This window comes from Hippopotamus amphibius, chromosome X (assembly GCF_030028045.1).
Source record: "Hippopotamus amphibius kiboko isolate mHipAmp2 chromosome X, mHipAmp2.hap2, whole genome shotgun sequence".
Taxonomy (NCBI): Eukaryota; Metazoa; Chordata; class Mammalia; order Artiodactyla; family Hippopotamidae; genus Hippopotamus; species Hippopotamus amphibius.
The window spans coordinates 99,991,485-100,135,663 of record NC_080203.1 but is presented as its reverse complement, the minus strand read 5'-3'; the positions used below and the strand labels follow the sequence as shown (position 1 = coordinate 100,135,663).

The 144,179-nt window shown below is 36.4% G+C and overlaps 1 protein-coding gene and 1 pseudogene across 2 annotated transcripts; one reads left to right on the top strand and one right to left on the bottom strand.

Annotated features, from left to right (window-relative positions):
- The first annotated feature begins 31,009 nt into the window (after nt 1–31,009).
- On the top strand, nt 31,010–123,677 carry USP9X (ubiquitin specific peptidase 9 X-linked). 2 transcript variants are annotated; one of them, XM_057717738.1, is made up of 44 exons: nt 31,010–31,141; nt 35,226–35,371; nt 37,562–37,641; nt 39,362–39,474; nt 40,704–40,922; nt 43,292–43,407; nt 43,918–44,169; nt 44,246–44,384; nt 45,896–46,048; nt 46,957–47,061; nt 51,732–51,938; nt 53,628–53,764; nt 54,934–55,067; nt 63,871–63,958; nt 66,632–66,974; nt 70,214–70,309; nt 71,128–71,339; nt 72,973–73,213; nt 73,564–73,713; nt 74,514–74,634; nt 80,318–80,448; nt 80,648–80,926; nt 84,220–84,345; nt 85,825–85,950; nt 87,122–87,288; nt 93,329–93,437; nt 93,668–93,814; nt 94,409–94,555; nt 96,806–97,028; nt 99,227–99,447; nt 101,966–102,156; nt 105,907–106,080; nt 108,412–108,553; nt 109,786–110,539; nt 110,915–111,038; nt 111,861–112,086; nt 112,616–112,745; nt 115,457–115,642; nt 116,095–116,315; nt 116,542–116,630; nt 120,076–120,232; nt 120,449–120,661; nt 121,030–121,125; nt 122,590–123,677. In XM_057717738.1, exons 1-44 carry the CDS (start codon nt 31,046–31,048, stop codon nt 122,725–122,727), a joined length of 7,665 nt encoding a protein of 2,554 aa, XP_057573721.1. In that variant the 5' UTR covers nt 31,010–31,045; the 3' UTR covers nt 122,728–123,677. The 2 variants fall into 2 exon arrangements, with proteins under 2 accessions (XP_057573721.1, XP_057573720.1); XM_057717737.1 differs by having other exon boundaries at nt 54,919–55,067.
- A 16,493-nt stretch (nt 123,678–140,170) lies between these two features.
- On the bottom strand, nt 140,171–140,839 carry LOC130842433 (receptor-binding cancer antigen expressed on SiSo cells-like; annotated as a pseudogene).
- Between the last annotated feature and the right edge of the window lie 3,340 nt (nt 140,840–144,179).

Sequence of the window (144,179 nt, the reverse complement as noted above, 5' to 3'; positions counted from 1 at the left end):
GCAGTTTACAGGTGTGTGTAATTTCTTCAGATTGAATTTAACTGAGTGAGTTCTAGGTTAAATATGCATGCTTTATTTTGAGGAGGGGGAAATATATTTTAGCAGTCTTTGACGTGGAAACCCATGAGTTCCTCTAAATCTACATAACGTTTGTAAACCTTAACTTTTGAGGAAGAATTCGGGGGTCTTTAGGAAACTTTTTAGCAGGTAGTTAACCTCTCTTGGAGCCCATTATTTGTTCTTGCTGATTGTATTGTAAGGACTTGTTAACCGTGGCTAGCTTGGCTTTCTCAATCCGTATACTTGAACTTAAAAATAGAGACTACAAACACTCCTTTAGATCTCACTGGTCTACTGATTCAGTGGGCTGCCATTTTGGTTTCAGCGAATGCCTTCCTAGTTCAGAAAGATTTATGTATTAAATATACAAAGACGTCAACATTTGTTCTCTCAATTTTATAAGCCATGTGCTTTGTCATACTTATAACAGTGTTTGGATTAGAGTGAAAACCAGAAATATTTGGAATTGGTATACCAAGGACAAACTCAAAATGTTTCTGATAGCTTATTATGTTTTGTTTTCTCTCATTTAAAAATAAGACTTTTGAACTATATTTTTTTCTCTACCCCTTTTCTGTATTTTTTGCTTGAACACTTAATTTGTAATTCTTAACGTGCTATCTTAATGTTCTCCTGCCGTTTCTTCCTTTTGTTTGCTGACCTTGGTAGTTTCTGAGAGGGAAAATTTCTGAAGGGATTAAATAACAGCAAGAACCATACATGTGAGAATCTGAATTCTTCAGAAAGTAACTTTGAAGGGCAGATTTTACCTTTCCCCAATTATTGAAATCTCTTGGTGTTACATAGTTTTCTTGTTTTATCAATGGAATGCTTCAGAAGGATTTACTTTGGATCTTTTTTCTTCCGGGCTCTTGATATAAATTTTCTGACATCTCAAGAAGACGAGAGATTTTTATGAATATCTCCTCAAAGATAATTTTTCTGACATGATATTAATAATGCTGCTTAGTTTTTGAAAATGGATGTTTCGCATGAACTTGCTAGTCATCAAGTTCTTGATTAGTTGGACACAAGCATTTAGTTTTTTAGCTTATTTTTTGTTTTATAAGGTCAATTTAAAAACTAATAGTTTTTGTACTTAAGTTTCAGAATTTTAATATTGAAGCCAAACTTTAAGTCAAGTTAAAGAAAGTTGTTTTAAAGAATTAGTTCTCTTATAAGTGTTTTGGACAATTATAGGGTTAAGGGATCTTATTCTGTGGTTTTGGAGCTAGTTGTTTTAAATAATGAAATGCTTTTATGATAGCCTGCATTATATTTCCCCTATTGGTGGTTTGTTTTCTGAATCTTGAAATTTTTTCCCCCCAAAATTGGTTAACAGGGTTTTAGTTTCTATTTAGTTCTTTGAGGAGTTGTATCTTTGAAAGGTATCTTATTTATTGCTAAATTCTTTTTAAATTTTAACATAGAGTCTAACATTAGTATTTGCGAAAGGGTTAATGTGTTGGACCTCAGCCCTGACTGCACATTAGAATCACTAGGGGGAGTTTAAAAAAAAAAAAAAAAAACAACTGATGCCTGGGTCCCACTCTTGAAGACTTATTAATTGGTCTGATATGGGCCCTGGGCAGAGGTGTATTTTAAAAGGATTATGGGTTATTCTCATGTAGTTAGGGTGAAAACCACTCTTATTTGCTGTTAGCATGTTCTTATCGGACTTTCCAGTGGATAAATAAGATGGTTTTTTTCCTCAATTGTTTTCAATTATCACCACAATTGTCATTTGTTGAATTAATTATGTGCCAGCACTATGGTAAACACTCCATTTATCACCATATGTGGATCGTATTATTTCCATTAAACAGGTAAAGGACTAAGGTCTGTCAGGTTCAACCAGTGGTGGCTTCGACTACTCTGCCATGTTAGTGAAATGACACTGATTACTATTCAAAAAAAAAATTAGAACTTTTGCTTTATTTCCTGTACTAGAGAGGCTTTAGATTAAAATTTTAATAAAAACATAATAGTCTGCAATTTGGGAAATACCTTGATTGACCAAGGGAGATGCTGAAACTTTGCAGCAAATTGGTTCTTCCCTTTCCATATGTCTCCCAACATGTTCAGGTTGATAGTTTAGTTAGTGGGTCTGTTTATGACTAAAATAACGTAAGGCAACTTAACATTCCTAAAAGATGCAAAATCCAGGCATTTCTCTCCCAGTGATTTATTTAAATCATCCCATAAGTGAACATTTTTAGTATCATGTGAATTTCTATTATCTCAATTTGAGAATTCTGAGTTTTATTTGGCTTAAAGTCAGTGTAGTTTTCACAAAAACTTTTCAAAATGGAGGGTTTTATTTTGCATTTTTGCAGTATTGATAATTCTATGGAATGAATGAAATAGTAATAACACCTTTTATTTGGTGTTTCTCTTAATTCCCTTGGTCTGTTGTGCTAAATTCTATATGAGGAGGGCTGCTAATGTAGTACCTATGAGGATTCTTTTTTTTTTTTAATAAGTTTATTTATTTATTTTTAGGCTGCGTTGGGTCTTTGTTGCTGCGCGTGGGCTTTTTTTTTTTTCTAGTTGGCAGTGAGCAGGGCTACTCTATGTTGCGGTGCGTGGCTTCTCATCGCGGTGGCTTCTTCTGTTGCGGAGCAAGGGCTCTAGGCGCATGGGCTTCAATAGTTGTGGCTCACGGGCTCCAGAGCACAGGCTCAGTAGTTGTGGCACCTGGGCTTAAGTGCTCCATGGCATGTGGTATCTTCCCAGATCAGGGATGGAACCTGTGTCCCCCGCATTGGCAGGCGGATTCTTAACCACTGCACCACCAGGGAAGTCCTCTATGAGCACTCTTAATGTGGCACAAGGTTTGTCAGAGATTTTTCTGTGAAATTAATGATGGTTGTCCAATTTTTATGCTGTAGAGCCTATCATAAGGAAAAAGATGTCATGAAACGTCTGATATTTATGTATATTGGAATTTGAATTTATCATTCCATTATTGCTGTTGACTATAAAGTAATTAGCAGTGTAACATACCTCTAAGGAATAAGGTGTGAAAAGGCATACTGTTCAGATGAGATATCTTACCTAAATTTATTGTTCAAATGTGCCTGTGCTGGTCTTTTGGGCTTCAGTACACTCTCACATTCTACATGCATTGCACAGCCAGTGGGTTTCCAATTCTATTTTCAGTCACTGTCTGACAATAATTTTCTAGTTCAGCTGTGTATCAGAATCACCTTTTTCAAAGCTTAGGTCTTACTCTCTGGAGATTATAATTGAGTAGATTTAGGGTGGGAACTGGGCATTTATAAAAAACCTCAAAATATTCTGATGAGCAGCTAGGTTATTTTTTGGCAACTTATTTTAGAAAAAGGGGAGATCTGAGATTCTGAGTTTACACACACATTTATTCATTATCTCTTACTGAGCATTTTCTTAGAGTCAGGGTTCCGCCTCTAATACTAACATTATTAATATCTGTTAAGGCATTAGTTTCCTTTTCATCAAATATTTATTGGGCATCTACCATGTGCCAGGCACTGTTCTAGAGATTACTGTTGTCTAGAAGCTTGTTATATGAAGTGAGGGCCATTGGACTAAAGTCCTTCCTGGCGCTTATTTTGTCATTGTTTAGAATGTCTTCATAGAAGGGGACTGAATTAAGTTGTTAAAAGAAATACTACTAGTTATGGTAAAAGCCAATGGAACTTTCCTCTTACTTTTCATTTTCTTTAAATAAGTTAAATAGAATTTCCTTATGAACATCAACCTAGTCAAGTACAGTAGAAATGGATTCTTTTAGTATTGGCTTTAGAAATAGCCGTACTTATGACGCTTTTAATTTTGGGCCAGTAACTACATACTCTGGTGTCACCCGTTCCTCCTGCCATTCCTTTTATGTATTGATGCTCTGTTACTTATCTCTGCACTGCTTGTGTGTATTTCTGTTTGTTTTACTTATTTCATTCAGATGCTTTGATTGATTTTGTTCTCTGGATTCTTTTAGGTTGGTGGCATCCATCTGGTCAGACTCAAGATCCTAAGTCACTGACATATCCCTGGCACCTAGAAAGCGCCTGGCACATAGACATTCAATAATTACTTGTTGAATGTTGAGTTCATCATTTTCTTAGTATGATTTCTCTATGTCTTTGTTTTCCTTTAATTTTCTTTATTACTTGGAGTCACTTAACTTGACCTAATAGTCCTTTTATGATGAGCAGTCCTGGAAGGTATCTTAGATCTAATCAAAGTCCTTGTTTTTCAGATGAGGAACATGGCTCTACAAGGTGAAGTAACTTCACTAAGATAGTGTGCATAGACTACCTTCTGTGTGAAGCTATTTCCATATCTAACAAGTCATATTAATTATTCTTTGAATTCCATGACCTTTGTAGTCACTCATAAAATTCACACTTAAGTCTCTTTCTAATAATGGATAAATAAGGTCAGGGATTCTGTCCTTTTCCTTTGTGTATTACAGAGCACATAGAATAACATTGTTTACTGGGACTTCACTGGCCGTCCAATGGTTAAGACTCCAATGGTTAAGACTCCTTGCTTCCACTGCAGGGGGCACGGGTTCCATTTCCTGATCTTAAGATCCCACATGCTGCGCGGTGCGCCAAAACAAAAACAAAAAACAAAAAAACCACGTTAACATTGTAAACAATAACTTTGATTGCCTGACTGGCAAAATCTGGGGGAATGTTTGACTCCTGATATTGATGACGGCTTGTACAAAATTGATGTATCATAATATTATGGCCCTTTTATGTTTATCCTTTCTGTAACTGATCAGTCATGTATACTTTGAACACTTTAGACCCATATTGGGCAACTGTTATCGAAGGAATTGTTTTCCTTGAGACAATTTTGAGCTGGTTGTCTTGGATCCCATCTTCAGCTACAGAGCCTGTGAAGTGGGAAGAGAAGAGAATTTAGGAAGAAAAAAAGGAGTAGGAGAAATCTCTTTTTCCTGTCTTATTTATTATGTCCATTTCCTTCCTACTGACTTTGGTGGTTATTGAGAATTATAAGCTTAGGTTTTTGGTTGCATCTCTCTTTCCTGGTCTTTTCTCTTAGCTGGTTACTTAGAACTTCTAAATAAGTTTACTCGGTTAATTTGGACAGGGAAATTATATGGTATTAAACCCATGTTCTGCCTAACAGAGTATTTTGTCTCTGATCAGGTAGTGTAGAAAGATTTGGTTGCTTTCCCTGAATAACACTGTCCTAGTTCAGAGCAGGGATCAGCAAACGTTTTCTTGTAAAGGGCCAGATCGTAAATATTATAGGCTTTAGGCTTTGCGTTCTTTTTTTTTTTTTAGGCTTTGCGTTCTTAAGAGGCAAAATCAAGGCTATTAGGTAAATTTTTTGTTGATGAAATTTAAAATATAATGGTAATTGAGTGCAATTAATTGTAATCAGGTCTAAGAAGAATAGAATTGGGAAGGCTAGTAATACAGTATTTTGCCTGTTTGGGGTTTAAAGTTCATATTCCCTGTCATCAAGTTGGTTGTAGATGACCTTGCATGAAATCCATTCTCAACCTTGTGGGCTGTACAAAAACAGAAGGCTAGATTTGATCTGTGACCATAGTTTGGCAGCCCTAGTTTAGAGCAGTGGTTCTCAAACCTTGGAGGGCTTGTTAAAACAAATTGCTGGGTCCTGCCCCCAGAGTTTGATTCAGTAAGTATGGAATGGAGCCCGAGGATATGCATTGCTAACAGGTTCCCAAGCATGGCACTACCTACCCTTGGAGAATTACTAGTTTAGAGATGAAATCCAGCATATCCTACTTTTCTTCAGGCTAATCACATTGTCTAATTTTCCATGAATCTTTTTTATTTTGTACTTTGTTTTAAATTCAGTAATTACACATTAAATGCCTGTTGTGTGCTAGGTATTATACCAGGTAACAGGGGCACACAAGGTGAGCAAAACAGAATTGTCTGTGTCATATGTAGTGGTTAGACTTGGAGCATACTGAACTGGGGTGAAAGGGATTGTGGGTCTAGACTGAGGGTTGGAGAAGCCTAATGGAGTGCCTGTAGGTGTATTCCTAGTCTCATAACGAATGTCATTATCTGAGTCATATGTCAGCTATCTCCAATTGCTCCTGCTTGAGGATTACCTTAGTTACCCTCAGTGCATCATGGGAAGAAGAGTCATGTCAGGGAAAGGAGACTAATAGAAAGATTCTTTGGCTTCTGTTCATCTACACAGCCACAAAAATCAAGTTCTTCAAGTACCTGTATTTCTCTTCCTGCTCTTCCCATGTCAGCTCTACCCAAACTAGGTCATTTTGATGTAATTCTGGTCTACTTTTCTGAGGTTATTTCTGTTCTCCCACTTAATCAAACTATCCATAGTTGATGTGGATGCTCCAGTCTTTCCTATTCCTGTGGCTTTCCTCTTGGAGCTCTATCTCCCTTTTGTGTCTAGCCTACCAGTGCCATCTAGCTCACATGCCATCTTCGTAAACTATTTTCTGATTCTCTCCAGTTGTAAGTGGCCTTTATTTTCTCTAAACTTTGGTAGCGTGTCCCCCCTATGGTTTTCTTTTGGCATTGTACTTTTTGGGTTTGTTTGTTTTTTTGGCTGCGTTGGGTCTTCGTTGCTGCTCTCAAGGCTTGTTAGTACTGTGGCTTCTCTTACTGTGGAGCTCAGGCTCTAGGCTCGCAGGCTTCAGTAGTTGTGGTGCACAGGCTTAGTTGCTCCGCAGCATGTGAGATCTTCCAGGACCAGGTATCAAACTGTGTCCCCTGTGTTGGCAGGCAGATTCTTAACTCCTGCGCCACCAGAGAAGTTCCTACTTTTTGTTTCTTTATGTTTCTTCAAAAACGGCCCCTGGGAAGGTAGCTCTGAGAAGTTTCCTGAGGCTCAGTTGATAGTGTCTAAATCTGAAGTGTCCTTTGTAGGTGGTCAGAACTTTCTCAGCTTGATTGAGAGAGTATATAGTTGGTAGTAAAGAGCTCGAATCTCTGGCAAAGGGTTTGGGTTACGATTGTAACTGCTCTGCTGGTTAGTGAGCAAGTTATTTAACCTAGATGAAATTGTAAAATGAAGGATTTGGACTGGGTGATTGCTATCTTATAATGATTGAATTGAACTCATTTTATACTATTCTGGCACAAGGGCATATAAAGATAAATCCTTACTTCCTAGGCTCTAATGTCTAGTGGGCCAGACAATTATTTATACAGTCTGTGAAAAATGGAATGGTAAAAGAAATGAAGAAATCATTCTAGCTTGGGGTTGAGTGAGGTTTGTTGGTTTTCAGAGGTTTATTTTGGTGGCCCTATGAATTCGAGCAGAGAATACTGGGCAGAGAGAGCAACTTGAGATCAAAGTTTTTAACTTCAACACTATTGATAGCTTGGGCCAGATAATTCTTTGTTGTGGGGGTGCTCTCCTATTCCTCCCTGACCTATAACCACATAATGCCAGTAGTACCCTTCCCCCTCAGCTGTGACAACTAAAAATGTCTCTAGACATTGCCAAATGTGTCCTGGGGCCAAAATTTCAGCACCACTACTTGAAATGGAGGAGTGAAAGTGTAATGTTTTTAGAGAAAAGCTGGTAGTAGGATATAGAAGGAACACTGGAGATATTGGGAGGGGAGGGGCATTTGGGAATGTGAGACTAAAAAGGTAATTTGAGTGAGGCTAGAGCACAACGGACAACCTTAGTGCCATGTTAGGGCACTTTTGTTTTGGGGGTAATGAGATGGGCCTTCAAGTTTAAGTGAAAGATAGAGATAATTAAATCTGTTTATTTCAGAAAGATAATTCTGATGGCATCATGGTGGACATGTTGGAGAGTTGGGTAGCAAGGGAATTGAGACAGTATTTGCAACGGTTTGGCTGAAAAATAAGAATAATTTAGGGAATATGGAGTAAAGGAATGAGGTACCTGGGACTCCACTTGTATGAGGATGGTGTTGCTAATTTTTTTGAAAGATAGATTTATTTATTTACTTATTTATTGACTGCATTGGGTCTTCGTTTCTGCATGTGGGCTTTCTCTAGTTGCGGCGATTGGGGCCTCCTCCTCATTGCAGTGTGCAGGCTTCTCAGTGCAGTGGCTTCTCTTGTGAGCACAGGCTCTAAGCACATGGGCTTCAGTAGTTGCAGCGCACGGGCTTAGTTGCTCCATGGCATGTGGTATCTTCCCGGCCCTGAGATTGAACCCCTGTCTCCTGCATTGGCAGGTGGGTTCTTAACCATTGCGCCACCAGGAAAGTCTGGTGCTGCTAACTTGACTTTGGCTTCTCTATCACTGAATGGTGTACTTAGCTAAAAAGCCAGACACCTTTATTATTTTTGCCTTCAACTCTTTCTCCCACTCCCCACTGAGAGCGTCTGTCTGTTGAGGTCTATTGAAAGGTCATCAGGAGAAAGGAATCTGGATTATAGAATGACTGTTTTCCCCATGTGGCTCCACTGCTTAAACAGTGGATTATCAAAGCGCATCCCCCCCTTTTTTTAACCCCTCCCCCAAGATGTAGGGGTCTAGAATCTGGCATCTGGTTGAGTGTTAACTATACGCTCTCCATGGTTTGTATAGGTGATATTTTACAGATTTTAAAATTGATTGATAAACAAAAATAGATGAATAACGTTATTGTTTAAATAGTTGCAGTAATCCCATTGGCTCCTACTTTGGAGGGTTTTTTTCTTTTAAAAAACTGTTCATATTTGAAGTGAAAATGATGTAGTCAGTGGAAGTGTGCTGGACTTGCAGTCAGAAGGGCTGTGTTGTAATTCCAGTATCCTGCTCTCTCTGTGTTAAGTCCCTTAACGTTTTGGGTCCTCTTACCTGTAAAACCAAGGTGTTAGATGAGAGATGACTTTTAAGGTACCTTTTTTTTTTTTAAAGTTAGTAAATTTTATCTCTATACCTAGAGATGTGGAAAAGGTCTAGTGTAGAGTCTAGAGAAGAGACATTTTCAAGTAAAGGAACATAGGAAAGGTTTTTAAAAAGGGTTAATAGGCGTAGGAGTTAGAATTCGATCGACAGGTAAAGGGAGGGATAATGTAATTTGACTGTTTCCTCTCCCTTGTTTTTCCTTTGTGTGTGTGTTGCGGAGTGGGGGGGGGGGGGGGGTAGGGCTTTATTTTATTTAGTATCCTGTGGGTTAATTGTGCTCGCCCAACAGCTTGTAGTGTGAATTTAGGGACTACAGAGTTGGTAGCCAGGGGGTTAATTTCTTGGCTGGCAGATCAGCTTAAAGTTTGGTTGTTTTCATCCGAAGTCTAGATTAAGGTTTAAGAACATACTGCTGTTAAAAAGTGATGTAGCCTTCTAGGGGAAATAATATTCAGGGGAAATTGTTTTTTTCTGAATTGAGAATGAAAGTATGCAGATAAATATAGTAGCGGTGATTTTTGTATGGCACAGATGGCTTCAGAGAAAATGTTGATAACCTCGTTTTTCATCGCTTAAGAAAAGTAGCAAAAGAAGCCTATCATTTTTATTGTGTATCAGTAAGCCAGTCATTCTTAAACTTACTGGTCTCAGGACTCCTTTATAATTATTGAGGACCTCAGAGCTTTTGTTTATGTGGGATTGTATCCATTGATATTTACTACATTAGAAACTAAAAAACTCATTGCAAGTTAATGTAAATGATACTTTTTATGAAAAGTAACTTCCAAAACGAAAGTTAGTGAGAAGAGTGACATTGTTTTACATTTTTGCAAAAACCTTGTATCTAACTTAATAAAAAACACAGGTGGATTCTCTGTCTACTTCTTCCTTCAATCTGTTGTGATACATCATGTAGCCTCTGGAGGAACTCCACTGTATACCTGATAGAGAATCACGGTGAAAATGGCAAATAGTCTTATTATTATGAAAACAATTTTGATCTCTTGGATCTACTGGAAGGGACCACACTGAGAATCAGTGCCTTAGACTCCCAAGGGAGGTTTGACATTATCTTTCGAGTGGCATACTTACTATACAGTTTTACTCTTTTTTTTTTTTGGCCGGCTGTGCAGCATGCGGGATCTTAGTTCCCCAGCCAGGGTTTGAACCCTTGCCCCCTGCATTGGCAGCATGGAGTCTTAACCACTGGACCTCCAGGGAAGTCCACAGTTTTACTTTTTAATTGAGATGTAACTTGCATACAGTTTAAGTCCACAAATCTTAAGTGTGTGGCTTGATAAAATCTTACAAATGTTTACATCTGTATAACTATCATGCAGATCAACAGAACATTTCCAGCATCCTAGAAGACTCCTTCATGCCTCTACCCCTCCACACTACTGCCCCCCCAATATTCTGACCCATATCTTTCAATGAATTAGTTATGCTTGTTTTTGAACTTCATATAAACAGAATAATGCAGTATGCACTCTTGTGTCTCGCTTCTTTTGCCCAACACATGATTAATTTCTTCTTTTTCATTAAGATGTAGTCATTGTATGAAATATACCATTATTTATCTATACATTCTACTGTTGGTGGACATTCAGATTGTTTACAGTGTTTTCAGTAATTATAAAGTGTTACCATGATTGTTTTAGTGTGTCTTTTTTTCTTTTTTTTTTAATTATTATTATTTTTTTGGGCTGTGTTGTGTGGCATGCCGGATCTTAGTTCCCCGACCAGGGTTTGAACCCGTGCCCTCTGCGTTGGAAGCATGGAGTCTTAACCACTGGACCACCAGAGAAGTCCAGTATGTGTCTTCTGATGGTCTCTTTGGTATATACCCAGAAGTGAAATTGCTGGTTTATAGGGTATATGTGTGTTTAGTTTTAGTAGATACTGCTAAGCAGACTTCCCAAGTGGTTGGTTTTACCAGTTTAGAATCCTATTAACAGTGTAGTTGATGTCATTCTTCCTTAGCAGCTGTTAGTATTGTCCTTTTAAGTTTAGCCATTTGGGTGGAGATTCAGGAATATCTAACTGTGGCTTAAATATCCATTTGCTTGTGTTTAATGACGTTAGAACGTTTTCCTGTGCTTATTGGTCTTTTAAACTCTATTTATTGGTCCATTTAACTCTCTTACCTATAGAATCTGAAGTTTGGCCAGTATGTGACTTTAAAGTCTCTTGCAGCTCAGAATCACTAGTGAGTTCTCTGAAATAAGAGATTCTTTAAAATGAATTTAATTGATCTAGTAGTGACAAAGAGGATAAACATTCCTGTGATAATGTAAAAAATAATTATGTATCTTTGGCTTTAGAATATGTCTGGAAAAGTCTTTGCACTTGAGAGATTCAGTACTTCAAATTAAAATATGGCCTTTAGAAATAAACCAAGAAGAGATAACAAGTGTTGGTGAGGGTATGGAGAAAAGGGAACCTTTGTACAGTGTTGGTGGGGTATAAATTGGTACAGCCACTGTGGAAAACAGTATGCAGTTTCCTCAAATTAAAAATAGAAACTACAATATGATCCATCAGTTCCACTTCTGGTATTTATTCTAAGAAAGCGAAAACACTAACTTGAAGAGACATATGCACCCATGCTCATTGCAGCATTATTTACAATAGCCAAGATATGAAAACAACCTAAGTGTCCATTGAGGAATGGCTAAAGAGATTGTGGTGTGTATATATTGGCCATAAAAAAGAATGAAATTTTTTAAAATTATTTTTTATTTATTGGCTGCATTGGGTCTTCGTTGCTGCACTTGGCCTTTCTGTAGTTGTGGAGAGCGGGGGCTAATCTTCATTGCGGTGTGGTGGCTTCTCTTGTTGCGGAGCACGGGCTCTAGGTGCGGAGCACGGGCTCTAGGTGCGTGGGCTTCAGTAGTTGTGGCACACGGGCTCAGTAGTTGTAGCTTGCAGGTTCTAGAGCACAGGCTTGGTAGTTGTGGTGCACGGGCTTAGTTGCTCCGTGGCGTGTGGCTTAGTTGCTCCGTGGCACGTGGGGTCTTCCCAAACCAGGGATCAAACCCGTGTCCCCTGCATTGGCAGGTGGATTCTTAACCACTGCATCACCAGGGAAGCCCAAGAATGAAATTTTGCCATTTGCAACAACATGGATGGACTTCATGGGCATTGTGCTAGAGTGAAATAAGTCAGAAAGATAAATGCCTTGTGATTTCTCTTATACGTGGAATCTTAAACAAACCCAAGCTCATAGATACAGAGAACAGATTGGTGATTGCCAGAGGTAGGGGATGGGGTAGGAGAAATGGGGGAAGTGGGTCAAAAGGTAAAAACATAAAAATAAATAATATGTTCATTATCAAAAAAAAAAAAGATAAAAACCAGGAAGCTTATTCCATTCTGCATTCGTTCCACTGTCCAGGACTTTCTTTATGCATCCCAATGACTGTCTCTGAACTTAGCTATCATTCTTTTTTGTGTGAAATTCACAGTTATGGAATACGTTTTAAAGAATTTACTTGCTATTCTGTTCCTTTAGTGGGGAGGGGGCTAGACTGGTGAATTCCTTAAGGGCAGAAGCTGAGTGTTGTTTACTATTCTGTTTTTTCAGGGTGTGGCACAGAGTCAGTATTCAGTAATGTCACCAAGATAAATAAGTTATCTTTTCCATAGATTTTTTTTTTCACGCTGCCTTTATTTATTTGACCAGTTTTCACCTATATAAACATGCTTTAAGGGATGGGCAAGGATAGAGATAACTCTTGAATACCTGTAAGAATATCTGATTTGTTTTAATAATATTTCATGTTTTACTACCAGTGAACTTTTTGTATAGGTCATATCTTCTTTGTTAAAGTTTTACATCTAGAACTTCCCTGGTGGTCCAGTGGTTAAGATGCCATGCTTCCACTGCAGGGGACACAGGTTCGATCCCTGGTCAGGGAACTAAGATCCTACATGCCGTCCAGCACCGCCCAAAAGAAAAAAAAAAATTCTATCTAATGCCAGAGGTGTGCGAACCAAGGTGTTATGGATGCTGCCCAGTTATGCATGCCATCAACCTTACTTGTAATTGGTGCTGGTCTTTTGTTATTCTGAACTGTTGTCACATTGACTGCATAAGGCTATTCCCTGCTGTTTCTTATGCCTTTTCTACTCCATCCCTACACACATTTTACTTGGCGTACTACTCATCCTTATTCTGTGAGATGCAGCTCATATATTGTTCTTCTAAGAAGCTTTTGTAGATATATTCTCAATCCTCATCTAGTTTATTTTCCCACCTTCCCAAACTTTTTATTAACACACATAGACATAGATAAACTCCCATCAACTAGCTTCGATTCATGGCTATTCTTTTTATGTACCCCCTCCATTTTGAAGCAAATCCCAGACTGGATTTCATCTTAAATATTTTAGTATATTCCAGTCTAATTTAGATGTTTTTCCTTGGTGCTCACATTGCTCTTCTCTGTTGTGAGTTATAGGTTTTTAATTTAGTTCTTAGATATTCTCTTACTCTACTTTGTAAACCTCTCACAGCAGTAGTTAATACTTAGTGCCCATATGTATGTATATGCATAAATTCTTTATATTCCTACATCAATCTTGAAAAGATAGCTACTACTATCTTTTTATATATAAGGAAACCAAGATGTGAATGTTAAGGAACTTGTCCAGCATGGACAGCTAGTAAGTGGCAGGACAGGAATTCAAGCTGAGGCCATTTTTCTTCATTCTGTACTCTTAACCACTACACTGTATAATGTCTGAGTAAATGAGTTCTGTTCGCATTTTCCCCTTATTAATTTGGCCTTCTTTTGCCTTGCATTTGCCAACAGCATGTAGACATTAATTTCTCTTGCGTAAAATATAGCTAAAGGGACCTTAGCGTGCAGCGCTCCCATTTTAAAGACTAGGTTCGGGACTTCCCTGGTGGTGCGGTGGTTAAGACTCCGCCTGCTAATGCAGGGGACACGGGTTTGATCCCTGATACGGGAACATCCCACATGCTGTGGAGCAACTAAGCCTGTGTGCCACAACTACTGAGCCTGCGTGCTGCAACTACTGAAGCCTGTGCGCCTAGGGCCCGTGCTCCCCAACAAGAGAAGCCATAGCACTGAGAAGCTCGTGCACTGCAACAGAGAGTAGCCCCCGCTCACTGCAACTAGAGAAAGCCCGTGTGCAGCAACGAAGATCCAATGCAGCCAAAAAAAAAAAAAAAGACGAGGTTCCCTAACCTTTAGCACTTCTGCCTCTCATTTCATTTGTGATCTGTCAAAAATATTGCTGACCTCTGGCCTCTTTTGTTTTTGTTTTTGTTTTTGTTTTTTTCAATATACTAAGGGGGAGGTGCCATAATTAGAATGTTTTAGCTTTATATGCCACATTTAGAGTTTTTAATGTTTTCATTTTCAGTAACTATATAGCTTCCACTTTTGATTTTTCTCTTTTGCTTTGAGTAATTAGCCTTCATGGTATACTGCAGAGTGTTATTTTGAACCTTTAGGATTAATTGTACACAGACATACAGACTTGAAAGGATAGCTTTTTTCTTAGGTCTCTTAAATGGAGTCTACACGTATAAAATCATATTACAGAATAATGCAAATGTCCAACTAATGAATGCATAAATAAAATGTGCACCATACAATGGAAGGTTCTTCAGCAGTGAAGAGAAATGAAGTACTGATACATGATACAACTTGGATGAGCCTTGGAAACAATCAAGCTAAGTGAAAGAAGCCAGTCACAAAAGACTCCATGTTGTATAATACCATTAATATGACGTGTTCAGAATAGGCAAATCTATAAATAGAAAAAGTAGATTAGCTTGGGGCTGGGGGTGAGGGAGGAGGGAATGGGGAGTGATTGCTACTGATAGGTATGGGGTTTCTTTTTGGGGTGATGAAAATATTCTAAAATTGTGATGATAGCTGTACAACTCTGAATAAACTAAAAATAGTTGAATTGTACACTTAGTGTTTTATATAGTATGTGAATTATATTTTAAGACTTAAAAACTATTAGGTGTAACTTCAAGTATAGTGAAGATAATCTCATTGAGTAGAAGGAATTTCAAATTCTTGGTTTCCTTTTCAAATTCTTTACATTTGTAATTTAATCTCATTGTGGAAGGTTCAGGCAAAAAGAGTACCTACTTGGATGCACATTGAAAATGGTAATTATTGATAATCTATCTGCCTTGCTTAAAATGTTGACTGAATGAAATGAAGTCTCTCTTTTCAATGTGTTGGATCAACATTTCATGATTGGATTAGTAACTTCTGAAAGTGTTAACTAATTTTGATAAAGGTTGGTAAGAGCTATTAATAAATAACTTTGAGTTGTTTATCTTAACCTGTCCTTTAACAAAGAGTAGACTGATAAGTAGGCATACCTTCTGTGAAGTTTGGTATGTGACTGTGTCTAATAGTTTGTCAGCATTGGCTCACTTGCTTTTTATGAGTAGGTTGATTTGTTTAGGGACTAGAATTTATTGAGACCTTGCACCCTTTGTAAGGATTTAATAAATAAAGGAATTTTTTTTTTAGTTCTTTATTGGAATATAATTGCTTTACACTGTTGTGCAATAAAGGAATATTCAAGTAAAAGTATATCTTTTCTTGAAAAGTGATCTACATGAATGTACATTATAAATCTCAGTATTTTGAAGGATTATAATTTAGAAAGTGGTGTGAATATTAACTTTTCTTTGGCAGAACTATAAGTTATAGGTATCGGTGACAAGAAATAGACTTTAGACTCAGTAAAAGAGAGACCTTCTTGCTGATAGCGGTGAGCGTCACAATGTTGTAACCAAAAACCTTAAAGAGAAGATTTAAATGTAGAATTTCCTGCAATTGGAGCAGTTAATTTCCAAATCTTAATAGTCTTTGAGCATGTCTCCCCGATTCCCTGCAAGGTTGTAGCCTTCACAGTATCACTTTGGTGCCCTTTTTGCACTGAATTTAGAACAAGTATTTTCTTTTCAAAACAAGCCTTCATTTTTGTGATATTCTTAAACATTAGCACATGTGTATTTGAGTACCTGGATGATTGTCTCAATCAAGAACTGCCACACCATTTCAGCACTTCAGTTCGCTCTGTGTTTTTAATGCATTGATGCCTAGTTATATAATTTAATTTGTCAGATGAGAGCAACAGAAGCAGACTTAACATAAATGATGTGTTGATGTGAAGGAAAAATGATGTCACAGCAAACCATGTGTACAGAGTGATGTAGTAATTCAAGTAGGAAAGCTGTGTCTCCCACATGGTACATGATGATAGTAGGATAGCCATGCAAAACTCAAAGGAACCCATGCCTTACCAGTCAGCAGTATGCTGCCATGTCACATATTATTAATATTAATAGTTTTATTTGTATTTAGTTTATAAATTTGTTTTGTGGAAGAGCAATAAGCATAAGGAGTTGAATTCTAATTTCATTTATGCACATATTCAAGCAGCATTAAAATAGAAAGTAATTTAAATGAGTTTTTTAAAATGCTGTTAAGGTAGAACCAGATTTGGCAAACTTGAGCCAGCTTAGTATATTGTTGATAGAAACCTGGTGCTTGGAGTCAGATGACTGGAACTAGGACTTCAAATCCATATTCACCAGGCTATTTCCCTATTTATTGAATGAAAAATATACTTATATTTCTACCTAAAAGGGTGGTTCATTTGTTTATTCTTTTACTCAACAGATAATTATTTTGCTTATTGTGTAGCACTGCATAATTTTGATGTCTTCTTGTTACTGGTTTCTTTAGTCTTCCTGTTGTCACACTTTCTTTAGAGCCGGCACAAATTCTGATACGAATATTCTGCTATGAATTGTCTTACAGATGGTAAGATTTGATTTGAAACTTCTTAAAAAGTAGGGCAAAGTTTTGAAATATGGTAGGATTCTGTGTTAATGTAACAGAATAATAAAAGCTATATTAGGAAAACTGTTGAGGCTGTTCATTCATTTCAAAGTTCAACTTGTGCAGTTATGTTTATCAGGAGCATAGAATCCTGGTAATTTATAGTTGGGAGAATGAATACTTTTCCTCTGGACTGATTTAGAGATCATATTCATAGGGAGCCTGGGAAGGTTCAAAAATAAGAATTGTCAAACACACATAATAATCTAATTAGCATTTCAAGGGAGAAATAACCAGCACTAACAAAAACAATAAAAATTTCAATAAAATAAACAGTACAGTTTAAAAGATTCTAAATTCCTGACGAACTATGGTAAATATAGGACTTCTTTTTTTTTCTTTTTTTTAAAAAAGGTAACCTAATAGAACCTTTCCATATAGGGAATGGTTGAGGTTACTGAGTTAGGGACACAAGGCTGGAATAAAATTAAATTGCACAAAGATCAGGAGGATCAGTATACGTACTTAGAAGACAGAGCATGTGGCCAGACTGAGCCAAGAAAAATGTAGGGTGATGGCTGTCCAGTCCACACCTTTATCCCCCCACACTCATGCTGCATTCAGTTGCTGTTACTTGGTGCAAAACATTAATGTGTTGAGAGGAAAATTGCTTATGAACTAACATGATTTGCAGGTGCGTTTACTGGCATTTGCCAGTGAGCTAAATCCCATTACAAAACTACAGGTATACCTTACTTTATTGTGTCTCGCTTAATGCTCTTGGCAGATGTGTTTTTTGCAAATTGAAGGTTTGTGGCAACCCGGCATTGAGCAAGTCTATTGGTGCCATTTTTCCAACAGCATTTTCTCACTTTGTGTCTCTGCCACACTTTGGTAATTCTTGCAATATTCGAAACTTTCATTATTGTATTTATGGTGATCTGTGATCAGTGGTCTTTGTTACTATTGCAAGAAGATTATGACTTGCTGAAGACTAAGGTGATGGTTAGCATTTTTGGCAGTAAAGTATTAAATTAAGGTATGTACATTGTGTTTTTAGACATGCTGTTGCACACTTGATTGACTACAATATACTGTAAACATAATTTTTATGTGTACTGGGAAACCAAAAAATACATGTGACTCGCTTTGTGATATTTGCTTTACTGTGGTGATCTGGAACTGAACCCACAGTATCTCCAAGGTATGCCTGTACATAGTTTGTAGCAGAACAGACTGCATATTTACCAAGTGTTCTTCGCTCCAAAATCCCCACGCATGTTCCATCCTCAGTAGTAAATTACAAATAGTTGTCTGTAAAGTGTCTCCCTTCCAATGGAAGGTTATTTGAGAGGAAAGGGAACTAATACTTAACTGGACAGCTCTGACATTTAAAGATAATCATTACCTCATTTAATCATCACAACCATAGTCTTGTATCCTCAGGTGAGGAGACTAAGTCCCAAAGAGGTTTGGGAACATTGTCCAAGATCACACAGTTAAGTACCCGGGTAGAAATTTAAGTTTATACATTTCTGGTTAGAAAATTGCTTTTGTATACCACACTGCTTGTGGCAAAATAAGTTTGACATTTTTAACAAGAGTGGTTGACTGACACAATAGGATTGATGAAGTAGTTCTATTTCTCCTCTTTGTGGTCTCTCCTATAGCACTGAAATGGAAATAGCAGTGTGCCGTAGTGAGGGAGTGAGCAGAACTGTTGGTACCAAGGTGTCTGGATTTGAAATTTAACTTGCTAGCTTTGTCTCCTTTTATTTCATTTTAGTCAGATTACCTTTATGTACCTTAGTTTTTTTCATCTGTAAAATGGTGATAATGAGTACATCTTGAGATTATAAGTATTAAGTGAGTTAATAGATCAGAACTTTGAAATGATACCTGGCACATGGTAACTGCTCACTAGAGGTGAACTGTCTGTCACTCCTCATTGCTTCTCTCATTTCCTTTTTGGTTCGTTCTTTTTCTACTCTAATTCTGTACTGTTTTCCTAATTTCTCTCTTCTCTCCCCATCTCTTCATATCATTAGTTTGAAATAGATTAAATATAGATTGTACTTATGATTATTGATGTTTCCAGCACTTCCTAAGTTTTCACTGATGTTTTGGGTGTATATGTTTGGATGCCTATTGTTTGTAGGGCTGGACAGTTTTAAAAATAGTGATCGTGAGGACTTGTGATGTTTTATTTCTTAAGGTAAGTGCTGTGCAGCTATTTTAGTCTAACCTTTTTGTGTGCCTAAGTTTTTTTTTTTTTTTTTTTATTATTATTTTATTTTATTTTATTTTTTTTGGGGGTACAACAGGTTCAATCAACTGTTTTTATACACATATCCCCATATTCCCTCCCTTCCTTGACGCCCCCCCCTTGATTCCCCCCCACCCTCCCTGCCCCAGTCCTCTAAGTGTGTGCCTAAGTTTTTTGTATTTTATACACACGTTAAGCAAGAAGTGTTATCATATATTTCAGTGACAAGATCTTACCTTAGTTTTATCTTTAAAGCGAATTCAGAATTTTTTGTTTGTTTGTTTGTAGATGGCAGGATTTTAATACCAGGAAAATCAGCTGAGGGGCTAGTAAGTGGTTTGAATATGATTATCATGCCAAAATAAATCTATTTAATTTTCACATATTTGTGAATTTCCCAAATTTCCTTTGGCTGAATTCTAATTTCATTTTTCTGTGTTCCAAGAATATACTTAACTTTCAGTCCTTTAAGTTTATTGAGACTTAATTTACAGCCTTAGCATATGGTCAGTCCTGGAGGATGTTCATGTTTACTCAAGAAGACTGTATATTCTGCTGTTGGGTAGTGTTCGTTCTCTAGATGTCTGTATAATCTTTTTTTTTTATTTATTTTTTTTATTTTTTATTTTTTTGGGGGTACACCAGGTTCAATCATCTGTTTTTATACACATATCCCCGTATTCCCTCCCTTCCTTGACTCCCCCCCCTCGAGTCCCCCCCCACCCTCCCCGCCCCAGTCCTCTAAGGCATCTTCCATCCTCGAGTTGGACTCCCTTTGTTAAGATGTCTGTATAATCTAATTGGTGTATAGTTGTTAAAGTCTTCGCTTTATTTGTTGATCTTTTGCTTTTAGCTCTATCCATTATTGAAAGTGGGGAGTTGAAGGTTTTTTTTTTTTTTTTTTGACCACACCATGTGACTTGTGGGATCTTAGTTCCTTGACTAGGGATAGAACCCGAGCCCTCAGCAGTGAAAGTGTGGAGTCCTAACCACTGGACCGCCAGGGAATTCCCCATTTTAACTGTTTTTAAGTGTACAGTTCTGTGGCATTAAGTGTGTTCACATTGTGCAACCATTACCACCATCCATCTCCAGAACTTTATTTCCCACAACTGAAACTGTGTCCATTAAGCACTAACTCCCCATGCCTGTCTCCCCTAGTCCCTGCTAACCACCATCCTACTTTTTGTCTCTATGAATTTTGCTACTCTGTATACCACATATAAGTGGAATCATAAATATTTGTCCTGTATTTAAACATTGTTATCATATTTTCCTTTACTTCTTTTAAGCATGGTTTCCTTTGGTGTTTTGAGCATACTTATGAAGCTATCTTTACTTGATGTAGACCCACTCAAAGTCAGTTTCTTTTGCCTACCTTTTTTTCCTTCTCTGTATGGGCCATACTTTCCTGTTTCTTTGCATATTTTATAATTTTTTTTTGTTGTGAAAACTGGACTTTCACATAATGTAGCGAATTTGGATACTGATTCCCCCTACTCCCCATCCCCAGGGACTTATTTGCTTACTTATTTGTCTACTGACTGGCTAGGCTACTTTAAAGAAGTCTATTCCCTGCATTGTTCATCCTGAGATTTTCTCTTCAGAGGGCACAGCCTTAGTTAGGCACACAGTCACCTTAGGATGACAGTGGTTTTAGCAAGGCTTTGTGTGTTTCCGTGCTGTCTCTGTCAGGCTGTCTCCCTCCCATCATGCAAATGTTAGTCTCCACTAAAAATGTTGGCTGATTGCTATATTTTTTAGGTGATGTCCTGGGATTTAATTGCCCCACAGCTTTACCCAGCTCAATTTCCCGCACTTTCCAAAAGGGTAATCTTTGAGGTCAGTCTTTGAGGTTTGTTCTGACCTCAGGGAGGCTCTTCTTAGATGTTCTTTTCCCCTGGTTCTTTCTGGTAAAGTTTAGCTTGTTGCTCTCATTAGACAACCAGCCTCATAATTGCTTATTACCTCAGTCTCCATTGTTTTCTAGTGCACCCTCAGGCGTGAACTTCCCTATACTCTGTCCCAAACAAAGTCAGCTCACTTTGAGAAAACTTCAAAGCTCCCTAATGGCCTGCTTCTCCCCCTGGACAAAACCTTTACACCATTGCTTCAGAACTGGGGTGGAACAATGGGCCACTTTTGTCAGAGTGACACCCCTGCTTCATGAGCAGGGTATTGAGTGGGAGCAACATCTAGTCCTGGTGCGGAACCTCAGCCCTATGAGTGAGATGGAGTGAGGGCCATTAGGACCACATTATTCTTGGCCTGCTGAACCTGGGGTCAAGCTTCTGCTCCACAAGTGGGACCTGGATGGAAGAAAAGAGCCCCAGACTTCTCAGCTGCTTTTGCCTGCAGTAGAGCCTCTGCAACTCAGAGTTGAGGATGATGAGAAATGCTAGCTGTCTTCCCCCTTTGGGGAGGGGGGTTGACTGGGAGTTTGGGGGAGAGAGCCCTGTGTTCTTGGCTACACCCCTGGAATGCAGCTTCTGTCCTGCTGAGCTGGCTCAAAATGCCATAGGTTCTGTTCTTACTGAGATAGATTTTCTTTAATAAGTGTTTCTTCATTTGCTGTATACCCTTAGGATGATTTCTGGAGACTTCAAAAAATTTTTAATGGTTTTCACTAGTTACAGTTGTTTCACTGGGGAGAGTGTCCACAGAGCTTCAGATGCTATCATTCCACAAGTCTTTTTTTTTTTTTGGCTGTACCTTGTGGCATGCGGGATCTTAGTTCCCCAGGCAGGGATTGAACCCATCCCCCCTGCATTGGGAGCGTGGAGTCTTAACCACTGGACCATCAGGAAAGTCCCCCACAGGTCATTTTTAATTTAAAATTACTCATTGCCTATAGCCACTTAAAAATTCATATTTGAGAATGCCTTGGAAAGCATGCTGGAATGTGTTGATGCTTTTATGTACATATAAAAGCTTCTCGTACCCTAATTGTGTACCTATGGCTCAACAGACACTTAGTACAGAAAAGTTTTGAATAAAAGTGGCCATTTACTGAGCATTTCTAAATGAATAAATTTCTCTTGCCACAAAGAGTTTAGAATGCATGACGCAGTTCTGTCATGATGATTTCTAGGAAGTTATCCATAGGAAGTAGTAGTGGATGTACATAGTGATTTAGTTATAGGAAATTAACGGTGTTTGTGTGTTTAATAATGGTGATAATAGAATATGGACTTTTGCTTAAGTAATATGTTTAGATTTAACAGAGATTAATTAGACATCTTCATTTGCATTAGGCTGTGTTATTGATTGAATTTGAAGCTATCTAGAACTAGCATCACACTTGGGTGGGGGAGGTGCTGTGTTTAGTATAGCTGCCTTGACTGGTTTTGTGTATAACTTATTGTAATAATGCGTGATAAGAATGATGAGTCCTGTTATGATAATAGCAGTGCTGGTGGAGCTGGAAAAAGAAAGGCCTTAACACTTGAGTGAAGGCTACATTTTAAAATTGCCTAGGGGTATTTAGATTTATAGGTGTAGACTCAGCAAAAATAACTTGCTGCATTTCAGACCCCTTAATATGTATGAAATGTCATCTTCCCATTTAAGAATAGTTTCTGTAACATGGTCTTTGATTATGCCATATTTCTTAGGAATACAGGTATTGTGCTTTAGAAGAAAATTCTGTGACATGTAGCCGTTAATGGTGAATATAGAAGAATACTTAACATGAGAAAATGATAAATTAAGTGAAAAATCCAGATTTATAAAATGTGCTTCTACATCATAAACATTTTGATAGTGTATTTTGGAGGTGTGGATATGATGAAATTAATGGTAGTTTTCCCCTTACTTTGAAACATTATTCATGCATGGTGTGGTAGTTAAAACTGTAGGACACTGGAACTTGTACTCCCTGGGTTGGAATCCTGGCTCTACCACTGTGACTGCCTGTTCACTCTGCCCCAGTTTCTGAGGCTTGTCAGCCTGGCTGTGATAGTATTGAAATTGGGGAATGAGAGATGGCCTTGGAAAAATAAGTTAGGGCTGATTGTGAGTGACCTTGAACAATATTACTTATGTAAAAAGTAGAGAGGAGGAAGCCACTAAAGGTTTCAGAGACTGAAAGTGTTGGGAGATTAACTTAGCAATAACATACTAAACAGATTGGTAGTGTGGAGACCATCCAGGATGCTGTTAAAATTGGAGTCTGGCCTAGAGTGGTATGAGTGGGAGTGGAAAAAATAATGTTGGACACATCTTAAAAGAGGAATTGATAGAGATGGAAAGGGAGAGGGTTTGACTTTTTTTTTTTTTTTTTACTAACCGCCCCCCCCCCCCCTTTTTGTTTTGAGTGTTTACCTATTGTGTGCCAATGCATCCTCGGGATTCAATGATGAGCACAGCTCATACAGCTTCTGTCCTTATGAAGCTGTGGGGGTTTTTTTGTGTTTGTTTGTTTGTTTGTTTTGGCCATGCCGCGTGGCCTGCAGGATCTTAGTTCCCCAACCAGGGTTCGAATCCTTGACCCCTGCCATGGAAGTGCAGAGTCCTAACCAGTGGCCCACCAGGGAATTGCCCGCTTATGGAGCTTTTATGTTTTGGTAGGGAGAGAGATCATCACACAGGTGCTGTGAAAGAAAAGTGCAGCTTCCTCTGAGAGCCTCAGATAGGAGTACTTGATGAATTCTGAGTGTGGAGAGTTGAGGGCTGGTGAATCATTATGGACAAAACTAAGATCACTTTTCCAAAGGCTCCAGAGTCAGCATGAGAAAGTACATTTTGAAGGAACAATAAGAAGGTGAATTGAACTGAAGTTAGAACCAGCTTTGGGTGGGGTAGTTGCAAAGATGGGGCTGAGGCTGGGTGTTCAAGGACCTTATAGACCATTAGAGAAGTATTTTGGTCTTCATTCTGGTCTTTGAGGATTTTTAAGCAGGGCCATGACATTTTATGGTTTGCATTTTAGTAACATTCAGTAGTGATCACATCTAATGCCAAAAAAATGAAACATAATTGGAGGGATGGGCACAGGTCTGACAGTAACCATGCTTTTAAGAGAAAGATCGATCTCTTACCCTTGTCCCTCCCCCTTTTCCCCCTCTTAATTCTCCCTCTTCAAATTTGGAGAAAACATCAATATCTTGGGAGCTATAGAGAACCTTCATGGAAGAGCCAACAGCTTTGGGAGTCTAATAGATGTTACTGCCATCTTGGACAAGCTCAAGTTACTTAATCTCTCAGCTTCTGCTTAACAACTGTTAAATTGGACTGATAATCATATGGAATAAGTATCCTGATTAAATGAGGTTATACAAATAAAGCACCTACTATTGTACCGGATAAATAAATGCTCATAACTTTTCTAGAGTAATATACAAATTAAGATGGAACTGGAAAAAGGAACCTGTAATATTGTGATTTAAAATAAGAAATATATATGTGGTCTTTACTGGCACAGAGCTTCTAAAACTCTTGGAATTTTCTAAGTGGTGAGAATCATACAAAACTGTGTGAATAGTGTTCCCTGAAGGAAGGGGAGAAGGGCTAGAGATTGTTAAGTCCTTGATGGTCAATGGTTTAATCAGCTGTGCTTATGTAATAACGTCTTGGTAAAAACCCAAAAGGATGGGGTACAGAGAGCTTCCACATTGGTGAATACGTGGAGATATAGGGAGAGTGGTGAGCCCAGGGAGGGCATAGAAACTCTCTGCCCCTTTCACCATACCTTGCCCTATGCCATGGCTATTCCTAAGTTATATCCTTTTATAATAAGCCAGTAATTTAGTAACTAAAATGTTTCTTTGATTTCTGTAAACTGCTCTAGCAAATTAATTGAACCCAAGAAGGGAGTCCTTGGAACCTCCATTCTGTAGCCTGTCAGACACACAGGTGACAGCTTGGACTTGTGGCTGGCATCCGAAGTGGGGGGAGGGGCAATCTTGTAAGACTGAGCCCTTAGCATGTGTGATCTGAAGCTATCTCTAGGTGGATAGTGTCAGAATTGAGTTGAATTGTAGGGCACCCAGCTGGTATCGAAAATTGCTTGGTGTGGGGGGGGGAACCACACATTGTAAATAATGGGGTACAGAATTGTAGAGCACAGAGAAACTTAAGATGGAATGGAACCAACAAGCCCACAAAAGAAAAACTTCCTTGGATAGTATAAATACTGAAACCTGTTTTGCCTGTTTTGCCTTACACATCAGAGTGGTTATGGATCATAGTGTCTTAATGTAATTGATTGTGTGGTGTGTCACAAGTAATAAGTAGTTAAATAATTAGTTAAATGCAATAGCAGTGTTTGCAAATGAGGCTACCTAAAAATTAGGATTATTCTTCAGGAATTTTCACTTACATTTCAATGTTTTCTTAGATTAAAGGGATTAAAAAAAACTGGAAGTCCAGCTATTGCACAGAATTAAAAGCACATAACTGGGTTTTTTGTTTTTTTAAATTTTGTGTTCTGTTTCATACAGTTTTGGGGGTTTGGCAATTTCTCTATGTGTCTATGGAAGTGTGTCAAACCTGTAATACCCTGTGTGTCATTTCTCATGTTGCAGAAAGACTGCTGTGTAGAATAGGGTGCTTTTCCTTCCAGACAACAATGCATAAAAAGTGTGCTTTTAAGCGTATTGAATCTGTCATAGCAATAGAAATTCCAGTTTAAGACTCAAAAGGTCTAAGTACTGTTGACTTAAGATAAGCCAATACCCTAAAACAGTGGTTATTTTGAAATAAAGCTTCATATTGGTTTATAATAAAGATGGAACAATGTGTACATTTTACAGTAACATTTTAAATCAACATAGTTTAAGTTCTGCTTTTTCTGTTATGTGCTAGAGTATTAATTGCAAAATAATAGTTTGTCTAAGACAGTTGTAATTAAGGTTTTCATTTTGTAGTGATTGCCCAAAGTAGTAAAGTCTAGTGCCTGGTGGAAGGCTAAGAGTATACAGCTTGTGTTTCACAGTTATGTCTCTCACCTCCGGTGAGTCAAGTATTTTAAGAGGAGAAAAGCAAGGGTGATAGATGTCAGTTAAACATAGACACTAGAAATGAAGAAATATAATTGAATAATTTTCCCCTTTGATTTTGGTACATAAAACCAGAATAGGTTAAATTCTCAAGATAATTTCAATGAATCTATCAAATTATTTTCTAAGAAACTCATTTTGGTGAGCAGTAAATGAAATAATTTGTTGGAGTGTTGGACTTGCCATTGTTGTTGGTTTCTCTCTCTCCTCAATGTGTAATGTTAATTCCACAAGAGCAGAGAGATTTGCCTGCTGTGTAATGCCATATATTCCCTTGTGCTTAAAACAATGTGGCCCACTGTAGATGCTCAGCTTATGTTTCTTCAGTGACTAAGCTTTGAGTTTTTATTTTAATGTCTTTTATTTTTTGGATGAAAGAAAAAATTAGAAAAGGAAATCTTTAAGTATAGTAGAATCACATATATGGAATTGTAGAAAGTTTCAGTGTAAGAGATTCTGGAATATAGGGAAAGTTTAAGCAGAGATGGAATAATGACCCTGTAGAGCAGGACCATTCTTTGTCCTGCAGATTTCTCTAGCATTAAGGCCCTCCCACGTGAAAGCTGCTATAGAAATGCAGTTCTGCAAAGTTTAAAATAAAAACAAATGGTTGTTGCTTATGGAATACTAGGTTATTTAGTATAATAGATTGCCAGCTTTTATCCAGGTAAAGGTGATCCTAGTCCCATCTGGGAAGATGTTGATATGCCAAATTTGGATATGAAAAAAATGCTATGTGTTCTAAAGGCAATCTAATATTGCCATTTTGGTTACATTTTGTATTGCAGAAAATCCAAGATGCATTCTGGTAAAATCTGAATGAAGAGAATGGAGAACAGTGATCCTTTACAGTACTTTTGTTTTTTCTAAAATAAAACGTTAAGTTTAAAACTTCACAGAGTAAATTTTCACATTGTGATTCGTTGACTTCTAGTGTTCATATAGGAAATGGTGGTTATTATGTCAGATTTTAAATGATTTGAATGATTATTGAGTTGCTCAGTTCTGTGTAGGATACAGCTGCTTTGACTTGGGAGAAAAAAATTTTTTTAAGAACTTTTATTGAGATACAATTGACATACAATAAACTGCATATATTTAAAGTACAATTTGATTTTTTTTTCTTATTAGTAATGTATATATGGCAATCCCAATCTCCCAGTTCATTCCCCCCCCAACCCCTCCTGCTTTCTCCACTTTGTGTCCACTACATCTGTGTCTCTATTTCTGCCTTGCAAACCGGTTGATTTGTACCATTTTTCTATGTTCCGCATATATGTGTTAATATACGATATTTATGTTTCTCTTTCTGACTCACTTCACTCTGTATGACAGTCTCTAGGTCCATCCATTGAAAGTTTGTTCTAACTCTGCTACGAATGCCTTAATATCTGTGACTTGGAAAATAAGCTCCTTGAGAACCTTGAAACTACTTCTTGAAATCAAGTAAAGCAGTGTGATATTCCCATCTCTTTCCTCCACTTGGATTGAATGGGATTTATTAAGAAAGGTAGCAGTGTTGGGAATTCCCTGATAGTCCAGTGGTTAGGACTCAGCGCTCTCACTACCAGGGGCCCGAATTCTATCCCTGGTGGGGGAACTAAAGTCTTGCAAGTACTACGGTGAAAAAAAAAAAGAAAAGAAAAAGAAAGGTAGCAGTGTTATTCTTGGTTAACTTAGTTGTAGCATATCTTTGATTTTATTTTCCCCATTCAGACCTTTCCAAATTATATCTGAATACATTATTTTCAAATTCTTAGCTCAAATATTCAGTAACCCTACACAGTGCATTATAGAAAAGGAAAAGAAAATTAAATTTTTTTGAGAATTACTGTGTTTGGTATTTATGAAACACTTTTATTAAAAAAATTCTCGTGGCTTTTTTGTGGTTTTTTGTTTTTTGTTTTTTTTTTTTTTTTGCTGTGCTGCGAGGCATGTGGGATCTTAGTTCCCCAACCCAGGATCAAACCTGAGCCCCCTGCAGTGGAAGCAAGGAGTCCTAACCACTCATGGCATTTTTGTGGGTAGCATTGTATCGGTTTTGAAGACCTCAAAAATTAGTGAGAGTGGTTGTTACTGGCCTTTAAGATAGGGCACCTTGTGAGTGGCAGAGGTGGGATTTTGAACAAGAGTTATGTTTGAATCCAGAAGTTATTTTTAATTGCTCCATTCTTATGTGTTGCTCTTAATCTCAGCCTAGCATACCAAGGAAAAAATATCCAATTCTTAAGTGGTGGTAGAGAGATGGCTGTTTAAAATAGCAGAATAGAGCAGCGTATGCTTTGCTGAGACCTGCTGTACCTGCCCAGTTTCTTAGAAACCGAGAAACCAAGAGACAGAAAGGTGAGGCTATATAAGGGATAGGGATGGCAAACAGCTTGAGGCTTTGCCAGTGGAATATTTTGCAAGAAGCAGAAGATGATTTAGTTCTGTGGTCTGAGGAAAGGTGTTTTGTTTGGGGGAGAGGTTTCAGACTGCCACCTTTTCCATTTACCTTAATGTTATTTTGTTGAAAGGGATAGTCCCTTAGTTATCCACAGAATGCTTTTGTCTAGAATAATTTGTCCTCTGATTTTTGCCAGATTTTTTTGATTTGTCTATAGATGGAGAGTCTATAGATGCATATAGATGAAACAATGTTGAGCATAAAACAACACTAGAATATAATTTTAAGATGTTTTAACTCAATCTCCTAATGTTAAAGGAGTGCAAAGCAAGAGAGCAGTTTGTGCCATGTGTATGTGTGTGTATATATGTATATATATTTTTTATTGTGGGAAAAATATATAACCGATTTACAATTTTAACCATTAGTAAGTATACAGTTCAGTGGCATTAAGTGCATTAACATGGTGCACTTAATGCATTACCACGATCCATCTCCAGAACTTTTCATCTTCCCAAACTGCAACTCTGTACCCATTAAACAATAATTCCCCAGTCCCTGCACTTCCCAACCCCTAGTAACCACCCTTCTACTTTCCTTCTCTGAGTGTAGGTACCTCATATAAGTGGAGTCATGGAATATTTGCCCCTTTGTGACTGGTTTATTTCACTTAGCATTACGTCCTCTCAAGGTTCATCCAAGTCAGAATTGCCTTCCTTTTTAATTCTAAATACTATTACATTGTATGTATATACCAAATGTGATTTATCCATTCATCCTTAGGTTGCTTCCTGGGAAAACTTTTTGAAGAATGAAAGTATTGGTTTAGTGGACAAAGTAATACAGTTAATTTTAGACTTACTTTCTATCTGTACTTTGGCCAAGTCACTTCTTAGAGCCATGGTTTTCTAATTTGTAGGAAAATACCACATTCTATGTGAACTGTAAGGATTTACCTTAAAAACCCCACTTTAATTTTGGTGTACCTCAGGGTTCGTTCCCCCTCCCCAACTTGCCCCACACTTGGAAATATATATATATATGCTGCTTCTTCCTACTCCCCAAGATTGTGACCCCCTCACTTTCAGAAGGAGGTGTGTATTGGGGGAGGGAGGGCTCCCAGATGATGCTAATGAACTCCTCTCCCACTCGTCTATAAACATTAGTTCAAGACTCCCAAGTTCTCCTTCAATTCCTGACTTACAGAGTCAGCTGTCTAGCGGATATTTTCACCTCTGTTTCAGTGTGGAGAACTGTACCTGTCACTGACATCACTACTATCTACTATCTCCCTTCCCCTTTGAAAAGAAGTAGAAAGGAAGGGAAACTAGAGTCCAGGATTGTATAAGCCAAGGAAAGCTCAGAGGTTCAAGAAGGGAGGTGGGGGTAGTGGCAGCCTGTTGTGGCTAATGCTGAGAAGAGAGCGGACAGGGTGAACGGCAAGAGGCAGTCATTTGTCTATCAATTAATTGTCAATTAGTAGAGCATTGATGATCTGTGAACCAGACCTCTCCCCCCTCTCCCCCGCTTCTCTGCCAAACGTACGTATTAACAAAGCCTTGCATGTAATTTTAGGGGAGTTAATACTCAAACCCATCCATAGACTTCAGTTAAGACCCACTGGCTTAAGTTTTGATAGTTTAGGTACTGTTAGATGATGAGAGAGAATGGAAGTGAAAGGGAAGGGGGAAGCAGAGGCATTCTTTTTAAAAGCACCTTGGATGACTTTACTACGCAGCTAAGAATATAGAATTGAGGGTTTGCTGGTATTCCTCTATACAACTTTGCTGGTCAGGTAGCAAAGAAGAATTCTGTTGTTTAACAGTTTGGGTCTGTAGCCCTGTTATGGCTCTGGGAGTGCCTGTGGCCAAAACCTTATTACCAAAAGGGGAGAGTCAAGGTCCTTTGACAAAATAGGTTGTATTGGAGGAGTAGTATACAGTTTGAACCCTCTCCAAAGAAAAATTCCCCCAAAGTTTTAAAGTTTCTGTTAAAACCACTTGTACACTTGTTTAGAGACAAACCATTTATAATACCAGTGTACCAGTGATAAATGTTAGTTGTGCAGTTCTTCCTAAAATGTTTTTAATAATCAGGTTTTATTACTTGGTTTATGGCTTAAATACATTGTAAAAATGTGTATATTCAAGGCATTAGCAAATCGAAGACAGTGTTTGGCACTCCATAATTGAATCGAAATGACAACTAAATAAATACCTCGGTAGTGTCTTTGGACTCCCAGGAAGAAACAAATATTATAAGGCTATACTTGTATGTTTTCTTGACATAACTGCTGATTGTACCATTATCAGTTTATTAAGTTAAATATAGTATTCATGAAACTTTAGCTTTTCACTTTGTCCTCTCATTTATATAGCCACCTTCTCCTAACTAGATTTACTGGTAATATTAAATTTGAAGTTACTTAATTCATGTGTTTTATGCCTAAAACAAATGTGTTTTTTTTCTTCTACTTATAGGTTATGCAATGGTCTCTGCAAGATGGTTTATTCTTGAATTGGAGCTTTTTAAGACTGACAAATGCTGGTACTTCGTCTTCTATAAGTGGACTATAATTTCTTTTTTCAAGACAACTACATAAGCAGACAAAATTGCAAAGATCTGCCCTGTGTCGAGTATGACAGCCACGACTCGTGGCTCTCCAGTAGGAGGGAATGACAGCCAGGGCCAGGCTCCTGATGGACAGTCTCAGCCCCCCCTCCAACAGAATCAGGTAGGACTTTTAAAATACTAGTTAACGCTACAGTGGTGTATCTATTATGAGATACTAAATAAAGGAGCATGTTCTGAATAATTTGTGAAGTAACCATGAAACTTACTTTAAGAAAAATAAACATAGGTCTTAAACAGTAACAAGAAACTCAGGTGCTGTAGATGTTTGATGCTTGGATATATAGCCCCCCTTTTTCTTTTCCTAGTGTTTTATACTATCAGTAATCATTAAAATTAAGTATTTAAGCCCTGTGTCAGTTCCAGAGCAAAGCATTAAATCATTTGATGTAGCCTGTGATTAGAGTATGGACTCAAGTCATATTGCTTGTGCAGCATGCTAGCTTTATGACTCTTGGTAAATTATATGACCTTTAAGCCTCAGTTTTTCAGCTGTAAAATGAGGATAACGATAGTATAACTACTTCATAGGATCATTAGCAGGCCCAAATGAAATAATGTTTGCAAAGAGTTTAAAATAGATTTTGGTATCTAGATTTTATGCTGGCCTTAAAACTTTTTTTCGTTTTCTATTCTCTGGATGAATTTGTGTAAGATTTCAGTTATTTCTTCATTAATTGTTTAGGTTTTACTGGTGAAACCGTCTGGCCTGGGGCTTTATTTGTAGAAAGGTTATAATTGCAGATCCAACTTTTTTTTAAATAGGGGAATTTTCTGGTTTTTTTGTGTGTGTGTGTGACTTTTAGTAATATGTTTTTCAACGAATTTGTGCAGTTCATCTACATTGTCAAATTTATTGGAGTAAAACTTTATACTATCCTTTTTAATTATCTTTTTAATGTGTTAGGGTCTGGTAATATCTCCTTTTTCATCTCTGATACTGCTTATTTGTGATCTCTCTCGTGATTACTCTTTCCTGAAGGATTTATCAGTTTCATCAAACCTTCCTCCAAACCAGTTTTTGGCTTTAACTCTCTCTGCCCTTCCCACTTGTATGCTTTTTAGCCTTATTTTTTGTTCCCTTTACTTTTGGATTTGGGTTGCTGCTCTTTTTCTCTTTTCTTGAAAAGGAAGTTTAGGTAATTAATTTTCAGCCTTCTATTATATGCAGCTTTATACTGAGAAATATTAAACAGAATAAGATAAACATTAAAACTTGTGATATGCAGCTCAGACGGCGCTTAGAGGTGGATTTGTAGCTGAGGTACATGCGCGGGAATCATAAACTTCCTGCTTACAGTTGGTACATGTTTATGTAGAATTCTTTATGGATAAGTTTTTAGGCAAAAGTATTGTTATTGTAAAGTACTTAGATCTGTCATTTGTGGTTAAGTTCTTATTGTCCAACTATTATAGATTAGATGTTCTCTGTATTATGGGTATGATAGGAAAGACCTGCGTGTGCACATGCTCCCTCCCTCCCTCCATCCTCCCCGCCTTTCATCCTCTCCCTCTGCCATTTTAGAGAAGTGAGCAAGTCAGGTTTTAATTTTTTTTCCCCCCCAATAAATGTCAACTTTATTCCTTTTCCTCTCCAGTTGCTACTTTTAGGACATGTAATACTTAGGTATATGGTCACAAGTCTTGGATAGAGCTGTTAAAAGTCTTTCCTGTGTCATAAATTTGTTAGTCAGTACTCATGTTTCTTTAAACATAGTCAAAAGTTTGTGTTGGATGCCAGAGATTTATATTTTTAAACCAGGAGCTTGCAGTTTGAATTCCAGTATCTTTTGCGCTCTCTTTTCCTCTTCATACCTGTTTTGTGTGTGGACCCTTAACAACTTCTGCAGTGTCTGTGGTTTGAATGGCTTTAGACAGAAATTAAACCTCTAACCTTTTATTTTAAGATATACTTGATAGTTTTAAGAGCTCTTGGGTTTGTGATATTCAACTTAATATTATGCATCTGCATTATGTCCTCTTCCTTTAAATAGCTCTTTACATTTTTGAGGATGAGTGATAATTAAAACAAAAAAGGAACAAATTGCATTATCCTTAATCCTTTTGGCGGGGGGCGGAGGGGGGGGGGTGCTGTACCACATGGCTTGTGGGATCTTAGTTCCCCAACCAGGGATTGAACCTGGGCCCTCAGCAGTGAGAACAGAGTCCTTGCCACTGGGACCGCCAGGGAATTCCCACAAATTGCATTCTTAACTGTCTGTAGAATCCCTCTTTCACTTTCTTATTCTCTGCTTTTTAATGTTAGGATTTTAGTTATTTCAGAAGATTTGACGCTTACTAGACCAAGAAGAAGCAACCATAGTATTAATCACTAACCAACTTATGGCTTACTTTGAATATACTTTTTTCATATTGGCATAAAGGGAATTTCTAAAATCAATCAGATTTTTCACTAAATATATAATAGTTTTTAAAAGGGTGTTCCCACAGGACAGAATTTTAGGCTCTAGTATATATTGAGTTGGCGAAAAAGTTGGCTAGTGGTAAAGCTCAGTGATAAACGAAACAGCCTTGGCAAAGGCCCTAAGGGATGAACACTCTTGGGAGATGTTGATGGGAGGGTGCAGACTTTCTGGAATGGAATTTGGTAGTATGTATGTCAGGAGCCCTAAAAGAAATAATTTTTACTGTTGTTGTAGTAATTATATTTCCAAGGTCCTGTCCTAAGGAAAAATTGAAGTTCAACAGAAAAATTTATATATAAAAGAGTCAATATAGTTTTATTTTATGTTAGCAATAAAAATTGCAGAATACTAAATGTCCCTTAATTTTGATTTAATACTATATGGCCATTAATCAACTCTTTATAAAAGATTGTTGATGATGTGGGAAAATACTCAAATGTTGAATGGAAAAGGACCCAGACTTAAGCAGGTATAATCCCAATTTTATTGAAAATTTATACATATATATAGATAGGATTTTTGGGGGGGGGGTCACATAGAACAAAAATTGCAAGGAAATGTCATTGGTGCTTATCTTTTGGTGTAGTATTACAGGTATCTTAATTGTTATTTTTGTCTTTATGATTGCTGTGAGCATGTATATAATACATATATACCAGGGGAAATGGAGCTTTTTAAAAAATAATGAAGCAGACTTCCTAAGTTACGTACTTGAAATGCAAATATTTCTGTTGGGCTTCTAAAACCTGAATTCTGTTCTATAGATTTTTGCCTTGAAACTAGCTCTATGGCACCTGCATACTGTTCGTAATCTTAAGTAAAAGTTTACCATTTACTTGCATATATAAGTTCATATGTAAACTTTGTAAGTAGAATATGTTAATGGTGGTAAACCCACCTGTCTTCAGTACAAGCATTTATTTGTGCATCTGTTCAGTAAGTGCTAAAATGAAAGGGAATGGGGCCTTCTTCTCTAAAAGGGCCACCAACCTACAGTAGGTGGAAGATTCAAGAATATACAAGTAAAAATCAGCTTAAAATTTAGATTAGTTTCAATTTGAAAGAAAAATACCATCCACTTTCAAAATTAATAAGGGTCATAAAAGTTCATTCACTTAGTTGTGGAAATATTGTGCACAGCTAAAGTAAAGGGGGGAAAGAAAAAACACTAAAAATGAAGAATGAAAGAATAAAATTAGCCTTATTAGTTGAAAATGATGTGACTTATTTAGAAACCACAATAAAGCTTTAGTAATTGTTTGAATAATAGTTTCAGACTAGGGGAATTATGGAATAAAATTTTTTTTTCCTCTTCAAAATGAAAAATAAGTTATAAATCAGCAACTTTTTAATCTGTAAAATGTGTACAGTAATTTCTATCATGAAGGGCTTATAATGGGAAATGTAAGTGGAGAAGCAGTATACGTCGTGGGTAAGAACTCTGACTTCAGAATTGGACCTGGATTCAGATCCTGACCACAGAATTGGAGCTGTGTGACCTTGGGTTAATTATTGTCTCAGTTGGTTTTTTTCATCTGTTAAGTGGCAGAAGAATACTTCCTCAGGCTATTGAGGATTAAATGAAATTATTTTAAAGCATAGTAGCACAGAGACTGCCTGAAACATTGTAAACTTACAAATGATCATATCTTCTTTAAGAATTTACATTATTTCCTCCTAATCTGTGTTGGTGTTTGAATTATTAGATGTTGTGCATTTGTTATAGAAACCTAAATCTGGAATATCTAATTTTTAATTAAGACTTCATCGCCTGATTCTTCCAATGAAAATTCCCCGGCAACTCCCCCGGATGAACAAGGTCAAGGTGATGCCCCACCACAGCTTGAAGATGAGGAACCTGCATTTCCACATACTGACCTGGCAAAGTTAGATGACATGATCAATAGGTGAGTTGATTTTGTTTTGCTTTTTAATGTGTGTCATACACAGGAAAAACAAGTTTTTCAGCACAGTGATTAGTACTAAGAAAAGTGAAAGAGTAGATAGGAATATCACAGTAACCATACTGCCTCCTTAAATAGCCTTAACATCTTAGTCATTGTCAAGTACTTTGCAACCCATGGTTCTTAATGGATTTAAAAAATGAAAGGAAGTAACGGTGTCAGTAACGTGTTCACATTAATGATGATCACCGTAGCTGGTGTGTTACTAAAGTAGAATCATGTGTGTGATTTCCCTTTTTTCTTATTGGCACGTGGGTCACTGGGTGACTTTAATACTTTTTGCATGGCCCTAAGGTAAACCAGGTCATAAGGAGATTGAGTTCCTCAGAGCCTGCCCCTTGTGAACCCTTGGATTAGTTTGAGATATTTAACCATCTCGGCTATTTGTTTCTCCTGATCTTCATCCCAGAGAAGTAGTTCAGAGTATACATTTTCATACTCAGTACAAACCTTCACACATACACACACCCCCTCCCCCTTCCCCATGCTTTGATTCTTTGGAGTAAGACTCAGAGAGAGTGAAAGTTTAAGCTTGAGTGTATGGGAAGGAAAAGATTTAAAGAAGATAAGGGAAGAGTGTGTCAGGGAACCCCCCCCCCAACCCCCCCCCAACTCCCAATGTCTGTGGTCTTCACCAGGCTGTGAGTTCAACAAGTGGGTCCTAGAAAAGTGTGACACATGCCCCCAACCCCCCAAAAGAAAAGTAAGGAAAATACATACACGTATAGGCACTTACTTGCCGTACTAAGTTTACTTTTTAAAAATCAGTTAACACCATTGCATATATAAAGTCAGGGGAAATAGAAACCTTTTGCATTTAAAAAAAAAACATTCTGATTACATAAGTAATATAATGTAAGTACGTGTTGTTAAACATAGAACTACATTATGTCAGTAATGTTCTTTGTAATTTCCTCCTTAGATACACACCTCCCAACCAAAAGTTACTAACAATAAGGTGTACATTCTTCCAGGTTGTCTTCGCGTTATTATCATATGTGCTGCTTTCTGTACAAATATGGAATTCTTACTATAATATCATTTTATAACTTGTTTTCCTCACTTCATTTATCTTAAACATTTTTCCTATTAATTAATATATATTTAACTCATTGTTTTTAAAAGGATATTTGAAAGAACACATTAAATGTGATTCTTCTGGCAGCTGCCTATAGTAATGGTATGTAATGAATTAAACAAACAATTGTATAAAGTTGTAACATCCCTGACCATTCTCTATAGCAAAGAGATCATAGCAAAAAGTTGTACTGTTGTTTTTCAGGTTTTGTCTGGTGGTTCTGATAATAAAGTGTACTTCTTATGCTCACTCAAGGACCAAGTTGCATGTTAGCAAATTTGCAGGGGGAGAGAAACACAAATGATGTTTTTTTATGTAAATGAAAACAATGAGAAAGGGTGGTATACATTTGTTTCTAATAGATTATGTGGTCGTGGAGCACTTTATCAAAAGGGGGGTTTTGGAGCACTGGATGAGTTGGGTAGTAGGGAGGATGAAGGGGTAGGAAGAGGATGGACTCCCAGATGGTTGGGCCACTGGCACTGGGACTATAGAAAGGACCACCTGGGTGTATGCTGCATCCTTGTTTGAGGGAGGAGGGTGCCTGTGGAGGCATAAAGACTTGGAGACCTACATCTAACTTAACCTTCAGGAAAAGTTGATGAATTGAAGCAGAAATCGGTCATTTGCCACCTAGATTTTTTCTTCTTTGTGAGAAAGTTGATGACAACTAAGAGATTCATCGTGTCTCCTTTAACCTTAATCCTGAAAGAGCACTTTCCTATGAACTCTTAACAATAGGTATCCATTTAAGTGATATTTGATTATTTATAGTAGTTTTATATTGTTATTAAAATAATTTTATTTTCTACCTCCTCTCATTGCTATATCTTTTGTTTGACAGTTCCTTAAAAAATTTTTGTTTGTAGAGACAACAGATGACGCTTATTCCCACAAAGCAGATATTCAGCTGACCTTGTGGTTTTAATATTTTAGTGTCATTTTAATATTAATATTTTCAAGGTGAGGTGAGTAATTGTAATTAGTAACTCATTTATAATGCGTCTTTCAGTGTTCAACCAATAAACATCTTTTTATATTATCAAAACTCTTAGGCCTCGATGGGTGGTTCCAGTTTTGCCGAAAGGGGAATTAGAAGTGCTTTTAGAAGCTGCTATCGATCTTAGTAAAAAAGGTGAGTTTAAATGTTGTTATGCTTTCCATAATGTATGCTACTAGATAATAGTTTCACTTCATGTCTGAAGATTTTTTCTGTATATTCCTAGACTAGAACATTTAACTAAGCTTTCTTGCTATGGCTTATGATTTGTACCTAGAGCAAGGGTTCATATCCTTTGGACAGCCTTCAAGGATGTTTGTGAACTATATGAAGTTATACATAAAATTTGTGTATATTCATATTTAAACTGTTTAGCTTATGAATTGATTATTTTTTAATACACAGAAAAGGTTTGGTTTTTCTTTAAAAGAAAAAAAGACCTGAAAGATGAGGTCCTGTGTTAATTTAAAAAAAAAAAAAAAAAAAAACCAATAAAAACGAATCGTGTTTTTTGTTCTTGTCTAGAAGTAAAAGCTTAATTTTGGGATTAATCATTTTTTTCTCAATGACTGGTTTTCTTTAGGTGCAATTGAATGCTGTTAGCAAAGGGTTACTATAGTAATATCTACTCATTTTTAAGGCATTGGAGATTAGAATAAACAGCAGTGACATTTCAGTTTCTGAAATAGGGTAGCCGTGGATATGTTCTAATTATCAATAGGAATTATCACAATTGAAATTCATTATTGTAAAAATAATTGTCTTTAGTGCCTTGCTTAAGTCTGTCTCATTCCATGGCAAGGGTAAAATTTCCTTGTCTTATAGTAATTACCCTTTTTCATTTAAAGAATGTGTCTTTACACCTTAATTAATCTTTAAAACCAGTATAGCTATGAAAATGCATTATCAGATTACGATTGTTTTTCACCACTCAGATTTCTTTTGTTCATTTATACGTTTATTCATCAATTCAGATTTTTGAAAACTTCTGTCCTAGGCATGTTTTAGGTCCTGACTGTACAATGATAGGTAAAAACACAGTGGTATTTCATTTAATATCATTGACATTCACTGGACATGCAGTCCCCCCCCCCTCACCCCATACTTCTTTGGGACCATAGTTTACTTTAATTTTAGGCAAGGTTCAGATTTTTTAAAGTATAGTACTGGGTTTAAATGTCGTGTCTTTTGTACAACCAAAATTGAATAATACTTTATATGCAAATTGAATGGATTTTCATTTTGTCATTGAGTTAAAGATTTTTTTGTGTGTGTTTGGGGGCACATAGCTCTGTTGCTTTTCTAAAATCAGATTAAATTAAAGAAAGATATAAAGAAGCATAGATGTTGAGCCAGTGAAAGAGACTAATAAGGAAGATGATAATTTATCTTTAGTCGATGAAACTCTTCTGTAGAATAGTATAATAGCATTTGATGTCAAATGAATAATTTACAACCAAAGTGGGGTTTTAAAAATAGTTGAGAAATAGCATTTTTTAAGTTTTAAAGTTTGTTGTCAGAGAATAAAATACTGTGAAGTATTTAAATCCCCTATCACATGGTACCCATAATCATTTTGTATTTAAGGTCAGTCCAATGTCATAATTTGAAATATTTTAAATTCATCTTAATGTTACTTTGCATATTGTTCTTTTATACAGTTAAGTATTTCTGAAATTCATTGAAGATTATTTTTGTTTCTTTACCTTTTTGACTCTTATAGATAATTTTTCCAAAGCTAGCCTGCATTTGTTATTGAATATTTTACAATTATTACTTTTTATCATATAATTGGACACTATAAGACAACCAGAGAAATATTTTGTTTACATTAATTTTTCTTTCCTTTTCTTAGGCCTTGATGTTAAAAGTGAAGCATGTCAGCGTTTTTTTCGAGATGGGCTAACAATATCTTTTACTAAAATCCTTACAGACGAGGCAGTTAGTGGCTGGAAGTTTGAAATTCATGTGAGTCTTTCATTTCAATTTTAAAAATCAGATTTATATAGTGATGACTGTGTTTTCTTATATAGTATATTTGGTTATATATTTTATCTGTTAATTAAAGGATTTTAAAATGAGAAACTTTAAAAATACTTTTTATAAGTTATAATTTCTCTTGAAAGAAGCATGAGCATTTAGAGTATGAGATTTAGAGTTAGAAAACATTGGTTTGATCTGTCTCCTTTTTTCTCAAGTGCCTTGTGACTTTTGACGAGTCACCATATTTCATGGAAAACATGACACAATTGTGAAATGCCGCCACTCACTCATTTTATGTACCCCTGAGGAGGGAAAGCACCCAAAAGGGGGAATCTATTACCTGGGACACAAAGGGTCAATGCAGAGAAATAACCTTAACATACAGAAGGAAACACCAAAGAAACCTGCACATTTCAACTTTGGCACCTGGTAGAGGGGGAGAAAATCTCTTGAAAATTTAAACCACAAGCCAATATTCAAACAGTTTTGAAGCCTGAATTCAAATCATAGTTGTGATACAAAAAATATCAAATGGAAGTCTCACACCTTCACTCTAGGTAAATGCACTATGCATTGATTATATGATACAATGAGATTCCAGAGATCTTAAAAAGTGAAAAAAATGTGTATTTTTAGATTACAGAACCATAATTACTCCAAGTCTCTGTTCCTTGTTTATAATATGGAAATGTCATAAATTGTGAAGCAGTTATTTTTATGCCATGAACTCTTTCTCAAATATAACCATAGCATAAAAATACCAGCATTTTCTAATTCAACCTGTAAGTTTTTAAGTATAGAATGGAAACTTTGGGAGTCATATCAAACTTTTGCATTGAGGCTTAGGTAGCACACCTGCTCCATCTTGGATATTTGATACATCGTTTAGATTTTAGAATTGTTGCCTCTAGTTAAAAAATTGCATAGAAAAGAAGTGGTAATTTGCACCTTGTCTGGGGACATAGAGCAATGCCTACTTCATTTTGTAAGCCATTGCAAATGGCTTTTGGAAGTAGGTACTATATAAATTATAAAGTAAATGCTAATTTCTTTTTTTAATATATCAATTTGATCCCAATATTAGTAAAATTAAATATAATGCAAATGATCAGTATAGAACAATTGAGAGGTCATTGTTAAGATAATTAAAATTGGAAGATATTTCTGTTTGGTACGTTTTGATCTCATTAATTGCCTTTTCCTTTATATAACAGAGGTGTATTATCAACAATACTCATCGCCTGGTGGAGCTATGTGTGGCCAAGTTGTCCCAAGACTGGTTTCCACTTCTAGAACTTCTCTCCATGGCCTTAAATCCTCATTGCAAATTCCATATCTACAATGGTACACGTCCATGTGAATCTGTTTCCTCAAATGTTCAGTTGCCTGAAGATGAACTCTTTGCTCGTTCTCCAGACCCTCGATCACCAAAAGTGTGTTGGTTTGTTATTTTCAAAGTTAAATATTGCATTTGTTTTGCTCTGCTATAGAACTTTAAATGATCTGAACCTCCTGTTAACATGGAGGAGGGTAATTTCACGTTGCTCTTAAAGGGATTTTGCATTATTATTATTTTGTAATTTAAAAATATTTTTGGCTTTTTCCATGTAGTTAGTCCCCATTGTCTTCTTGGGAAATAGTCACAATTTGGGTTAATGTGAAGCAGAACATTTTTTTTCTTTCAAATAAGAGTAGATTACTTCTTTGACCAAGGCCTGTCTAATGTGTCGTAAAACTATGGAAATTACAAATGAAAGCAAAACAGCAAAACTTATAAATATCAATGAAATATGAATAGTATATAAATGTAAAAGTTCTCCAATGTAAACTTTCTATACCACCGTAAACAGAATGTACATTAAAAAATGCATCTCTAAACTGTACTTCTTTTAATAAGTAGTAAATAACCATATGTAGTTTTTAAATTTTAGAATTTAGGAAGACATTTTAACTTAATTTTTTGCTCTGTAGATCAATAATAATCTGTAAGAGTCTCAAAGGGAACAACTAGATTTAGGATGGCTTCTGGTTGAAGATATTTTTATATATCTTTCTTTGCGGCCTAGTCTTTCTCAAGTATTACTAATTTTTGAGTATTCGTAATTGCTTAAATGTACTTTGCAGCTGAAAAGATAAGGTTAACTTTAGACTGATTCTTTACTTTGTGCACATGTATATATACACTATGTTATATATACATAATTGTTGAGTATATCAGTCTAATAGTCTCATCCCAGTTACTGGAGAAATAAAAATACATTACATAATAAGTATGTACTTTCTTAAAATTGCTGAATGCCAAAAGAGACCTGGTGAATTAAATGTTCAGATTTTTTAAAATTTTTATTTTGTTAGCTTACTGATTTATTATTGCAAAATGAACATCCATGTAATCCATTCAGGTAAAGAAAAATGGTACATTGTTACTGCGCAGAAGCCCCTTTCACACTCCCTCCCAATCATTGCCCCTCTGTCCTTCCTAATGTTAATTAGTGTCCTAACTAATAAAATCATTTCCTTGCTTTTCTTTATAGCTAGACTCCAGCATATGTCCATAATCCCTGTAGTTTTGTCTATTCAAAAACTTTATGTGAATTAAACTGACAAATTCTATTGTATCTTACTTTATCTCAACAGAATCTGTTTGTAACAGATTTTTAATTGTTTTGATTTAGCCTTTTAAGGCCAAGTAAAAAGGAAAACATTATAATGAACTTACATAGAAACATGGTAGTTGATTTATTTTGAGAATTTAATTGATCTAGAGTCTGATAAAAATCATATCAAAACTACCATTGTGTCTCTTTAAAGCAGTTATCTTTTACTTAGCATTTTCCCTTTGTCCTGAACATTGTTTTTTGTTTGTTTGTTTTTAAATAGTTGTAGAAATTATTTTTGCTTAAGGCTTAAGTAGAGAAAGTGCCCATTTTTCTTTCTCCTTCTTGTTTTACTTCCCTCAGTGACTTCCAAAATGTGGCCTTTTAGAAGAAGGCAAGGAATAAAAGGTTATCTTAAGTACATGAATTTTTAGATACGTTTGATTCTTTTTATCTATATAAGCTTTCGATTCATTTTTAATTTTACATATAGGCATGCTTTTAACTACACAAACTGTTGCCTATCCCAGCTGCATTGTACTTGTGAGTTACTTGCTATCCATGAGGGAAGAGGTTGAAAGATAATTCATACTGTTGCATTGTGGTACCTCTAAGATGAGAACTGGGTGTATTCACATGAGTCAGCACAAAGCATCAACCAGCATGTTCTAGTTAGGAGTGAAAAATAGAATACCGGGGATAAGTTTTTAATGGATAGGTCATTCTTCGGCTTTAAGATTATTGTATTTCTAGGCTATTTGTAGTTATTCACAACTACAACAAAAAATAAATTCAAACAATATCTTAGGTTACCAAATATCTTTAGTTTTTTTTAAAGAGTCTTTTTATGCCCTTAAATTTTTTAAAATAGACCTTCAGATAGTAGGAAGGTATTTGCATATGTTGGGATCTCTGAAATAGAAGAGTGGCTTCTAATTCCTATTCTCCAGCTATATTGATTCAAACAAACAGCTGTGCCCTAGTGATCTCATCTGTACCACTGCTCATGCTTTTCTCTCACAGACAGGATTACTGTGAACAATATGCAATATTTCATGTCTTTTTTTTCAAAGGTGATTTTACATAATAATTTTCTTTTATTGAATTTCCTGTTTCTATTATGCTTCAATCAAGAAATTACTTCAGATAGCACTTTTCCCCCCAAAAGCAGGAAGGTAACTTTTTTATTAACTGTATTGTTGCAGGGTTGGCTAGTGGATCTTCTCAACAAATTCGGCACTTTAAATGGGTTCCAGATTTTGCATGATCGTTTTATTAATGGATCAGCATTAAATGTTCAAATAATTGCAGCCCTTATTAAGTAAGTTATGTTTTAAAATGAATCTTCAGTGCATTATAGAAATTGCTACTTAATTGCTTGCTAAAAATTGAGTTTCTTTTTTCAAATATGGTTTCTTTTTAGCTGGCAACTTGGATTTTTTTGTTTTTTTAAAAGGAATTAGTCTGGTTTATTTTATTTTTTGTAATTTATTATTATTTTAAAAATTATTTATTTGGCTGCGCTGGCTCCTCATTGCAACATGCCAGATCTTTGTTGCTGCATGCGGGATCTTTGTTGTCTCGTGTGGGATCTTTAGTTGTGGCATGTGGGCTCTTAGTTGCAGCATGTGGGATCTAGTTCCCTGACCAGGGATTGAACCCATGCGCCCTGACCAGGGAGCACGGAGTATTAACCACTGGACCACCAGGGAAATCCCCGGATTTTTTTTTTTTTTTTTTTTTTTTTAAGTAATAGAAATAGTCTGAGTTCAGTCCTAGTTGATTGTAAGAAATTGAATATTAAAAGAGATTTTTGTCTTTCTTGTTTCAGACCATTTGGACAATGCTATGAGTTTCTCACTCTTCATACGGTGAAAAAGTACTTTCTTCCAGTAATAGAAATGGTTCCTCAGTTTTTAGAAAACTTAACTGATGAAGAACTAAAAAAAGAAGCAAAGAATGAAGCCAAAAATGATGCTCTTTCAATGATTATTAAATCTTTGAAAAACTTAGCTTCAAGGGTTCCAGGACAAGAAGAAACTGTAAAAAATTTAGAAATATTTAGGTTAAAAATGATACTTAGGTAAGATATTTATCTCTTGTAATAATTATTTATGCGAATGTTTAGAATCATATTTAACACTGAATTTCTCTTATAGATTATTGCAAATTTCTTCTTTTAATGGAAAGATGAATGCACTTAATGAAGTTAATAAGGTGATATCTAGTGTATCATACTACACTCATCGGCATGGTAACCCTGAGGAGGAAGAATGGCTCACAGCTGAAAGAATGGCAGTAAGTCCTTTGATTCTACTTTCATGAGTAAGAATCCATCTAAGGCAAAAATCAGAATAGCTCTACTTAAAGTTAGTGATATTAACATTTTAAAGAAAACTGTGAAATTTGGGAGGTGTTTGGGTTGTTTTACAACTGTTAATCTTAAGAACTTTTTGTAATGACATGGTTTATTATTTGGTATATTTGGTGGTATATAATTGTTTGACAATGGGACGCTTAGCACATCTTTGGTAAACTTGCTGTTGAATGTAGGTGTTCTGAAATAATTATTAGCTTGTTGGGTGGGGGGTTGAAATTGAGTAAATAAAGGTGATTTGGGGAATAGATTAGGTAGTATTTGGTACCTATTGAATTAAGTGGCCTATTCATTTGATGAATTCCACTTAAAGATTTTAAAATAGGAAATATGATTACTGGAATAAGATACACACGAGTTAATGTTTTATTGTCATTGTAAGGACTTCACTTCAGCACTTACATTTATAACATTTTGATGTTGAAAGTTTAGGAAACTTTACCCTAGATATTTGCGTATGTTATAGTTTAAAAATGAATAAGAATGCCACTTAGATATTGGTTGAATAACTTTAGTGCATCCTGCCTGACAGTATTGAGGAGACATCTTTAAAAGAACTGTTCTTGACCTCAAAGAGGCCTCAGTTTAATAGGGAAAACGGTAATTAGAATGTGATAAAAGGTATGTGGAGGATGCCTAGACATTGGCCCTATGTTAGGGGCTCGGGTGGTAGACATCTGGTTTTGTGTATGTGATTTGTCTGTTCACCTTGTGGAAAGTCGAGCACAGAGCTACTCAGTGTGGTCTGGTTCTGGTCATTGAGCTGTTGCCAAGCCTAGATGAATACAGAAAATGGCATTAAGTGTTTAGAAACTTCTGTAGCAATTTGATATTGCCATATTTTAATTGTATTCTACAAAAATATCTGCCTGTAACAGATTAGAAGTAAAAATGGACCTGTATCAGCTGAGAAGTGTACCTCTTTCTCTAGCACATTTTGGGGCTAAATACTTTTTATCCTCATTAAGTTGAATACTGTAAAATCATACAGTGTGGACTATTAATTTTGTATTGTATCATGAGTTAGTTTTCTTTTGTTGGTTTAAATATTAAATAAATGCCTATCAAGCAATATAGTATAGTGTTAGAGAAACACAGACTTGGGAAGCTTGCAGCCTTGATTCAGATTCTGGTTCTAACACTTCCGAGCCTATTTACTTTTCTCTAATAGGGTAATATAGCCCTCATTAGGATTGTTTAGAAGATTAAAAAGATAACAGATAAGCAATAATAGTGTAATTGGTTAATAAATAAAAGCAAAAAGTTAAAAAGTACCTTTTCACCCAAATCAAAACTGGTATAAAAAGTCTAAAGATCCTAAAATGGGTCCTATACCCAGAGTTTTTAAATTCCTGCTGTTTAAAAGTGTGAACAATACTTTATGTATGTGTTTTTTTTAAAGCTTTGAAACAAGTTTTTGAATTCTATTTAGGAATGGATACAGCAGAACAATATTTTATCCATAGTTTTGCGGGATAGTCTTCATCAACCACAGTATGTAGAAAAGCTAGAGAAGATTCTGCGTTTTGTCATCAAAGAAAAAGCCCTGACTTTACAAGATCTTGATAATATCTGGGCAGCGCAGGTAAGGAATTTACAATGGTGGCTGTTAGGTTTGTAGAAGAAACATACTAGAAACTAAATAAATATAGTAGTTGTAGTGAAATGGGATGAAGACTTAATATTGTTCAACATTTAGTATGAGTAAATGCTTATTGTTTACAGAAGTCCTGTCAAGAATCTTTTTGAAATAGCCAATAGTATTTTTAAAATAAAAATATTCCATAATCTACTATATGTATTTGGTAAAGGTTGGCAATTTGTAGGTTTTAAATAAGAGGCAAACAGTAAAATAATAAGAAATGTCTATTGAGAGAGTATAAGACATCCATAATTGGTTTCTTCATATACTTGAAGAACTCCAATGTCAGGAGAGTTAAATCACTAGATTACTTATAAAAACCTGTAATGACTCAAAGGATTAATAGCTTTTATCAGGATAAGTAATCTTTGGTTTCAGAGATAAAAACTATGTGGTTCCTTTGATTATCTTAATGATAGGTTTCTATTCATGGATCACTTGGGAAGTATGGATGAGTTCTAGATTACGAAGCTTTGTTTATTGAATCTGTGGAAACCAAGAAAGCATTCAGTTTTGCCTTTGAGTGCCTAAGGTTCCAGTTTTGAAACAATACCACTGATGTGCCTTATTCTCCTATTCGCAGTGTTAAAATTGGCATGTTAAGTTCAATAAACTGTAATAAAAGTTCACATGAATTCCCAAAGTCTACATTAACCATGTATATCAAGAAAGTGAGTTGTCAGGTTTTATATGGCTGTTCTAAAACATTTAAAATGTTAGGAATTTTCTTAGGTTACACAGTTAGATGGAGATGGGAATACTTTATTAATTAATAATTGTCCACAGACAGTATATGCTACTTATTGCTGTTCAAATTTTAGTATACTCTGATTTTTTTGGTTTTTCAATAGGCGGGGAAGCATGAAGCCATTGTGAAGAATGTACATGATCTGCTGGCAAAGTTGGCATGGGATTTTTCTCCTGAGCAACTTGATCATCTTTTTGATTGCTTTAAGGTAATAGTTAACATAGTATAGTAGTACAGTTTCATTTTTAAAGAATTAGTTCATTAGATCTATGAGTGGTTCTTACAATAAGTACTTAAATGGAAATCATTAAACAGTTTCTGGTGTGAAGGAATTGACCATTGTTTTCTTTTTGAATGAGAACTTGCTGTTCATTTTTATAATAGTAGCTGCCCTCAAAAATAAGGATTTTTTTTTTTTTTTTTTAAACTCAGATTGTCAATTTGGATTCCTTTCCCCTAGGAGTTTGTGTTTTTATTATAGGTTCAAGTGAACTGTAGGACTGCAGGGAATGATAATTGGTTGCAATGAAAAATAAGAGTCAATGGCAAGGACTACCAATACCTTGGTAGTGTGGAGTGATATGCACAACAGGCAAATTGGAAATACAATTCATGGACTTAATAGAAATGTATATGTAACTCATAAGGTAGCCCAAGAGCTCCTACAGTCATATCTGCATTGGTGCCATCATGCACTTTAAAAAAAAAAAATTTTATTTATTTATTGGCTGTGTTGGATCTTTGTTGCGGTGAGGGGGAGCCACTCTTCATTACACAGCTTCTCATTGCGGTGGCTTCTCTTGTTGTAGAGCATGGGCTCTAGGTGCATGGGCTTCAGTAGTTGCGGCACACAGGCTCAATAGTTGTGGCTCACAGGCTCTAGAGCACAGGCTCAGTAGTTGTGGCACACAGGCTTAGTTGCTCCGTGACATGTGGCATCTTCCCAGACCAGGGATCGAACCCATGTTCCCTACGTTGACAGGTGGATTCTTAACCACCACGCCACCAGGGAAGTCCCCGCCATCATGCACTTTTTAGGCCATATTGTGTAGTGGTCTCTCTCCAGTTACTAGTATTAGGTTTGTAAAAGCCAACTGTTTGAATTTGTGGATTAAGAACACAAGACGTTATGGCAGTGTTCACAAAAGCGCATTCTATTAACAACTGGCATTAGATCACGAAGGTATCTTGTTAAAAATAACAATTTTAACAGTTATGCTGACTGCTGGTGGGAACATAAGTTCCTACAACCACTTAGGAAAATAGTTTGGTGTTTCTGGAAAAGTATAAGATTTTCATGACTTAATCAGTTTAAGTTCTGAATATATACTCTAGGGAGACTCATACATATGTGCACCGGGATACACATTCAGTATTTATAGCAAAAGTATTTGTAATGGCTAAAAATTGCTATGTAAGATGGATGAATTGTGGAATGTTCATATAATGAAACATAACAATGAGAATGAGAAAATTTGAGCAACTCAGCCACAAGGTTGAGTTTAATAAACAGAAGGTTGAAGAAAGGAATGAAGGCACACAAGAATTTATATACCTTGATTGCATTAACATAAACTTCAGAAATAGACCCAGCTAGCTTCTGGAGTGCTGCTTACCATAATATTTTTGACCTGGGTAATAGTTACATAGATGTTTACATTATGTACCATAATGTGTATGTTTGTGCCTTTCTTGGTATGTATTTCACAACTGAAGAAAAAATACCAATTACTGGCTTCCACCAAGGCCAATTAACTCTGAGTTGCTAGGTATGGGGCCTGAGAGTCTATTTTAAGCAAGATTCTCAGATGAATCTTAACTACATTAAAGTTGTACATCACTGCCTTATGGAAAAATTAAGTTTGAAGTACGTCAAAGGCAGCTAAGGAAATAATAGAATCAGTTACGGTGGGTACTCTAAAGTTAATTGCTGTTCATTTTTAATTTGGAGATGACTTATGAAATGATGGTACATGACCAGAGAGGACCATAATGGGAAAAGAAAGAAGAGGTTGATTGTTATTACATTCTCTGGACCCTCCATCCCCTCTTCTAAGAGTGGTCTAAATACAACAATAGTCTAAATATAAAAATAATTCCATTATCTATGCTCCCCTCCCCTTGGCTTAATAGATGTTTATTGAGCACTTATTATTTGATAACAAGAGCAGTTTTTTGAGGTGTTGGTAAAACCAGCATTCTTATGGAGTGTGTCTTGAAACTTTCTACTAAAGATGATTCAAAGGAAACATGAAATCCAGGTCACTTTGCAGTTCTTTATAGAGTGCAACCAAATGATTTCAAAACTTACTGATCAGATGTATGTACTTGTCTAGTTTTTTGGTGTTTGAATTCTAATTAAGTCTTCATTCTTCAAAGTGGTTATACCAGTTTACAGTCCTATCAAGAATTTGACACCCTTGCCAGCACTTGTTTTTGTCAGAATTTGGGATTTTTGACAGTCTGCTTGGTATGAAATGTTACCTCATTGTGGTATTGGTTTCTATATCCTTAATCACTAATGAAGTTGAACATCTTCTCATATGCTTCTGTTCTCCTTTTGCATATGTGTGAGAAGCCTGTTCAAGTCTTTTGCCTAATTTTTCCCTTTTGAGTTTTGTACTTTTTTTTATTGATTCATAGGAATTCTTGGCATATTCTGAATGCTAGTCTTTATCAGTTCAAGTGTTACAAACTGTGGGGCTTTTTTGTTTGTGGCTTTGGATAAACAGGTGTTCTTAATTGATTCCTGCTTTTCATATTTAATGATCTTAGTATATATCTGTTAGAGATGAGTACATGAACAAAAACTTCACAATATTATCGTGCCTAAAAACTAATAATTCCTTAATATTGTCAAATAGTGATGAAACTTCCAGTTGTCTCATATCATACTTTATTTTTTTTTTAATAAATTTATTTATTTTATTGGCTACGTTGGGTCTTTGTTGCTGCGAGTGGGGGCTCCTCACTGTAGTGGCTTCTCTTGTTGCAGAGCACAGACTCTAGGCGCGTGGGCTTCAAAAGTTGCGGCACACGGGCTCAGTAGTTGTGGCTCATGGGCTCTAGAGCACAGGCTCAATAGTTGTGGTGCACGGGCTTAGTTGCTCCACAGCATGTGGAATCTTCCCAGAGTAGGGCTCGAACCCATGTCCCCTGCATTGGCGGGTGGATTCTTAACCACTGCGCCACCTCGGAAGTCTGATCATACTTTATTTTTGAAGTTTGTTTGAATTAGGCTCCATAGTTTGTAATCAGTTGCATATGTCTTTTAAGTCTCTTTGAGTCTACAGTTTTCCCCTTTGTCATTTGTTTTTCCTTGTAAATTATTTGTTGAGGAAACTGGATTGACTATTGCTTTTTTGTATATCAAAAGTATGATACAGAGGCTTTTTTGTTGTTGATCTTTTGCTAGGATATATCCTAGGTGGTGATGTGCTCTTCCTTTAGGAGGCACGTAACACTTGCTGGTTTCTCTCTTTAAAATGTTCTTGTGATATAATGCAATATTTCAGTCTTTTCTTATATTCTTAGCAGCTTTCTCATATTCTTTTCATAATTTTAAGGGGTCTAGGAGGAATGAGAAGTATGCACTCCAGTTGACTTCCAAGATATCCTGTATTTATCACATTGTAAATGTCTATATAATAATTCCATTGAAAGGATCCTCTGTAATTCATTTAATCATCCTTCTATTTGCCATTAGGTTGATTTCAGTTTATGTTCCAGTAAACACTGATTACCAACTTTATACATACACCTTTTCTCATGTTATTTAGCAATATCCCTGGCCTCTATCCACTAAATGCCACCAACACACATACACAAAGACCCCACTGTATAAACTGCGTGTTTAAAAGGTACCATTTTAGAAAGGTTTTTTTTGTTTTGTTTTGTTTTTTCCATTTTAGAGTTTTTAAACGAGTATTCTATCTTCTAAATTGAAATAGCATTGTATCATTTCTGTTCTGTATAAGTTAAAAACTTCTTGGATAATAACAGACTGTTATGGACTTTTTTTTTAATATAACTATTTACTGGCTGCGTTGCGTCTTCGTTGCTGCGCGGGCTTTCTCTACTTGTGGGAAGGGCGGGGGCTGTTCTTCATTGGGGTGCATGGGCTTCTTATTGCGGTGGCTTCTCTTGTCGTGGAGCACGGGCTGTAGGTGCGAGGCACACGGGCTTCAGTAGTTGTGGCGCACAGGCTTAGTAGCTCCGCAGCATATGGGATCTTCCCGGACCTGGGCTCAAACTCATGTTGCCTGCATTGGCAGGTGGATTCTTAACCACTGCGGCACCAGGGAAGCCCCTTGTTATGGACTTTGTTTTTAAATGTGTGTAATGCACATTGCTCTATAAAAGGCTTTTTTCATTTATTATGAAAATCTTTGTATATCAAGTTGTCTTTAACATCTTTTAATATAATTTTAAAGGTGCAAATGACAGACTGAATCTAAGGCAGTAGTTTTCAACAAGAGGCTGTTCTGCTTCCCAGAGATACGTGGCAATACCTGGAGATATTTTTGGTTGTCACAGCTAGGAGGAGGAGTTGCTACTGGTTTCTAGTGGGATAGAGGCCAGGGGTGCTGTTAAACTTCCTACAATGCATGTGACAGCCCCCCACAAATAGTTTTCCAATCTAAAATGTTGGTAGTACCAAGGTTGAGAAACTCTAATCTACAATATTTAAGTATAAATGGAGATTTTTTTGTTTTTCCTGGAGTTTGAATCTGCCCTGTCATATCGCTTAGATACGACTTGAATGATTCTGTGCTCAGCTGTGTTGTTTTTCTGATGAATATAGTTTATCTGGTGACAATTGTAAGCAGTGACGAATAAATATGTGTTGTTTCTGTTCATTTAAAAATTTTTTTCTAGGCCAGTTGGACAAATGCAAGTAAAAAGCAGAGAGAAAAGCTACTTGAGCTGATACGTCGTCTTGCAGAAGATGATAAAGATGGTGTGATGGCACACAAAGTGTTGAACCTCCTGTGGAATCTGGCCCATAGTGATGATGTGCCGGTAGACATCATGGACCTGGCTCTCAGTGCCCACATAAAAATACTAGATTATAGTTGCTCCCAGGTAAGGGTATGCTGCCTTGCTCACTTTTTGTGACCCTTCTCCTTCACGATGAGGATGGCTTATAGAATAGTTTCGGGTTTTTCTGATATTTTCATTTTTGAAGTGATCTTCAAGAATTGACATACTTTGTTCATGTAAGTCCGCCGTCCTCTTAGGTCTCTATGTCTAAGTTTTGTGCATCATCTAAAAGCATTTTAGTCTTCTTGGTAGGAAGACAGTATAAACAAAACAAGTTATGTAGTGATGGTAGTGTCAGATGTATGGTGCTGAAATACCAGTTTCAAATATCAATAGATCATAAGATATTAAAGCTGATTATGGACTTTAGAGGTAAGAGAAGTTAGGTTTTCTTTGCTTCTTTAGGGAAGCTAAGAAAAATTAATAGAATTTCCTAAACACTAAAACATTTAGTGCCTTCCCTATGAGCAAATCATACAACAGCTTCCCTGCATTCTAACTTGTAGCATGTGTATCTTCATGGTAAATTCATGGTAAAATGAATATTGCTGAATAACTAATTTCCTACTTGTTAAAACTATTTGCTGTACTGATGAACTGAAACTTAGGAACTAATAAGCTCAGAGAAAAACAAATATCAAATATTAACACATATATGCGGAATATAGAAAAATGGTACAAATTAACTGGTTTGCAAGGCAGAAATAGAGACACCGATGTAGAGAACAAACATATAGACATCAAGTGGGGAAAGCGGGGAGGGTTGGGGGGGAATGAATTGGGAGATTGGGATTGCCATATATACATTACTAATAAGAAAAAAAAAAAAACCAAATTCTACACACTAAATATACACAGTTTATTGTATGTTAAAAAAAAAAACTAATAAGCTCAAGTAGGTGTTGTTTTTGTTGTTGTTGTTTGTTTTTTTTATACTAGTGATAGTTCATTAAGTATTTGGTATATCAAATAGTAATAAGAACCTTGCGTTTTAATTATTTCATTAAATAGACAAACACAAAATAAAAATAATCCGAATTTAAAGTTGTTAGGTACACAAACCTGCAGTTCTTATTACTATTGACTCAGGGAAGGAGTAAATAAAGTATGAGAAATAAAATATGTTTGAAGTAATTTTGATTTTATAACATTAAGTTTTAATTGCTTATACCTGTTTCTGTCTCGTGTGTATGTGGATATGTTCTTATTTTTATTTTTGGTGAATTTTTTTCAATCAGTTCTCATATTATTTTCATGGTAAAATGCAAATTTTCAATGTTCCTTACTATGCTAAAAACAAATCCATACAGAGTAGCAATTTTATACAGTTACATATTATTTTATACAGAGTTACATACTATTGCTGGATTTTAATATGTGGTTAGAATCTCTTAAAACATTGGATAAAGCTAAATGCCTACCTCCTGGCAACTTTTAAAATCAAACTTTCTGTCACTGTGCTTAATACCTTTCTGTAGATATATCTGAACCCATGTCATGTTGAGTTTTTATAATAGAGTGTTTTACTTTGGGGAGTTTTGGTAGTATACGTGGAATAAAAGCATAGTTAAAGCAGATTTTTATTATTATTAAATTCTTTATTGCAATTACAGCATAATCTGTATGATGCTAATCTTATAAGAAAAGCTCTATTTGTAATTCTGAAACTAATTTGAAGGTGGAATTCTCCTGAGTATTGACCCATATAAAACATTGAAATTGTTTTCTAAGGACCGTGACACACAGAAGATACAGTGGATAGATCGCTTTATAGAAGAACTTCGTACAAATGACAAATGGGTAATTCCTGCACTGAAACAAATTAGAGAAATTTGTAGTTTGTTTGGTGAAGCACCTCAAAATTTGAGGTAAGACTTTTATCAGAAAATTTCAATATTTTTATTTGTGTTTTATTGAAAAGAAATGGCATTATCAGTTGGTGAAAGCAAGTTTTTAAAAAGAAAATTAGAGTTCGGGTGACAGGACGCTTACACATGGATTAAATTCAAACAAAAGAGGATTCCTTTATCATATCCACCTCTTATTGATGAGGAAGTAAGATACAATTTAATGATAAGTATCAGAATAAAGATGATAATATTGCCTTCACGTTATCTGTTCCAGCTCTTAAAACCAGAACGTACAAGAACAGATTATTCTAGTAACTAAAAGTTGGCATGTAAGATATTTAAAGTCAGCTATTTAACAGAAATTTAGCTAAAGTAAAGCAGAAAAAAGGTATTTTTAAACTATACCATGTCATCTTTCATCATTTAAACATACCTGCAATCTAATGTTTTGAAATTAACTTTAAAAATTGTTTAAAAAACCAATAGGTTTATTATACTGTGAAAACTTCTATGGTATGACATTTCAAAGTTAATAAAACATTAAATTTTTCAAAGTAAACCAATTATGGAAAAATAAGGTCTGTAAGAAATATATAATATGGATTAGGGGTAGATACTGGCAGAAAGGGAGACAAAGCAGCAAGGATAAAATGAAATGAGGAATGAGATTAATAGATACAACACATCACTGAAATTATCTGGCATACTTGCTAGAAATAAGAGATAATTCTGTACTTTGGCTGATAAATAAAGTTTTAATAAATAAAGCACTTTGATTAAATTCTCCACTACATTTACAACATAATCGTTGTGGTGCTAATGTTACAAGAAATGTTTCTACTTTATAATTCTGGAAATAATCATGTAAACATAAGTGTTTTGGTACTTATAGAAGTAGAATTTGGTCAGTGATTTTCCTATAGTGTGAAATTGGAGAATATTAATGCATATTTTTTGTATAAAGTAAGAATAGTGGAATTAATGTCTTATTTTTGAGGCATTGATTATTTTCTTTTAAATAGCTTAATATTGTCAGTAAAGAAAATAAATGGCCAAAAGTTAATTCTGTTATGAAGGAAACCATTTGAAGTTTTAAATTAGTAGCTAAGAATTTAGATTATATGAGCTCTTTTGATTACAACAGAGTTTAATTGCCTAATTATATTGTTAAGTTCTTCTCGTTTCAGTCAAACTCAGCGAAGTCCCCATGTATTCTATCGCCATGACTTAATCAATCAACTTCAGCACAATCATGCCCTAGTTACTTTGGTAGCAGAGAACCTTGCAACTTATATGGAAAGCATGAGACTATATGCTAGAGGTATGTATTGTAAGCTAACATCAACTGTGGAAAATAACAGCAGCTTCCCTTCCCAGCACTTATTTTTTCAGCATTTACCTTAGAAATGACAACAAATGTGTTTTTAAAGTTGCAAGGTAGTTGGTTTTATAAACTGTGTTTCTTTATGAGCTTGTGATCCACTTTTTCTCCCAAATCTTATACACCCTAAACTCCAGGCCAGCAGCATTTCAAGGCCCTTTACTAAGTGCTTGCCTTTCCCACTCTCCTTGTTGAATTGATTTCTTTTTCTTCCCTGCCTGGGAGCTCTGCCTGCCTGTACTACAATTGGTTGTTACCTTCCTGGGTATGTACTTGACTCATTTTCATCCTTTGTTTCCTTACTACCACCACCTTTATCTTTTCAAGAAAACTTTTGTCTCAGTCTGTTATTGCAAATATTATAGATCTTTTGTAATCCTAAGTGCGTGTTTCATCAGTTCTTTAGATGTTAAGAATTAAAAGTTTTATAAGAAAGAGATCAGAGGCTATTAGAATCCACATGTTTGCATTGGTTTTCCAAGTGGGAATTTGTTTTAACATGTTAAGGTAAAGGCTTCTATGGTGTCAACAGTCAGTTTTTAAGCGCCTGTCATGTGTGGAGCTCTATTTCAGTGTGCTTTAGCCCTCTGACAGTCGTTTGAGTCTGTGTGCTGCAGTACTGATTGGTTCTTAGTACATATTCCTCTGTCTTATGCCAAACTCATAGGCCCCAAAATAAACCCCAAAACTATCTTGTAGGCTTAAGTTTGTTTCCATAGCCATAGAAAGAAAACTTTATATTATCAGAGAGGTGGAATTGAACATACTGGTTACTGAACATACCACTCCTTTAATATGTTACAGTAGAGTCTGCAGAAGCCAGTATATGTATTAAAAATGAGGATATTTCTAATACTCATTATTTGAAGAGTTAGACTCTAGGCATTGTTGAATAAAATCTAAACCAAGGTGCTTATAAATCACAAGGTTTTTGCTTAACACTTAAGGTACATGCATACATTCCCATATAAAATTCAGATAGACATAATTGAAAAACTAAGCAGCTCTCAGATACCTGAACTGATTTTGTGACTCTGTTCTTCCATTTACCACTGTGGGCCAACTGAGCCCTCCTAGTTAATAGATTGAATAAGCAATCTAAGCATCAGGCAGCTGATAGGTACCAGGCAATAATCTTTTCTCATTTCAGTCCTAAGTTGCTAAGTAGCATGATAGAATAATCAGGGCACTATAGGCATGCAACCATATGATTTATGTTATGTACCAAATGCAAACAAAATCTGAGAGAGGCATAAGAGGTTTGCATGTAGTACTCCCAAGCAGTCAAGTATCTTGATTCAGTTTACTGTAACTCAGATTCTTGTTATGATGTCACCTCTTGCTGGTACAAAGCCCTCACAGATACCAATGCAGGCCTTACCCCAAAATGAAGGCTTAATATAAATCACATGTGTTGCATTGCTAATTTTTACTTTATCTGCATGTGGTGTTTCATTTAATATCATTGTCAGAGGTTGAGAACCCTCCTCTCGAGGCTGTCAGGAGATGATACACGTTCAATTCAGCCTCTTTAGGGTTTTCTGCTCCTTTGTAGTCAAATTTTACATGAGTCATGGCTTAATCTGTTTCATGGATTGAACGTCTTCAGACTTCAGTTTCCCCTTCTTATGTTGTATAAGCAAGAGATCTGAATCTGCCTAGTCAGATTGCCTAGCTTTGAAACGTGACCTAACACATTAGGTGTATGGCCTTGAACAAGTTATTTATGCTAAAATAATGCCTGGTACATAGTAAGCCCTTGAATTCTTATTGCTATTGATATGTTCCCCTGACTTTATTGACACCATACCTTCTGTTTGTCCTAACTTTGATACCTTTTCTTCCTCTATTATAGTACTCTTCTGATTAATACTGATCAGTCTCCAGATACTTAAATATGAGGGAGAAAGTAATTTTTAAAACTAGTAAGATTTCCCTATTAAAACAAACTTTTCACAGCATTTGGAAATCTAAAATAAATTACTTTTTAGCCTCTATATAATAAAAGTGTTGCGTGGATCCCATTAGGTATGATACATTATTCAGCAGGATAACATCAGGCTTCTAGTTTACTGATGCTCTCAATTTCTGATAAGTATTTCACCAACATCAAGTTTTTGTCCTGCCCATGTTTCATCTCTACTAGTATCTTAACCTTTTGGGGGAGAGGGAGCATTTCCTCAATGGTATGGTGAGCTGATTCTCCTTCCTGTTTTAACATTATTTAGATAAAGTAATGAAGTTACTAAAATTATCTTCAATTTTTACTCATGTTCTTATTATTGCCTTCGAGCACTGGTGCTTACCAAGTCATTCTTTTCTTTTTTAATTTTTATTTTTTTGGCTGCTTTGGGCCTTTGTTGCTGTGCATGGGCTTTCTCTAGTTGCGAGCGGGAGCTACTCTTTGTGGTGCGAGGCCTTCTCATTACGGTGGCTTCTCTTGCTGTGGAGCATGGGCTCTAGGCGCTTGGGCTTCAGTAGATGTGGCACATGGGCTTAGTTGCTCCACGGCATGTGGGATCTTCCTGGCCTAGGGATCAAACCCGTATCCCCTGCATTGGTAGGTGGATTCTAAACCCCTGCGCCACCAGAGAAGTCCCTAACAAGTCATTCTTTTAAAGTTTTTTATATGCATACAACAAAGTATAAAACCATCTTTCAGTTTTCATTTAAGTTTTATCTTATTGGTAGGATAGACTTTGTACTGACCTGAACACTTATAAAAGTTTTTTTACCATTTTTCCTGGTTTCTGGATAGAGTTGGAAGACTTGTCTTTATTGTAGGTCATATGTTTGCATTCTGTCTTCTAAGGACTGTCACTTTTAATTACCTCCTCATATACAAGGAAACCCCAATAAAATTAACAATTGAGTTATCAGAACATTGGAGGCCAGAGGCAGTAGGACAACTTACAAAGTGCCAGGGGCAGGGGAGAGACCTGGCAACTAAGAACCTTACATTCAGCAAAACTGTCTTTCAAAAATGAAGGCAAAGTAAAGACATTCTCAAACACTGCAATAATTTGTTGCTAGCCAACTTGCCTTAGAAGAAATACTAAAGGAAGTAATTAGGCTGAAAGCAAGTGACAGCAGACAGTAATTCAAAGGGGGGAAAAGGGAAATAGAAGACCTGAACACTATAAACTCATAAACTATATGTAAAAAATGTCTATAGAATACACCACCTGAAAACAGCAGAATGTATGTTCTTCTCACGTATATACAGAATATTCTTCAGGACAGGCCATACTCTAGGCTATAAGTAAGCCTAATTAACATTAAAAGCGTTGAAATTATACAAGTAGGATTTTTGTCCACAGTGGAATTAAATTATAAATTAAAAAGTAAATTTGGGAATTTCACAAGTGTGTGGAAAGTATACATTCCTTACTAACCAGTGGGTCAAAGATGAAATGACAAGTGAAATGAGAATATGCTGAGGTGAATGAAAAAGAACATAAAATGTCAAAACTTATGGAGTGTTCCTCAATCAGTGCTTAGAATTATACTGCAGAATTCCTATATTAAAGATAGCAAATCAGTAACATTTCACCTTCAAAAAGTAGAAGAGAGAAAACTAACCCGAAAACAAAAAGTAATTAATAAAGATTAGAGCGGAAGTAAGTGAAGTAGAGAAAATCAATGAAACTGAAAGTTGGTTCTTTGAAAAGGTCAGCAAAATTCACAAACCTTTAGTTAGGCTTAGTTGTGAAAGTCAGAAAAGGAGAGGGCATCACCACTAACTTTACAGAAATAAAAAAATAAGAGAATGCCAAATTACTGAAATTAACTCAAGAAGCAATTGAAAATCTGAATAGTTGTATAACAAGTAAAAAGATTGAATTAGTAATCAAAAAACTTCCCACAAAGAAAAGCCCAGAACCAGGTGGCTTCATTAGTGAATTTACTGAATATTTAAAGAATTAACACCAGTCCTTCACACATTCTTTCAAAAAGATAGAGGAACACTTCAAGGCTCATAGTATGTAACCATTATTACCCTGATACCAAAATAATACAAAGACATCAAAAGAAAACTACCTTTTTAACGTAGTCAAAAGTTCTCAAAAAAACAAGCAGAATCCGACAACATATAAAAAGGATTATGCACCAGAGCCAAATGGAATGTATGCCTGAAACACAATGTGGATTTGACAAAGTCAGTTGTAATACACCATATTAATAGAATAAAGGGCCAAAACTGAGATCATTTCAGTTATTGCAGAAAAAGCATTTGACAAAATCCAACACTTTTCATTATAAAAACATTCAACAAACTAGGAATAGAAGGAAATTTCCTCAACCTGATAGAGAGGGCATCTCAGAAAACCTACAGCTGACATCATACAGTTAATGGTGAACAACTGGCTGCTTTCCTCTTAGGATCAGGAATGAGACAAGGATGCCCATTCTACTGGAGATGCTAGTGAGATCAACTAGAAAACTATGTCTAATCATAGATGACACAATCTCATATACAGAAAATCCTAAAGAATCTGCTAAAATCTATTAAAACTAATAAATGAGTTCCCCTAGATTGCAGGAATTAAGATCAATATACAGGGACTTCCCTGGTGGTCCAGTGGTTAAGACTCCACACTCCCAGTGGTGGGGGCCCAGGTTCTATCCCTGTCAGGGAGCTAGACCCTGCATGCTGCAACTAAAAGATCCCATGTGCCACAACTAAGACCTGGCACAGCCAAATAAGTAGATATTTAAAAAAAAAAAATGCACAAAAATAAGTTGTATTTCTATACACTGGCAACGAACAATCTGATTAAAATAATTCCATTTACAATAGATAAAATACAGTTGGCTCTTGAAAATCTCGGGTTTGAACTGCACAGGTCCACTTATACACGGACGTTTTTTAATAGTAAACACTAGAGTACTGCATGATCCCTGGTTGGTTGAATCTGTGGATGCAGAGAGACTGCGGGTACAGAGGCTGAATTTGTTATACTTGGATTAACCCCTGGGTTGTTCAAGGGTCAACTGAAAACATATGAATAAATCTTTGTGGCCTTGAGTTAGGCAAAGAAAAATTGAAAGGATAAAAAACAGTGATTGGACTACATCGTAATTTAAACCTTAACTACTGCAAATGATACTATCATAAAAGTAAAATGACAACCTGAGAATGGGAGAAAATATCTGCAAATCATATATCTCATAAGGGACTTGTATCTTACAACTCAGCAATTAAAAGACATAACCCAGTTAAGAAAAGGGCAGAGGATCTGTGTAGACATTTCTCCAAAGATAAACAAATTGTCAGTAGACATATGAAAAGATGCTCAGTGTTAGTAGTTATTAGTGAAATGCAAATCAAAACTTCAATGAGATACTAGTACTTCACACCTACTAGGATGATAGAAATAAAAAAGACAACAGCAAGTGTTGGCAAGGTTGTGGAGAAATTAAAGCCTCTGTATGTTGCTTGTGTGATTATAAAGTGGTGCAGCCACTTTACTGAACAGGTTGGCAGTTCGGCAAAATGGTAAACATAGACTTTATCTTGTGACCCAATCCTAGTTATGTACCCAAGTTGAAGTGAAAACATACATCCATGAAAAACTTTTACATCAGTGTTCATAACAGCATTGTTCATAAAGTGGAAACAACTCAAATGTCCATTGTTTGAGTAATGGATAAACTATGTCATATATCAATACAATGGAATACTGTTCAACAATAATGTTGCAACATGGTTGAACACGGAAAATAATTATGTTAAGCGAAGAAAAGCCAGTCAGAAAAGACCACACATATTGTATGATTCCGTTCATATGAAATATCTCAAATAGACTTAAGGGTGGGGGTGAGGGGTGGGGAGTGACTGTGTGCAGAGTTTCTTTTTTAAGGTGATGAAAAATTTTGTGAATGTAGATTGTGATGGTTACATACCTCTGACTACAAAAACCATTGAATTGTACATTTTAGATGAGTAGGTTTTATGGTATTTGAATTATGTCTCAATAAAGATGCTTTTTAAAAAGTGAACTTCCTCTTTAACAAGTTATGAAATGGACTCTGGACAACTTGCAGATTATAATGACAAGAACCAGTTCATGTTAGCCTTAGCCATAGGCTAACTAATATTATTTATTTAGAGCTGAATGTTTACAGGGACAGCCACCAACCATCTTGTTTATGTTTTTTTATAAGCTCAACAGCTCCTCTGTAACAAAGTCTAGGGCCTTTCTATTCCTATTTAGCATAGAGGGATCTTCTTACTTCTTGACTTTTCTTGATTGTTGTTTGGGTTTCATTGAATGTTTTCAAGTCTCTTCCCTATGTTCAGAGTCCCAGCTCTTGATAAAGTGCTGCCACCTAAATAAAAGGGAGAGGATGCTAAAACTAGTGAGTAAGAGTTTGATAGACAAGCTATTTACATAGTCTCAAAGTCTCTCCCCACAAATTAATTAAAAAGAAAAATAGTAACTTTACAGTGGAGAAACCTGATGGAAACTACATTGACCAGGCGATCAAAGTTGAGCTGAGCATTGCCACAGAGTGAGATGCTGTTCCTCCTGATAATGATTCTTTGAGGAGGATATAGGGTCACTTCCGCGGTACTCTGCTGCCGAAATGCCTAGCCTGAATCTAATCATGAACAAGTATTAGAGGAGCCCGCATTAAGCAACATGCAACAAAATTGGCTCACAGTTTTATAGAAGGTCAAGAAATAGAATGTTGAATTTTCCAGATTAGAGAAGAATTAAAAGGCATGACAACTAAAAGCAATGTGTATTTAATCTTGGATTTGGAGAAAAGAAGGCATAAATGGACATTATTGGTAAAATGAAAATTGGAGATTTTTTTGGTTATCTTAAAGTGGGGGGCAGTTGGGCAAGGATGCTACTGGAATTTAGTGGGTAGAGGCCTGGGATGCTGCTAGATATCCTACACTGCACAGGGCAGTTTCACACAGCAAAGAATTATCTAACCCCAAATGTTAATAATGTGCTGTTGAGAAGCCTTGGGTTAGATAACACAATACTATTGTATCAGTGTTAATTTTATAACTATGTGTGGTTATGTAAGAGAATGTCTTTGTTACTCAGAAATACTCATTGCAGCATTTAAGAGTAAAGGGACATGTCGCCAACTCACTCTCAAATCGTTTAGGAAAATTATATACACATGCACATATAATATATGTGATGACTAGTCAAGCAGATGGGCAAAATGTAAACAACTGGTGATATGGGTAAAGGTGTGATGAGGGTTTCTTATATTATTTTTTAAAACTTAATTTTGAAATTATTAAAATTTCCCCTAAAAAAGAACCTGCTAAGTAAACAAAGCTGTGTGTAAACTCCTTGTTAAGGAAAAAAAAAAGTCCACTTTATTCAGATACTTTGGTGCTTTGAAAAAAGAAAATTGCTATATAGTGGAAGAGAATTCTATTCAGTTTCTTGAGAAAACCTCTTGAGAAATAGTGCTTAAAGTCCTGAGCCCTGATGAAATTGACTTTTTGGGGGAGTAAACAATGTGTCTTAGGACTTTGGGTACATACCAGTATATGTGGAAGTAAAAAGCAGGTCGTCATAATACAGGGGGCTGCTTTTCGTCACCAAAGCGTCAAAAGATGTTTCTAAACATTTTAAGTGTTCCATTTTTACAACATGTTAAGATTTTGTTCAGAAAAGAAACCTCACAGTTTTTGATGACATTGATTACTGTTACTATTTCTAAATGGTCTCACACAATTAGAATTCTTTGGCACTAGCACACACATACCATAAGGTCCAGGATATGAAAATACCAATAATTAATGCCAATTAGATTACACAATTTCTTATTCCTCCATAACTTGCTTCAACTTTCTGGAAGAAATGTCACTGATTCCTGAGTAGTTGACAGCACTTGTTCAGAAGATTTGCTTTAGCTTTCTTCTGCTCTAAGCCGCAAATCATCTTGACCATTTCCAGATCATATGGCTTTTTCCAATAAAATGAAAACAAACACTGTCCAAGATGTTTTTAGGACCAGAGATGCCTTTAAAGATTTTTTTTTTGCTCTGGTCTTTCATTGCAGACACTGAGACTTTTTTTCTTCCATTGTATGGTATACTCTAATGAAAGTAAAACCAAAGGTTTTACCAGCTTTATTTTATTAAAGAAAGTTTTTTTTTAAAGAATTTCCAAATTAAGCTAGGCCTAGTGACCAATATCTACCCATAGTTGTGATAGAAGGGTAGGTTTTCTTAAATTTATCTGAAACTGTTCGAGACTTTTATAGCATGCTGGTGGTGATTATGGTATGATAACCTCATTATGTAGAGTAGCATCTTGTGTTGCTCTAACTTACTAGATAGAGATTAGTAATATAATTTTTGATAACATTTTCTTCTCCATGAAGACAGATTTCAGTATAACAGGAAGAAAATTGAAGAAAAAATTTTGTCTCGGTTGTTGGTTCATAGACCACTCAGGTCAGTCTTAGGCTGTAATCAGAAATTACTTCATTATGTATGAAAATTGGGCAAAGGGTTGTATGAAGAATTATTTTTGATGACACATTTAACAGACCATTTTCTTTTGGTTATGTAAAAGGAAAGGTTATTTTGGCTGGGAAAAAAGGAGATGGGTAGAAACTAACAATAATTAGTAAATTTCAGGTTGCCTTTTAGTGATAAAGGATTAACGACTTTTTAACTGACTTATTTTCCTTTGATTAAAGTCAGCAATGATATGGGTAACCACATGTATAATGCATGATTTTTCTTAATTTGCAGACCATGAAGACTATGACCCACAAACTGTGAGGCTGGGAAGTAGATATAGTCATGTTCAAGAAGTCCAAGAACGGCTTAACTTCCTTAGGTTTGTTTTAAACAATTAGTGTTGCTCTTTTTAAGACACAGATAAAGAATGCCAAATTGATATGCTGTATAGCTAGGTCTTTGTTAGGTGCCCCTTGCCACCTTTTAACTTCCAACATGGAAATCATTACATGAAAGTCACAGGACATTTCCCTATTGTTCATTATTAAATGTTTTAAAATTATTGGCTGAGTTTTAACTTTTCTTCTTTGCAGTATTTGAAGAGAACACATTTAAACCTTTTATATAGATTTCTGGTCTTCATATTTGTTTACACTGGAAATATATTTATTTTTAAAGAACAAATTTCCATATTTTGACATAACCAACTGGAGAACCATGTTGACCTTAATAATATCATAGATACTAAGGAAATGGGGACAAAAGGCTATTGGACCAGCACCCCAAAAGAGTGGTATGAGTTTTCTGGTGCTTTGATTAATCCTAACAGTGGCTGACAAAGGCAGTCTGGAGTCACGTGTTAATAACGTTATTCTGATGGGGATAAAGAAAAGAGGTTTATTCCCTTAAGCCAAAGTTAAATATAGTCCAAGGCTTGATTTACTCGGTGATGTTTAGCTTTTAATGATTCTACACTTACAGATTTGAAATTGTTAAAAATTTTTGATGGTGAGAGGTTTCTTGTGAATTCAGAAACCACATCACATAGCAAAAGAGCTTATTCAGATCATAAACATGCTAAGGGAAATGCCCAGATTGTCAGTGCTTCAAAAAATCTATTGCATTTATTATTTTGATACACCGGGGAATTTTTCTCCAGGGCCACATTAATTATAGGCTTACCTTTATTGAATCATGTGCTTACTCAGAAATATTTACATAAGTAGTTACATTAAGATTTTAACTTGAAGGAAAACTCTAGGCACCAGATTTTAAGAAATTTAGCATTTGTTTAAAGTGAAGTGGTTTTGAGTGTGTGTTTTCTCTTTCAACCACCTGGATAGAAGGACTGACCTTCCCCAGATTGAGAATCGTTGCCATAGTGAGCCATTGTTATTGATTGGTGTGTGTTGTGTCCTTTATATTGCCTAGGACAGAAGAGTGGTTATGAGCTCTTCTGATAAATTAGAGTTTGGGATCAGAGCACCTGTTTTAGTCCCTGCTCTATTAGTACCTGTCTATATGACCTACAGCAGTTCTCTCAAGGGACAGGAACCGAACTTTACTCACTGTGTATTTTGCCTGTGTTAAACACTTTACATTTAATCCTCATAGCAGTGCAGGGAGGCAGGTATTATCCCCATTTGATTAATAACGAAACTGAGTGGCTTAAACTAGCTTGTTTGAAATCACACACCCAGTATATAATAGCACTGCACTAATCAACTAGGTTTATCTGACTTCAGTCTGTACTCTGTTAGACCAGTGATTTTTTTCAAACCTACCTTGGCGCCTTAGGGCTTATGAGGAGTTTCCTCCAAGATTCCTGGACAAGCAGCAGAGGTTTTATCCCCATTTCTTACTTTTTCCTCCTTTTCCCAACAATTGGAACAGCTCTGCATTTATTTTTATATGTTGGCCTTGCAAATGGAATTTTTGCTTGAATAAAGTTTTCTGCTGCTGTTTTTAAAAATCCAAAACAAACAAAACGACCTAAAACTGAAAACAACTGTATTTTATCATATTGGACCTCACTTTCCTATCTGTAAATTAGAGGTGACAGGGTTAGGTAGGACAGGTGCTAGAAGCCTTCTTTAAGCCCAACAATCCTATGAAAATATCAAAGACACTAGAATTGATAACTCAAAATGTTTTGAAATGAAGAGGGAACTTAAATTTGGGCATGGAGCCACCATTGCATTAGCTAAAAATTGTGTTGAGTTTTTCAGAATAAAATGAGATGTTCATTCTGTGTCATTCAGAGATGTGATAGACAGGGTGGGTGGATGAAAGCTAAAAGAAAAAGAAAGCTAACTGAAGAAACTAGTTGAAACAGAATTCACCATTTTTTGTCTTGAACTGAGCCTTTGTCCTAAAACTAAAAGGATCCTCAAGAATACCACTGAATAATTGAGAAGCATCCTGTTCAATTTTGACATTAGAAAGTTTAAAACATATGTAGATTAATCGTTCAGTTTGGCCAAGTACCGAATGATGAATATTAGATCAGATCATCAGCATATATTAAAATTAAGCAATTTTAACTCTTCAGTGTCTATGAAAGTTGCATAATAGAATACCTTTCTCCAATGATATCATGTACGCAGAATGCTAAAACTCATATAACTTATTAAACATATTTTCAAAATCACTGGTTTCAAAGATTAAACTGCTTAAATTCAGGGAACAAATCTTTTTTCCTCCCACTATATATCCTTTTTTATTTTTATTGAAGTGTGGTTGATTTACAGTGTTTCAGGTGTACAGGGAACAAATCTTATTTTCAGTTTCGGTCCAATGATGTAGCAGAATTGCTGGCACGTTGTAGGTGCTTAATATATGCTTGTGGAATGAATTAATATCTAGAATTTTTTAATAGTAGGTAAAAATTAAGAAATAAGGTGTTTTAAGATGTTGATAAGAACTGACATCTTTTTACCTGAAGTTAAAATATAATTGTGGTAAATGGATTATTTCCCGTATATACAGATAGATTGCCTTTCAGGATAAAAAAAATTATGTAGATCTAATTGCTAATTCTTTGTTTTTCAAGATTTTTATTGAAGGATGGCCAACTGTGGCTATGTGCTCCTCAGGCAAAACAAATATGGAAGTGCTTAGCAGAGAATGCAGTTTACCTTTGTGATCGTGAAGCCTGTTTTAAGTGGTATTCCAAGTTGATGGGGGATGAACCAGACTTGGATCCTGATATTAATAAGGACTTCTTTGAAAGCAATGTACTTCAGCTTGATCCTTCTCTGTTGACTGAAAATGGAATGAAATGTTTTGAGCGATTCTTCAAAGCTGTGAATTGTCGAGAAGGAAAACTAGTAGCAAAAAGGAGAGCATATATGATGGATGATTTGGAGTTAATAGGATTAGACTACCTTTGGAGGGTAAGTGAAAAGTAGGAACTTTGTAAACAGTGTATCTGATGTAGTTTTTCAAATAGGTAGGAAATCACAATTTTACATACAAGTTTTGTGTGTGTATGCTGCTCTGATGCTTGTCCCAGGAGGTAGTGATAGTTCATCTTTATCATGTCCATTTGTTGTTGGGTTTTTTTCATATCTCTCTCTCTCCCCCTCCCCCTCCTTCTGCCACTGATGGTCCTTTTGTCTTGGCTTAGAATCTGTCCTAGATGTGTTTAGAAGTGCACTAACCATACAAATCTTTCATGCTTCTCCATGAAAGTTATTTTCTTCCCTTTGTTAATTTAATGTAGACCTTGGTTTCTTCTTCAGTGTTAATTTTAGCTTATTATACATTTAATGCTAAAATAGAGGACAGAAAAGAAGAGTTTATTTAGAAAGGATTATGAATGTGTACTTTATCAGCACTGTTTAACTTGTGGTATTTTTAGATACCTAGTGAGTAAAATATTATCTAATCTTTTCACCTTTATATGAGGGTGAGTCAAAAATTATCTGCACTCTGGAAGTAAGTCAGAAAGAGAAAGACAAATATTGTATGCTAACTCACATATACGGAATATAAAAATGGTACTGATGAACTCAGTGACAAGAACAGGGAAGCAGATACAGAGAATGGACTGGAGAACTCGAGGTATGGGGGGAGGCGGGGGGTGAAGGGGAAACTGAGAAGAAGCGGGAGAGTAGTACAGACATATATATACTACCACCTGTAAAATAGTCAGTGGGAAGTTGTTGTATAACAAAGGGAGTCCAACTCGAGGATGGAAGATGCCTTAGAGGACTGGGGCAGGGAGGGTGGGGGGGAATCGAGGGGGGGGCGTCAAGGAAGGGAGGGAATATGGGGATATGTGTAAAAAAAACAATTGATTGAACCTGGTGTACCCCCAAAAAAAATAAAATAAAATAATAAAAAAAAAAAAAAAAAAAAAAAGAATTAATATGTGCTACAAAGTCACCATTCTATTAATAAAAAAAAAAAAAAAAAAAAAAAAAATTATCTGCACTCTGGCTGTAGAATTTGTTTTAATTAACTTTTAGAAAAGACAAATACATCATTTTGCAACATACACTCTGTCCATCTGTCAACAAGCTTTCGTATTCCCTCATTAAAAAGTGTTTTAGGCTGAGTTGCAAGCCACGAACGCACCGCCGTCTTCACTTCTTCATCAGAAGTGAATCTTTGTCCTCGTAGGGCTGCTTTCAGGGGACCAAATATGTGAAGGACCGATGGAGCAAGATCAGGACTATAGGGAGGGTGCTTTAACACCTCAAAACAGTTTTTGCAGAGTGTCAGTGTGGGCAGAAGTGTGCGGACATGCATTGTTATGCAAGATCACAATGCCCTTGGATAACAGTCCTCTGCTTTTAATCCAAAGTTTAGGCTTCAGCTCCATTCATACACACTTCTTTGCAACAAAACACTTTCTCCATACTGTACACAAAGTCTTCAGTAAATAACAGCACCAGGTACACCCTCAGACCACAAAAAAACAAATCATTGCACGCTGCTCTTCTTTTGTGCAGATCACAAGTGGGGCATCCATTTTTGCTCGCACCGCAGTTACAAATGAACTGATGTAACATGTTCACACCTGCACAGCAGTGACTGGGGAGACAGTAGGCTTGAATGGAAAGCACTGATAAGACAGTGCAGCCAACAGAAGTTTTAATGTAACTGGAGTGAGGATAATTTTTGATTCATCCTCTTTGTGTGTTTTAGTTGAGGTATAATTGACATACAACACTACATTAGTTTCAGGTATACAACATAATGATTTGGTGTGTACATATTGCAAAATGATCACAAGAAGTCTAGTTAACATCTGTCAGCACACAGCTACCTTTTTTTCTTTTCTTTTTTTGGCTGTGGTGGGTCTTCATTGCTGTACGCAGGCTTTCTCTAGTTGTGGCAAGCGGAGGCTACTCTTTGTTGCGGTGCACGGGCTTCTCAGTGTTGTGGCTTCTCTTGTTGCGAAGTATGGGCTCTAGGCCTGCAGGCTTAAGATTTACTCGAGAATTCCCTAGTGGCCCAGTGGTTAGGACTTGGAGCTTTCACTGACGTGGCCAGGGTTCGATCCCTGGTTGGGGAACTAAGATCTTGCAAGCTGTGTAGTGCGGCCAAAAAAAAAAAAAAAAAAAAAAAAAAATTTACTCTCAGCATTCATGCTTTCAAATATGCAATACAGTATTATTACCTGTAGTCACCATGCTCTACATTACATCCACAGGAGTTACTTATTTTATAACTGAAAGTTTGTAGCTTTTTAACCCCTTCACCTATTTGGCAACCACCAATCTGTTCTCTGTATCTATTAGTTCAATTTTTGTTTGTGGTTTTTATGTTTTTAGATTCCACATATAAGTGAGATGATACAGTATTTGTCTCTGACTTATTTCACTTAGCATAATGCCCTCAGGTTCCATCCATGTGGTTGTAGTGTGGTATTAATGTATTATTCCTTTCTTTAAAAGTCTGATCTGTTCACAGCAGTTTATATTGTTCTCTGGATGTGAAATATTTTTCAACAAACCATAGACAGACTAAGTTGTTTACTTTGGTATTTGATTATTCAAACTTTAAGTGGTTTTCAACATTTTTAAGCAGCAGGAAAAAACCCTTTTTAAAAGTCAAAATTTGCATAATACTCCAAAATGTAAAACTAGCTGAAGTGAGAATGGAAAGCCTGTTTTTTTTCTTGCAACTCAGTCTACCTATGCTTCACTCCCTTCCCCCTCCCAATCCTATTATAGGGTTCATCCCTAAAGCTCTTCATCACTCTGTACAGTTCTGTACAGTTTGAAAACCACTGATATGATTAGATAAGTAATCTATAGAAAGGGGTGGGTGGCCTTTTATGCTAAGCTGTATTTCATGTAATCTTTATTTGAATTTCTTCTTTAATATCACACTACTTGGTTACCAAGGTGTTGAATTGCAGAGTTGAGTAATATTAATGACGGCATATTTTATTCATAGTAAAATGTGTCTTCCTTTCTTAACTTGATTTATTCAAAGACTTGAGTTTTGAGTTTGTTGTGTTTTTGGTCTGTTTTCTACGTTAATTTTACTTGATTATCAAAGTCAATGTTCCCTTTTAAATTTTTGACTACTGTATTAAAAATAACTGAAGGTACAGTTTGGAAATGTCCAACTAAAATATTTCTTGAAAGGTATTTACACTTGAATCTTTTGATCCTAGGTGGTGATTCAGAGTAATGATGATATTGCCAGCAGAGCTATAGATCTCCTTAAAGAGATATACACTAACCTTGGTCCAAGGCTACAGGTCAATCAGGTGAGGATTGACATGTATTAAAACTTCCGCAAATTTGAATTCTGATTGAAGAACTCTTGCTAATAAGAATTTTTTTTCTTTAATTCAGAATTAACTAGAAATTGTTTTTGTTTCAACTTTTATTATAAAAACATACCTAAAATATTTAGTCCACATTTATCTCGTACAAAATGCTACCTAAATGAGTCTCATCTTGATAATTATCTTGAAGTGATTATTTTGAGTATAATTATGGTAGATTTCAGCTGAATTTCTTTTGATTCTGACACCTAATCCTGAGTTCATTTTTTGTGTATCTAGTTTACACTTGTTAACTTAAAATAACCTTAGCTTCCTTTGACAAAACAGTGTGTGTGTGTTTGTTGTTTTTATTTTATTGAAGTATAGTTGCTTTACAATGTTGTATTAATTTCTGCCATACAGCAAAGCGATTATATATGTCACACACACATATATATACATCCTTTTTCATATTCTTTTCCATTATGGTTTATCACAGGATATTGAATATAGTTCCCTGTGCTGTACAGTAGGACCTAGTTTTTATCCGTTCTGTATATAATAGTTTGCATGTACTAATCCCAGACTCCCAATCCATCCCCCCGCCCCCGGCAACCACAAGTCTATTCTCAAACATAGTATGTATTGTATTAGCAATATAGAATATCTAGTTAAATATGATCATGGTTAAATGAGATCTACCTTAAAATTAATTGTTGCCATCTTTATAATTAGGTTAATGTTGTATTAATATATATATAAAACATATATATATTAAAAAAAACTTGAACTGTCTTTATTTGGCCCATTATTTGTAGGTGGTAATCCATGAAGACTTCATTCAGTCTTGCTTTGATCGTTTGAAAGCCTCCTATGACACATTGTGTGTTTTGGATGGTGACAAAGACAGTATTAATTGTGCAAGACAGGAAGCTGTTCGAATGGTTCGAGTGTTAACTGTGTTAAGGGAGTATATAAATGAATGTGATAGTGATTATCACGAGGAAAGAACAATTCTACCTATGTCAAGGTTTGTGAATAACTGATTTACTAGTGCAGCTTCTTAATTATTTGACATTTTCCTAGCCATTTGATTTTAAACAGTGATGATGTACAGGAAGAAGGATGGAGGAAATTTTTCATTTTTGAAAACGTTAGTGTCTTAAAAACAGTATTTGTATCTTAGAGAATCTTTTTTTTTTTAATAGTAGACCTTTTTTGTTTTGTTCTCAGGATCTGTTTTTTACTTGTTTTTGTTTAAGGCATCCTCTCTCATTAAGTCTAGTTTCTTCTTTTTATTCTGGGGTTTGTTTTTTGTTTATTTGTTTGTTTGTTTGTTTTGCCATTGACTTTATTGCCCATTAAGTGTTGCGGGGGGTATTTTGCAGTTGAAGTGTTTTGATGTGCCATTCATTTCCACTGTTAAAAATAATAGCATAGTCTGATTGCAGAGTGATTGGAAAGAACTCTCAAAAGCTGCTTTGACAGACAGCCAACATAACAAGTACTTTCAAATGGTCTACTGACATTTCTCTTTTTTTTTCTTCCAGTTTTATTGAGATGTAACTGACATACTGCCTTTATAAGTTTATGATAATTTGACTTAGTACATCATGAAATGATAACCACAATAAGTTTAATGGACATCCATCATCTCATATAGATACAAAAGAAAAGAAAAAAAAAATACTCTTGTGACAAGAACTCTCAGGATTTATTCTCTTTATTAACTTTCATATATAACATACAGCAGAATTATATTGATCATGTTGAACATTATATCTCTAGTAGTTAGTTATAACTGGAATTTTATACCTTTTAACCACCTTCATCCAGTTCTCCACCCCTTATGTCCCGTCCGTCCCCCCTCCCCCCCCCCCCCGGCCCCCCCGTAATCACAAATCTGATCTCTTTCTGTGAGGTTGTTTGATTTTGAAGTATAATTGACCTGTAACACTTTGTTAGTTCCTGGTGTATAACATAGTAATTGAATATTTCCTTAACCTTACAAAATGATCGCCATAAGCCTAGTTACCACCTGTCATCCTGTGACTCATTTATTTTGTAACTGGAAGTTTGTGCCTCTTAAAATTTCCCTTAACCTAATTCACTCATCTTTGGGTCTGTTAACATTTCTCTTAAGATCTCACCATTCAGTAAACTCACATAATATGTATAATTTAGAGATATTTATAGAATGTGAGCCATTAGTATTTGAGTTTTCTCTTTAACCATGAAATCATTAAAATTGCTCCTTGAATATGTTTTTAAATTTTTTTGTATCTTACCTGTAGGAAGATATGTCAACATAAATATTTGGGGGATGAATTTTGATATTAGTTGGGCTTTTTAAAGCATAAAAATAAGTGAAATGTTACTCTTGTCTCTTTTAATGCCTTGTAACTAGATACCTATAAACTGTAGGTACAAGAGTAATAACAGTGAAATATGATTTTTGTGTTTTGAAGATTACTTATAAATATTTGTAGTTAAAAGAGCAGTAAATATTTATTTTCAAGAACCTAAAAATAATGTCTCTTTAACTCACTTTCCCTTGTTTGATAAGAAAATATTCAATTTTAAATTCCTAGCTTTATTTTCTTTGCAAGAAGAATTGAAAGTCCGCTGAATATGATGCTGTTTTCCCTTTTTTTTCCCCCCAGAGCTTTCCGTGGTAAACACCTCTCTTTTATAGTTCGATTTCCAAACCAGGGCAGACAGGTTGATGACTTGGACGTATGGTCTCATACAAATGATACAATTGGTTCAGTACGACGATGTATTCTCAATCGTATCAAAGCCAATGTAGCTCATACAAAAATTGAGCTCTTTGTGGGTGGTGAACTGATAGATCCTGCAGATGATAGAAAGTTGATTGGACAATTAAACTTAAAAGATAAATCAGTAAGTATCTATAATTGCCAAACTTTTCAAGGAAATCAAATTGGGGACTCTCATTTCAGTAGTCAACATTTCACTCAATAAATGTTAATAGAGCATCTGTTATGTTTGAGGCCCTGTATTTTCTGTATTAGGTTTGAATTATAACACTGAATAAGACAGGCATTATGGTACCTACAATATAGTAGAGGAAAAGATTTCTAAAAACAAAACTATTTAAGTGGTTATGGTAGACAACGGTTATAAATTATATTTCTAAAAATATAGTGTGTAGTTTTTTGTTTTTGTTGGTATGTCACTAACTTTTGTTTTGTGTATTTTTCTTTGATACTAACATAGTATATCATTTTCAGCTAATTACAGCCAAACTTACACAAATAAGTTCCAATATGCCATCAAGCCCTGATAGCTCTTCTGATTCCTCAACTGGATCTCCTGGAAACCATGGTAATCATTACAGTGATGGTCCGAATCCAGAAGTGGAAAGCTGTTTGCCTGGAGTGGTGAGTAGATAGTTTTAAGCTATTGTATGAAAGGCATTATGCTAGGTTATTTAAAAATAAAGTATACAGAATAGTTGTTTTTTCTTAAGGAGCTTAAAACTTAATGTGGCAAAATATCAAATAACTCTGCAGTTAACCATCAACTTCAGAATGGATCCCTTTGAAAGGGATTGTAACTTGTTTGAAATTCAAAACCACATTTTGTATAGATACAGTGTTGTTATATTTACATAAAACTAGCCTATTATACAGCTTAATTATAACTTTTTATTGAGCAAAATACCACTGTATTTGTACCACAAAAATGAATTCTTCAGAACTGTTTCTGTAGGAAAATACCTGCAATCTTTCTCAAATTGTTAGTAACATATCTTGTTTCTAAAGAAAGTGACTCCTTCCTCCCTTACCTCCCCACAAAAATTTTAATGGCTGCAATAATACCAGCCACTACAGTGTCAGAAGGATTGGCTCTCTGCAATAACTGGATTAGTGAGGCATGTTAGTGGGCATGGCAGCTGTTTGTTTATACAGAGTCTGACTTATATGTATAAGAGGAATAGTTTAACAAAATAGTAAAACAAACAAAAAAACAACTTACAAAGTACTGGAGGTGGCTTGGGTAATGTATTCAGTCTACATTATGAAGGTTTTCTAAAGGTGAGAAGATGGGCTAGGCAGACCATTTCAAGGTAGAAATGATGTAAGCAAAAGTGTGGAGATTAACAGACATTTATTTGGGGGCTCTTCTTTTTGGGGAGGTATAATTTACAGGTAAATATATTGTGTATTTTGTATTCTAGATAATGTCACTGCATCCCAGATACATCTCTTTCCTTTGGCAAGTTGCAGACTTGGGTAGCAGCCTAAATATGCCACCTCTTAGAGATGGTGCAAGAGTACTTATGAAGCTTATGCCACCAGGTAAGAATTTTCTTTTTAAATAAGAATAATGTTGATAAAGTATATGTTGGACAGTAATGGGGTATGTTAGCAAATTCTGTTCCTAGATGGAGTAGAATGGGAGTTGGCAAACTGCAGCTCACTGGCCAAATCCAAAGCACTGCCCTTTTTTGTACAGCCCAAGAGTAAAGGATGGTTTTTGCATTTTCTAATTGCTGAAGAAAAAAATCAAAATAATAATATTTTGTGACTTATGCAGATTATATGAAATTTAAATTTTGGTGTCCATAAACAAAGTTTTATTGGTGTACAAGCCATGCTCATTCATGTATGTGCTGTCTTAGCTGTTTTTGTCTTAGCACAGTAGACAGCAGTTGTGGCAGAGACCATATGGCCTGCAAAGCCTTAGATTTTCTGGCCCCTAGACTGTGTTTTGGGTCATGTGTCATCTATAGCATTGTTCCTTTTTTATTCCTGGGAAACAACCACTTTCAATTTGTAGCTTTTATTCGTATCTATGTCTATACCATCTATAAATAATACCCTCATACAACCGTTTGTCAGTTTTAGATACCTACTGATTGTCTGTTGTATAAATGAAAACTAAACTGTTACTTCCACATTGTTCCAGTTTTTTTTTTCTGCTTCTTTTGGCCACACCACGCAGCATGTGGGCCCTGACAAGGGATCAAACCCGCGCCGCGTGCAGTGGAAGTGTGGAGTCTTAACCACTGGACCTCTAGGGACGTCCCTCTTCCAGTTTTTTCTCAAATTCATACTCAGCATTTGCTTTATCAGGAGTGTGTGAAAAGTAGTTTGATGGATTAATGACAACTTTTTTTTCAGGGTTTAATAATTTCCCCTTTTCATTTTCTTGATTTTCTATACACCTGTTACTAATCTCTCCCTCTCCTCCCCCCTGCCAATTCTCTAATAACCTCTCAAAATAATTTTCCATTGTTATGTGTATTATATAACCTGTCGGCTCCACTGTTGCCCTGGAACTTATCTTCTGCCATTTCTCATCTGGTTGTTTGCTACACAGCTACAATTTTGGGACTTGCAGTTTTCCTGTGGTGGATCCCTATTCACCTATTCCTATGTCTTGAGCCTTTCTTGAGGGGCTCTGTCATTTTGCTGAAGCACACCCTGCTGCATTTATTTCAGAAAGGGTACTTGGGAGGTGGTTTTGTTTTTTGTTTCTGAAACATTGCTAATCTGAATGCTTAACCTTCACATTTGATTAGTAGTTTGGGTATAGAATTCTAGCTTGAAATTTTACTCTGTCTAGCTGATAATATTCTGGTGCGAAGACCAAAGCTCTCCTGGGTCCTGTTCCTTTGTTTTTGATCTCTGTTTCTGGAAGTTTGGGTTTTATCATTGAGTTTAGAAATTTCGTGATGAGATGCCTTGCTTGGTGTAGGTCTGCTTTGTGATGGGTTTTCAGTGGGCCTGGAGATTCCTAATTTGTGAGAGATTTCTGTTCTTTCTTTGTTAATTTTCTTCTCATGTTTTGCTTTTTGTGGATCTTTGAAATGTCTGTGACTGCGGTGTTGAATCTACTAAATCTGATTTTCTTACCTTTCCTTCCTCATTTCTCTTATTTTATTCGAGCTTTGGGTGGTATCCTTAACTTTTTCCAGCTCTTCTGTTGACTTTTTGCCCCCAGATATTTTAGTGTTAAATTTTCAAGACCTTCCTCCAAGTGATCCTTTTCCATAGGATTTTGTTTTTCGTGAGCACATTTCAGTGCATCTGCTCTAATATATGTATTTTCCTCTAAAACCTAATGTTCTACACAGTTAACGCACTAAAAATAACAGAGCTTGTGGAAAGAGAGAATTGGACAAGATCATTCAATCTTATACAGCTTTAATTTTTCTTTTAAATGTTTTCCGAAAACATTTGCAACCTTACAGAAAAGTTGAAAGTACAATTCAAAGACTTCAGGAACCATTTGAGAGTTATTTGCTGGTCTGATGTCCCATCATCTTTCAATACTTTGTTGTGTATTTCCATCAAGCGAGGATATTGGCATTCTGTTATAAAGTAGATCTTTGCCTTCTCCCCTATTATGTGTTATCACTATTTACTCATGGATTCTTATTTTATGCATTGGGTTATAGCCATTATAATCATTACTTTTTTGATGCTCAGTTGTCCCAGGTATGGTCAGTGAATGTACCCCCTGTCTTTTTTATGTGAACCCAGTGCTTTTTTTATATAGCTTCATCATCTTTTGAGTACTTTTTACTTTCTGGCACAACATATTTAAAGGCCATCTAGTACTTTCTCTATTCCAGCCCTAGAATCAGACATTTCTCCTTTTAGTGAGGGAGGATGTTTAGAAATCAGATTCTGAGGGCTAAATTGTGTTAATTACTACTGGAGTGTTCTTGTTGTCTAGACATTTTCATTGGACTGAGGAAGTAACACACACTTAAACACACACACATATACACACATTTATATCAAAAAACAAACATGGGTGCACACTGGTACTAATCCAGCTTTTTAGTCTTTCTGCATTCCATATTTGTATCTATTCTCTACATTAGTGAGATATCTGTTTCCCAGCTTTATCAGTGTATTGGGGAGGGAGGTAGAGTAGAAACTTGCTTCTTATACAGACTTCAGTCACTCTGTTTTTAGGTCTTTGATTCATTTGTACCTTCTCAATTATGTTTTATTTTCATATCCTTTACTTTTCTAGGATTTGGTGGGGTGCTGATTTATAGGTACCCTCTCCTCCTTTTTTTATCCCCCAGAAAGCACTTCTTGAGTTCAGCTAAGTCAGCTATCTTCCATCCACTCTATACCTTCAGTAATTTGCTGACATCTCTAATATTCCTTCAACTCCTTTCAACTTCTTTATCCTTTTGAGTTTATATATTTTATATTATTCTTATTTTAGTGGGGTTTATGGAAACATTGCTGACAAATGCAGTTCAATAATTGGCCCAGATAATTTTTAAAACTGTCTTGTGTTTCCATTATCTCCTTTTTTCTAAAGTAGACAGTGTTAACCTTTCCCATCCCATCTCACTTTCTGAGTCATATGGTGCAGAATCAATTCAGATGTTAATTAGATTCTTAAATAAGACTCTTTTTTTCTTCTAATTGAATTTTTATTTGCTCTGTTAAGAAGGCTTTTCTTAATGATTTGATTTAATTTGATCCTTGTCTGTTGTATAGTTTAGAATTTGTATTGTCTTACTAGTATCTGAGTAACAGTTGTTGTTGCTTTATGTACACAGATTAAACATTTGAAAAGGAAAACGCATCTCATAATCCCTGATCTTGTGATTTGAGCAGAGTGCCACCAGATGGCGAGAGGGAGCTCTTGCCAGGCAGCTCAAGCAGGAAACATAAGAGGGAGCTTTTATCATATTTTATATAATCAAAGCATAGTACCTAAATTTGAGATAGCCAGCTTTGAAAATGCCAGTAATGATGGTATGACAGTAGACAAATCATAGGCTTTTGGACTGAAATGGACTTGAGTTCAAACTCTGCTTCTTCAGGTTGCTAACTCCATGGCCTTAGACTTAAGTTTTCTTCGTTTCTCAGAGCTTCCTTATGTGTAAAAGTGGGCTCATAATAACTATTTCATAGAATTGCATGGATTAAATGGAGTCATGTATGGAAAACCCCTAGCCTAGTGACTGGAATTTAATCAGTATTCAACAAATGTTAACCTGCTCTTTGTCCCTGTGGTTGTTACACACAAGGGCATGCTTCGCACACACATTCTTCTTTAAGAAAGGAAGCAGGAGCTCTAAGAAAAGGAACTAGTTGTAAGTTCTCTTAACATTTGGGTAATCATTTAGTGTTTGTGTAACATGCATGTATTTTAAAAGGAGGAAAAAACAAGATGGAATTGGAAGATTTTTTCCTAGTCATTGGCTTTACTTCTATTTATTCTGAATTTTTGCCTAAAGTCAAGTGTGTCCATTATGATTTGCTGTTAGACTTAGAACTTCTACAGTCGTCTCTGTAGGTAATTTAAACTCTTGTAATTTAAACCACTCAGGAGCTCCTGTGACCTTTATCTGTACGCATCAGGAAAACAGGTTCTTGCTTGATCCAGAGAGGTTAAAATGTATATTGCTTTACCAAGCAGAATGAGTTGCTTTTCCTCTTCAGAGCGTCCTTTTTCCCAGGAGTTTGGTCTAACTAATATCTTTAAATATGCTAAAATCTGTTACAAGCAGTTCATAAATTTGTTAACTCATTTAAACCTCACAACATTCCTATGGAGGGAATTACTATTTTTATTTGTATTTTAAAGATGGGGAAACTGAGGTACAGAGAGATTATTTTTTCACCAGAGACACACAGCTTAAAGGCAGTTCTAAGACAATGCATGCAGTTGGGCTCCAGAGTTTGTACTACTAACCTGTGTGTTACTGCTCATCATTTTCTAGACTTTTTTATGCTGTGTTGCTATAATATAGCAGAAGAAAAAATCTTCCAATTCCATCTTGTTTTTTCCTCCTTTTAAAATACATGCATGTGTGCACAAACACTAAATGATTACCCAAATGTTGATTAGGCTTAGGTATCTGTTCAAAAATACTGGAAAGAAAAAAACTAAAATCCAGGATTATGGGCAGTTTAAATTTTTCTCTAGTTTCCATATCTTGTTAAATGAGCATGTGCACTTAGAGAGTAATTTGGATCTTTATTGTTTAAAAAAAAGTGAGAAAACCTAAATACCCAGTGTTAGAGATTAAACTAGTGTACTGGCAAAATGACATATCATTTTAATCATTAATTTAAAATGATATAGGGGATGAATTTTTAATGACAGAAGATATTCACAAATGTTTTATTAAAACTTAATATTTCATTTAGTTATGTCACTCTCCCTTCAGAAATGGGAAAGCCACCAATTTTTAACACAAATTGAAGTTTTTTTGATAAGATATTTCAAAGCCTTTAAAAATTAACTTACCCTGAGAAAATTATAGTAATTTTTAGTTATCTTAATTCTGCAAAAAAAGCTTTTACTTAAAATCTTATTTATCCAGGAGTATTTTAATCATAAGGCACTTCCCTTGGAAATAATTTAATTATCAAAATATTTTCTGAAGTAAAGTGTTTGGTAGCTAATAATGGGATTGTTTCTCTTTTTTACTGTATCTTTTCACTGTGATGTAAATGAAGCTCATCTTTTAATATTATCAAAAAGATCTTCTTACTTTGAGGTGAACATTAGGCATTGTTCCTTTTTTTTTTTAATGTTTGCTTTTTAAGGTTCAGTTTCTAAGGATACCAGTAAGCTTCTTTCATTGTAACAAACCAGTTAATACATAGTATTGTGGAGGCTAACAGCAGAGAAGTTGGAAGGAAGAGCTTGTCATATTTTCATTTTGTTCTTTTCAATAAGAACTACTTCCTCTTGAAGTGTGTTATAATTTTTCGGTCTCTAGTGCCTAAGGAGGACATATTGATTTGAGGTCTCTGAGTAGGAGGCGACTGCTTCCTTCATGTTTGGGTTGAGTGATTAAAGAGCCCTGGTTGATTGTGACTTTTTTTTTTTTTTAATCAATCCAGATCTGGTTATATCTTGTGAAGTTGGAGCCTGTAACTCAACTAAATTGGTTCTTGTTCCATACTAAAGTAGTCTTCGGAACATCAAAAGTGAAATATGAATACATGAATTATGTTTTGTCTTAGACTGTCTCTCTTTTTGTTACAGATAGCACAACAATAGAAAAATTGAGAGCTATTTGCTTAGACCACGCCAAACTTGGAGAAAGCAGCCTTAGTCCATCTCTTGACTCACTTTTCTTTGGTCCTTCAGCCTCACAAGTGCTATACCTAACAGAGGTTGGTTTTTACTTTTTGAATTTATTCCATGTTCTTTAAATTGGACCTTTTATACAATAATGTGAAGAACATGGATAAAATTGTAATGAAATATTTTTGAAAGAATTTCAAACTGTGGGAAAATTTGAAACTAATGATGATGAGGAAAATAAGAAGTTATCTTTTTAAACCCTTTTAATACAGTTCTTCTTTTTTCCAGGTAGTCTATGCCTTGTTAATGCCTGCTGGTGCACCTCTGGCTGATGATTCCTCTGATTTTCAGTTTCACTTCTTGAAAAGTGGTGGCCTACCCCTTGTCCTGAGTATGCTAACCAGAAATAACTTCCTACCAAACGCAGATATGGAAACTCGAAGGGGTGCCTACCTCAATGCTCTTAAAATAGCCAAGCTGTTGCTAACTGCCATTGGCTATGGCCACGTTCGAGCTGTGGCAGAAGCTTGTCAGCCAGGTGTGGAAGGCGTGAATCCCATGGCGTCGGTAATACAGACTTTTTAAAAATCTTTTTATAATAATAGATGGCAATTTTTTAAAGTTAAACTTCTTAGAAATTGAGTTGCTTATAGAGTTCAAAGTTGAATCACAATGTTTTCAATTCCTTTCCAGTGGAACTTCATTTTAGTGGTTTCCTTCTGTTAAATTATATTTGTATTAAAATTACAAATGCTTTTCACCAACTATACTCTGAGAGGACATTTCTTCCCTGCTCCCTTTAATCCTGTTTGACTCTCAATTAATACTTATTTTTTGACATGTAGTTGACTTACAATATTATATTAGTTTCAGGTGTGCAACATAGTGATTTGTGCAACACAGATTATTGGCTATATTTTCTGTGCAGTACCTTACATCCTTTATAACTCACTTATTTTATACCTAGTAGTTTGTACCTCTTAATCCCCTTCAACTATTTTGCCCCTCTCCCACCCCTCTACCCTCTGGTAACCACTAGTTTTCTGTATCTGGTTCTGTTTCTGTTTAGTTACGTTTGTTTGTTTGTTTTATTTTTTAGATTCCATATATATGTGAATATATATAGTATTTGTCTTTGTCTGACTACTTCACTAAGCATAATACCCTCAGCGTCCATCCATGTAGTCACAAATGGCAAACTGTCCTTCTTTTTATGGCTGAGTAATATAATATTCCATTGTACACCCCCTCCCCCCCCACATCCTCTTTATCTGTTCATCTGTTGATAGACGCTTAGGTTGCGTCCATGTCTTGGCTACTGTGAATAATGCTGCTATGAACATTGAGGTGCATATATCTTTTCGAATTAGTGTTTTCATTTTCTTCAGATATATACCCAGGACTGGAATTGCTGGATCACTGTTTGCAGATGACATGATGCTTCTCTCTCTCTCTCTCTCTCTGACATGATGCTTCTCTCTCTCTCTCTTTCTCTCACAACCATAAAGACTCCACCAAAAACCATTAGAACTAATAAGTGAATTCAGTAAAGTTGCAGGATACAAGATTGATATACAGAAATCTGTTGCATTTCTGTACACTAATAATGAACTATCAAAGAAATCAAGAGAGCAGTCGCATCAAAAAAGATACCTAGCAACAAATTTAACCAAGGAAGTGAAAGATCTATACTCTGAAAACTATATGACATCGATAAAAGGAAATTGTAATACAATACAAAGAAATGGAAAGTTATCCTGTGTTCATGGATTAGAAATATTGTTAAAATGTTCATACCCAAAGCAATCTACAGATTTAATCGCTATCAAAATATTTCTGACATTTGTTACAGAACTAGGACAAATAATCCTAAAATTTGTATGGAACCACTAAAAACCCCAAATAGTCTTTCAATTATTTTATTTTGGCCATGCTGCTCAGCTTGTGGGATCTTAGTTCCCCGACCAGGGATTGAACCCGGGCCCTTGACAGTGAAAGCACAGAGTCCTAACCACTGGACTGCCAGAGAATTCCCTCTTTGAATTATTTTAAACCTACTAAAAACTCCGTATGAGTCTCTTCCCAGCTCGTATCTGGCAGATATATAGACACTGGTGGTAACACAAAAGATGCACAGTTGACCCTTGTACAACACAGGTTTGAACTGCTTGAGTCTACTTATACATGGGTTTTTCAATAAGTACTACAGTACTACACGATCCTAAATTGATTGGAACCACAGATCCCCAAGGCCAACTGTAAAGTTATATGCAGATTTTCAACTGCACAGAATGTCTGTCCTCCTGACCCCCATGCTGTTCAGGGGTCAACTGTAATTGATTTAGCCTGTTGCCAGCCTCTCTTCCCACCTTGACAGGCTTAGCCTCCAATTCTGAACTTATTTTGACTGTGCTTTTGCCGTGATGGCATCCTTGATCCATTTTACCAAAGGTTCTCAAGACATGCCAGAATTAGATGCCTATTTATAAGAGGTCAAACTATGTATTTGACTTCTTTTATATGCATCATAAGTGCTGGTTTACTAAGTTACCAATAGAAGATAAAAGCTTTAGGAATACACATTTTCTATTTCAGGAATGGCTTGAATCTTAAGGAGATTAGAATATTGATTAGATATGTGATACTATAATAATCACATATAATTGAGATAATAGCACTTATAATTGTTTTAGGTGTGGCGATGATACTGTGGTTATGTTTAAAAGGAAGAGTCCCCTCTTTAAAGAAAAAATTTTTTTTCAGTATTTACAGATGAAATTATATGATATTTAGGATTTGCTTCAAAATAATCCTGGGGTCGGGAGGGGATGGAACGTGAGAGAGAGTGGTTAGACAAAATAATTTTGGTTCTTTGTTCATAATTGTTGAAGCTGGGCAGTGGGTACATGTGAGTTCGTGATACTGTTCTCTTCACTTTCATATATGTTTCATTAAAAAGGATAATGAAAAAAAGTGGCTTAAGTCTTAAATTATTTTGTATTAAAGGTACCATGCTTACTAGGGTTTTTATAAAGTGGTGTTCTTCTTAAAATAAAAACAGATTCTTATCATAATCCCTGACACAGGAGCTTAATGAAGTACACAAAATATAAATGCTTCCCTCTTTCACTTTTCTCTTTTATTCAGAAAATGTGGCACTGTGGATACAGAGGTACATAATAACCTGTAATCTCAAGGAGCTCACAGTCAGTAGGGCGCTAAAGGCAGAATTAGTAAAACAGGCTTGTCTTAAATACTGTTATAGAAATACTTACAATATAGAGAAGAGAAGTTAAAACTTGAAAGGCAGTCAGAATTACCTGGCTAATAACTACTTAAAAGTAATCTTTTTTCTTTATGGACTTAAAAATTTGGTTATACTGTTATTAAGTGTTGAAGCACTGGTACCTTTTATACATTTGCACTTTTATTCTGTTAGTGATATTCCTTAATTTTTCTCCTTTTCTAAGAAGAATTTGATGAGCAGTGTTAATGGGGAGCAGGGTCTGCCCAGGAGCATGCATGTGGAGTACTTTACTGAGTTTCTAGTTAGAATTGGAACCAGTCGGTTCGGTTTATCACTCAACTCTACAAGTTATGCTGAACGCAGTTAGAGAGACACAAGTTGGATTGGTCTAGAATGGGGGTTTGCGGAAGGATATGTGGCACTCCGCTGCACAAGAAAAAGAGGAAGCCCAGATTGCTGGTAATGCAAAGAACTTTTTGTGTAAGTCACATGGGTTCTACAATGTATTGAATATATACAGAAGGGAGGTTGTCCTGAGGGAGTGGTGACAAGTGAGAAGCAAATGATCTGGTTATGTACCCAGTGTTAAAGTAAAATGTTTATCTTTTTTCAGGTCAACCAAGTTACTCACGATCAAGCAGTGGTGCTACAAAGTGCCCTTCAGAGCATTCCTAATCCATCATCTGAATGCATGCTTAGAAATGTGTCAATTCGTCTTGCTCAGCAAATATCTGATGAGGTTAGTATTAAACTTGTAAAGCCCTAAAATTCTGTAAGGTTCATTTCTTTCACTTTTGACCCTCTGTTTATGTAGAAATAACCCTTATCACATTTTGGGGCTTAATTTTCCTAGACCCACTCACTTTAATCACTGACTCAGGCTAGATAAAGTTCTCTTAACATGAATTTTATCTAATATTAATATTAGTACTTTCTGGTTTTAATCACCTTTATGTACAGTGAACCGCATCCTTTATTTATTTATTTATTTGGTTTTAAAATATAGACCGAGATTGTCTTAATTTTTTTCCACTTCTTTAAGAACTTTTGGGAGACAATTGACATACAATAAACTGCATATATTTAAAGTGTACAATTTGATTTTTTTTTATTAGTAATGTATATATGGCAATCCCAATCTCCCAATTCATTGCCCCCCACTTTCCCCACTTGGTGTCCATATGTTTGTTCTCTACATCTGTGTCTCTATTTCTGCCTTGCAAACTGGTTGATCTGTACCATTTTTCTATAGTCCACATATATGTGTTAATATACGATATTTGTTTTTCTTTCCGACTCACTTCACTCTGTATGACAGTCTCTAGGTCCATCCATGTCTCTACAAATGTCCCAGTTTCATTGCTTTTTACAGCTGAGTAATATTCCATTGTATATATGTACCACATCTTCTTTATCCATTCATCTGTTGATGGACATTTAGGTTGCTTCCATGTCCTGGCTATTGTAAGTAGTGCGAACAGCATCCTTTTAAAGTATATAAGTCAGTGAAATTTGACAAATACATATTTGTGTCACACTTCCACCATAGTCAAGACACAGAATGTCTCCATCACGCTTTCCATATGCCCCTTTGCCCCTTCCCTCTCTACCCCGGCCTCAGATAACCACTGATCTTTTGTTACTATGTAGTAGTTTTCATTTTCTAGAATTTTACACAAGTGGAATTATACAGTGTGTGTTCTTCTATGTCTGGCTTCTTTCTCTCAGAATAATGACTTTGAGAATTATCTGTGTGGTGTGGACCATTGGTCCATTCCTTTTTATTGCTGAGTAATAATATCCCATTATGAATATTCCACATTGTATTTATCCATATACTGGGCGGGGGACATTTGGATTGTCTCTCTTTCTTAGCTGTGAATATAGCTGCTGTGAACATTCTGTATAAGTGTTTGTGTGGACATAAGTTTTTATTTCTCTTGGGTAAAAACTAGGAGTGGAATGGTTTGATCACTTCTGTAGTCTTTTTAAGATTCTTCTGAAAGTAGTGTAGAGCCAGGTAATGACTTGGAGAGCATACTTTGTGGTATTGCTGTTAAACGAAATAATGGGACAACGGCAACTTGGGAACCTAAAGACAGTGGTACTACTTCACAGTCATTCCTATTTCCTTTACAGGGAGAAACATTTTTGCTTTTCTAGTGATTATTCCACTCTAATACTCTATCACCTGTTTTAATTACTCATTATCTTGCAGGCTTCAAGATATATGCCTGATATTTGTGTAATTAGAGCTATACAAAAAATTATCTGGGCATCAGGATGTGGGACATTACAGTTAGTATTTAGCCCAAATGAAGAAATCACTAAAATTTATGAGAAGGTAAGAATTATCACAGAAATATATTGCTTTTAAGTAAATGTTGTTTAATTGTGCATGAGGCTGAATTATTATGTCTGTCATCTTTAAAAATCAAAGCAGTTGCATCTTAATGGTTGAAAATAAACTGGTAGCTATAGTTAAGAAGAGGATACAGTAAAATTTTACTTTGAAAATAAAGTACTTCAGATTTGTGCCATGAGCCTGCTTTTTCTCAATATGAAACTGTTTTTCTACTTTTTCACTAAGGTCAGATATAATTGTTTTGTACTGAATTTGCTTTCTCCTGTTCTCTTTATTCTTCTTTCATCATCTTTCTGTCCTGTGTAAATTTTGGTTTAGGTAACTGTGAGTTGTGATATCATGGCATTTAAGTATTTTGACTCTTAAAGCATTCAAGAGTGTCAGCCAATTAGGTATCAACCTTGATCGTCCATTAGATTAATCAGGTTATTTACGGAAGAGAGACTTGTGTTTGATTCTTTGATACTTGCCCCTGATAGCCACTGCTGCATATTTAGAAGAGGAAATTAAGTTATAGGAGCTTCCCTTTTATGGCCAGCATAACCCTAATTTGCCTGGGATTTATGTTGATGTCCTACAGTGTCAGTTATTCATTCAGCTAATATTTGAATGCCTGTTCTTCAGGCATGTACTCTAAATATTACTTATTGATAAATTCAGGTTAGAATTTATTAGCTACCTACCCAAGCATATTTTAGGTTGTAAAATCTTCAGACCCTTCCTGAACAGTTGTCTGAGACAGTTGTTTTTGAATAAGATGTCACAGTAGGTAAGCTACATAATGGAAGTAGTCAGAAGTTGGGTACTCTGACTGCAGTGCCAGAGTGGTTCTTGAGGAAGGAATGATTGTTGGTGCAGAAGTACACAACCCAGAAGGTCTCTAGGAGCCTGGGGGACAAAGAAGCAGGTAGTATGCTCAGTGTGCTTCTTCAGCCCTCCTTGGGACCTAGCAAAAGAGTAGAATTAGACTCATCATCTATTTATAGTCATTTCTGTACTATTCCAAAGGGGCGTTAAGAATTGTAGGTAAAGAAGCTGAGGCCAAGTGGTTTAAGTGTGAGTAGGTAAGTTTGAAGCACTAACTTGAAGTTGTATGCGATTTTCCTTAAATGCATCTCTAGGTAATTTGTCCCTGATTATAATTTTACAGACCAATGCAGGCAATGAGCCAGATTTGGAAGATGAACAGGTTTGCTGTGAAGCATTGGAAGTGATGACGTTATGTTTTGCCTTGATTCCGACAGCCTTAGATGCTCTTAGTAAAGAAAAGGCTTGGCAGACATTCATTATTGATTTACTATTGCACTGTCACAGCAAGTAAGTGTCTTTTTTAATTGTATGAAATTTGATCTTATTTTTTTAAGTAGAAATGAATTAATTTGTTTTGGCAAAATTTATCCCAGGAATCAAATATTTATTGTCTCTATCACACATTAATTGTTTAGGAAATTTTTATTTAACTGTGTTTTGCCTAGACCTGAATTTGTTTGGTTTTACTGTCTACAAAATGCCAACATTAATTCTCAAAGTAAAATTAATTTTTCTGTAATTCCAAAATTTAGTTTCACCTAAGGTATGTATTTTAGCCCATTTTAAAAATCTGGTTTACAAGATTTAAATTAAATAGGACATTTAGCTTCGTTTCTTGGATACCTAGAAGCCAAGTGTTTTTTTTAGTGAACTTGTTAAGTCAGTATGAAATTCACAAGGCGTAGTTATGGTAAGAACTTTTGCATTTTACACTGAGAATAAAGACCAATTATAAAATCCTAGTTTTTCATTTTAAGAACATTTAATCAGTCACATTAATTTTGTTTCAGGCTTCCTTTTGTGCAAGTCAGTCAAATTTGTAGAAAATATAGGTTTTCCATCCTATTTTTGTCAGTCTAATCTTGACCTTTATAAGGTAACTTTTTAAACTTGAGCTCTAATCAGTATCACTGTCATATGTAATTAGTCTATCTTATATACATTTTGCAAAAAGACAGAAAATATTCACTTTGTTGAATGGAATGTGAAAGAACAATGGCAGAAATCACTGATGAAAAGTTAGTGTGAAGTCAGAATTAGCACTTTGCTGAAATGAAGCCTAGTGGTAAAGTTGGGTTTTTGGGTTTTGTTTAAGTGTACATGATGGGATGGAGTAGGTTCAACTCATTCCAGGGGATGCTGTAAAGTAATTTAGTGGTCCTCAAGTGGGAATCTCTATTATTTTAGAAGTTTCTTGGTAATTTCCTTGAAGACATCTAGTTCAGCCTATTCAGAAAGTTCTTTGACGGGATCTTCGCAAATAAGGTTGAGCTTGCTATCTCTTTGAGAAGACTTTTATCATCGTTGGACAACTTTGTATGTTAAGAAATATAAATAGGTTGAGTACGTCTAGAAAAAAGATGATTAGCCTTGAGTTTTGATGAAGTCAAACCTGAGGTACAAATTTCTTACCTATGCTGATTTTTAAATCTTAAACTAAATTTGGAACTTACGTCACTTCCTTGACTACTGAGTATCAAGGAACTTGGTTTAATAGGTTTTCTGCCCTCTACTTTTTACAAAAATCCCCATTATAGGACGTTAGAACCATTTGGCTCCTCTCCTCCCTGAAACTTGTGCACAATGAAATGAAAAATACTATACACAGCACTTCTCCTCATCCCTCTGTTATCTTGTCTTTGACAGCAAAGGGGGTCTTCTAAGGTGAAGATCTTTTTTGAGCTTTAGGTATCTGGTTTTCTTCCCTAGTACTGATTCTCACCATGCCCTGCACTTTTAAATCATCATTTTATAAATATCGGAGTACCTACTGTAGGTTCAAAGTCCTTTATTACCAGTTTGTAAGAATTTAACAGCAAACCTGACCTGAAGATAATTTTTTGGCATTACCTTTCTAAAATGTGAATCCCCAAACACATCTGGCCTCCCAGGATTTCAGATAAGGCATTGTGGACCTGCGTACATGAGGCAACCCTTCAGGTAGAGTTTATATTCGAATAATTAATTACCAGTTAGTATAGCTATTTAAAAAGCATTTGCCAAGTATATTTTCTCATTTAATTTTTTTTAAATAAATTTATTTATTTATTAGCTGCGTTGGGTCTTCCTTGCTGCGCGGGCTTTCTCTAGTTTCGGAGAGCGGGGGCTACTCTTCGTTGAGGTGCGCAGGCTGCTGATTGCAGTGGCTTCTCTTGTTGCGGAGCACAGGCTCTAGGCACACAGGCTTCAGTAGTTGTGGCACGTGGGCTCAATAGTTGTGGCTCTTGGGTTGTAGAACTCAGGCTCAGTAGTTGTGGCACTCGGGCTTAGCTGCTCCACGGCATGTGGGATCTTCCCGGACCAGGGGTCGAACCCCTGCCCCTGCATTAGCAGGTGGATTCTTAACCACTGCACCACCAGGAAAGCCTTCTCATTGAATTTTATAGCAACTCAGAAGTAGACTTTGCTGATGGAGGGACTAAGACTGGAGTTAAATGATGAGGTCATACTTCTTGAATTCAAACTTATTTTGTCACACAGTTTACTGTGTATAGTTAGAGTCCACTAGCAAATTATGTGAGTCCCTACCACGTGCTTGGCAGTGAACATCCAAGGTCAAGTAAGATAGTTGTTTGCACTTAAGGAACTTTGAGACAGAAGTTAGTGTCATAAAAGTCAAAGTACTTTGGGAACTGGAAGAGGAATAACCTTCTTTTTACTTGGAGCAGAACTGAAGGTTCCGTGCAGAATGTAGCATGTGTGCACTCGTGTTTAGGTAAGATTTATACGTGCATAAAAATGGGAAATGGGCATTGGCATTTCTCTCCTCTCTCACCCTCACTCCCCATTGTGCTGTTTTTACTTGCTAATATTTTCGATTCTATACACTTTCCTCTCCATACTGTTTCTACCCTCATCTGAGCAACCAGCACCCATTGCTTGGACAATTGCAATATCCTTATCTTCCCACCCCTAGTGCTGCCCCACTAAGGTGTTACTTTAATCTGTTGACCACACAGAGTGATCTTTGAAAAATATGATCACGTTGTTTTCCTGCTTAAAATCTTTCCATGTCTTCCCATTGCCTTCGAATTAAGTGTAAACATTTAAATTTGGTTTATGCACTTCACAGTTTGGCTCTTGCTTCTATGCACTCGTAAGTTTTGGCTTCAGTGCCACATGTTCCAGTAAGTTTTCCTTATCCCTTGAGGTCTCCCAGACCTCTTTTCCTATTAGCAGAGGTCTGCTTCCACATAATAACATTGATCTTTTATTGTAATTGCTCGTAATTGGATTTGAATTCCTTTAGGTGGATGTGTTTTTTTCCTAGCCCCCTCCAGCACCTGTTGCTTTTATACTCTGCCTGTTTAATTCCTTTATGTTACCTTCATGATCCATGGAGGCATTTGAGTTTGCCACTCCTGGCATAAGTGCTTTCAAGGCACAGCTGAGTATTCTGGTAGACGAGGAGAAAGGGATAATGCAGTAAAGGAGATTAGTAGGAGTCAGTTTACAGAAGGCCTTTGATGCTGAGATCCAAGTAGTGTTAGATTTTAATATTGTAGGCAGTCTCACTGATAAATAATTTATCAACTACCTATTATGCACCAGGCAGTATTCTAGCTACTGGGGATAAAGCAGTAAACAAAACAGAGAAAATGTCAGCCTTTTTGGAGTCTGTACTAAAGGGGATGGGGAGTGGGAAGCGAGGACCTATGGGAAAATATATAGTATGTTAATAAATGCTATCGAGAGAAATAAAGCAGGAATGGGGGTAAGGAGTGGGGGTCACAGTGGAGTTCAGTTTTATATAGGGTAGTCAGAGAAGGCTTCCCTAAGAAGGATGACCTTTTAAACAAAGCTCTGAAAGAGTGAGGTAGTGATCCATGCAGATAATGGGGGAAGTGTGTTGGGTTTTGGGGTGGGGGTTTGTTGTGGTTTTTTCATTTTAAATTGTATTTTTTATTTTGTTCAGCTTTATTGAAATATAATCAGCATATAACTGTAAGTTTAAGGTGTACAAAGTGTTGATTTGTTACACTTGCAATATGATTACCACCATAGCCTAAGGTAAGCTAACACCTCCATCATATCTCATTTTAAATTTTATTGTTTATATGAGAAATATATTTTGGTCGTTTGAATGACCAAATACGTATATTTTTTAATTTTTATTTTTTAATTGGGGTATAGCTGTTTTGCAGTGTTTCAGGTGTACAGCAAAGTGATTCAGTTAACATGTATATGTATATCTTTTTCAGATTCTTTTCAGTCAGTTTATTACAAGATATTGAATATAGTTTCCTATGCTATATAGTAGGTCCTTGTTGTTTATCTCATATACAGTAGTCTGCATGTTAATCCCAAATTTGAGATTTATCCCTCCCCTCTTTGGGGAAGTGTGTTTAAAGCAGAAGAAACAACAAATGCAAACATCCCAAGGCAGGAACTTGCCTGACGTGTAAAGAACAACATGGAGCCGAGTGTGGCTGGAACAGCAGGGGCCGGGGAGTTGTAGGAGGTGGTAGGAGGATAAGGATTTTATAGATCATTATAAAGATATTAACTTTTACCCTAAATGAGATGGAAATCCATTGGAGGGGGTTTTTGTTGGGTTTTTTTTTTTCCTTTTCTTTTCTTTTTTGGCCGCGGAATGCGGGATCTTAGTTCCCTGACCAGGGATCGAACCTGTGTCCCCCTGCATTGGGAGCACGGAGTCTTAACCACTGGACCACCATGGAAGTCCCCCATTGGAGGGTTTAGAGCAGGAGTGCTATGCTCTGAGTCAACATTTTAAGTTTATCCTGGTTGCTTTGCTGAGAATAAGTTATAGAGTGGCAGAAAAGGCACTTAGACTATTTCATTAATCCAAATAAAAGACGAAAGAGTCTGGAAGTATGGCAATAGTAGAAGTGGTGAGAAAGGATCAGATTTTGAGTATGTTGTGAAGATACAGGCAACAGGGTTTTTTAATAGAAGTGTGTTTCTTTTGAAGCATTACCAAAGTCTGCATGTATGAGGAGGATGCTCGTCGACAGAAACTGGCAAGCATCAATTCTGTAGACCCTCACTCTATTTGGGCTACCTAACTTTTTTAAAAAATAAGCTAGGGCAGTATGAATGACATATACCTTTGAAAAATCTGGTAAAAGTTTTGGATCTTCTCCCCAAAAAAACAAAGTACTCCTGATGTCTATTTATTTGAGTTCCACCAAACTCAACCCACAGAGCTTCTAAAGGTCCCTCTGGTTTATAGGACTGTGTATGGGTTTCAGAAACCTAAAAAATATCCAGGAGGAAGGTTAGTACACAGAACGTATACTGTCAAGTTCTTACGTTGAACTAAAAATTTGGTTCTAAGCTATCAGCTAGCGCATTGGCAGAAACATAGTTATTCACGAAATGTAGTTTGTAATGTCTGTAAGATACACAAATGCTTTGTTAGCAGGTACTTTTTGAGCACCTTCCATATGTCAGACGTCGTTCTAGGTGCCAGGAATTCATGCATCAACAAAGCAAAGCCCTGCCCTGAAAGAGCTTACTTTCTAATGGAGACAGACCTCCATTTGTAAACAAACAGTATTTGTATGTCTGATAACTGGTTCTCAGCACCTGTTATATGCCAGACATCATTCTGGAGGCACAGTAGTAAATAAATAGATGATGCCTTTGCCCTCTTGGAGCATTTATTGTAATGAGACCTGTATAGTATGCATGTTTTTTAAGAGATTCATGATGCTTAGGTAAAATTCCCAGTACTGGAACCAGAGACAAGTTTTTCCAATGGGTAATCATAGAATATGGTGTAATATGGTGGTTCTCAATCTTTAGCACATGTTAGCATCACGCAAAGGATTTATTAAAACACAGGTTGCTGGGGCCTGAGGAACTGCATTTTTAACAAGTTCTCAGTTGCTGCTGATGCTGCTGGTCTGGGTAACATGCTTTGGGAACCACTAGTATAACAACAGGGGCATCTGCAGCAACATCCTTATTGTGTAATTGCAACAGAAGTTCTACAGAGTTGTTTGCTCCAGAGCACAATGGAATAAAAATTCTGTGGAATGCCAAAAAGATGCATAAGGCTTAGTGTACAACTCTTGTACCTAGAGGAACATTTCCAGTCTGTTCCAAGAAAGGAGTGTTAGAAGGTATCCCTCAAACTCTTCAGTGACAATTTGAGGTTCTAGTTCTTGACAGACAGCCTAAGTTCATCTGTTAAATGTTGCTACTTAAAGGGGTGTTACAAATTCTTGTATTTTTACTTTTAATCTACCTACCCTTAATACCCCACCCCACCACCCCCAAGAGATAGTGTTGGAATCTTTTTTTTTTTTCTTTTTCTTCGTAAAGATAATATATTAAATGGGAAAACTTTTTATTTCAGAACTGTTCGCCAGGTGGCACAGGAGCAGTTCTTTTTAATGTGCACCAGATGTTGCATGGGACACAGGCCTCTACTTTTCTTCATTACTCTGCTCTTCACTGTTTTGGGGGTGAGACATTTTTTAATATGCTTATCATTGTGATTCATTCTTATACAAGGAACGGTCAAGAATTTATGGTTTTAGTTTGTATTAAAGTTAGGGCAGTCTATATTTATTTAATAAATATTAGTAATTTCCCATACTATCTTAGTCATCTACTGTAGTTAACTCTGGGTTTTTCAAAAGTGGATTCCGAGCAAGAGCGTGTAAATTTATATTATTCTACTTTATTGTTTCAGAGCACAGCCAGAGAGAGAGCTAAACATTCAGGCGACTACTTTACTCTTTTACGGCACCTTCTTAATTATGCTTACAATAGTAATATTAACATACCCAATGCTGAAGTTCTTCTCAATAATGAAATTGATTGGCTTAAAAGAATTAGGGTAAGTTGCGTTTAATACTGTGTTTATCATACCGATAAATAGAATATTTTATTAATAGATAGTTTATAGTTTTGAGCATTTTGGTCAAATGGAAAACAACAAAGAGTAATTAAAAAGACCAAAGAATATACCATGTGTTGGTGGGTATTACTAACTCATGATTCACAAAATGAGTGTGTAACTAGTTTTGTCAAATGCTTTGTTTTACTTAAGACTTGATTTCAGCTTCTTCCATTTTAGAATCTTGGGCTCGTTTGCAAATGTTCATCTTTTAAAAAGCATTCTTGAATTATTTTCATCAAAAAATGAGTGATAGACTAGCACTTAATTTAACTTTTGATGTTAATACCTGATACTTTTTACCTAGAGTTGAATGAGAATTATTTCTGAAGAAATTGGCAACTTTCAGCCGTCAGAGTAGCATTTCTTCTACTAGTTTGTAAAGCCTACTTCTAGAAAGTTCTGAAGAGAAAAAAATTACTTAAAATGCAAAGGTTTGAAGGAATTTCCTCTGTCCAGCTCTCTCTTGTTCTGACGTCCCTCCCTTTCTACTGCCCTCTCATAAGTTAGGCATTTGATATTTTTCTTTGGCAGGATGATGTTAAAAGAACAGGTGAAACGGGTATTGAAGAGACGATCTTGGAAGGCCACCTTGGGGTAACAAAAGAGTTACTGGCCTTTCAAACCCCTGAGAAAAAGTATCATATTGGTTGTGAAAAAGGAGGTGCTAATCTCATTAAGGTAAGTTCTGTTGTCTTGGTCCTAAGCTAGATATCATAACCTTCTAAATGTTTATTAGCAAATCTGTCTGGTTAATTTATGGTATCATGTCTTTGGTGTATTGCCTTGACCTTTTTTCTCTTTCCTACTTTTAAAGAATATAGAGATTACAGTAATTTTTTAAATATCATTTCTAAATTTTGTACATAAGTAAAATTTCGGTACTAAGTAAATAAGCACTATTGAATTTTTCTATTTAGAAAATCTGAACTTTTCACTTCATCAGAACTTTTCACTTCATCTCACTATTTAAAGTGAGACAAATCTCTATTATGTAAGACCATGCATGTTTATCATGTTTAAGAGTTTTTTCATATACATGGTAACTCAAGGAAACAAAAAGTATCATTTTAGGACATCTTATTTTTATTCAAAATGGGTTTTTGTTATACATGGGATTAAAAAAGTAAATTTACTTAACAAAAATTCACATTAAGTACTACAGTCAACTTGTTCTTAATACTTACATAGTTTTTAACCTGAGAAATTGGGTTTGTTAATTGTAGTAAATAGTGTTTTGAAGTGGGATTTTTTTTTTAAGAACTTTTATTGAGATACAGTTAACATACAATAAACTGCATATATTTAGAGTGTACAATTTGGTTTTTTTTTTCTTATTAGTAATGTATATATGGCAATCCCAATCTCCCATTTCATCGCCTCCCAACCCTCCCCACTTTCCCCACTTGGTGTCCATATGTTTGTTCTCTACATCTGTGTCTCTATTTCTGCCTTGCAAACCGGTTGATTTGTACCATTTTTCTATATTCTGCATATATGTGTTAATATACGATATTTGCTCTTCTTTTTCTGACTCACTTCACTTTGTATGACAGTCTCTAGGTCCATCCATGTCTCTACAAATGTCCCAGTTTCATTGCCTTTTACAGCTGAGTAATATCCCATCGTATATATGTGCCACATCTTCTTTATCCATTCATCTGTTGATGGACGTTTAGGTTGTTTCCATGTCCTGGCTATTGTAAATAGTGCTGCAATGAACACTGGAGTGCATGTGTCTTTTTGAATGATGGTGTTCTCTGGGTATATGCCCAGTAGGGGGATTGCTGGGTCATATGGTAACTCTTTTTTAGTTTTTCAAGGAACCTCCATACTGTTCTCCATAGTGACTGTATCAATTTACATTCCCACCAACAGTGCAAGAGCGTTCCTTTTTCTTCATACCCTCTCCAGCATTTACTGTGTGTAGATTTTCTGAAGATGGCCATCCTAACCGGTGTGAGGTGATACCTCATTGTCGTTTTGATTTGCATTTCTCTAATAATGAGTGATGTTGAGCAGCTTTTCATGTGCCTCTTAGCCATCCGTATGTCTTCTTTGGAGAAATGCCTATTTAGGTCTTCTGCCCATTTTTTGATTGGGTTGTTTTTTTGATATTGAGCTGGATGAACTGTTCATATATTTTGGAGATTAATCCTTTGTTGATTGATGTGCAAATATTTTCTCCCATTCTGAGGGTTGTCTTTTCATCTTGCTTATAGTTTCCTTTGCTGTGCAGAAGCTTTGAAGTTTCATTAGGTCCCACTTATTTTTGTTTTTATTTCCATTACTCTAGGAAGTGGATCAAAAAAGATCTTGCTGTGATTTACATTGAAGAGTGTTCTTCCTATGTCTTCCTCTAGGAGTTTTATAGTGTCTGGCCTTACATTTAGGTCTTTAATCCATTTTGAGTTTATTTTTGTGTATGGTGTTAGGGAGTGTCCTAATTTCATTCTTTTGCATGTAGCTGTCCGGTTTTCCCAGCACCACTTATTGAAGAGGCTGCTTTTTCTCCATTGTACATCCTTGCCTCCTTTGTCATAGATTAGTTGACCATAGTTTATCTCTGGGCTTTCTATCCTGTTCCATTGATCTATATTTCTCTTTTTGTGCCAGTACCATACTGTCTTGTTCACTGTAGCCTTGTAGTATAGTTTGAAGTCAGGAAGCCTGATTCCACCAACTCCATCTTTCCTTCTCAAGATTGCTTTGGCTATTCTGAAGTGGGATATTTTTATTAGAAAATCCAAGTAAGTTTTCTGAAATGTAATGAGATCTTGAATTCTGACAAGTAATTTAACATTACTTCCTTCCAAGAGACATTTATTTCTTCAAAAAAAAAATACACGTGTGCACGCATATATAACTTTGCATATATTTTATATAAATATATATCGTTGCTAATACTTAATTCTTTTTTCAACTTTGTAGGAATTAATTGATGATTTCATCTTCCCTGCATCCAATGTTTACCTGCAGTATATGAGAAATGGAGAACTGCCAGCTGAACAGGCTATTCCAGTCTGTAGTTCACCAGCTACCATTAATGCAGGCTTTGAGTTACTTGTAGCATTAGCTGTTGGCTGTGTGAGGAACCTCAAACAGATAGTAGATTCTTTGACTGAAATGTATTACATTGGCACAGCCATAACTAGTAAGTATTGTAAAATACAAAGTTCTGATGACAGGTAATTATCTAATGTGTTCAAATTCCGTTTTCCTGTTTTCCTTTTAGTAAACATCTTCATCTCATGTTTTCCTTTCTTTCAGCAACTAGTTTAACATTTAAGACCATTACAAGCAATGAATCTTAATGTAGACAAGTTTTCGGATGTTTGTTAAATGTCTTCCTGTAAATGGTACAAGTATTTAGCAACAAAATAAATTTCATTTCAGTCAAATCTGGACTAAAATCCAAACTCCAGAATAATAAATAGTCAAAATAATTTCAGAGTTCAAGCTTGAAAATTCAGATTATATGCATTGGAAAACCTTTTGGGCCCTCACTTTAGAAGCTCTTTAATGTTATTTTCATATGAGTTCTAAGAAAATCTGGTTTTAAAGATTAGAATGTGAGAAGGTAATATTTTAGCGCCCTTGATCATCCTCAGTGTTAACGCTCACATGAAGCCTGTGAAACAGACTGTAGACTCCAGATCTTAACTGATATAGAACTGAAGTTCAAAAGGGGTGAGGGCAATATAGAATGACTGAGAGGACAGAAATAAGAAAGCAAACCACAATGGAGGCTGTTCCATTTTAGGAGAAAACCATTTGTCTACAAAGCTTAAGAATATAATTGATTATAGTAAATCTTTAAATTTTTTGATATGTTGTATTTTAGAATATAAGGACATTTAAACTGCTTAAAAGGTTAGACAGTTATTCTATCAAATCTGTATATAGTAGGGTGGGGGTTCTGTTTGTTTTTTAAACAAATCCATACTTTATTTAGTTTTCAGTAAGATTAAACCCTCAAGGGATACAGTAGCACACAGATTCTGTGTCCAATGGCCTTAGCAGGAAGATTGCTTTGGAATATGGTATGAACCAAGCCACTGTCTCCATGGGCACAAGTTATCTTTCCCCACATTCTCCTGGTTTTGTTTAGTTTGCCACCAGGAGTCACTGATGTTCTTTGCTTTGTACACCTGAGCACACCTCTTGCCCAAATAGAATCCAGTTTCATTTTGGGCATAAACACCTTCAATTTTAAAAAGAGGAACCGTGTGCACCCTCTGGTTTCGCAGGACCCTGCTTATAGCCACCAAAAATAAGCCTCAGACCGCAGCCTTCCAGACCTATTTACTGTTTTAGGAGTCCTGTTCCCAGCACTCCTCCACAGGCTCCAGGATGGCTAAAGAGAAAGGCCACTTGTTTTTAAGTAGTACATTTGTAGGGTAAAAACCTTTGATAGCTGTAACCATTATCTTCAGTTCATGTCTGTCCTCCCAGTATCTCTGTGTATGCAGAATCCAAATACAGAATCTTTTTTTGTTGTTCGCTTAGATTTTTAACCATAGATTGATGTGTAGTGGTGTTCTTCTCTTTGTTTTCCCCTTAATATATCTGTGATTATTTCCTATCAACACATAAATATTTACCTAAATCCATTTATTAGCTATATACCTTTCAGTTCAGTATACTATATTTAACTAGCGTTATAAACAGTGATGATATTTACATTGTTTCCAGGTTTTATACTAGGTAGAGGGAGATGTGTGGTGATTTGCAATTCTCACAGAACTCAAAACCACTATCTCGTTCACTTCTCAAAATAACATTGTGATTATAGGCAAAGCAAGTGTTGCTCTTATTACTATATATTTTAGGAAGGAAACAGAGGCTTACCTGAAGATGAAGGAGTTGGTAAGCATCAGAACAGGGATCTGAACCCAGGTGATATCTTAGGATTATTTAAAACTGAGTAAGCTATAATATGTTGATATATTTATATAACATTTCATGCCAGAACGAGTTTGAAAGCACTTTAAAAAACATACAAAAGTAGAAAATGTTAAAGTTCATAATGACTAAACTATAATAAAGTTAAAAGTAAAGTTAACATGTAGAAATTAGTCTTGTACTATCTTGTGAGACTACTGAGACTGCCATAGAAGCAACATCAGATAAAACATAGGTTCATCGATGGTGGGGTAAGAATCTATATAGTGGTATGTGTTGCTGTATATCTTAGGTTTGTTGAGGGTGAAATGCATGCTTAGTGCACTGTTTCAGGTGGCTATATAGGAGTAGTGGAACTGTTGGTAATGTTAATTTATCAGCTTAATGAAGTCCAAAATGGACAAAATGTTTGTATTCGTGCTACAAGAATCTTTTGTCTTCTCTCAGCTTGTGAAGCACTTACTGAGTGGGAATATCTACCACCTGTTGGACCCCGCCCACCAAAAGGATTTGTGGGGCTGAAAAACGCTGGTGCTACTTGTTATATGAATTCTGTGATTCAGCAACTCTACATGATTCCGTCCATCAGGAATGGTATTCTTGCAATTGAAGGCACAGGTAGTGATGTAGATGATGATATGTCTGGGGATGAGAAGCAGGACAATGAGGTAAATTTTATTTAACATTTTTGTTTTCTGTGTTTGAAGTTCTGATATCAGACACTTGTTCACTCTTCAGGGAGTGTTAGACTTTTATTGGACCTGTTGGCATATATTTGAAAATAAAGCTAGAATCTCCCAGCGCAAACTGCTACCTCGACAGTGCTCACTACCTACCCAACTTTCAACTACAGTTAATTTTTATGATAGTTTATATGTTTTAAAGCAACAGTTAATGTACTTACTTTTGGGAGGTTGGTATAATTTAGAGTTTGTATAATGACAAGAATCTTCATTTTTAATAATAGTTTAAACTATATTTTTACTTTTCTATTTGATATTTTAATTATGTATCTCCATTTATTTATGCCAAGTTATGTACTATGCCAGTTTCATTATCTATGCTTACTTTTAGATTACTTTTGCATTTTTCCCAAATCATAACTATTTTTGCCTGGGAAACAGACTTCTACTTGTGACAAAATTTAGGCTCCTACCAAGCAGCCAATGCAGAACGAAGCTGTAAAAAAAGTTAGGTTGACATAACTGTGGTATAGTTCTTTAGGGAAGAGACTATGGCCAGACTTAAGCTGTGGTCATGTTTGTGTCCACCCTGTATTTCTTTGTTTTTATTTGACCTTTCCCCAGTCATGGTGTTGGTGAGAACTGAAGAGAGAAGCCAGAGCATGCTTAAAAGGTTCTTTTCTCATTCCCTCTCTTCAGTCACCAAACTATTTACTCTGAGGTAGTTTATCACATACAGGCAGGGCTTCTGAAACATACACTTGCCTCAACTCTTCCCCAGATCTGCTGAACCGCATCATCCAGGAATTGGGGTCTGAGCATTTTTTACTTTTTAAGAAGCTTCATAGGTGTTGATCACACCCATACCTGGTTAAGAACCACTGCTCTGGGTGAAAATTGGAGTTCAAATTCTAGTTCTGTGGTTCGTCACATCTTTGGGTTGTTGAATTAAGCACAGAAGAGATAGCTAATTGTACCAGCAGACAAAGTATGATACAGTTCAAATAAGGTATCTCAACTTTGCTCTAATGGTACCCTCTGCTCTGTGTTGTCTTGGCACCCCCATTGCATTGCGAGGTGTCTTTGGTTTGGTTTTGGTTTTTTGCCTGTGTGCTTTTTTCCTTCCTTAAACTAAGTTTCTCACGGGCAGGGACTGGACATTGTCTATTTCTACATCCAGGTCTCGCACAGAGTTCTGCAGCCACCATTCCCTTTCCATCTCTGTGAATTTGGCTATTCTAGGTACCTCATATAAGTGGAATCAGACCATATTGTGGTTTTTTTGTGACTGGCTTGTTTGACTTAACATAATGTCCATTACATAGCATGTTTCAGAATTTCCTTTCTTTTAAAGGCTGAATAATATTCCTTTGAATGTATATACCACATTTTATCCATCCATTTATTCATCAGTGGGCATTTGGGTTGCTTCCACCTTTGGGGGGAGGAGGGCACACTGTGTGGCATGTGGGATCTTAGTTCCCGACCAGGGATCGAACCCGTGCCCTCTGTATTGGAATTGTGAGTCTTAACCACTGGACTGCCAGGGAAGTCCCTGCTTCCACCTTTTGGTGGAATTCATTGTTGTGAATGATGCTGCTGTGAACACGCGTATGCAAATGTCTTTTCAAGACCTTTCTTGCAGTTCTTTCGGGTGTTTTACCCAGAAGTGGAATTGCTGGATCATTTGATAGTTTTATTTTTTAATTTTTTAGGAACTGTTACCTACAGTGGCTGCACCATTTTACATTTCCCATCAACAGTATGCAAGGGTTTCAATTTCTTTGCACAGAACTGTTTCATTTTCATGAGGTCCAGTATGTCTATTCTTTCGTTGCCTGTGCGTTTGGTGTCATATCCAGTAAATCATTGTCAGATCCAATGTCATGAAGTTTTTGCTCCATGTTTTAGGAGCTTCATAGTTTTAGCTCTTACATTCAAATCTTTGTATTGAGTAAATTTTTGTGCATAGTGTTAGGGGAAAGTCCAGCCTCATTCCTTTGCATATGGATATCTAGTTTTTCCAGCACCATTTGTTGAGGAGTCCGACTACTCTTAATATGTATATTGTATTGAATGTTTACAAGTCTCAGCGCTTTACATAGATTATCTCATATAATCCTCACAACAGCTACATGAAGAATGTGTTAACCCATTTACCCATGAGGCACTTAAAAACTGCTCAAAGTTACTTAGCTTATAAGTAGCAAAGCCTGCATTTTTGTCTGGTTCTGTCTAAGTTAATCACTTCACTGTATTTTGCTACATTACCTACCTCTGTGATACATAGTCAGGGTTATTCCTTTATGACAACTCTTATATGAAATGGGTGGGGATGAACACTCATATTGCAAATTAAAATTTATAAATTGAAAGCTAAGTGCTTTGGAAATAAATAGAAGTACAGGTGATTTGTTCACTAATCGTTTGGTGTTTGTCTCAACATATTTTTATTATACTTTGAAGTTAGATTAGCTCATTAATGATATCTTTTGGTTTCTAGAGCAATGTTGATCCCAGAGATGATGTGTTTGGATACCCTCAACAATTTGAAGACAAACCAGCATTAAGTAAAACAGAAGATAGGAAAGAGTACAATATTGGTGTTCTAAGACACCTTCAGGTCATCTTTGGTCATTTAGCTGCTTCTCGACTACAGTACTATGTGCCCAGAGGATTTTGGAAACAGTTCAGGTAAACTATGGATGAATAGTAATTGAGATACTGCTTAAACCTTTATGACCATTTCATGACACTAACATTAAACTTCTAAAACCTATACTGGGGCTTCCCTGGTGGCGCAGTGGTTAAGAATCCTCCTGCCAATGCAGGGGACACAGGTTCAATCCATGGGCCAGGAAGATCCCACATGCCGTGGAGCAACAAAGTCTGTGTGCCACAACTACTGAAGCCCAAGCACCTAGAGTCTGTGCTTGGCAACAAGAGAAGCCACTGAAGTGAGAAACCCGTGCACTGCAACCAAGAGTAGCCTCTGTTCTCTGCAACTAGAGAAAGCCCATGTGCAGCAACGGAGACCCAATGCAGCCTAATAAATAAATAAATTGGGGTGGGAGGGGGGAGGTAGAAAAAAGTTTAAAAAAATAAAAATAAAACCTATACTGGAAGACACTTCTATGTTTAATATTTAAGCAATAGTAATAGTCAAACTTTACTTCGTAGTTAAGTTTATTTTTCATTGTCCCCAAAGGAGGTAGAAAGTGTCATATTAAGAGCTAGCATTCTTTAGTCTCTTCAGGTGTTAATAATTTATTATTTTGAAAGCTTCTAATATTTATAAGTAGGGAGAAGAATATGAACCTTTACGTATTCATCACTCCAGCAATTGTCGATTCATGGCCAATCTTATTTAATCTACATTCCCCATCTACTTCTTTTTAGATTGTTTTGAAGCAAATACATAATTTCATCCATAAATATGTCAGTGTGTATCTCTAATGTCTTTTTTTTTTAACATGACCATGATACTATTATCATGTCTTTTTAAAATATCTTAATATCCTTGTCAATGTTTGATTTTACCCAATTACCTCATAATCGTTTTTTACTATACATTTTTTGAAATCATGATCCAAATGAAGTCCATATGCTACAAATGTTAATATGACTCTTTAGTCTCGTCTAATCTTTTTTCACCCTTGTAGTTATTTGTTAGGGAGGGAAAAAAACAACAGTTAACTCTAAATTTTCCCATCTGGATTTTATTGATGGGATCCCTGTAGTATTTTCTATTTTTCTCAGTGCCCTGTATGTCATATAAATAGGTAGTGAGATCTAGAGGCTTTATGAAATTCACGTTATTTTTCTTTTTTGGAGTGGATGACAAGGCTTGCTTCATAGGTGATGGCAAGTATCTCAGTGAGGAGTACATCATGTCTGTCTCTTTTCTCTTATAACAACCATTGATCATCATGCCTAAATGCAGCATTTCCTCAGAATTACAAAATGGCAATATTCTAATTTTATCATTCTTTCATTTATTAGCTAGAGTAGATCTATAAAGGAAAACTTCCCCATAGCAACTCTTTGGCTATTCTCATGTATAATTTTATAGGAAAGGTGCGATAAATACCTTGGGGTTTTTTGTTGTTGTTTTTTCATTTAAAAAAAAAAATCATCAGTTATGTCTTGATCTTATTGCTCTGGCTTCATTTAATTCACTTTTTTTTTATCACCGCCTTTTGTGTCATGCACTGTGCTAAAATACCATAGTACAACCACATATTGGTACTGTGTAAACGGTATAATACTTTATAGCAGTGCAGTTTCAAAATCATACCTTTTTTTTGGCTGCACCACACAGCTTATAGTATCTTAATTCCCTGAACAGGGATTGAACCTGGGCTCTTGGCAGTGAAAGCATGGAGGCCTAACCACTGGACCACCAGGGAATTCCCTTAAATAATACTCCTTAGAATCCCTTCAGGGTATCTCTCAGACAGCTGAGAGCTCTGGTCCACCTTCCCTGCTTCAATCAGAGCAGCTCCCCTTTTCCCTACAAGGATACTATTTAGAGTTCTTTTGAAGCCACTGCTTTATAATACGATGACCTCCTTATGGCTCACGTTACAAATTCCTCTAACTAGGCCCCCTACTTAATCCATACTTGCTGGCTTGCACACACCACCCTCCTTCCCAGCTCTGTTTTTGCTCTTTTGGTCTCACCGCCTGGCACACCTCTCACCTTCCTCTCTGGCTATTCCAGTTCTTGTTTGTTCTCTAGCTTGTCTCTGCCATAAGGCTTTTAGCATTCTGTTCTTCCTCTTCCAATTTTGGAGCGTTTGTCTTAAAATTTGTCATTCAGTTATAGTTGTTGCTCTTCTTATAATGTATTTGCATTTTTGACTTCTCAATTACTCTCTGTGCTAGTGGAGCTCGAAGTTTGTCTAGACTAGCACTTTAGGATTCGCCGCACTTTAGACACGTAATATACTCTAGATACATGTGGGTTTGTTAACCATAGTTCCCACCCCCAATTTTTTATGTTGAAACATTTCAAACCAACAGAAAAGGTAAAGTAGTATCATCACCTTTAGATATAGACTCTTTACCCAGATTTATTATACTTGGGTTTTAGTTTTTGTTTTTTCTGAACGAGTCGAGTTGCAAGTATGACACTTTAACACCCCCCTACATGCTTCAACATGTATCCTCTAAGAGAATGAGGACATTTTCCTACGTAATGTTTAATACAGTTATCACATGCATGAAATTTGATATTTAGTAATGTCTAATATTCATCAGTATTGTATTCCAGTTTCTGCAAGATATTCTTTATAACTTTTTTTTCCCAATTCCAGACTGGTATCCTAGAAGGAATCACAAGAATTTGGTTGTTACCTCTTTAGTCGTCTCTAAAATAATCTTCCTAACTTGTCGTGACCTTTATGGTACTTTCTTGATTTGTGTGATTATTTCCCCATGATTAGATTCAGGGTAAACTTTTTCGGCAAGAAAACTACACAGGTGATGTTATTATATGCGTCTTATTGCACTGCGTTCAGAGGCACATGGTATCAGTTCATCTGATTATTGGTGATGTTAGCTTTGATCCCTTGGTGTCTTAACAAATCTCTCCATTGTAAAATATCTTTTAACAAGTGATGTATTTTAAACTCACTATATGCAAAGTTAACAGCTGAAATATAATTAGGGTAAGATTATTTGCTACAAAGTAAAAGTGTTGCAAAAGAATTTATTAAAAGACAATCAGTTCCTCTAGCATACTTAAAATACATTTATCATGTCTGTTGCTTAGAATGAATTCACTTATATTCTCTATGTATATTACTCTGTAAATACAAAATTAGATGTCATAGATCGTTTCCAGCAGTGCCTAGGTTTTATTAGTATCACTTCTCATTTCGTCATACACATAATTGATATTTTCTTTTCTCAGGATTGATTTACCTAAGCTCTCAGGTTGTTAAAACGAGGTGAACTGTTAAGTCAAATCTTTCTCATTTCGATTGGAAAAGTCAATTCAATTAAGAGCAAATATTATGTTTGCACTATATCTGTAACCTAAAATTTAAGCAAAATGAAAGAAATGCAATAGTAATTATCTACGTAAGAATGAAATCAGCCACCCAATTTTAACAGCATCTTCAGTTGGATCAGAATGCATGCTTATACTATATTACCTACAGAAACCATCCTCCTGGAGTGATACTGTCCATCAGCCACACCAGTAGTTTCATGGTATTTCTTCCCCACTGAAGTACCACTTTTACTATGAATCTCACTTTCTCCCCCACAGCAATTAATACGTCAACTTTGTTTGTTGTTTGTCTGTACTTCATTAGTTGAGGAATAAAATCTCAGTTTATATTGTCATTTGTGGTTGTATCGCTTTTTTCCTGAAAAACATATTGTACATATTGTTCTGGGAATGTCACACATTACATATTTTACTCCATTTCTTAGGCTTTGGGGTGAGCCTGTTAATCTTCGTGAACAACATGATGCTTTAGAATTTTTTAATTCATTGGTGGATAGTTTAGATGAAGCTTTGAAAGCCTTAGGACATCCAGCTATGCTAAGTAAAGTTTTAGGAGGTTCCTTTGCTGATCAGAAGATTTGCCAAGGCTGCCCACATAGGTAAGTGCTAATTACATCCTTAAAGTTTATGATGTACTGTTTATTTTTACTATTAAGTTATGTACAAAAGTGAAGTATGCTACCGATTACTAAATACCTGAGACCAGCTGAGTTACATATTTTGCATACCTTACTACTGTGAGGGTTTTTTATGTTTGTTTCTTTTCTCATTTTATTACAGTGAAGTTTAACAGTACAGAAAAGTCACATGACCTCTGTGGGTCTTTGTTTCTGTCAAATAATATTTGGGTCCTTTAACGCCACCTAAGCTCTTACTATTTCATACTCTTACGTGTTCTTATGTATGATTGTGCCTAAGAAAATAAAATAGTATTTTGCATATAGCTACAGGTATTACTTATGAATTTGCCCTTTATTTTAGAGTTAAAATAGTTATAATGTAAATATGTTGTGGTAAATTTGACAGGCATGGAGCACTATTTCCTATATAAATGAAATACTGGCTTTTTGAAAATAGCATTGATTACTGTCATTGTCTTTAAGGTATGTTTCCCACACAAAACATTTATAGCAAAAGTTGGCTAAACAAATTGGCTTTTGGTTTTTGGTTTGTTTTTCTTAAAGGGGAAATTAAGGGCTGTTATTAAAAATAGTTAAATAACTATTAAAGTTCATTATTGATTGATAAATTCACCTTTATGCCTATCATGTGGAGGTTTTACTTTGGAACTTCTGTTGTATATTATCAATTAATGTTAGCTTGAAATCCCTTCTCACGAAAATATCACAGTAAGATAGTATTTTCTGCAAGTCTAGACAGCATTATATATAGTCATAGGTTGTGTGTGTATATGGTTGTGGAGGGTGTTTCATTTTTGAACAGAGGGAAACAATTGAGGGAGTGGTAATACTATATATAAATGTTGAACTATTCATTCTGAATGAGGCCATACAATTGTTTATGTAGACTGGGCAACTTTTGATCCTTTTGAGAGACCTTGTGCATTAGGTGGATGATAAAATTGTCATTTTAACCTCCTGTTTTTAATTACTGATGAAAATAAAATTTTCTGGTCATCTATTTTGGTCAGTTTTTCTTGGTTTGTTTTAAACAGTTTTCAAAATTATTTGGAAATTATTGGTTTTCTTTGCTAAGTGAAAATGTCCAGAGAGCATGATCTTAAGTAAAATCCTTAAAGTTCAAATACCTACTCCATGATGAAGCTAGTCTTGCTATATGCTAAAAGGTTACATAAAGGGTCCTGAGACAATCTGTTTTAGGGTATTTATCTAGAAAAGGTTTTAACAAACTATGGACCATAGGTGAAATCCAGCCCTGCATCTGTTTTTGTAAAGTTTTATTGGAACGTACCCACTCCTTTACTTACTGTGTGACTGCTTTCACTATAACAGCAACGTTGAGTAGTTGCCATAGGGACCTCATGGCCCAAAAAAACCTGTAATATTTACTGTCTGGCCTTTTACAGAAAAACTTTGCTGACTTCTTATCTTCAAATGTCCTATTTTTTAACTGGAATCATAAAATCTAACTTTTTTCTGTGGGCTATTCCCCGGTTATGGTAACAATTTGCTTAATTAATACTTCATATTCCATTCATGTTACTTATAAATGCCTTTATTTGTGTACCTTTTTTTCCCTAACTGAATTGAAAAGCCCTAAATATGAGGAACTGTCTTAAACATTGACTATCCCACAGTGCTTTAAACATGGTAGGCACTCAGTATATTTGTTGAATGAATGAATTTAATGGTTGAGAATTAATACCTCACATCCCATGTTCTAAATTTATGAATATGTCTCATGAGAAATCTGAAAGTTCCTTTGGTAGAAAATTGCCACAAGGTAGGATTCTGGCTCCTATTCATATTGCTTATCCCGTATTCATTTGTGTGTTCAAACTTGTGCTTTAGTAAGGTTTCCGTTACAGAAGAGAAGAAACATTTGAAAATTTAGCTCATTAATAGATCTAAACAGATGATGGCAGAAGACTATAGAGACTGAGCTGTGAAGCCGGACAGACCTAGCTTCAAAACACCATTTCACCTAGTAATCATGACCAAAATCATATTCTGAACCCCACTTCCCTAATCTCTGATGTGGAGATGGTGATAGAGAAATATCTGTCATGAAGACAAAGAACCTGTTATGTGTAGGGTTGTAAACAACCTAAGGTAGTGCCCAGCAGAGGACCCATGAATGGTAACTGTCATTTATTGGTAACATTTTGTAACTTATAGGTTTTGTGTTATAACTATTGCAAAAGTAGTTCTTATCGAGTCCACAACTAAAGATGTTTAGAAAACTAAGGAATAAATTCTCTTTGATCATTTCTTAAATAATATCTTTAGATACGAGTGTGAAGAATCTTTTACGACTTTGAATGTAGACATTAGAAATCACCAAAATCTTCTTGATTCTTTGGAACAATATGTCAAAGGAGATTTATTAGAAGGTGCAAATGCTTATCATTGTGAAAAATGCAATAAAAAGGTATGAATTGCCCACTTTTGTTTAAAATAATTACGATTACATTTAATGGGTTTGGAAGAATGGTTGTTTCTGTTCTCAAAATTCTCTCTCTTTATTCCCTACCCTGCTTTGTTACAGTGGTAGCAGAGAGGTAGTTAAGATAACGGACTTAAAGGTTTGTCAGGTAAAGATGTTTGAGAGAAAGTAGTGCCAGGAGGGCTAGGGAAAATGGGTAAAGATAAGAATGAATCACTTTAGAGGTCACAGTAGCTTAATACCACAGTCTCTTGTCTGAGTTACACAGGCACTTTTCATCCATATCCAGCCAACCTGCTGTTGAACTCCTCAAAGCTACAGAACTCATAGAGGAAAACATTTCTCCTCTCATGTCCAGAGTTACTAGCCAAGACCAAGAAGTTTGCTGAAACCAAACCATTAATTACTTTATTTAGCCACATAAGATTTCTTCTACCACCTGTGTTTTTAAAGCACTTGGATTAGATTTTTAGACTCACCTGGTTGGTTTTTGTCCGTGGGCATTTAACAGTTCTTTGGACAGTTTACATATACGTATGGTAAATAATGTGTATCTTTCTGAGCTCCCAAGCCCTCTCGCTTCTAAGTCATCTGTATTGTTTAGACTTTACATACCACTTAGAGAGGTATTAAAATCTAGAGGTTGAGATCATGAGCTGTAAAGCCATACTCCCTGCCACTCACAGCTCTAAGACTTGAGGCAAGTTACTTAATCTCTCTACTACTCCTGATTCTCGTCCTTAAATTTCAGTAGTACCTGCTTGGGAGGGTTGTGAGGATTAAACATGTTACTACCTGGGCAGCACTTAGCATATAACTTGGTACCTAACTGCCCAATAAATATTAGCTGTTATTATTATATTTCTATAGCTTGCTAACAGCAAACCACACCTTCATTAAAATAACAGTAAATATCAAGCAAGTAATAATGGTTAGATAGCACTGCCAACATAGAGATCAGGCAGCGAGTAATGTCTATATTACTAATTTTTGCAATTTTTAGCAAATGGCATCAGCTTCTTCCGTATTATTAGTTTCAGTTAACATTTTAAAAATAACAACTGACAGGATTGTTCTGATTATGTTCATTATCATGTATTTGTTTCCACTTAAATTTTCAGATTAATCTTGAGAATTTAATAATAGAATTTTAAAATTGGGGTTTTTTTGCAGTGGATTATACGAGAACATCTAGTAATTTGCTCTGTTCGTTTTAGGTTGATACTGTAAAGCGCTTGCTTATTAAAAAATTACCTCCTGTTCTTGCTATCCAACTAAAACGATTCGACTATGACTGGGAAAGAGAATGTGCAATCAAGTTTAATGATTACTTTGAATTTCCTCGCGAGCTGGACATGGAACCTTACACAGTTGCAGGTGTTGCAAAGCTGGAAGGAGATAACGTAAACCCAGAGAATCAGTTGATACAGCAGAATGAACAGTCTGACAGTGAGACAGCAGGAAGCACGAAATACAGACTTGTGGGCGTGCTTGTACACAGCGGTCAAGCAAGCGGGGGACATTACTATTCTTATATCATTCAAAGGAATGGAGGAGATGGTGAGAGAAATCGCTGGTATAAATTTGATGATGGAGATGTAACTGAATGTAAAATGGATGATGATGAAGAAATGAAAAACCAGTGTTTTGGTGGAGAGTACATGGGAGAAGTATTCGATCACATGATGAAGCGTATGTCATACAGGCGCCAGAAAAGGTGGTGGAATGCTTATATACTTTTTTATGAACGATTGGACACAATAGACCAAGGTGATGAGTTGATAAGATATATATCAGAGCTTGCTATCACCACAAGACCCCATCAGATTATTATGCCGTCAGCCATTGAGAGAAGTGTGCGGAAACAGAATGTGCAGTTCATGCATAACCGAATGCAGTACAGTCTGGAATATTTTCAGTTTATGAAAAAACTTCTTACATGTAATGGTGTTTACTTAAATCCTCCTCCAGGTAAGTATCAATAATTTAGCTTCTTAGTAATAAAGTATATACCTCTTCTACTTGCAGGATTTCTTAGCAGGCATCAACATGTTTGTTTTCTTTCTTTTTGGTTGTTTGTTTCAGATGACTGTTAGCTTTGAGCGGTATATACTGTCTTGCTATTTAGAGAAAGGAGCTTTTGTTTGTTATAACTATTTTTTTACTCAAGCATTAGTTGAAGTGTGCTTTACTGAACTACTAAGAATCATTTCATAAGTTGCCTCCGGGGCTTTACATAGTTAGGACTTGGAAAATTGTTGGTAATGCAGATTTGTTTGAAAATGAAAATGGGGCTTTGGTATAGAAATTTGTTTGACTATTTTTTAATCTACATTTTCTTTATAGGGCAAGATCACCTGTTGCCTGAAGCAGAAGAAATCACTATGATTAGTATTCAGCTTGCCGCTAGGTTCCTCTTTACCACAGGATTTCACACCAAGAAAATAGTCCGTGGCTCTGCCAGTGATTGGTACATTGCTTTGGATTTTCATTCCTATTATTACTGGCATTTAGATGATTCTTTAATATACCGCTTTATTTTTTCCAAGCCATGATAATCTCACTTCAGATTTGGAATGCAGAATTTTAAAAATCTTGGTAACAATAGTGAGAGAAATCATATTTAATTACTGAGGTAAAATATGGCCTTTTATTATTCAGAAGCTGGCTTCTGCTTCCGTTACCTTGTATCACATCTTTGACATCTCTGTACAAAACATTACAGGATGATACTTAAAAGTGTAAGCTATCTAATCATAAAATTATTACATTTTAGCTTCCCTAGATTAAATTCAGCTATAGATTAAAAAGGTGAAAACTTAAAATGAGTTTGTTTCTAATTGTGGAAATTGAGAGGCCATTATAATACCTTGATTTAACAATATTTACTATCCTGCTAGTAAGATGTTAAGGGAACGGGGTTATTGTTTCATCATTGAGAACCTAGGAAGAGTTTGGCCATGGATTTGTAGAGGACTGTATAAGTTTTCTTCTATTTATTTTGTCACTCTGTGAGAATAGACCAAATAATAGTATTCATCTGTCATTTTGATATTAGTGCTAGAAGCTACCATTACTGGTTCTCCCTCCAGAAGTAAAAGAAGTTTTTTGATTTTTTGGGGGGTTGGTTGGTTCATAGAGAACCTGTACAAACTATAGGAAACATGTTACTAAATTTGATACTATAGGAAACGTTATTAAATTGATACTCATAGGTTTTTGTACTATAGGAAACATTACTATAGGAAACATGTTACTAAGTTGATATTCATAGATTTTTGTTTTGTCTTAGGTATGATGCATTATGTATTCTCCTTCGTCACAGCAAGAATGTACGTTTTTGGTTTGCTCATAATGTCCTTTTTAATGTTTCAAATCGCTTCTCTGAATACCTTCTGGAGTGCCCTAGTGCAGAAGTGAGAGGTGCATTTGCAAAACTTATAGTTTTTATTGCACATTTTTCCTTGCAAGATGGGCCATGTCCTTCACCTTTTGCATCTCCAGGACCTTCTAGTCAGGTAATTGCCCAGTTTCTTTCTAATAATTAAATGCCTACAGATAAATTCTGTTTCCTGGAAGTTGAAGTCACAAATATACATGCATCTGTTTGATATGTTTACCTAACAAATGTGCATGAGCGTGCAATAACCACATAATCCCATGCCTCGATGTCTGAGTTCCATTAAAAGTACTTCCCAGCAATGAGTAGTGATTATGGGCTCTTTAAAACATAACAGGATTTTCTGTTAATTCACTTACATTCAGTAGCTTAGTTATATACTTACTGTTACATAAATTGTATATAAATTTAAATGAACTTCCATTTGTTAGAACAGTATGAAGCCTCTATAATGAAATCTACGTTGGATCTTTATCCCCTTTCCTAAAAAGCAACCCTTTTTAATCATTTCTTGTGTGATCAGTCCTTCCAGAAATTTCTGCCTATATTTAACATGTATATGTGCATGTCCCTTTTTTATGCAAAGAGAATTATGTTGTACCTGCACCTTGTTGCTGAAAAAACCACCAATGTTTTATCCTGTACAGGCTTATGACAACTTAAGCCTGAGTGATCACTTACTAAGAGCAGTACTAAATCTACTGAGAAGAGAAGTTTCAGAGCATGGGCGTCATTTACAGCAGTATTTCAACCTGTTTGTAATGTATGCCAATTTAGGTAAGAACTTAAGTTTTCATAACTCTGTTTGAATGTATTAAGTAATGAAGTCATTTAAGTCATGTGATAAAATATAAACTGGTGTAAGATAGAAACAATGTTTCATAAAACCTATTGTGAATTTTATCTGAAACTTTTTTTTTACTGCACTTTTCACCTTGTACTTTATCGTTATTTATGCCTGTGTCTTATCTCTGCACCAGACACAGGTCAGAATCTGTATCTTAATCATATTTTTATCTCCTAAAGCGGTGGTGCTATAACTGTTTTTTTGAAAATACTGATTCCTAGGCCCCACCCCAAATCAACTGAGTAAGAATTCTTAGCGCATAATACAAGGAATAATAGAGCTAATACAGCTAATAATAGAGCTAATACAAAGAATCCACATTTTCAAAAGGTCCCAGATGGATGTGTAATACTCACCAAGTTTGGGTAAAGGACTTAGTCTGTACGTAAATTTTTGTTGAAGTAAACTAAAATTGGGGATAATATAAATATTCACTTAAATTAGCTGTTATTTATGTTAAGTTCTAAACCCAAACATCCTTGTCATTCCAGGTTTTTTGTGCGTGAACTTACTAATCACCAATTGATCCATGGCCCTTTTAACATAAGCAACATTCTACTTTGCATTTGTCTTTTCCCTTACTGGAAATGCTTGCATATTTGTAGTTGAAAAGAATATTTATTACACAAATAAGCAGGAGAATCTGTATTTCACACTTAGAAATGCCAAATCTTAGGTATTTATAAGAATCCTTCTGTGTTCAACACCCTTTTTAGGTATTCCTTATTCCAGAAATATGCATCGTTGGTCCATAATGTCATCTAATTAAAATTTTCCCTGCTAAAAGCAAATATGGGTGTATAAACTTTAATACAAAATCCTTAGGACTAGATACGCTTTGGTGTTCAGAACTGTTTGAATTTAAGGAAAGTAAAATAGTCCACATACCATGCATTATGTAATATCCCTAGAGCAAGGTCCGAAACAGCACTTTGTAATCATATACATGAATATTCACACTGAGCGGGGATGATTGAAGACTGTAAATAGCCTCTTGTCAGTTCAGGCCAGATTTTCACACCAACTTTATGAATGAACTTTGTTTCTATTGATGATAAGAGCTGTTTGAATCTCAGGATTTCAGATAAGGGATTGTAGACCTGTATTTATTATATTTCTTGGAACATGGCAATAAATAAGACACTTATTTTCTAGTGGGGTATAGAAGCAAATTAAAAGGTACTTGCCATAAAATATGTTTATGGCTATAATGGGGAAAATACAGAGTGCTATGGAAGTACATCATAGGGGTACCTGACCAGATATGGGGAGTGTGGAGGACTTAATGGAGAAGTTGATGTGGGAATTGGTTGAGTTTTTCCATCCAGAGTGAGCAGCAGGTGCAAAGACTTGGAATAAACTCAGCATGGCTCATTGGAGGAAATGAAAGTTACTCAGTCTGACTAAAATTGATGTAACATGGGGATGGCAGGAGTGGTGAGCAGAATTCTCTAATCGTGCTATTCTGTCAAGCCTTGTGAGAGATTCTGGACTTTATCCTGAGGGCATTGATGAGCCATTGTAGAGTTTTGAATAGACATGGCTCCTAGAAAGATCATCCTGGCTGCAGTGTGGAATGGATTACAGGGGAGTAAGACTAGAGATTGTTAAAGTGATCGATAGGCAGAAAATCGTTGTGGTTATACAGAGGAACTGGCAGTGAAGGGGATACAAATAAACAGGTTCTGCTGCTTTTTATTAGAGATAAAGCCAGTAGGATTGAGTGATTGGATATTCAGGGAAGGGGAACGTGGAAGAGATGTTAAGAATGATGCCCAGAATTCCAACTTGACACACTGAGCAGGTAGTAGTGCCATGTACCGAGAGGGGAAACACAGGAGGAAGAATGTGGACAGGGAATTTGAATCTCTGTGACACCCAATAGAGATATCTGGTAGAGCAGTGATCTACTTGTCTGGAAATAGTTTGGAATCAGCTGAATGAAAACAGCTGAAACTTGAAGCCATTAGAGTGGGTTTGATCATCCAGGGAAGGCATACAGTGTGAGAAGATAGCCTGATATGGCAGCTTTGAGGACCATCGCTTTTTAAGAGACAGAGGAAGGAGGACTCACAAATAAGAACAAGAAGAGGTAAAAAAAAAAAGTAAGAGAGGAACCCAAGAGAGGAGGAAATGGTTGTGGTTTGAGAACTATTCCTTAGTTTAAACCAGAAAAGGGGCAGAAGCCAAAGAGGCATGCACTGAGGAGTGGGAAAATGAGAAAAGTAGAGGGAATGAGTTTAGGCATCTTTCAAGAAGTTTGGCTGAGGAAGAAAGGAAAATTATAAAAGAGTTCTTATTTCTCAGTTTTCGTCATTCACCTAATGATGAGGATTACAGATTAAGCTAGTTCCTGAGACTGCCCAGGCCATAGAATGTGTTTCTCTTCCTTATGCCCAGTAGGATTGGAATGTCATAGTCACCACTGAACTATTTTAATACATAATAATCCAGTTATACTAACTCAGTAGATTTTTGGTTCTGATTAAATAATACTCTGAATGTTAAGTAAAAGTGATCTTCTGAACATAAAAGTTGCAGAAAAATATTTTAGTTAACTACTTAAAGCCCTTCCATCCCAATTCTTTCCTCTCATGTAATTCTTCCCCTCTTCTTCCTGCTTCTCCCTTCTTTATTTTAGGTGTGGCGGAGAAGACACAGCTTCTGAAATTGAGTGTACCTGCTACCTTCATGCTTGTATCTTTAGATGAAGGTCCAGGTCCTCCAATCAAGTATCAGTATGCTGAATTAGGCAAATTATACTCAGTAGTGTCACAGCTAATCCGCTGTTGCAATGTCTCGTCAAGAATGCAGTCTTCAATCAATGGTAAAGTCAAATACTCGATTCCTCACATTGGTTTTAAAGTACTGCTGGCCACATATAGTACCTGATTAAAAGTAATTCTGAAGATGCTTAAATATAAAATGAGAGTCTAAAAGTCCATGCTTTGGAATATTTTATAATATTTTGAGTCCCACACCTTTTTCACGTATTTAAAGGGGATCTTGCTACTGAGGTTGGTACCTTGTTTAGGAAGTAGTTTAAGAATTAACTTCTATATGAGAAAATGCCAGTGTTGGCATTTAAATTTTACATTTTATCATCTTGATATATCTGATCATTATAATGCTTAATACTACTTTCTTTGTTGTACTCAGGAAACGATTTAAAATATTGTCATGAAATAAAAAATTCATAAGCTATTTTCTGTGGTGAAAGCTGGGTATTATTGTGGAGAAGCAGATTAGTTTTTCACTGATTACAAATCTGTATTCTAGGTAATCCTCCTCTTCCCAATCCTTTTGGTGATCCTAATTTATCACAACCTATAATGCCAATACAGCAGAATGTGGCAGACATTTTATTTGTGAGGACAAGTTATGTGAAGAAAATCATTGAGGACTGCAGTAACTCAGAGGAAACAGTCAAATTGCTTCGTTTTTGCTGCTGGGAGAATCCTCCGTTCTCATCCACCGTCCTCAGTGAACTTCTCTGGCAGGTTAAAGGAAAACATACATTCATATGTCTATAATTTGATTTGTTATTCCTTTATTTTATATTTTTATTTTTTTATTTTTTTATTTTCAATATAATTGACTTCACAATTACATTAGTTTTAGGTGTACAACATAGTGATTTGATATTTTTATACATTACACATTACAAAATGATCACCACTGTCGCTGCTTTGAATAAGTTCTTCACCATGTCTTACCTGTTTTTAGGTTGCATATTCCTATACTTATGAACTCCGGCCCTATTTGGATCTGCTTTTGCAGATCTTACTGATTGAGGACTCCTGGCAGACTCACAGGTAGATACCCTTTTTTGTTCCTTGCCCAAATTTTAGAGTAACTGAAATTACCTGTCAGCACATATTTTTTTACCTCTTGGAGATCTAATCGATGTTTTGTCTTAAACAAAACGTAAGACAAGAATGAATAAAAAGGTCCCCCCTTCCCTCACAATTTTATTTAATTTTTAATTTTTTTCTCTCATTGCCCAAGTTGCATACTTAATATACTAACCTTTTTCTTTCAATTGGTGTGTTTTTTGTTTGGGGGGATTTTTTTGGAAAGACTTCGATTTCATTAATGATGCTCTAGGGTTATTTTAGGATTAGATTACATTTGTTTTAGAATTACATGAGATAACATTTGGTTATCTAAAAATAGTCCCTTCAATAAGTACAATCAGTTCCCATTATTCATGGTAGTTACGGTCTGAAAGTCACTGTGAATGCTGAATGAACAAATACTAAATCATTGCTCCTGGGGGGAAAACAGGGTTAGGTTCCTGCAAGCCTCTGGTTATACTTTTTTCAGCCAGTCAGTACATAAGCTTTTTTTTTAATGTGTGTTTCTATTTAAAGACACCTTATTTAATATATATTGCTGACTCATTAATATTGAATTCACAATAAATTGTGTCTGAACAAAGCTTTTATCTAACACATTTTCTCTGCAAAGCACATCACAGCCTTCTTGGGCTTAGGAACACTAGACAGCACTTTAGCACTACACATCTGAGGCACTACACTTTTCTAAACAGTGAAATCAGCACAAAGTACAAAAATGTGAAAAGCTGTCACTGAAATAGATGGGGAAAAGGACACTTTTTACAGCATGAACTATAAAACAATGCCAAATATCACTTTGTTCCACTTCAGATAGGAACGTTTGTTGGGCAACTGAGATGTTTTTGCTACTCTGCACATGACCACAAAAGCAAAGAGCTGATTTTTTGCCATTACAAATAGTTTAGCAAGTAGGCAAAATTGCAGATATGGAATCTGTGAATAAATGAGCATGAACCATAACTAGTTTCTCGGTATACATACAAGAGGTTTAGGAGTTTAGCAATTTTTATTTATTTTTATTTTATTACTAATTTTATTTTTAATATTTATTAATTTAGGACTAAGGTTATCCAGTTTAGCTGTCCCTCAAGCTTCCTCCAGAATTCCTCCTTTTACATAAATGGTTAATACATTATCCTTAATACCAAGAGCAAATACAGATGATGATGAACTGGAATTAGTTGGCAACTTTGCCAGATTTTATAACTTCCCTCCCTACATGGATGATAGAATAAGAGTTTATGTTGGGAAACAACTAAGAATCTATATAATAGACTGCTTCTCGTCTGTCAATATAATAATTAAAACAGAAACTTGGGACTTACCTGGCGGTACAGTGGTAAGACCCTGTGCTTCCACTGCAGGGGGCATGGGTTCGATCCCTGGTCCGGGAACTAGATCACACATGCCACACAGCGCAGCCACTAAAAAAATAAACAAACCAAAAAATGGAAACCTGAAAACAAGTTCTATAACAACAGAATGCTTAAAGAGAAATTAAAATTTTGAGTCTTAGTGGGGATTGCAAATGCCAGAATTCATGAAATATTTCCAAATTATCCACCAAAATTACCATCATAGATTTCAAACCTTTGAATTAATATTGTCAAAATAGCATTAAACCAGAAATCAATTTTAATTAAACACAAAATTTAGTAGTTCCAAAAACTATAGCCGCTTATTTTGAATACTACCAGTACTCTTCTCAATATGATCAAAGGATTTGAAACTTGAGTTGGTGGAAATGTAACTTTTCACTATTTTCTTTTGAAAATATTGTAAGCATCTATAGCTTTAAACCAGTTAGCCACATCTTAGCTCTCTTGTTTCATTAAGCAAGTAGCAATGCTAAAGACACGTGTGCTGGATTAAACATGGGAATCTGACTTTTGGGTAATGATAAGATTGTTGTTATGAGTCCCTGGCACCAAGCTTGAAAACAGTTTTCTCATAGTGGGCTTTTAGTCATCCAGTAAGCAGTGTGTATATATGGAGCATCTCCCATGGGCCTGGCGCTGACAGGCATTGGGGAACAAGGGAGGCAAAGGTGATATTGATGGAAATAGCATTTGAAGGCACTTGATCATTATCACCTGACAAAACTGAAGGTAAAAACAGAATACACACTGCAGTGTTTCAGATTAAGTAGCAGGAAGCCTGTACATGCTTGATTGTGTGGTCTGAAATGATTAAACTTTGCAAAATTACAGTCATGATTTCCAAACAAAACATTTTATAAGTGCACATAATACAAAAACAAACTTGCATTTTGATTTGGAACATTCTATTATGTAAAATACTTAGTGTACAAAAGGTGTTTTTAAATTACTGACTATACAGGTAATGTTTCTTTATTGAGGTAAAATTCGCTTAACATGAAATTCACTGTTTTAACCATTTTGAAGCATACAATATAGTGGCTTTTAGTACATTCACAATGTTGTGCAACCATTACGAGTAATTCCAGAACACTTTCATCCCTCCAAAAGGAAAATCCAAACTGAATGAAGCAGTCACTCCTTAGTCCTCCCATCCCCCAGCCCCTGAACAACCACTAATCTGCTTTCTAGCTCTATAAATTTATCCATCCATAGGCAAAATATCCAGGACTTGCCTGGACATCTCATATGAATGGAATCATACAGTGTGTTCTTTTGTCTCTGGCTTCTTTCACTTATCATAATGTTTTCATTATTCATCCATGGTAGAGTATATATCTTCATTCCTTTTTATGGCTGCATAGTATCCTGTTGTATGGATACATTACATTTTGTATATTCGTTCATCTGTTGGTGGATATTTGGGTTGTTTCTACCTTTTGGCTGTTGTGAATAATACTATTGTGAATATTCATGTACAAGTTTTTTATTTTTATTTTTTAAACACCTGTTTTCAATTCTCTTGGGTATGTAGCTTAGAGTAGAATTGCAGGCAGGTAAGTTTAAAATATTTTTTGAAAAATTGTAGAATATTCATAAAAAAATATTTACCATTTTAACCATTTTTAAGTATACAATTTGGTGGAATTAATGTTGTGTTACCATCACCACTATCCATCTCTAGAACTTTTTCATCATCCCAAACTGAAACTGTACCCATTATTCTTGCTTTCTCTGATTTTTGCCTATTCTGAAATACCTTGTATAAATGGAATCATACAATATTTGTCATTTTGGATTGGTAATAAGTTGGTGCGAGGTGGCCATATGACCTTGGGTGCAGGCCTTTTAACCTCTCTATTTTTCTTATCTGTTCAAGGGTTTAAGAAGAGGACTTACTGTCTAGCATTAGATTATATGACTACATCAGAGACATTTATTGAATGGCACATAGTAGGCACTCAGTAGATGTTAGCTGCTATTTGATTTTAGAAGTTTTTATTTATCTGGTTCTCTTTCAGAATTCATAATGCACTTAAAGGAATCCCAGATGACCGAGATGGGCTGTTTGACACAATCCAGCGCTCTAAGAATCACTATCAAAAAAGAGCATACCAGTGTATAAAATGTATGGTAGCCCTCTTCAGCAATTGTCCTGTTGCTTACCAGATTCTGCAGGTGAGGGTTACTTTCTCTCTCTCTCTCTTCTCTCTCTCTATATATGTATATACATACATATATATGTGTATATATATATACACACAATTTTGTAGAACTCTGAATCAGAATCAAGGATTCTGTTTTAAAAGAAGAGAATTTGGAGTTGTCATTTAAAGTGTACTTTGAAAAGCATTCCAAAACCTTTTACATATATACTTTTATCTTCTTTTGAAGGGCAATGGAGATCTTAAAAGAAAGTGGACCTGGGCAGTGGAATGGCTTGGAGATGAACTTGAAAGACGACCATACACTGGCAATCCTCAATACACTTATAACAATTGGTCTCCTCCGGTGCAAAGCAATGAAACATCAAATGGTTATTTCTTGGAGAGATCACATAGTGCTAGGATGACACTTGCAAAAGCTTGTGAACTCTGTCCAGAGGAGGTAAAAAAAGCCACCAGTGTGCAGCAGATAGAAATGGAAGAAAGCAAAGTAATTCTTTACTTTATAGGGCAGTGTTTATGTATTAATGGTGAAAAAAAAAATTATGTTGAAATTTTGTGTGCTTTAACGCATACTATATGTGGTCTTAATGAGGGAGCTTTCTCTTAGAGAAATATTTGTGAAATTGCCTGAATCTAGTATTTCTAAGAGATCCCTAATGAGGTTTCTTTCAGTTACTTTCTCTGTAGTAAAAGTTGTTAGTGGGTCAGTTTTTTAGATTTTAAAGATTTTATTTCAAATAGAAAAACATTAAAATATAAACTTGAATTTGCCCACACAATTCTTTATCTTTAAATTTTTAAAATCAGGAGCCCGATGACCAAGATGCCCCAGATGAGCATGAGTCGCCTCCACCAGAAGATGCCCCGCTGTACCCCCACTCGCCTGGCTCGCAGTATCAGCAGGTACACTGCGCTTGCTTTCTGTGTTTTGTTCCCTGGAGTCAATTTTTACACTTGATTTAAAGGATGGCTAAGTTGTTTGTTGTGACTGTAAAGTAATAGGGGGATTATCTAGCCTACTAGCTTTGGGGGCATGATCAAAAGAGGAATGGTTGGGTATGGGGTCACAACGTAGCATGTTTGATCTTGCCCCTATGGTGTTTTTCATGGTCAAATGTGTGCCCCTCTTGTACTAGTAGATGAAGTTAGTAAAACTGTGATTATTCACATCAATATAAAATGATAATCAATATTTAGTATAATGGATTAAGACGAGATCTCCTGTTAGGCTAAGTCTGCAAGTGGATTTTGAAGACACTGAGACATGGCAATGAAGGAAGAAGTGTTTGCTTGCTTAGCATAACCAAGACTTCAATGACAGTAAAAGTCGTTAGAAAAAAAAAAAAATCAGGAATTTGACAGATTTCCATGAATTTTTCTATAAAATCAAAACTAAATAAATTTAGATGAAGAAACTAAATGAGAGCTTCTCTTTCTGAATCCCAGATGTGACTAATTCAGATCTTTTGAGGCAGTGGTACTCAAACTTGAGCAAGGATCAGAATCCCCTGGTGTGGGCTGTTGTAGCAGAGTGGTGGGCCCTGCCCCAGAGTTTGTGATTTAGTATGTCTGGGGTGGGACCAGAAAAATCTACAGATGCTGCTGCTGCTGGTCTAGGAACCATGCTTTCAGAACCATTATTTAAGCATTCTTTCTTATATTTCAGAGTGGAAATAGAAACATGCTGTCTAGTTAGAAAATGCATATTCAACATATTTATCTTCATAATAGAAATTATAGAAAGTTAAAGCCTAAAATCTTCTTGGCTTGCCTGGTGGGAATGTACAGAAAAATGAGAGTTCAGGGGTTTAAAATATTAAGGACCCAAATCCGCGAGGAGAGAAGAGTTACTTTCCTCAGCCCTGAGAAAGCTCATATGTTCATGGTGCCTGCTTCACCCATTATCTTCAGTAGTGGTGGTTTTTGCATTAGCATCATTCTGTGTTTCGGGTTGTTGCTCACACAGCTCTCATGATCATTCAGTCAGGTTTCGCGTATGGAAGTTTCATGGTGCTTAGAAGAGTGAGAATAGATGTTCCAGCTCACAGATCACTTTTTGTGGATATTTTTTACCATGAGCAATAATGGACTCTGTTATCCCTTATTTGTCAGACTTGAATCTAAATAATTTTTGGCACTTAGAGTCACTTTGGCCAAAGAATTAAACAGACCTACACTGCTCTTGTTTGGGACTTTGGGGTTTGCATTTAGGCTGCCTTTTCTCCTTCAAACCAATCCCCCCCCCCCAATAATTAACCCAAGGGTATTTACTCTTTGTAAGTCTCAGGAATAAAAGAAATGTTTACATTTCCACAAACTTAAGCCTGTGATCTTTAATGTTGAAGTTTAATCTTTCTCCTCTCCCAGAATAACCATGTGCATGGACAGCCGTATACAGGCCCAGCAGCACATCACATGAACAACCCTCAGAGAACTGGCCAACGAGCACAAGAAAATTATGAAGGCAGTGAAGAAGTATCCCCACCTCAGACGAAGGATCAGTGAAACGCACCTGATTAACTGGTTCCATCAAGACTGTGCACCCAGGCCTTACAGTCCAACCTTTTTCTGTGTCTGGCTAATATTTAAAACTAGAAAAACTATTCCTAATCAACATGGAGTGGAAAGTTTATTCACTGTCTTATCTGCAGAAATTTGCTGTCAATATATAACCCGCCTGCAGTGGAAAGTGTATAGTGTTTTGTAATAAATGGCCTGATGCTAATGTGTAAATGGCAAAGGTGTATATAGTATATTAATGTTTGACTGTTAATTCTTAAGCAAGAAACTTTTTTCTTGATGAGACTCACAGATCTACCAAACCTACAAAAGTTAATTTTCTTGTTATACCCATTGCACTCTGCAACCAGTGTTGCCTGCCGTATGGCAGTTGGATCAACTCCTTCACAAAAAACAAAAAATAAACCAACAGCAACAAACCAGAGCCCATCCATTTCAACCACACCAATAGTTTCATGTTAATTCTTTGCCACTGGAGTCAGTTTTATTATGAGCAATGTAAGGCTGGTAACCTTTAAATTATTTGGTTGATGTGGAAAATTGGTGATGTAACATTGTTTCTAGATCTTTTTCATTGCCTTTTTATTCTGATGTTAGGTTAATCACTTTGAAGCTATAGTTATGCTGTAACATTTAGCATGGCTTCACACCAGGTTAGTGTAGCCAATGAGGAAAAAGTTACCATAATGACAGCAGTTGTCCCAGTGCGACAGCTGTATCGCTCAGAGCTTTTCCTTCTTACACCTAGAATATAAAATGTAAAACAAGGAGAGAAATGTGATGAACAGGTGGTATTCAGTTACACATGTGTTGCTTACTTCTAATGTTTGACAGTTCAATCTCTGGGTGGGATAAAGAAACTTCAGTATCAGTAATGGGAATTTTAAAAGATTTACAACAAATATGCAAAAATTTGCTATGCCAGGATGCTTGAAGCATAATAGAAGACTGTATTTGGTGTGTTTGTTCTGTTTCTTTGGTAGAGCTTATTAGGAGAACCTTCTAAAACTTTCCTTCTGCTGGATCCCAGTGAAGTGGAAGTCATCAGAATCCCACAGTGCTTGGAGTACCACTGCACCAAGATGTCTGGCTGAGCTGCTGCTCAGTCGCAGTTTTACTTGAAAGCAAGAATTGTCCTAGCTCCTTTTCCATTATTCCAAAAATTTTAACATTTGAAGCAGGGTCTAATTAAAAAGGAAACTGGTTAAAATAATTGAGGCATCATAATTTCAGAATAAACAAAGATAAGGAACTCATCAGTTAATACTGTATTTAGAAGAAAACTGGTAACTTGAATGTGTGTAATTTTTTGGAACCTGTCTAAAAACCAAATACCCCTGCCAACAGATACAGTCCACCCTATTCTATTTAAAATATTTTGCTGTTTTATTTTATAGAAATTATTTTGCTGAATTCACAAATAGAATTTGATTTAAGAAGAACTTTTTGTCCTGTGGTGTGTTTTTGGTTTTTTGGTTACTTTTTTTGTCTTTTTTTTTTTTTTTTTTTTTAAAGGACTGCGTATTAAAGTTCTGTGCATCGCATGCCTAGGCATGACACTAAATTCAGGAGTTTGGTCACATTGAGTTGTTGTGCACAGAAAGGTATGACCTTTGGCCCTTCACTAAAGATTTAGAGAAAAACAGGATGTTGACACTGTAAAAGTTTCCTAACATAATCTTGTACTTTTTGTATGTTTTTTATATACATGTATATTTAATGAGCACAAGCTTGGTTGTATTTCTTACAATTCAGTTAACAGGAAAATGTTTTGTCAAAAAGGCTATAGTTGGAATTGAGCAAAGCAGAAACAAAATTGAGAATTGTGTTATTTTGTGATTAAAGGGGGCAGGTATTTAAGATAAAGCTTTGGGTATCTTATTTGCAGTACTATAGTCAATCTGTGCTTCTAGGTTTTCTGTAATAGTAGGAAATTTTGACACAGATAGATCCTGTTTTTACCTTAAGTATATTACATCTGAGTTTGTTTAGTATGAGCCAAAGTCATACACACTATCTGTGATTCCAATTGGTAATTTTAATTTAGAAGTTCCTCAATTCCAAGCTTCCGTAACAATGAGCAAAATAGGTTAAATTTATTTGGACAAGTTGCTATCATTAAATACACCATCTAACCACCTGAGATGATTTTTGTATTTCCTGGTCTTTAACAAAAGTATGTAATATACTTAATTTAAAAACCAATGACTTCCTAGACACGAAAAACTTGACATTTTAAAAGGCTGTGAATTTTTCTCTTTGGAGGGAGATCCCACCTTGGTTGCTTTGAATTTACAAGTCCCCTAGTGCCAGGTGAGGCCTTGTGAATCCTTTTCCCCTCCATTTGAGGCAGAGTGGTCTACTCTGTGACCAGGATCTAGGGAAAGTGAATGGAGAGTTATTTTTGTTTGTTTGTGCAAATTATTTTCTATATTTAACTCTTAAGCAAGCATTAATGTATAACTGAAAATTTTAAGATGCATGTTATTGTAAGAGCAACACAGTGGTGACTTTGAGGTCTTTTTCTGAACATAAATGGCACATTTTAAACTTCCAAGTCTTCAAAGTGCCTAAAGATTATTTAATTCTCCCTCAACTGATTTCTTGAGCCATATATATATTTCCTACTTTAAATGTTTGTTGCGGAATCACTAGTCTTCCTTTCAAAGAAGTACCCCCAGAATTCTAAATGGCATGATTACTTTATAGAAAACAGTAGAATCTGTTAACATAAAGAGTGAAGATATTTTCGTTGTTAATCTGTGTGAACAAGGGCTTTGCCCTACTGGATCTAAGTATTTCAGTGCACAACTTGGTAAAAAAAAACCATATTGCTGCTGTTTCTAAACCCTCCACCAACCAAATTTTTCATGTTCAGCATTGTAGAGGCTGAAATAAGAACATAATCATATTCGGGGGTTTTGTCTTTGTTGATTTTTCTCTCAATGATAATTTCCCAACCTTGTCTCTTTTAGCTGTTATGTGTACAAATTTAGAATTATTAAAATGTTTTATATTTTTTTCATGATTAACTTTTATTAGTGAATGATAACAACTTAAGTATTTAATCCTAGTAGTGGGTTAAAAAGATGAGGAGCCTTTTTTATTTGAATTATATTTGTAAATGAAAGCAAGTCTGTGAATCCTCAGATGACTACTCCAAAATAGTTCCTTTCCGTTTTCTCTTAGTATTTTTCCAGTATATGTTCTTCCATGAACTCTTACTTTGCTGAATTTTGTGGTTAATTTGGTGGATATATCCTGCCTTATTTAGAATTATAACTGGATAAAAAAAAAATTGCCTTTTCATAAGTGCCCAATTTTGGTCTCTAGTTTGAAGGTACTACATACTACCGAGAAAGTAAAACACCACTCCCCTCCCCCCAGGTTTTGTGTTACCGAGAAGAAAACCATTCAGTACTGGTTTCCTAGCAGGGCTCAACCAAAATTGGTCCTGCACCTATGTGAGTGTTTAGTGTTTGAAAATAAGGTTTTGGGTATGGTAAATCACTACAGAAGTGCTAAATGTATTAAGAACTTGCTGCCGATTGTATTTACGACGATTATTTTAGGTTATTTTACGTTTGCAGAAATGTAGCCCTTTTCCTCCGAATTTATAGGTGTAAGAAAAAAGGAAAGGTGCACTATGTTTTAAACTTGCAAATGAGTAAAAAGTTTTTTTCATTTTGAAATCCAGATTCCCAAAAGGAAATTTCACCACCCAGATCACTTCCTTCTCAGCCTTTTACAAGCCAACAGACTGACTGAAGATTGTCCACAGTTCCTAAGATTTAGCACATATACAAAATAAAACTTTATAAATTAAATTCCGGTTTCCCCTTTTATTTATTAAAGTAAGATTTCTAAACGGAAGGTAAATTCAAGGTGTAACTGATTTGAAGGGAACTTTAAAAGGGAAATGTTTAAAAGTAGATGAATCCAGCCCTTATTTTGTATATTCACAGCTAAGCCTTTCAAAAATGGGATTGTGATCTAATTGCTGACTTAACCATTCATTCTAAAACGAAGATTTGTCAAACACTTTGGTGTTTCAAAGCTCATTTAAATCAGAAATAAAGCAGGTCACATGTTTGAGGAGAGTTATACAAGTGAAAATTCATTTAATTCTCTAGCAAATTCCATCTGCTCTGCTTTTTAGTATCTGAAAAGTAATTATTTGTTGCCATGTTCCAAAGAAACATGACTTCATGGAAACCTGTTCGTGCTTCCCTAAAGTTGGATTACTGCTAAAGAAAGTGACATATCCCTAATTTTCATCAAAAACTTTATATGTTTTTTTTTTTTTTAAAGAAACAGAAGATTAATAAACTAGTGTTCCACAGTTTGGAAAACTCCAGTTGGATTAAACCTTTTGAATTTTAACTATTTGTAGCCACATGAACAACCCTAAGGATGAAAATATATACGGCCACTAATATTTTGAACTGCTTCATTGTAATCTGATAATTTACAGGTAGGTGGAAAATTGACAGTTAAGTTTTTATACCTCAAAGTTTAAAGCTGGGGTTATAGCAAAGGTTTTAATAACTCGTTTTCTTTAGGATGTAAAGTCTCAAAGGAAATGTTCTTAAACCACACTAAAACTTTCCTCCACAAAACAAATTACAGACCCATATAAAAATCAGTTATTTTTAGACATTCCACTGAGATGTACACAATTCAAGAGTAAAATGGGAATGCTTTTAGTTGTCATCTGTCTCATTGTGCTCCAACATTTACCTAGAAATAGCAGTTTTTCATTGTGGTGGGCTTTTCTAGAGCTGCTTAGATTTCCATTAACCTACCAGAATAGGACTATTTTTATGTGTAATTAGTAATAAAAGTGGCCAATTTACAAGTTGATAAAGAAAAGGCTTGGTGGAACTGAACCTTTGAGGAGTTCTTGATACTGTCCGGCATGAGCAGACCTCTGAGACGGTTCTGTGTCACAGCCTCCAGTTCCCTTTTCGTGTACGTGACAGTTCAGACACCAGACCAACTTTCTGGGCCCCCACCCCTGTACTTACTCTCCAGCTGCCCCAGCCTTGCTGCCTTCCCTTCGCCACCCTTTTGCTCCAGTGTGGGCCACCCTGCAAGACAGAAGTCTGTTCATTTTCTATTTTCAGTTGTATAGATGTAAAGATATTCAAGATGGATGCTTTGGACACTGGAAAGTTTTTCCATGAGTCCTGCGGGAGGGATTCACTTGTATGAGGATTCGAAATGTATTCTTAGAGTTCTCATCTAATTCTTCCCCACCCATTAAAACACTGGGTGCACCTTCTTTGGAATTCAGAAGTAAAGATAACTTGGGGTCTTAAATCTGATGCTTTAGGTGGGACTGGGGAGGAGGAAGGTTCAGAATGTCCTTCCCTTCTGACTTAAGTACCACATGCACCATGGCTGTCAGCAAGGAAGAGCGTCTGCGGGGTGCCAAGGAAATAGGGCAATGCTGAGGGCTCAGTGTGTGTTGAGAAAACGCCCTTCATAATCCTTTTTCTAAAGCTCTCTACTTTTACGATGTGTCCCTGAAGGGTCCTTGATGTAAATTAGTGTGTTCTGTTGGGTGAATAGGGAAACAGATTTTTCAGACTGTGTGTTAAAATGAGATCTAGATGGTGACTGCTTAAAGTCAGTGAGTACCTTCCCTTATTGAAAATATTAATCAGTAGTACTAGTAGTTCTTTCAGCCATCTGCTTTCAGAATGTCTTAAGCATTTAGTATAAATCCTTTCTTAGCACAACGGGTCTTAGGCAGATTCCCATAAGGCTACGTTAACCATATTTTCCTTAGGAAGTCTGACTAGGTCAAAGGCTAAGACCATGAATGTACTACAGAGACTTAAAAGCTAAAGTTACTAAGTCAGTTTTAAATACCAAGCTCTTTGGTTGTAGTTAGTTTTCCCCGTTGCCCCAAGGTTGGGATTTTTAATTAAAAACCAAAAATTCAGATTTGCAGTAAAATATGAACAGATTTGCCTTTCTAATTTACTGAAGTTTGGTTTAATTAACCGTCACTAGTAATGTAAGTGCTAGATAAACTGGATGTTGGGTTTTTGTTTAGCACTTATCCACACAGCATTAGACATGAGATAGGCTTCTTACACTGAGGTTAGCAGTTAACTCCATTCTTACAGGGAAAAGAATCCAACATACTGTTTTGGAAGGAGTGCAGGCTAGAATAGAATGTAGTGAGTGTTGGAAAAACCTTACACGCATGACAAAGAGAAATGGCTACAGGATATCTCTCTCATTGAGTTTTTGTCTTTAGAAAAGCATGGTGCCAAGTAACCAAGAGCAGCAGTTATGTTTTCAGGTGCTTTTCAGCAGTGATAATTTATCAATATGCAATTCACGGGGACTTCCCCGGTGGTCCGGTGGTTTAAGAATCCATCTTGCAATGCAGGGGACGTGGGTTCGATCCCTGGTCAGGAAACAGATCCCCCATGCTGCAGGGCAACAAAGCCTGCATGCCACAACTAGAGAGCCCGTGTGCCACAACAAAAGATCCTATGTGCCACAACTAAGACCTGATGCAACCAATAAGTAAATTTTTAAAAAATGCAATTCACATTTAAGTTTCTAATTGCTGTTCCCCTATACTGAAGTGACAGGCAACAGTCATTATAAAATCAATTTGTGGTTGAAGAGTAATAGAGAAGCTGATTTACCTCTAGTACGTTTACATTTAAATGCTTTCTTTAAAGTCAAGAATGAACTGAAAATATAAGGCTAGAACCAAAGGAAGACATAAATATCATACCTGAGTCTCCTAAATACTGAAGTTCAGTGTTAGGTTGGTTTAAAAGCAGTTGTTAAAACGCCTTCTAAATGTGACTGGTGAATAAAGGAAAAAAAAAGTAAGGTTTTTTTGTGTGTTCTGAATTTGTTTACGGATGTATTGAATCTGAAACATAGTGTTACATTTTGAGTCTAGGTTAAAAGAGGAAATGCAGCTGCCTAAAATAATATCCCGTATTTTAAATTATGCTCTACATCAAGTGCAGTAGTCCTTTGCCATGCATTCAGTGTGAGCTCCCATCGAGGAACAGCTTTAGTTCTGGTGTGGGGTTACAACTTTGAGAACTAAAATATACCTCTTACTTTTTCTTAGCTCTGATTTGAAAATAAGTACTTATTTATTTATTTATTGGCTGTGTTGGGTCTTCATTGCTGCACACGGGCTTTCTCTAGTTGCTGAGAGCAGGGGCTACTCTTCACTGTGGTGCGCGGGCTCCTCAGTGTAGTGGCTTCTGTTGTGGAGCACGGGCTCTAGGCACGTGGGCTTCAATAGTTGCAGCACATGGGCTCAATAGTTGTGGCTCATGGGCTTAGTTGCTCCGTGGCATGTGGGATCTTCCCAGACCAGGGCTCGAGCCCGTGTCCCCTGCATTGGCAGGCAGATTCTTAACCACTGTGCCATCTAGGAAGTCCGAAAATAAGTACATTTTGAAAAGCAATACTCACAGATTTCTGATAGTTCAGATGAGGGGTTTCTTGTAGCCAGTTCTTGGAATGAGAAGATGCTACTGTGCTCTTCAAAAAATGTAGGTCCCTGGGGAAAAAAAAATGGCAACTCATTTCCAAGTGACAGCAGGATGTACCCTGACCCAGTACTGCTCCCTGCCATTTCCTTGGCAGCTCTGTAAAGTATGGGTGCCATGGGCCCCAGTGGTGACTCTGGTCCAACACCAAACAGAAGAGGTGGCCTATAAGCTGTGTTCTTGCCCAAATAGCAATGCCTAGAACTAATAAAGCATCAGTCTTTGTATATGGTTTTTAAGTTGGATCTCAACTAAGAACGTTTTCCTCCATAAAAAAATAAAAAGCTTATTTATTCATATTAAACCCAACCATGGTAATTTTGATTAAAGATATACCTCCTTATAACCCTTTCTGAAACAGTCTGAATTTAAACTGCACATGGGTAGCCTCAGGGCAGGGATTTTTCTCATTTGCATTTCACTCTGGTCTTTGTTAAACTGAATTTTCATCAGAACTTAATTTTGCTGTAACAGTCACTCGGAAATAGTACTTAGCAAACATGTTATGGGCCCTGAAGAAATAAATGAATGTAAAGAAAGGAGGTGAGGGCGGTTATCAGAACAAATGGAAGTACAAGTTCTGCATGTCAAGCACACTTCTCACTCAAACGCACTCTTTCGATAATGCCTTAAGTTGCATTGTCTCAGTTGCTCTCTGGATTTGAATAAGGGGGGTTGGGTCCCAATTGTGTCTCTGGAAAGCTCTGGTCTCTGGTCACTAAGTGCACGGTCTTTAATCCTGTGTAAAGTCATTTGTGTTTGGTCCAGAAAAATGCTAGGGTCAGCATGTCCTTGTTTTTTCAGACGTATCTGTGTCTTTTATAAGAAAAGCAAAAAAAAAGAAAAGAAAAGCCAGCTGAACTTCCCTGGTGATGCAGTGGTTAGGAATCCGCCTGCCAGTGCAGGGGACATGGGTTCGAGCCCTGGTCTGGGAAGATCCCACATGCTGCGTGTGGGAAGACATTCTGGAACCTTTTTGAAACACTGAAAATGTTGAAGTATGTGGGCCGAGCGGTGGGATTCAGAATGTCCTGCTTGAGCAGTGGAGGAGCTGAGGGTGCGGGGCGTGGAGACTAATATCACCCTGTTTGGTCCTGAGGGATGGCTGGTTAGCCAAAGACGGGTAAGATTCCTCAGAGGAGGAACAACCTAAGACAGGCACAGCCGCAGAGGGGCCAACAGGGGTGGTGCATAGAGCCTTCCTTATATCACCGTGTTTGGCCCTGGAGGATGACTGGTTAGCCAGAGACGGGTAAGATTCCTCAAGGGAGGAACAACCTAAGACAGGCACAGTCGCAGAGGGGCCAACACGGGTGGGGCACAGACCCTTAATCCTTTTGAGAGAGGTCTCCTGCCCCCAGGGCTGCTTTGCTCTCCACGCCCAGCTCAAATCAGGACCCAGGAGGCAAACAAAGATCATTGCCCCCAGTCATGTGAGGCCTTTGATTGTTTATGGGATTAACCTGGGAGTGTTAGACCCTTAGGCTATGCCGAGAACTCAATAAAAGCAACGTGGGATCAATCATCAAGGCTCTTGATCCTAGAGGTCTTGAGTCCCCCGGTCCCATCTTTCTCTTCAGTCTGTGTCTGTGTCTTCTTCAAGCTTGCGGCACCCGTCACTCACCTCGAGTCGCAGAGCTGGTCCCGGCAGCTGCGGAGCAGCTAAACCCGTGCACCACAACTACTAAGCCTGTGCTCTAGAGCCCACAAGCCACAACTACTGAGCCCGAGTGCCACAACTACTAAAGCCCACGCGCCTAGAGCCTGTGTTCTACAACAAGAGAAGCCACCGCAATGAGAAGCCTGTGCACCACAGCGAAGAGTAGCCCCTGCTCACCGCAACTAGAGAAAGCCTGGGCGCCGCAACGAAGACCCAATGCAGCCAAAAATAAATTTTAAAAATAATAATAAATAAAATTTAAATTTAAAAAAAGAAAAGCAACCAGTCAAATCTTTCAGCTTCGAATTAAAATCGAAAAATTTTAAGTTTAGGATTCCTGTAAATAAAATTTTACATTGAGCTTGGTTATCTGGATACAGCCCAAAATGGTTTGTTTGTATTGTTGGCTTTTTAGTTGCTTGTTCATATTTACTTTATCTTTAATATCTTATTCAGATTTTGAACATATACACATTTAAGGAATATTATTTTGTCCAACTTTGTCCACTTTTCTTTGTATTTGTTTGAATTAATTTTCACTGAAAATGACTGAGGGACTTCCCTGGCGGTTCAGTGGTTAAAACTCCATGTTTTCACTGCAGGCGAAGCGGGTTTGATCCCTGGTCAGGGAACTAAGATCCCACATGCCACGCGGTGCATTGCAAAAAAAAAAAAAAAAGAAGATTGAACTCTGCTGTTTCAATGCTCCTGTAGATTTGCACTTGCTTTCCTTTTTCTAATGTTATAAAATCAAGGAACCAGCAAGGGCTGCAGTGGCCCTTAAGAAAGGCCTGGAACCAGCCAAAAAGACCAGGGACACCTCACATGAATATAGCTGGTCGCTAGGTCTCCGGCTCTGCTCTTATAATAAGCCTTTCCATATCAGTAAATCTGTAAGCAAGTCAGAGGATAAGAGAATTTTAACTGAGAAGAGGGGAATCTTCTCAATTTTTGCTATTTACTGAAATGTATGTATGACATTGTTGGACACGTGACAGGAAACCCAGGAATATGGATGTAGGACACTGGAACGTGACAGGTGTCCCAGGAATAGCTGATGATTCCTACTGAGTTGGGCCAAGAATCCGTCCAGCCCGAAGAGGGCCAGCCTCACCGGCACACTCGTTCCAAGCACAGTCTTGATCGCTGGGGCTGAAGGGCCCTTCCAACCTGGAATTCTTCTCATCTGTTAGAAAGTCCATCTTAAACTTTAAAAAAAGGGGAGAAAAATACAGCCTAGTCTTAGCTGTCATGATGGATGCAAACCATAAAATATGCTTGCTAGAAAGCCATAGGTGGTCATAGAATTGTCCTGGTTTTGCTTTATTAGGTTTAACTACCTGGTACAAAGCTGCTGTCAAATAGCAAAGAGAACTATTTAGTTTCACTTCCTTGTTTTGTTGCTTACCATCTCATGGAGGATGGGGGTAATGGCAAAATAATAATAATAATAGTAATAATAATAAAATAAGAAGTAAGTGAGGGACTTCACATGTGCCACTGAGGCATCAGTGCTAAGGAGTGACTTTGTGCGCATGTAAATGTAAGTATGCATATGTGGACTTAAACTCATTACCTTCAAAACAATCATTTTTGGTGAACATGGGGGAATTCCCTTGTGGTCCAGGGGTTAGGACTCCAAGCTTATACTGCCGGGGGCCTGTGTTCGATCCCTGGTCAGGGAACTAAGATCCCACAGACTGCGCAGCCAAAAAATAAATAGAATTAATTAATAAAATAAAAATTAAAAATTGAGTGAACATGGGAAAAGCAGCTTAAAGCTAAAAACAAGGACAATCAAAAGAAATCTTGTGTACAATTCTATAATATCCAATCCTACTGTGAAAAAGATGCTATTGTCAAGTTGAACTGCCCTAAACCTGGCAGAATTAAAGCTACAGATTGAAAAGGAAATTCCGTTTATACTGAAAGACCATTTACAGATTGTGTTGTAATCTAAGCTATTAAAGTTTAAAAGTCTAGCTTTAAAACTGCACAAGGGGAATTCCCTGGTCGCACAGTGGTTAAGAATCTGCCTGCCAAGGTAGGAGATATGGGTTCGATCGCCAGTCCAGGAAGATCCCACATGCCTTGGAGCAACTAAGCCCGTGTGCCACAACTACTGAGCCTGTGCTCTAGAGCCCATTAGCCACAACTACTGACCCCATGTGCCGCAACTACTGAAGACTGCAGGCCTAGAGCCTGTGCTCCGCAACAAGAGAAGCCACCGCAATGAGAAGCCCACACACAACAGAGAGTAGCCTCTGCTCTCCACAACTAGAGAAAGCCCATGTGCAGCAACGAAGACCCAACACAGCCAATAAATAAATAAATAAATAAATAAATAAATATTTTAAAAAAACAAAAACTGCACAAGGATCCTAGTCTTTATGTTGTCAAATGAGTTTTCACCCAGTTTTCACAGAGACTAAAAAGAGAATTTTGTTATTCTAACAAGAACAATGATTTATGCTTGATTAAAAGGACTGATCTCCCCGTGGGCAGATACATACTTAAAAAAAACACCCAACAACCCAGCAGTGTAAGTTAACACACTTTGGGGTTATACATAGGATTATAAGTATTATAATACTTATAAGTATACATAGAATGGCTTTTGCAAGGTAGTGGTGCTTCTAAGGGCTGAGCTGGACTGGCTGAATGAGGAACATCTAGGGAGCTTTTTAGGAGACCCCATCCTGGAAACTGAGTATAGGCGTGACAGGCCCAGGAATCTGAAACATTTTTTAAAGTTCCACATGTAACTGCAGTCAGGTTTGAAACCCATTTCCATAGTGCACTGCTGTTCTTAAAAAAAAAGATGTAGAGAACAAACATATGGACACCAAGTGGGGAAAGTGGGGAGGGTTGGGGGGGAATGAATTGGGAGATTGGGATACCAAATTGTACACTCTAAATATATGCAGTTTATTGTATGTTAACTGTATCTCAATAAAAAAAAAAAAAAGGCGTAGCCAGGAAAAAAAAGTATGTTAATATTAAAGGTGAAATGGGGCAAAACTAAAAAAAGAAAAAAGGGGGGGGCGTGGGGGTGCTTTGAGAAACTTTAAAACTATAGAGAAGTAGATGAACACCCAGAATTGGCATATTTGCATCAAGTATTATTTTCATTAAAAGAAATCAGGTACTAAAATAGAGCCCCTGTTTCCCCCCATCCTCAGCCCGTTCCCTTCCCCCGCTTCAGAAGGCACCACAGTCATGGTTCAGCGCGTGGCCTTCAGGCGCTGTTTGTGATGGTGCCCAGCCCTGCTGCCAGGCGGTCAGTGCAGGAGCCGCAACAACCCGACCCTGGGCATTTCACAGGGAAAACTGCAAGTCCGGTTTCCCCAGAGAAGGAGCAGGAGGGTCTTACTTAAAGAGCCCTGTGAAAAAAGAAAAAGATTTGGTAAATTCAGGAACATTGATAATGCACTGTGTGAGCAAAATGACCATAGGGTAGTATTTTCTAGGCAAAGGTGTCAAAGGTCCAAAGGAATTGACAGTGTTTCTCCAGAAGTGGTCAAAGGGTTCTGGGTTAGAAATGGTTTTCTTCTCCACGGACGTGGGATATGACATGACTGCTGATGGAAGAAGGTCTCACATACAGAGGTATGCGGAAGTCATTCTGGCTTATACATGATTTAACTCGAATTTCATGTGAACTAAAACAGCCTGTTTGTGGCTTATGAAACATACATTGTACGTCTGCTTTAATTATTAAAGAAAAGGGAGCATTGACCAGAAGTAGAGAAAGTCCATGTTAAAAATAAAGATTAAATGCCTCCCTTCCTGGGTTGCCAATGCTGGTACTTCTTCGATGATAAGACTCCCTTCCCAGGTGCCAAGGTCATACTGACTCGCTGTATACGTGCTGAACTGTTTGTTTTTCTAAACCTTGAAGGAATGTATCCCTGACTTCTTCGTTCTGACAAGATATCAAACTGTGCAGAAAACCATGCTCTCCTGGAGCAGTTCCTCAGAGTTATCTGAGAGGCTGTCCCCTGGGCTATAGTCCTCAGTTTGGCTCAAATAAAACTCTTTTCTATCCTGATTACAGACTGTTCGTTGATTATTTTTGTCAACACTGCCTTCCCTCATTTGTAGAAACAAGATTTCTAGTCATCTGATTTTTCTCACCTGTGGGAAGAGTCCCATGGGCAAGAAGGGGATGGTTTTTCGTCGAATGTTCCTTTTGGAAAAGGAAAGTACTGAGTCCCAGCCTTTTTTTTTTAACCTTTGCCTTTTTAACTTTCTTTTAATTATTTATTTATTAGCTGTGTTGGGTCTTCATTGCTGCACGCGGGCTTTCTCTAGTTGTGGACAGCGGGGACTCCTCTTCATTGCAGTGCGTGAGATTCTCATTGCAGTGGCTTCTCTGGTTGCGGAGTACAGGCTCTAGGTGCACGGGCTTCAGTAGTTGTGGCACCTGAGCTCAACAGTTGTGGCTCGTGGGCTCTAGAGCCCAGGCTCAGTAGTTGTGGCGCACGGCTTAGTTGCTCCAAGGCATGTGGGATCTTCCCTGACCAGGGATCAAACCCATGTCCCCTGCATTGCAACCACTGCGCCACCAGGGAAGTCTCTGAGCCCCAGCTTTGCAACTAGGACCTTTGTTTCTGCCCAAGACAATTCCTCTAGCTGTAAGGCTGCAATCCCAGCAGCCTGACTTTGCAATAGTCTCTGAACAAATAATGACAAATGAAATAGCACTTTAGCCATCTGTTTGAGTTGGTGCATTTTGCCTCCGGTGTTTATAAACCTGCTCCAATAAAAAGCAAAAACAAGGCCCAGAGTTTAGCAAAAAGCATGGTTGGGTGAGCAGCCAAAAGCAATTTCCATCTCAGGAAGAAACAACTTCATTTATTTTTAGCCAAGATGTTTTGGGAACATGTGATTTGCTTTAGAGCAACAAACGCAGTGTGCTCTGGTGTTACTTAGGGACCCCTCCTTTTTGAAGAAAAGCGAAGACAACGTGGGGGTGTCACAACTTTGAAGGTGTACTTTGATGTTTAAATTTTGCTTTGTTGCTGAAATTAGCAGAAAAGATCTTCTGGAACATCTGCCTAACTAGTTCACTGAGTGATTCTTGGCAATGCTTGGGGGTTGATTTTCATGGATGATCAGCGGCAGTTAGCTTTGTTCTATGTTCGCTTTGGAAAAAGCCAGTGGGGATTTTTCCCTATTGATTTGCTAAATGATATCACAAGATAGTATTATATTTATTTGCTCTCTTCTACAGAATAGGAAGACCCGAAAAGATTGGATTACTTCATTCTCAGCGAGCAGGACAGCCCTAATCCTCATAATCGTATGAGGCAGATAAAATATCCTCATCATACACATCAAGAAATTTCAGCTCAAAGCTTAAATGACTTTTCTGGGGTTGATCAGCAGGGAAAGAGAAAAAATGGGAAATTGTTTTCTTTGTATTAAACTATTGGTCAGATAAATAAAACAAACAGGAGGTAGCATTTCCAACATATTCTGTGGTTTATGAATGGTGCTGGTGGCTGGGGCTCCTGTGTCATGACTGTTGACTGTGTAATCTGTCAGCGTTTAATAATGAAATGTTTCATCTGCAGAAATGGGGACAAAAATACATGGTTTTATTTCTTTGAAGAGATCACTGGCGTTTCACGGCTGTGCCAGATACTATTTGTTAATCAGTTCTCTCCCCTCAGAGGAGAGAATACTGAAGATGTTTTTGTCCAGAAATAGGTTACACTATCTTCAAAGGAAACGAAGGAAAAATTGAGTTTTAAATTTGCACAGTGTTATGCATCAAATATATTTCAATTAGAAAAACTGTGCTGCAGGGATTAAAGTTATTGATTATTGGCCAGTAAATTGTTGTAAATGTTGTATTTTTAAATATGTGATTTTTTTTCTTCTTTCTAAATTTACTATCAGAGGAGAAAAATCTAATGAAACTTCATAAAACTAGAAATGCAGAAAAGAAGGAGAACTTCTATAGCTTTCATGGCCTCTAGTAAATGGGCTCTGCAATGCTGCAGATTCCAAAGAAAGAGCCACTCAAGATTTTTTAAGTCATTTTTAACAATGAAAACCCATTTGAGAATTAAGGCCTGGCAGACAATTGTATTTAGCCTTGCTATGTCACCTTGAAATTACAAATATAAGGAAATGAATTTTGAAGCATCTCCTAGATCATGTGATTTCTCCAAGGTTTCTGTACCCTGTGTCTGTTCCTCCTCTGCTGTATCATTAATAAGTTCCCATATTGATATCTTGCTAACCCCCTTACCCTCCTCTGGTCCTTTTTGTAAGTCCCTCTGCACTAGTAGCCAGAACAGAGTGGTAACTAAATAGTTAACAGTGCTTTCTCAGGGATTCCAACCTGGGCAGTTTGATTCCAAATGCAAACTCAGGCTCCTCAGCATCAAAGGAATCAAATTCTTTGTATCATAGCTTTAGGCATCTAGGACTCAAATGATTTAGTAAATCTATTCCACACTTCTATGTGTCAACCACACAATGATTTCAGTTATGATCTGTATGTAAAAATCTGCCTGATAACACATAAGCACTTGTTTTTGTAATATTTTTTTAAAGCCTCCAAAATGAGTGATTCCGGTAGATTCGCCTGGGCTCCCTTAAGGACCTCTTAGGAAGCCCTCACTCCCTGGGGACAGCAGCTGTTTTGAGCACTGGCCTTTATGGGTACACCTTAGAAACCATCTGAGTTCTGACTGAAATGTACAGTTTGCAATGTATTAACAACAAGCAGAATTCTTAATAAGCTGGTTTCCTGCAGTGCATCAAAACAAGTCTAACTGATTGATCAAAGGGGGAGAGATGAAGCCTACTGCTTGTAATAAATGGTTTTATGCTCTTCTATTTATCTATACCTTCAGCCTGTCAACTAATTTTCGTTTAAAAAATTAGAAAGCTGCCTCTACGTGACTAGTTTTCAATTCTGCCGAGATTAACATTTTAGTAACTGGCAAGCAGCGCGGGTTGCTTGCTCATTAGCATAAATCTACCTGACTGCACAGGCATGCTCCCCTGGAAGAAAATATATATTCCCCCCACAGGACTCAAAGCTATTTTCATTTGGAATGCAAATACAGACAGCCCATAAGCATCATTTCCCCCCCTAAACTGGCTCTTGCAGGGGAAAATAAAGGTTGCTCACCACTAATATACAAAACGTAGAGATTTCTAGAAGCTACAAGAGGTTCTGATTTGAGCAGTATGATTTCTAATTAGCCAAAGACCCCATGAATGCCTGACAAAGAAAACTGGGTGGAGGAAGGGTATGGAGTGCTGTAGGTCAAAGGGTACAAATTTGCACCTATATAAAGAATAGCTTCTGAGGCCATAATGCTGACTGTAGTTAATAATACAGAATTGGATACTTGAAAGTCAGTGAGAGTAGATAGTAAGCATTCTCACCCCCCCTCCAAAAGAGTGAACTATGTTAAATATGTGAGGTGATGGATGTGTTAATTATCTTGATCTTGGTAATCATTCTATAATGTGTATGTATATCAAATAATTACATTGTACACTTTATCTTTTTTAGCTGATTTTCAATATGTTTATACGTGCAACATAAATTACAATTATGTATAACAACACCATCTAAAAGAAAATGATGTACAAAATGTTTGTGATAAGTAAAATTATTGCATTTAACGTCATTTTCTTGACAACCATAATTACCAGATTCCTTAATGAATGCCAGTTCAAGTTAGGGGAAATGTATCCCAACACCAGCTTCTGACAACAAAAATAAGAAGTTAAAGCCCTGCAAGTCTGTCTGATTTAGGTCAGGTAATCATGGAAACAAAAGAACATTTAAAATTATTTTATCATTATGCACACTGAAGGAAAGCATTACAGACAGCAGAGTTCTTTCCCACAACAAAATTATTTACACCCATTTAATTAGCTAGAAACACTGGCTTGAAGAGGTACTGACATATTCCATTTGTAATAATTTCTCTACAACAAACAACTGTCTTACAGTTGGGAAATGTTGAAGAAAATATTGTCTCATAAGTCTTTTTTGTTCTTTGAGTCTCAATCACTAAGAGTTCAAGGGACTGTGAGAGAATCCTGGTGTCCTGGATGGCCTGACGAATGCATTAATATCAAGCAGTCCATCTGTATTCTGAAAATACTCTTAACTCCATACAAATGTTGCTTGGGTTGTGGAGCTCATATTTCTCCCACTGGCACTATGACATCTGAAGAACATTTGTTATGAAAGTTTCATACCAATTTTGTTTTCTTCCTTCTTCATTAGCCACTGTGCTTCCTTTTCCATTTTCTTCCTTTCTTGTTGTGCTACTCTCTTTTTCTCTGTCTGCTATCTTCTGCTGCCTCAGAACTTCTTCAGAAGCTTGCCAGGCTTCTTCTCCTTCTCTTCTCCTTCTCCTTCTTCCCATGCATTGGTATTTTCCTGCCAGGTATCCAAGTCACCTAATTCAGGAGATTGATGAATAAAAGGCATATCTTGTGTAGCTGCTAGTCTACTAGAGAAGCCTGTACTACCATCTGGGATGCCAAAATTTAATGGGTCTCTCTTCTTAATAATGATTTTCTGGGTTTTCCGTAGAGTTGGTGTCATGTCCTTAAAATAGTCAGGTTCCAGTTGTTCTAAAGCATTTTGTTGTGTTGCCACATTCCCATTCCCTCCTTCAATCTTTACATTTGCAGGTGCATCTTCATCCCAGGAAGTCCACTCTTCACCATCTGTCTGTTTAGGAACTGATGAATAATCAACTGTAGTTGACAAAGTTATTTGGTCTCCACTTAACTTCCATCCTCTGCCAGATCTGCATATTCATCTCTTTAGGAATGAGGATACTGTTGCTAAGCAGGTACAAATTTTAAATAAACGAAACTGTGTGACAGCCATGGTGGGAATCAAAACCTGCCCCTCCCTCTCCCCGCCTGCCCAGGGGAGGCTCTGAACTGCTGTGGGCCGCGTGTGCGCACACACAAGGTGCATGTACATGCACTGCCAGCCGCTTCCTCGAGCTTGTGCTCTGCCAGTTCAGTCCCAGCCCCACTTAAACCCAGGTGCGTGCTCCATCTCAGCCACCACTGCTGCCACGCAGCTGCCATAGCCGCCCCCTCCTAGGGAAACTCCACATTGTACACTTTAAATACTTACAATTACAACTGTCAATTATACCTCAAAGTTTTTTTAAGCAAACTGGAACTCATCTATACTTCAGTCTGAAAAAGAGCAAACTGGGAATACCAAGGCGAAGTACAGATTCAGTGTAATCCCTATCAAATTACCAATGGCATTTTTCACAGAAAAAAATTTTTTTAAATTTGTATGGAAACACAAAAGACCCCAAATAGCCAAAGCAATCGTAAGAAAGAAAAATGGAGCTGGAGGAATCAGGCTCCCTGACTTCAGACTATACTACAAAGCTACAGTAATCAAAACAGTATGGTACTAGAACAAAAACAGCAATATAGATCAATGGAACAGGATAGAAATAAACCCAAGCACCTATGGCCAATTAATCTATGACAAAGGAGGAAAGAATATACAATGGAGGAAAGACAGTCTCTTCAATAAATGGTGCTGGGAAAACTAGACAGCTATATGTAAAAGAATGAAATCAGAACATTCTCAAACACCATACACAAAAATAAACTCAAAATGGATTAAAGACCTAGATGTAAGGCAGGATACTATAAAATTCTTAGAAGCAAACATAGGCAGAACACTCTTTCACATAAATTGCAGCAATATCTTTTCAGATCCACCCCCTAGAGTAGTGAAAATAAAAACAAAAATAAACAAATGGGACCTAATTAAAAGCTTTTGCACAGCAAAGGAAACCATAAACAAAATGAAAAGACAACCCACAGAATGGGAGAAAACATTTGCAAATGAAGCAACTGACAAGGGATTAATCTCCAAAATATACAAACAGCTCATGCAGCTCAGTATCAAAAACACAAACAACCCAATCAAAAAATGGGCAGAAGATCTAAATAGACATTTCTCCAAAGAAGGCATACAGGTGGCCAAAAGACACATGAAAAGATGCTCAACATCACTAATTATTAGAGAAATGTAAATCAAAACTACAATGAGATATCACCTCATACCAGTCAGAATGGCCATCATCACAAAATCTGCAAACAATAAATGCTGGAGAGGGTGTGGAGAAAAGGGAACCCTCCTACACTGTTGATGGGAATGTAAGTTGCTACAACCACTATGGGGAACAGCATGGAGGTTCCTTAAAAAACTAAAAATATGGGCTTTCCTGGTGGCACAGAGGTTAAGAATCCGCCTGCCAATGCAGGAGACACGGGTTCAATCCCTGGGCCGGGAAGATCCCACATGCCGTGGAACAACTAAGCCCGTGTGCCACAACTACTGAGCCTGCGCTCTAGAGCCTGCGAGCCACAACTACTGAGCCCATCTGCTGCAACTACTGAAGCCCAAACACCTAGAGGCCGTGCTCCTAGAGCCCATGCTCTGCAACAAGAAAAGCCACCGCAGTGAGAAGCCTGCATACCACAACAAAGAGTAGCCCCCACTCGCCGCAACTAGAGAAAGCTTGTGCACAGCAATGAAGACCCAACGCAGCCAAAAAATAAATAAAATAAACCTTTAAAAAAAAACCTAAAAACTAAAAATAGAACTACCACATGATCCAGGAATCCCACTCCTGGGCATATATCCAGAGAAAACTCTAATTCAAAAGATACATGCACCCCAATGTTCATAGCAGCACTATTTACAATAGCCAAGACATGGAACAACCTGAATGTCCATCAACAGAGGAGTGGATACAAAAGATGTGGTACAAGGAATTCTCTGGCCACCCAGTGGTTAGGACTCCATGCTCTCACTGCCGAGGGTGTGGCCAAAAATAAAATAAAAATGATGTAGCACATATATACAATGGAATATTACCCAACCACAAAAAAGAATGAAATAACACCGTTTGCAGCAACATGGATGGACCTAGAGATTATCATACTAAGTGAAGTAAGTCAGACAGAGAAAGACAAATATCATATGGTATCACTTATATGTGGAATCTAAAAAAAAAAAAAAAAAAAGATACAAGTGAACTTATTTACAAAACAGAAACAGACTCACAGACAGAAAACAAATTGATGGTCAACCAAAGAGGAAATGTGGAGGGAGGGGTAAATTAGGAGATTGGGATTAACACATACACACTACTATAAATAAAATAGGTAACTAATAAGAACCTACTGTATAGCACAAGGAACTCTACTCAATATTCTATAATAACCTATATGGGAAAAGAATCTGAAAAAGAATAGATATATGTATATGTATAACTGAATCACTTTGTTGTATACCTGAAACTAACACAACACTGTAAATCAACTGTACTCCAATGTAAAATAAAAATTAAAAAAATAAATAAAAAATTAAAAAAACAAACTGGGAATAATAATTGAAGAAGGAAACAAGATAGCTAGATGAGAAGATTCCAGGGGTCCTGGTGGCGGGATCAGGGAGGAGGTTTCTAAACACTGGGCTGGTCCCCAAACCTCATACTCTCAGCACTTATCTGGTACAACTGAGGAAGAATGAGACAAATCAGGACAACATAGTAAGATTTTCATAAAACTGAATTTGCTCCATTTAAAAAACTGCCCTATGAGATTATAGGATCTTTGGATCTTTTTCTGATAATTTTTAAAATTTATTTTAAATTTTTATTGAAATATACACATACATACATATATATGTGTATATATATATATTCTTTTTTTTCATTCTCTTCCATTATAGGTTATTACAAGATATTGAGTATAGTTCTCCATGCTATAGAGTATGTGAGAGTTGGTTATCTATTTTAAATAGATGGATCTTTTGAAATTTAAATCTCCATCCTTATATGATGAGGACAGTAGTGCATGGTTGTGTTTGTTTTTTTTAAAATTCTCTAAATAGTACCAAGTTGGCAAACACCTTCAAGATGACAGTAAATGTTTCTCCTAAATTCATAGTCACGCAAATATAAGTAAAATGAAGAAAGCAAAGGAACCACTCCCAATTAAAAGAACAAGAGAAATCCCCTGAAAGAACAAACAATGAAACAAACCTCTCCAGTCTACTAGATCCCAAGTTCAAAAAGAAGGTTATAAAAATACTGAAGGAATTAAGAAAGGCTATCCATAGAAATGCAGATCACTATAAAAAGGAACTAGAAACTATAAAGAGGAGCCAATTAAAATTAGAAAACATT

What these genes read in the sequence shown, in the direction of transcription:
- USP9X (XM_057717737.1), top strand. Translation starts at nt 31,046, where the DNA reads ATGACAGCCACGACTCGTGGCTCTCCAGTAGGAGGGAATGACAGCCAG. An exon ending in TAGATTATAGTTGCTCCCAG is followed by an intron (nt 51,939 to 53,627) that starts GTAAGGGTATGC and finishes TTGTTTTCTAAG; the next exon opens with GACCGTGACACACAGAAGAT. An exon ending in ACAATTCTACCTATGTCAAG is followed by an intron (nt 71,340 to 72,972) that starts GTTTGTGAATAA and finishes TTTTCCCCCCAG; the next exon opens with AGCTTTCCGTGGTAAACACC.